Source organism: Labrus mixtus, chromosome 11, assembly GCF_963584025.1.
Source record: "Labrus mixtus chromosome 11, fLabMix1.1, whole genome shotgun sequence".
NCBI classification, from domain to species: Eukaryota; Metazoa; Chordata; class Actinopteri; order Labriformes; family Labridae; genus Labrus; species Labrus mixtus.
In genome coordinates, this window is record NC_083622.1 from 13436310 (window position 1) to 13579559 (window position 143250).

General features: G+C 40.4%; 5 protein-coding genes across 10 annotated transcripts; 4 read left to right on the plus strand and 1 right to left on the minus strand.

The window, feature by feature from the left end:
- Nucleotides 1–20703: 20703 nt before the first annotated feature.
- Nucleotides 20704–31885, plus strand: gnl2 (G protein nucleolar 2). The gene is made up of 16 exons (XM_061050142.1): nt 20704–20927; nt 21269–21353; nt 21461–21555; nt 23095–23234; nt 25889–26073; nt 26209–26275; nt 26385–26543; nt 26663–26776; nt 27583–27711; nt 28524–28628; nt 29018–29176; nt 29423–29530; nt 29645–30144; nt 30844–30926; nt 31161–31234; nt 31400–31885. The coding sequence occupies exons 1-16, from the start codon at nt 20864–20866 to the stop codon at nt 31541–31543; spliced, it is 2211 nt and encodes a 736-aa protein (XP_060906125.1). The 5' UTR covers nt 20704–20863; the 3' UTR covers nt 31544–31885.
- dnali1 (dynein, axonemal, light intermediate chain 1) lies at nt 31879–33768 on the minus strand. The gene is made up of 6 exons (XM_061050144.1): nt 33547–33768; nt 33172–33311; nt 32925–33094; nt 32528–32706; nt 32123–32287; nt 31879–32015 (listed from the first exon to the last, which is right to left on the minus strand). Exons 1-6 carry the CDS (start codon nt 33625–33627, stop codon nt 31980–31982), a joined length of 771 nt encoding a protein of 256 aa, XP_060906127.1. The 5' UTR covers nt 33628–33768; the 3' UTR covers nt 31879–31979.
- Nucleotides 33769–34112: 344 nt separating this feature from the next.
- Nucleotides 34113–37354, plus strand: snip1 (Smad nuclear interacting protein). Its single transcript, XM_061050143.1, has 4 exons — nt 34113–34412; nt 34589–34718; nt 35677–36320; nt 36436–37354. The coding sequence occupies exons 1-4, from the start codon at nt 34249–34251 to the stop codon at nt 36692–36694; spliced, it is 1197 nt and encodes a 398-aa protein (XP_060906126.1). The 5' UTR covers nt 34113–34248; the 3' UTR covers nt 36695–37354.
- A 1489-nt stretch (nt 37355–38843) lies between these two features.
- Nucleotides 38844–61149, plus strand: si:ch211-1i11.3 (mitogen-activated protein kinase kinase kinase 5). Its single transcript, XM_061050141.1, has 28 exons — nt 38844–39227; nt 39315–39454; nt 40539–40726; nt 40915–41083; nt 41779–41885; nt 42045–42215; nt 42450–42562; nt 43817–43976; nt 44201–44351; nt 44873–44977; nt 45283–45332; nt 45864–45959; nt 47718–47802; nt 48176–48309; nt 49591–49718; nt 53880–54016; nt 54138–54243; nt 54358–54515; nt 55198–55399; nt 55762–55930; nt 56181–56346; nt 57532–57717; nt 57830–57935; nt 58180–58420; nt 58658–58770; nt 60115–60212; nt 60324–60400; nt 60573–61149. Exons 1-28 carry the CDS (start codon nt 38900–38902, stop codon nt 60667–60669), a joined length of 3981 nt encoding a protein of 1326 aa, XP_060906124.1. The 5' UTR covers nt 38844–38899; the 3' UTR covers nt 60670–61149.
- A 13733-nt stretch (nt 61150–74882) lies between these two features.
- On the plus strand, nt 74883–114128 carry map7d1a (MAP7 domain containing 1a). Of its 6 annotated transcripts, none has more exons than XM_061050150.1 (19): nt 74883–75310; nt 89686–89895; nt 93751–93819; nt 94491–94511; nt 97264–97427; nt 97705–97816; nt 99897–100001; nt 101336–101458; nt 101544–101689; nt 102041–102171; nt 103379–103683; nt 104765–105041; nt 105766–105946; nt 106845–106949; nt 108350–108400; nt 108486–108546; nt 110558–110636; nt 110856–111091; nt 113194–114128. In XM_061050150.1, the coding sequence occupies exons 1-19, from the start codon at nt 75241–75243 to the stop codon at nt 113202–113204; spliced, it is 2457 nt and encodes an 818-aa protein (XP_060906133.1). In that variant the 5' UTR covers nt 74883–75240; the 3' UTR covers nt 113205–114128. The 6 variants fall into 6 exon arrangements, with proteins under 6 accessions (XP_060906133.1, XP_060906132.1, XP_060906135.1 ...); XM_061050149.1 differs by having other exon boundaries at nt 74884–75310; nt 110853–111091; XM_061050152.1 differs by having other exon boundaries at nt 74884–75310; nt 101574–101689; nt 110853–111091.
- Nucleotides 114129–143250: the final 29122 nt, after the last annotated feature.

The following is a 143250-nucleotide window of genomic DNA, read 5'->3' on the forward strand; positions in this document are numbered from 1 at the left end:
CTCCTGTATTAAGGATTATGCTGATTTTGAGACATCACAAAATAGAACTATTATATTATTCTACACATCACAGCTACACATTTAGAGAAGAGTTACTGCCTGTTTAAAGCTTAACTGATAAATTAGTAAAGCCTTATAATACAGGAGTTTTGGAATGATTTATACATGACTCGCCCCTCCCAACAACCAGGGGATACATTTTGGTTTGGCACCTTGGTCGTGACCAATGATTGGCCCATGCAAGGTTTTCAAAGATGCAATCTTGAGCCTCCAGAACGGCTTGCAAAGTCATCATCACCATCTGTTAAGTTTATTAAATTCTTGAAGTGTCGGCCAGACTTAATGTAAGTGATGCAAATCAGTATCAGAACATTTTTATTTAACCCTGAGGAGAAAATCAGTTGTTAGAGTTGCTCTTACACACAACATAGCAGATTTTTGGGGTGGCAGTCAGATTTATAGGAGGGCCCATGCCATCCCTGGCCGCCCCTTTGAACATGCCCCTGTCATAGAACGTCCTAGACTCAACATGGTCCTTCAGATGTTAAAAGGACCTCAGCCTCCTCAAGTAGAGGCCGCTCAGGCCCTACTTGTAGATGGTTCTTGGATGTTTAAATCAGTAAGGAATTTAAAGGGTTGTGCTGTCTGAGTCTTTCTGCTTTCTTAATCTTATATAGGAAGTTGTCCTTAAAGTGCTAAAAGTGTGGGAACATAACTTTTAAATAAAAAACCTCAAATATAATTTTGTTATTTTACATTGGAAGTATGAATATGATGGTGTTTAAAAAAAGATCAACCATACGCAGCAGACAAACCCTTTTCACATGCACGTGTATCCCACTTAAAAGCTCTTCAGGAGCCGAGGTAATTAATGGGACTTGTTTCCCATCTGCACGAGCAAAATGCACGAGAGGCCGTGTTGGAAGTCTGAATGTGCTAGCGATTTAGTATGTCACTGTGCAGTAAACACCATGATTCAAAACCCCATATGACACCCTGCTGCTCAGAAACCAGAACTGATCACGCATCAACTGCAGGCGTATGCACCCTCAATGGACCTTTAATAAACACGCAACATTTGGCCTAACAGCTCCTAATTGACCCGCGAAGAATGACTTTGATTTGATTTATACGAGAGTTTGTAAGTACGGGGGGAATGAAAAGAAAAGACAAAAATCTCTGACAAGATTTGGTTTCACCCAAAGTCTTTAGAGTCAGTTAAACTGTTTACAAATTGCTCACAGCCCAATAATTGAGCACAAGTGCTGCAGTAGGAGACAGACCCCAATGGAGGATCAAATGACTGATTACTGTCGGAAAAGAAAGCGAGGGTGCCAGCGAGGATTTGTCGAGGAACCAAAAGATCAGTTTGTACAACAAAGATATGGCACACTCTGGAAATTCCTTTAAATCAAATCATGTGTGAATGAGATGAAAGTTTGAGAGAGGTATGCAGGAAAGAAGCCATTGCTGTGGTTGCATATTCAGTTGCACAACTTTTGTGGGAAGCTCTTTAGTAGGGAACAGTTCTCACTTCATCAGACTAACAACTTCTTCTCTTCCTCTGTCTTTCAGAAATAATGTCAGCGATTCATGACCTGGAACCTCAAGCTTAGGTTTTTAAGTCATCTGATGTGAATCTAAGCTGTTGCAGACCCTCAATGAGATGCTTATGACTGCGTGCAACCTTTTAACAACAATATCAAGTGGTGTTAAGTCAATCTGAATGTCAGAATCCAACAATTGTAAAAGAAAACGAAGACAAATAATGAAAAGTGACAGGCACAGATTGAGTTGGTTGATGGACAAATTCTTGAGCCGTGTTTGTTTGACAAATATAACTGAACGAATAAAAATCAATGAGAAAGTAAAAAGGACCATTCAGAGATTGAGACTGAATGAAATGCCAGACGTGCACACAAAGAACCAATATGACACTGGTTTTGGTCTCTCCAAAATTCATCCCAGCTGTCTCAAATGGAACCACTATTCTGTTGCTAAAGACAACATTTAATATCCTGTTACGTGGGTTTGATAGACTGCAAAAGCATTCTTACATGTGACATATGTACACCTCTGACCCTTTGCTTCCTTTTGCATATATGTGGTCTTATGTTATCTGTTGTGTGGGTCGATATTCCTGCACTCTGGTCACTCAAGTCTTCTCCTCTATAAATATCAAACATTTTTGAAGATTGGTTGCCGACTTGTTGGGTTCAGAAACCTTGCTGTTAATCTTCAGTGCTGGCCAAAATAATCATTTGAAACTCCTTTGTCTCGGAAATAGACACCCTTAAATACAGAAAATGTCAACAAAAAAAAAGTGTCCCCATGTAAACTGTAAACTCAAAGCATCAAACATGATTTAAGGCCCATATTCTCATATCAACAAATGGTTTTCACCAATCATGGTTCTATGGGCGTTTTCATACCTTAGCTGTTTAGCTCAGTTAAAACAAACTCAGACCACCACGTTAGTGAGGTTCATTTGCTCTGGTGTACAAGCTGCCAATTGAACCCTGGTGCAGACCAGGGTTCCAGGGCAGCTCTGGCTCAGTTGGTAGAGTTGTCGCCTCTCAACCGGAAGGTCAAGGGTTTGATTCCCAGCTGGGCAACATGGCCGATGTGTCCTTGGGCAAGACACTTAACTCTGAATTGCTCCCGCTGCCTCGGTGGCGGTGTATGAATGGGATTAGTTACTTCCGCTTGAAAAGGTGGGTCTCTCTCAACTTTTTTCAGACTCTTGTGCGGTTCGTTTTTTTGGTAACATGAACCAACCTCGATCCAGCCTAACTACTGGAAGCATTTCACTTTTTGGATTAAAACAGCTACCGTAGCGGGGCTGCCTCTTTTTATCATTCTTGAACATGTGTTAAAGACCAAAGGCTGACCTGACGGATCTACGCAAACAATTTCATTGGATGAGCTGGTTCAGGAGGATTAACATGCACCCCCTCCTGAATTGTCCACTTAAGGCTACATCAGCATTTTCCAGCAGCAGTTGCGCTCATTTTCAAATTGTAGCGTTTGCCTAAAGTGATAATGGAAAAAAATGGAAAAACCGATGACTAAAAGCAAACATCAGTCCGTGTAGTTGTCCCTCCATTTTGAAATTGGAAAGTGTCTTTGGAGCAGCCGCAGCCAGACAGGAGTCAACTAGTGTTTGTATACTTCCAGGATTTTTCCCAAGAAATTCCGACCAATAAGAGTATTTTTCCTCGTGCATCACACATTATTGTACTCTTGTAAATGTCCACGTGTGAACACAGACCAAACTTGAGGTAATTATGCAACAATGTATCAAATTGGTTCATGAATCAGACCAAGGCAAACAAACTATAGGTGTGAAAACTTTTATTTTATTATTTTATCAAATTGAACAAAATAAAGAGTCCATCCAAAAGTCTGTGTTCATATTAACACACACAAGAATTTGTAAAAAAAAAAAGAAAAAGACCCAGGGAAACCTCTGTAAAAGGCATTTTTCTTTTTTGTTATAGCACAGTAATAGGAGATCTGCCAATGAAAGGCGTCTGATCCAACCTTCACAACAGGGTCCTAAGTCTCTGACTAGACTCTTCTCCTCTGTTGCCCCCCGGTGGTGGAATGAACTTCCAAACTCCATTCGATCTGCAGAGTCCCTCTGTGCCTTTAAGAAAAAGCTAAAGACCCAGCTCTTTCATGAATACCTACTAACTTAATGATGATGGTCTCAATATCATTGATGATGATGATGGTTGTGACGATTGTTTTTGTTTGATAACGATGACTTGTAAGATGGTTCCTTTACTGATTAGAGCTCTCAAGAACTGCCGTCAATGTTGTGCTTTGCCTCTGGTCACTTCCTGTCAGCACCTGTGTGTCCAATCAGACTCAAAGCTGATCGTTTGCACTAACTGACATTGTTCCCTTTATTCTAGATCCTTGCTTGTGTTGTACTTACTCTCTGATGTACGTCGCTTTGGATAAAAGCGTCTGCTAAGTGAATTGTAGAATTGTAGAATTGTAGGAGAAGTTACTGTGGTTGAAAGTATAACAAAAACATAAAGGAGTGTGAGGAGTGCAGAGGGAGGAAATGAGTAAAGCATTTTACACAGATTCTCCGGTTCCACATTCCTGCAGTTTAAGGAGGTGTAGTTCACACATCCTATCTGCTCGCTCAATTTAAATATTTGGCTGTGTTGTAAGTGCTTCTTAATTTTTCACGGTCTTCGGCCCTTCCAGCTGATCCCTTCCAGATGCGGTTCATGTGAGAGGTGAGTGAGGCAGCAGGAGCAAAGACACTTCGAGCCTAACAAACACAGAGACACACACTGTTAGTCCCTGTCTTTCTCTCAATAGTTGAGATCAGATTTATAAAACAAATACTTGGAGAATATCACAAAGGCAAGCCTGTGGAAGTCATGTCCAATGTTGTCATTAAATTCTGTAGAAATCCAGCGTAAACTTGTTTTTAAAAATCAGGGAAAGTTCTCCCTTCAGCAAAAAAGAATAGACCACAAACGCAGACACTGGGCCAATCACTGTCACAATGAATGCAGCCATGCCATATCTTGATCCGTCACAGAAAACCTGCGGGATCCTATCCTGCAGGGCTCAAAACATTTTGTCCTGGAACAAATGCATGGTTAGATGAAAAAAAAATGTGATAGAGGGGTTCATGGCCACAAAGTTATGACAACCCAGCAACACTTGCTCTAAAAAAGATCATGTTTGTTTTTCTCAGATATATTCTATTAATGTCTCAATTGTAGAAATTATTAAATAAAGTCTGTAAAAGTCGTTCTGGCATTTCACACAAACCGCTAAACAACGCCGTCAAGTTCTAACAAGTTCTGACTGTTTCGCCATTATGTGATGGAGAGTTCAAGTCTTTGTTGACTGAAGTTCTAATGTTCTCAGGCTGTCTGCAGCTCCAAGCCAACGCAGTACACTAACTGTTCAAATAGGTAGAGGTAGCAAGAATTGGAACTGTCACACAATGGATGCAAGAAGAACATTTTTATGGATATGCAACTTGAGAGTTGAGAAGGAGGTGGGAAGGGAGTGGGTGTTGAGAAAGGACACTTCATGAAGTTGTCTGTTTGTAGTAATTTATTAAAGCTAACACCTTGCTAAATTACTGCCTATTGGTTGAAGCACTGCATTATGACAGAATGTGTTCAACAGGTTTTACATTTTCACACAGACTCTTTCCCTGCATTCAGCCATGGCTAGCGGTCAATACTTCTCAGACGTCAAATGGAAACCAGAACTATACCCACCAACATCCAAGGAGTCTGCTTTTTTTTTTTTTTTTTTTAAGATTTATTTCTGGGCTTTTTTTAAATGCCTTTATAGGAGAGAAAGGACAGTGGGTAGAATTGGAAATCAGGGAGAGAGTGTGGGCAATGACATGCGGCAAAGGAGCCACAAGCCGGATTTGAACCCAGGCTGTCTACTCTGTACGTGGGTAGTGATTTAACCACAAGACAACTGGCGCCCTCAGTCTGCGATTTTTAAGCAGATGCTGTACAAAGAGATCAATCAACATGTACTAAGGAACTAAGTGAAGTACATCTTGTGCTGGGCAACAATGAAGAGTACAAGGGGAATGACATGCAGGAAAGGAGCAACAAGTCAGATTTCATCCCTGGCTACCCGCTTTGAGAACCGTATCCTCTGTACATGGGGAGGGCACACTAACCACTAGGTCACCGGCATCCTGAGTTCGCTTACTTTTGAAGAAGACATAGTCAATAGCTACAATATCACGGTTATCCTTTTTTTTCAAGCCTTTATTTTGGTACTCAACGTATTTATTCCATGTTATCAGCTTCTCTTAAGAAGTTAGCCTTTTTTTAAATCGCAATTCCGCAACAGTGCAGTACAAAAGCTCTGCTGTGATTACGTCTTTGTTCTTTTATATTGATTTGTGTAATATTATACAAGCAGAATATAAAGTACATGAGTACATGAAAATGTATAAAACAAAAAGTAAAACAGCAAATACTTGTCAAAATTAAACTACATCATTACCAAACCCATGAGCAAACTAAGTGTCTTCATCTCTCCTCATTCTCCTGATAGACAGAGGAGTGAGAGGAATGGCATATCGACCTCAGAAACACCAAAACGCTGTTGAAAATTTATAGAGCCCTGCACAGCGGGACAATCAGATAGATGCCAAATCCCCCAGTTTCGCTTGCCCAGTTAGAAAACACTATTAGATTGCTTCAGTCAATTCATCAAAAAAAAACAAAAAAAAAAAACAGGGGATTTGGGGGAGCTTTTCTAATTTACAGGTCCTTGGGCCTCCCATGGAGAGAGTGTTGTAGTTGGCTGGGGAAGCCTTAGGGCTAAAACCGCAGGCAATGGCAAATTGTTCCTTGCTCTTTAGGTCAGGTTCAACTTAAAACATTAAAGTCAAAAGGAAAGGCAGAACTAAAGTCAAAGGTTTTTTTTTCTTTTTTTAGAAATATGGTAAAATCATATGCAGGCCAATATTATTAAAACATATTTTTGACACATCCAACCAAGAATACAAACGCTGAGTCATGTCGTTAATGGACATGAATCTTGACAGAGCAGGACCTAATTTTCACAGCTCAGTGAACCCAGGGAGTGGAGTCATGCACAAAGACGAGCAAGGGAAAAGGAAAAGGGGGCTTAGAGAGCATGAGGACTACATGGGAACTAATAATCCCTTCACAATAGTCTGCGCGTCTGGATTCTGATGTACACCAATGAAACTCTCTATGGTCTGGTGCATTCCTTCAGAGTCAGGTTTAGTTCCTCCTGGAGACAAACCCAGGTCAGCTCTTTGATTAAACCAACATTTCTGATCTCATATTGCTCATGGCAGGGGGGATCATTTTTACAACACCTTTAGATCGCTATGAGTTCAACATGGTGAGCAAAGCAGTTCATTAAAATTCAAGACAAGTTTTCTCACCAAATGTAAAGCAAGAATTAATCTTCCCCTAAGGGCCAACTCTTCACAGACTTGTCTTGCTAATCTGTCTGGGTCCCAAAAAGTTATTTCTGCGCTCTGGCATGGAGGCCTTGGCTATATAAATCATTAGTTTTGCATAATTATGGACAATAAGCTCCAGCCAAGTATACCAATACATTTCTTATTATCATGAAATGCTGGCCAGGGTTCTATTCTGTGAAAGACAGAGGGGTTTTGGACTGAAAACTTCAAGCAATCCCTGGAGCGTTCAAGTAAGTAGGTTCTTGTGCACAAAATTATTATGACTGCATTCATTTCTAGTGGATTCAGAATTCAGTTTGCTAACTAAACTCTCTGGAAAGCCCTGTCAGCTATGATCATCCAACATGCAACTCCATGAATTGTTGATAGTACTGAAAGACAAACTCGTATATCTTTTTCTTTGGAACAGCTTCTCTGTATTCACAAAGGGCACTGCTTATTGACAGACCTCAGCGGCTTTTAATTCTGTCCAAACTTGGTCCTCTATTTGTAATCCAGCCTCCCATAAAGAGCTATGTACTCAGCAGACATGTAGGACTGTGAGGGGGTCAAAGAGTACGGAGTACTTTTGGGGGTGCCAGAGGGGAAATAAATCCATCTCCAATGGCTCTTGTTATTCACTCTGCTGGAAGAAGAGCCACAAGAGATGATATCGTTTTTATGATTACTTTTGAAGCCAGAACATCAGCATCATGGTTAGCAGGACCATGACAGAACTTTGGTAAACATGTCTTAGAGCTATGTAAAAGGGCGCCAAGGAAGCCTTGTTGCTTTTTCTTGTCTTGTCTGGTTGCTGCAGGTTACATACTGGCAAGGTGAGGTGGAAAGTTACCCTGATCCTCTTTCTAAGCTTCTCTCTCCTTTAAAGGTAACATTTAAACAATAGTGACACTGTTTGCCAAGGACACGGTTACAAAACATTTTCATCCAGCAATAATGTGGGTCACAGATCACTGAAAACCTGAGCTTGTGGAAACAAACACCATGTAAACTTGTGATGATACTAAGCATTTACTTCCGCTGGTGTTCAGCCATTGGAAACTCGTGTGTCCTACCACAGTGTCATTGAAGAACGCAATGGAAGCAGAAGAAAACCAAACCAATAGATCTGAGTGCCTTCACATGCATAGAGTTTGTCTAGACTGACTTTTTTCCTGGATACACATGAATAACATCTATTTGTGATGGCCACTGCTTGGAGTGTTTAGAAATGTACGAATGTGCATAATGTCTCTTTGAGGTGCCAAGGAGCTTATTCAACATATCCTCTTAGATCTCAAGCACCTGGGCCTATTGCTCCACCCTGGATATAAAAGCCAACTTCCTTCAGACCTGCTATTTCTCCTTCAGCCAGACCAACGCCTGGACCATTTGTGTTCTATTTCTTAATGTTAGTGCACACAAACCTTTCACCACGCTATGCTCACCCACATACACACTACTGATGATACAGACTGAACACACCTTATACCCTTGTTAACTGATAGTTTAGTTCTTTGGTTTTGTAATAAATGATGTACTTACTTTGGCAGACTTGTGTCTCCTCACGCCTTTTGTCACGGCCCTTGAGCCAAGTTATGACACGTTGATTTAAGATTTGCCACCAATCTTGTCTTGTCTGATAAAAAGGTGAGCAAAACTGTCTTTCATACATATTGAAGAGGTCGGAGGTAGTGATGTTACGTTTGACACCGAGGCTTTGAAGCGTGTGTCGAGTAGGAGGGGCATTTCTAGCCGAGGCCCCGTATCGAGGCTCGCTTCGATTAGAACTACATCATTGATTTGTTTGTGTTTCGGGTTGTGGATAAAAGGAAGCGAAACCCACTTGTCATGTCTCCTCGTGAGTTTGCATTAGTTGGTTGTTGAGAGTTGGAGTTTGGGTTCTATTTTTTTCGAGAAATGGAGCCTGCGAGAAAGAGGAAAACGTCTCACGTCATTTTGAGTTATCATCTCCCAATAAGGTAAACGTTAAAACAAAACATGTATTTGCTGGTATCAGGAACCAAACCCAAGTCTCTTTATCAACGTGGTGCTGTCATAAGCATTATGCTACAAAGCTTTCATGTATTGCCACGCTGAATCGCTTCCATTAGTTGTTACTATTTCCGTCATTATCATCATTATCTGTGTTTATTATCGATGGCTTATTATTTTGATTTGAAGGTGAAGTGCTTGGTGTGCTTTAAGGATCTTTCTTTAAATCTTCCTTTTTTCCTGGACTTGTAGTTAACATAGATCCTCAAACTTGTTGAACAATAGATTTATATATATTGTTGTTTCATAGGCTATATCTTGATAGGAAATCATAAAAAAAGATCACCGAATGATAATATGATTATATTAACTAAGGTATGTTATAAAGTAATATCACGTGAATCATTATTGGTTGAAGTAGTACAATTTGCTATAACATGTCAGTAATGCAATGGCATGTGATGTGATCAATAATAATTGAAATAAACCCCCTTAATTCATCAGGGCTACAGATTCATAAAAATTGCCAACATGTTTCAGCCATACTGGCATTCATCAGGACAGGTACAAAATGGCCACCAAGCTACTTCCTTTAAAGATTTACAACCAGTCACATGATCAGTAGTAGTCACATGATTAACACCCAAATTTCCCCTCTGTGGATCAATAAAGTATTATCCATCCTATCCTATTAAGTACATTGGTTACACATTTTAAACAAAGGAAGCTAAACATCTAAATGTACACACACTACCAAGGTATAAACATGAAAATTACAATAAATATATATATATATATAAAAGTGACTACATTTTCAAGCAAATTACTCTTTCAAAATTGTTGAAAACCAAAACCAAGACAACTAGAGTATGCATAGCCAAATACCAAGAAAGCATCAATGATAACAACACCACCAACGTGATGGCATGTTATTATGGTACAAAACCCCATAAATTATTTTTCATGGTCAAGTAAAAAAAATGTTTACAACTGCCACATCTGCAAAAGGCTCTGTATGCATGCAATATCGATTTGTGTATGGGCATACTTTCAGACCACCAGGAACACTATTTGTAACCTATTCTGTTCTCGCTCTTTTGTTTCCAATCTGTAACTTGTATGTAAAGGAGTTGAATTCGACTCCTTACACAGTTCTACCCTGTAATTCAGAGCCGAATGTATCGTTCTCTTTTTGCACTAAGTACACATTTGGGTGTGTTTGTCATTGGGTAGAAAAGGGGTAATGTGTCTGCCAAACCACACTACTGGAACTAAGATAGGAATTTAAGAGCTGAATGGTCCAACATTGTTCTTACTCTTGCAAAGTCCCTCTGTGATTTGCAGTATTTTTCCATTTTTCTTCACCTCACAGCATTTAAAACCAAGTTGAAATTAATCTTGCTCTGTAGTCCTAACTAATTTATCCAGCTCTCATGGGGGTCCAGAAAGACCTACCAAGATGCTAAAAAGAGACAAATTGTTTAAGTGTGGCGACCCACCCAATTCAGTCCCGGTCTTCTTAAATTGTAACAGAGCAAGGGGTATATTTCACTTGAATGTAACACTGAATGCTTGGAAAAAAAATCCCATTGGAAGCAAAGGAGGTTCCTCACTCAGTAAGCTTGTGTTCTCACGAAGATCAGGATGAGAACAAGAGGCACAGTGCTTCTGAGCCTTTTCACAGAGCCTCTCATCCCTCTACAGGCCGAGTTTACTGCCAAGAGAAGTTCCAGGTGGTCTCCAGGCTGCCTTTGATCCTCACCAACCAGGGTCCTTTGGACAGATCAGTCAGTGTAATCACTTGTGTTTCAGAGTGCTCAGGGGAAACAGTAGTGCTCCATTTCCCTTTCATGGCATGACCTCAGCAGGGGCAACCATAGCCTTGAGGTGACACAGACCTCTGTTCAACAGGGCTACTCCGTTGTCCTTATCTAATTGAAAGGGCAGCAGATAAATGTTAAAGACAAGCTGCCTTGATGAGGCACAGAAAACTAAGCAGAGAAAAGAGAGCGAGGGGTGTCAATGCCCACCTCCGGTGAACACTATTCCAATTCAAGTGGAGCATATAGTTGGCCAGAAGCACTATGGCACACAGCCCACTTAAAACCTGCCATGCAGCACTTATTTTTAGCTGACTCTTTGAGTTTACATCATGGCCGAACCACAGTCCACTTGTGTAGAGGTCCAAAGTGTTTGCATGGACACCATGCCTTGGCAAGGTGAAGTTGGTGCAGTGGACCTGAGGTAAAGGGGGCCTTAACCCCATAGCAGCTCATCTTTGGATTCTGCGAGTGGAGTGTGTTTGTCTTGGATTCACAAAAGAAGACCTGCTGCCAGGCTCTTTTGCCAAGTGCTCAAACGACCAACGACATAAGGTTCATCAAGGTTGCATTGGGAAGTATTTTTGTAATTAACTTCAGGTTAGTATTAAGCTCCAGAAAGACTCTTGATGTATTTTTCATATTGTAAGGAAATCTTTTTTTTTTGCTCACAGAAGTAAAACTTGCATTCTTGCCTGTCTTGGGGCATTTTTTTTTAATTGCAGGCCAGACAAGAAAGAAGATTAGCTTTGTTGGTAGAGTAGCCCCAAGTGCAGAGCAGGAATGGGCATTTACAGTCATTCCAAAGAATGACTAAAAAACTTGAGTTAATGTTTTGTTTTTACTGTTAAATAAACATCAGACCTGGACCTCCAGGTGGTCGGTTTTCTGCGGTGTGCCGCTCATAAATACTGTTTCTCTGTAGGACAGTGATATTCATTTTTTGTTAATATTTGTTATTAGCTTATCTGGACATAAGGCTAATCTCTGCTCTGGTATTATCACAACATGTCCTCACAGGGCTGAAATGAGACTGCCTGTTGTCTGTCTCCGCTGGTTTCTCCCTGTGCTTTAAACACATGTGGTTAATGTGGTTAAACATTGTAGTATTTCATGCAAGTTTAACACCACATTCACTGCATGTTATCATTGTCTCTTTTTTTTGTAATGGAGCAGGTCATCCCCCATTTCATGTCTCTTTATAGCTGTCCCATCAAATAAAGACAAACAACCCCAAAAATAATTTTTAGAAAAATTAAAAGAAAAAGAAAGGAAGAAAGAGACGATTCTTTAAGATATAAGGGAGAAAGATGGATCAACCTGTCACTGTCTCCAAAGCCACCACAAACCCAAATGTCAGATAGCCATGTATCCATGTTATTTATGGTCTAACGTACATTAAAGGCAGCATCTGAGAATTATTACATAAAAGTATCAATCCAACATTAGTCTTCAGTACATTTCCTTGATTTTGGGTTTAAATTGGGTGTATACTAGAATCAATCAAGGAAGTAGTCAAATGGAAGTGATTGTCTTGTTTCTTGATGTACATTTTCTCATCTAACAATTTCACAGAGGCCTTATGAGTGTAGGACAACTTTAAGACACACGTATGTATTAAGTTCAGTCTTGTACTGAGGTTTACTGTGATAGAGACCCTTCACTTTGTTTCATTAAAATCACTCCAGATCTTGGTCATTTGGACCTTTTAGGCCTATTCCTGGAAATAGTTCCCAAATGTGTCCAAAGAGATATCAATCTTATCAGGCAAATCCTAACCAAAAGTGAAAAACAGTGTTACAGGACATCAGGACTTCTTGTAAAACCTGATTTTTTTATAAAGTGCTTTCAATAATTACCTCCACCTGGATTCCCAAAGGTTTTTGTTTGGTTCAGTTAAAATGAACTTTTAGTCCATTTGCTACGTTACTGTGGTTTGAGCTGGTGTGAAATATGTCAACCGAACCGTGGTGGGGACCAAACAACTGTACCGAGACCGCTCGAAAAGATGGGTCCTGGTCCACTTAATTTTTCAGACTCTGGTGTGGTTTGTTTGTGGTAAGAACATTAATCGACCTTGTTTAGACCCAACTGCATGAAGGAAACACTGTGGCCCTCTCTATTTCATCATTGCTGAACATGTGTTAAAGACCACAGAAACACCTGATGGATCTTCTGAAACACTTTCTGTGGATGAGCGGGTCACGGTTCAGGATGATTATCATGCACCTTCGCCTGAACTGCTGTGAAAAGGGCCCTCAGCGACTTCCCAAATGCGACTCCAACACATCAGCATACTATCTCTTAGCCACAGTTGTGCCTCTCCTGAATTGTCCACTTAAGGCTACATCAGCATTTTCCAGCAGCAGTTGTGTTCATTTTCAAACTGTATGGTGTGCCTATAGTGATGAATGCAATCAATTTAAAAACTGATGACTAGAGCCAACATCCGTACGTGTAGTTGTCCGTCCATTTTAAGATTAGAGTGTAGATACAAAAGTGTATTTGGAGCAGTTGCAGCCAGACAGGAGTCAACTATTTTTTGTTTACTACTAGAAATTCCGACCAATTAGAGATCATTTTACTTGCTCATTACACATTTTAGTCCTCAGACCAAACTTGAGGTAAATATGCAAAAATGTAACAGAGCAAACTGTAGGTGTGAAAAAGCCTTAAAGGTCCCATATTATGCTTTTTCTGGTTTTATATGCTCTTTAGTGTGTTTTCCAAGTGTCCTGTGCATGTTTAGGCACATCTATGTGCAAAAATTCAAAGTCTGCGGAAACGCGGCTTCTCCTATGTCCTCCTGTTAGCTGTAGCATTAGCCGCATGTAACGCTCAGTTCTAGCCCCCCTCGATAAAAATTTGTCAGTCCGACGTCATTGTCAGTGTGAGATCACTGATCTAAGCCCATTAGCTCGTTGTGGCAAGCCCTGCAGCTCATGTTACATGCCCGTTAACTTCTGTAGCACGCCCACGATATGCCGTAACCTGCGGTAGCACAGTAGTGCTAAGGTGCTAATGTTTATGCTCCCCTCGGACGGAACCAGTGGCTGCATTCCCAATATGGTAAAAGAGGCGGGACATTTCCGAGAACCGTGCTGAGCAACTGACCAATAACGACAGAGCGGATCGGCAGACCAATCAGAGCAGACTTGGCCCACGTGGGGCTCTGCAGTGGGGGCTCAGCAGAGCGTAGCTGACAGACTCAGAGCGTAGAGGGAGCAAGGAGGAGCAGTACATGAAAACAGACACTTTTTTCGGACTTTAGCTATTGTGAACGTACAAAAGTAGGTACATAGATTAAATATACGAACCCCAAAAAGGGCATAATATGGGCTCTTTAAGTGAAGACTTTAAAATTGACAGCACATTCTTTATTATTTTTATGTTTAGTTTTCAGTGTTAAAATTTGTAAATATTCCGACCTTGTATTTATCAAATGACTCGAAACCGAAAGGTCACTGATAACATAGAAAAGGACCTTCAAGCCAAGGGTAGTGAACGTACAGCCTGCACTGAACACACTTAGAAATGAGTTTTTGCCTTATTGTGGCTTATCTCAACCACAAATGTTAGTTTACATGCCACAGATTAGCAGTCATAAGCAGCATTCATTAGAGGGCTCAGAGAAGGCCGCCCCAAACGCCAACAGAATGTGCCATGATTTATGTGGTGTGAAACTTGTGACCATGACAAGCTGTGAATTCCATAAGTGGAAAATCGAGGTTTGGTTAAAAAAATGTCAACATAAGATGATATTATGCGTTAGTGGAACATTGTCCCATTACCTCATCTTCAGATGTCCAGGGTTGTGTCAAGATACATGGTTCTCACATCCACTGTAATTTCATATCTGTCCAATCCCGCCTTGGACCTGGAAAAATATCACCATATATAAATGAGGTGTTCATGCTATGAAGACAGGAGAGCCAGAAGCCAGGGTGCTTTGTTCATATTCATGCTTTGAAAAAGGGTAAAGTCACATCCCTTACACAACAGCGTAAAGCTTGTAATATAAGACTTTGACATTTCTAAATGTCTCCAAGAACTTAATATAGAGAGTTGTGCATTTAATGTCTGGGAAATTTCACTAGGATGCTAATATATCAATTGTTTCAGTCAGCTCAATGGATTATAAAGCATTCAATAAAACCATGATTTAACCTTCAGTCTCATAGTCCCTTGTCTCTATGAATATCAATGTATCAGTATCTGTGTATGAGTCTGTCCACCATTTCGGGACTGATTGTTAATAAAGTTGATCTTCTTACTGCAAGTGTTGCTGGAGCATTTTGACCTCTTCTAAGCCTTTCACTCTTCATGCACCTTGTCAGTTGGTGAAGTTTGTGCCAGAATGTCCTCTTCTTCTTCACCATTTTGGGACTGACTGAAATATCAGAATTATTATTTGCTGGCTTGGCATTGATATTTGGTACTAACATTTGGGGTCTTCAGAAGACGAATCCTGACTTCAGTTATTCACCAATTGATTCCCTGGACTTTCATCTAGTGCCTACATTTGGTCCTATTATAATTTTAATTATTAATAATAACAATAATAATAATAATAATATTATATAACATAATAATTTCTAAACACTCTAAGACGCTTTGACAGGAAACAACAAAAAACAAAGCAAAAACTAAGAGAACAATACAACATGATGAGAGTCAGTGGTTGTAGGCATGAAGGTGATGAAAAGGTGAGTTTTTAGGGATTTCTTGTAGGAAGTGAGTGTGGGGGAGTCTCTGATGTTTTTAGGGAGAGAGTTCCAGAGGGTGGGAGCGGCAATGGAGAAGGCCCTGTCCCCCCCCTGCGGGACCAGGAGGTTTGCATCTGCAGACCTGAGAGTGCAGGTGGGAGTGTGCTGGTGGAGGAGCTGAGACAGGTAGGGGGGGAGCCAGGTTGTGGAGGACTTTGTAGGTGAGGATGAGGAGTTTGAACTGGATACGCTGGGGGATGGGGAGCCAGTGGAGGTCATGAAGAACAGGGGTGATGTGATCTCGGGTGCGGGAGTGTGTGAGAAGTCGAGCAGCGGAGTTCTGAATGTATTGAAGTTTCTTGAGTGTTTTGGATGGTGAACCATAGAGGAGACTGTTGCAGTAGTCTAGTCTGGAGGTGATGAATGCGTGGGTGAGGGTCTCAGCAGCTGAGAATGAGAGTGATGAGCGGAGGCGGCGATGTTTCTGAGGTGGAAAAAGGTTGTTTTAGTGATTTGTTTGATGTGTTTGTCGAAAGAAAGGGTTTGGTCGAAGATGACACCAAGGTTACGGATGTGGGGGGAAAGGAGCACTGTGGAGCCATCGAGGGAGAAGTTGTTGGTGGATTTGATTATTACACTTTGATCTCAAGTGTTGAAAAATGAAGCCAATGCAGAAGTGTAAAAAAACTGCAGTTCCCCAGGTGTCCACTTGAGACTGCCTCAAAAAGCCCCTCAAGTACATACACACCCATTGAAAAACGCCCATTTCAACATCAGAAATAAACATGTACAATGTGTGATTATTTTTACAACTCATCTGTTTTGATTTCATGAAGGATAAAACGTATCCATAATTGGGGGCATGACTGAAAGCAAGCATGTGTGTTGTAGCTCTTTGTCAGGAGAAGCTTAAGGCCCGCCTCAAATCCACCTCTTTGACTGTTTGGTACAGTCATGATGAATTGTATTCACTATATCACTTAACCATACCTAAATCCTCCGCTGTTGTTTGTATTTAGTGCCAATTAAAAAATGATTAGCATGCTAACACAAAAAGCTAAGATGGCGAAAAATGACAAACCCTCTAAGATGTATAGTATGACGGCTTGTTGAGCTATAATGAGCAAGCTCTTGAGCATTTTGCTCAGTTTTGTGCTTGAGTACAGCTTCACAAAGTCATTAGCACTGCTGTAAATTATTGTTTCCATCCAAAACTGAACTCAACTAACATTTCTTTTCTTCACAGTCATCCCCTGGTTGCAGCAGTCACATTCATCTGAAGACAGAAAACTTGATGAAATAGCTGAGGACAGCGCAGTGACCATCTGCCTTAAGCTCAGTAGCCCTGCAGTTAAGCCGTGATGCACGCTTAGCAGAAATGTTAGCTCTCTACTGCAAACAATCTCAACAGCGAGGCTACAGGGAAGAGCGACCTTTAGGCCTTGCTCAATTTTTCTCTTTTTGTTTAGTCAGCCTGCCTGGAGGCTGCACTCTGTCATCTAGCTGGTGTTCCAAATTTGACTCAAAGCAGAGACTCGGCATGTGAGCCAAGCTGAAATATTACCCACAAATGCACACATCCTCATGAACAGTTACAGAGAGCTTGAATGCTTTCCCAATTCCCACTGACTTGTCACACTAACCCAATTTTTCCTATTCTTTTCTAATTGTCTATTGTAGTTTCAAAACACTGTAGGACCTTACCTACTGAAATCTGCAACTGGCATTTCTCACCAAATAAGGGATACAACGGGGAAGAGTTATTAAAGCAAATGTCTAAAATTCCTGCCACAGTTTTATCAGAGCCTTCCAGAGAAACAGGGAGCAAATAGTAGCTTAATTGTGTTTTTTATTATGACTGTGTGTACCCTATAATTTTCAGACGCTGCAGTTTAACAACAAGCTGTAAATTTGTTATTTTTGTAAACGTGTTAAAATTTCAATCTTTTCCATTGAAGCAATCCTTGTTAAACATTGTATATTGTTTTTTTAATGTTAGTTTATTTTCCATTCTCTGTATCAGACTTGTTATTGCACCCTCACCTACCCCTCTCTCAGTGTTCTGACTTAGTGCAGCTGTTTGTAAGACTGATGTCCATTCAGATATGTAGCCCAAAGCTGTTTCAGTTCGTATTTCTTTGAAATATTTTAGACCAAAAATTATCTTTTGTCCTGTTCGGATCTGTTGGCTCTCCTTGATTGTACACTTCTGATGCCACTCCACCATTGTGCCACTACAGCAGGGCTAACAGCTGGAGATGGAGGGGCTCACATGGGGAAAAAAACATGTATGAATCATGTTTAGCGCTGTCCTGAGTGTGAACACAGACCTGAGAACAAAAAGCCCAGAGGAAGTTTGACTTCACTCTTTTTTCAAGATTTATTTTTGGGCTATTGTGCCTTTACTGTAGAGACAGGACAGTGGATAGAGTTGCAAATCAGGGATAGTGAGAGTGGAGAACGAAATGCGGGAAAGGAACCACAGGCCCCGCAAGGACAACAGCCTCCACACATGGGGCGAACAAACCAAGGACTAGACCACAGGAGTCATATAGTTTTCTAATATTATTCACTGTGAAATAATTTGTCAGTTTTACAAGAGGCAGACCTCTTATCATTTGTTTCATTTTGGAATTAGATTCTTAGGTTAAATACGTAAAGTCTGTAACCGAATCATCAATCTGTGCAGTCCTATACTTTTTTTTATCGAAGAGAGAGAGTGGGGAATGACATGCATACGGGAAAGGAGCCACAGGTTGGATTTGAACCAGGACCGCCTATGGGTCACCGCCGCCTCCATATCAACACAGGTGTCCTAATACAGCCGATGCCCCACTCCTTACAAATCCTGAGCTGTCAGTCAAAAATTGTAGAGCCTGATTAGCTGAATGAATAACAGCATGAAAGATTAATGATGTGACTTCACTGGTTTGCACTCCAAAAAAACAAACTCTACCTTCCAATTTCCACAGCTACAAGACCAAAGATGAGAGGCAACAAAGGCAAATTTTCACATCATCTGTCAAGGGTTCTCGCTCTAGCACCTTTATGGGAGGCCAAAAAACATGGAGCTCTCCCCCTTTTTTTTACCTTTTCATGTTATATGGGTCTGTAAAAGTGAGTGTGCAACAGAATTGTGTGTTGTGATGTAATACTGCTCCCTATAACAGCATTTTAGTGTGGTTGTTTAATTCAAAGTTGTTTTGAATGTATTTCTGTCTATATAAAAAACGAACAGAGTAGCCACCAGCTGATGCAATAAGAATAAATCTGCAACAGTATTGAAGTATTATTGTTCAAACGCAGGGGAAATATTGGATTTTCAACTTCTTGGAAAGAAAATGTGTTTTATATTTGTTCAAACTGCACATGTAACATGTCAAAAGTTTTATTGGTTTAAAATCGCTTTTTGCAGCGTGGTGGTTTTTTTTTTCTTCTGAGGGCATCAATCATAAATTGTGGTTTCTCTGTCATAGCTGGTGGACAGATGGTTTGTCCTTGTCTTGCTGCCTTCATGCATGCAAAAGCCAATTGATGCTTTACAATGAATGTGTTTTCTCCATGATGTTAGCGTCTTGTCGAACTGCATGCTCTCATGCAATTCAAGGTCACGCCAAGTTCAGCCAAACTGTTGATTCAGCCGCTGTAAAATGCACAACTGCTGAATAAAGACACAAGGACAGACAAAATATGCCCTGCATTCATTCCGATGACAGAATGACTGAGGCTAAACGGTGTTATTGAGGCTTTTTTCGCTGTTTCTTAGAAACAAGGGTCAGACTTATGGTAAAGATGGTAAGAATTTTGAAGTACAACTGCAACAGTTTGTGTTTAAATTGAAGTTGGCTTGAAATAAAGGGACTTGACATTGTTTGTTTCTCAATCCACAGCACAAGTATACTTTGTAAGACAGATTTCTATAGTGAAATGTAGATTTAAATCAAATGAAATATTTACATTAAATCCAAACATCTTCTTTTTTTCCCTTTTGTTGGGCTTTCTTCTGCTTTGATTTCAGTTTGAAGGAGGGGGGGGGTCCCACTTTCTGATCTAAAAAATAATTTATTGCAGTTGATTGCTGATGGAGTCAGTTCCAATTTCATTTGTATGAAAATGAACAGAGAACATTCCTCGGTCTCCCTGCTGTATAAACTGAAAAACTGGATGGCGCCTCTCAAGACCGGAGTAGATGAACTTGCCTACCTTGGCCCTGAGCCACACTTGTGTTACATACCGTACACACTGTGTGAGGGCAGCATCATCATCACAACCAGACAAACTCTGCCTTTCGTACTGGCCTTCTGAAGACCTGCATCAGTTGTCAGTTCAAATCTTTTTTCTCCTGTCACTATTGTTTTGAAATACTTGTCAAGGATGAAGCTTTTATCCTTCAAACAGAGTAATCACCTGTGCCTGTTCAATAATGGCAATTGATTGATTTGTTTTAAATACCTTTCAGGAGTACTTTGGCCACCATTTAGGGCCGCACCCTTTGTGCTTGAAGAACAAATATAATACAATGTTTTTCATTCTTTCCCTACCTGTAAATTTCTTTAGATGCAAGGAAAGGCCTTGTATCAGGATTTAGAAATTTATGTTTGTTAGACAATATCAAGAAACTATAATTTAACAGCCATATGAACAAAAAGATTGACCAAGCTTACTCCTCCTTTTGGCCTAAAAACATCCATTCATACCCCAGGACACTTTTTTCTAATGAAGTCTAATGAAGCCACCTATGGCCTTAATAATTGCCAAATAATCATTGCAGACAGTTGTCAATCAGGTCACCACACAGAAGGGCTACAATTAGTCTCATATATCGTGATTCTGATAGGCTGTGAGCATATGACATTACTCTAATAGAAACTGTGTTGCACCCTCTTCTGGAGGGACAGAACATAGCAACATTTGTACAAACATCAGATCTAGTTTGAATTCAGTCTTCATCATTTTTATCATAATTTCGATGTGACAGCAGCCTGACTCACTTTGTTTTTATGAAAGCACTTTTGCACATCTATTAGTGGAACTTTTTATTTTATTTTATAGTATTCATTATTTTAATTTAAAAATTAACATGACGTAGAAGTTATATTGTCATGCAAACGCCCAAACTTCTTAAAACCACACTATCATTGATACAGTTAGATTATTTCCACGTAACGTCGACCTCAGGTCAGATGGCGCTCGCTCCTCTGATTGGTTCTCGTCGCTGTCGCTCTCTTGATGACGTTCTTCCTTCTTCACCGCAACAACACGTGTGCGGTTCACAGTTTAGAGCTGAAGGGGAGAACCAGCGACTAAACTTCAGATTTAAGACACCGCCGTGTCGTGTGTCTATTCTTTTCTTATCCGCGGAAGGCTTTGCCGACTAAGCTTTCAAAATGGTGAAGCCACGTTTTAAGGGGAAGAGCTCGATAAACACCTCAACGTCCAGCAGCAACCCTGGTGAGCTAATCCCCGTTAGCATTCACGTTTGTTTACAGCTAATGCTAAGTGCTGCTTATTCTCTGAAAAGACAATTAAGGGTTGTCTTATTTTATGAATTTAACTAGTCAGTGTCTCTAAAATGTAGTGGGCAATGTGTAGAATACATAGTAGGGAGTGTGACTTTTACACTAACATGTTCTTGTGTACGTGGAGGAAAAGGCATTTCCAATATGACAGTTGTCAGCTCTAAGGGAAGGGTCTGTGTTTAGTGAATTAGTTAAGAGTATTGTCTCTTAAAATGAATGCATTCTGATTTAAAAATGATAATTAATGTGGAAAACTGTCAATTTGATCCACAGACCGAGCAAAAGGTGCAGGTGGGAGCAACATGAGGGACCGATCCACAATCAAGCGTCTGAATATGTACAGACAAAAGCAGAGATGGTAATTGGTGATACACTTTTTGCATTATTCTTTCGAGTCATTGTATGCCAGATTTTTTTTTGAGTGTCAATAGCATACATCAATAACTGCTGCGTTTCTGCTTTCAGTAACAACCGTGGACAAGTCATCAGACCTTTACAGTTTCAGTCCACAGTGGCTCCAGGGACAGTGGCCAGAGTTGAACCCAATATCAAGTGGTTTGGTAAGTGCACTTCCTTGTTTTTTATTGATTTCTTTTTTGTAGCAGTCTTGTTTGATCTGTGTTTTTTGTAGACCATATTACTAAATGTCATATTACTCAATCAATCAATCAAACTTTATTTATATAGCACCTTTCAGACAAATTAAATTGCAGTTCAAAGTGCTTAACAAGAGTGCAGAAAAGTTATTGACAAAAAGTAGTTTATAAAATCAAGACCAATGCACACCAATAAGAATTAAAAATAAAATATATGTATAAAAATAAAATACGACACATAAAAGCAACAGGATATTAAAATAAATACATAAGAGGAAAATATTTAAAATTGTCGTAGGATAAAAAAGACAATACAGTAATGTTAAGATTTGAATTGATATAAAACACTATATAAAAACCAGACTGAATAAAGTTTCAGTGAGTTTTAAGACTGCGTTTAAAAATCTCGATATTCTGGGCTCCTCTCAGACCCTCAGGAAGGTCGTTCCACAGTCTCGGAGCGTAACGGCTGAAAGCAGCATCGTCAAAGGTTTTTGTCCTGCTCTGTGGAACAACTAAGAGAGAGGAACTGGAGGATCTGAGGGGCCGTACTGGTTCATAAACTGAAATCATATCTGATAGGTAGTCTGGTGCAAGGCCATGTAATGCTTTATAAACTAATAAAATAATTTAAAAATCAACACGAAAACTAACAGGCAGCCAGAGTAAAGATTTTAAAACAGGTGTGATGTGTGCTCTCCTTCTGGTCTTACTAATACACTGCGTTCCTTATATAAAAACATCATCTTTTAGAGAGTGGCCGTGCAGATTATTTCAGATAAACTTGTGTCTTCATGGATTACGGATAAATGTGTATAAGGTTGGAGATGAGAAAGACAACACTGAAAACATGGATTTTTCTTGCTGAACAACTCGATGTTTGGGGTTCACGTTTATTTGACAGCTTGTTGTGATTTGAGTTGTATCATTGTGTATACAGTATAGTGAAGGAATTGAGAAAGAGATACATCAGGCCTTTTGGAATTTATGAGATCTATTGTGATTTTGTTTTGCCTTACAGCGTGTCCTTACAGCACGTGAGCGTCAGATATGGAGTTGCATCTGTGAGCTGAAGTTTGGCCCCCTGTGTTAACACAATCAAAGAACAACACTAAAATCATGGATATGGATGTTTTTAATGCAGCTCCATCTCCACTTTGTAAACCGACTAGGCATCTCTGAGCGAGAAAAGTGAAAGGAAAATCAAGAAAAAAGATTTGCTTCCAGCACATCGTTGATCTCCCTTGTTCTTTGTCCCTGGTCCATGTTGACAGACATGAATATAGAAACATTAAGATCAACCTGTTTTTGTTCCTCACGCTCGCACCACATGCTGTTAGGACAGAGAGAGAAATTGCGTAGTCGCAGGCATCACACAAAACATAGTCAGATACATGACATAAATCCACGATATGATGCGTCAGATTTTCTATCCCTGCACCCCTAGTAATTGGAACATGAAAAATCTTAACTTTGCGTCTTCATATTTCATCTGTATTTCAGCAAATACCCGTGTGATCAAGCAGTCGTCCCTCCAAAAGTTCCAAGAGGAGATGGGAGCAGTACAGAAGGATCCATATCGTGTTGTGATGAGACAGAGCAAACTTCCCATGTCCCTGTTGCACGACAGAGTCAAAGCCCATGTGAGTATGACAGGTTTACTCTGCTGTAAAATGATCTCTATTTTTAGGCCTTCTGTCTGTATAAAGGCTCTAGTCTCTCCAGAAGGTGTGCTTGGGTGTTGATTGTTTGAACTCTACACCTTTTTTTAAATGAATTTTATTAAAGGTATATTAGGCATGTAAAACTATGATGTTTTTATTAATCAGTGCAGAAGAAGAATCATGCCCCCTTTTTAACTCAGTAGTCTGGTGCTTTGGATTTTATGAGGTGAGGGGAGCATGAGGCTTCACTTTAATCCTCATTCAATTCTCACTTTGGCCCACTGTGACCCTGAGTGTGCTGGCTCCGCGCTTGGCATAAAGAGCTGCACTCTGCCAGACTTTGAATTCTCCACCTCATAACCAACGCAGATTCAAATAAGATCCAGTTCTTCTTGTTCCCTTCCAATATTTCATTGGACATGTTTCAGTCTTTTTGTCTACTGTTTTCCTGCATGAATTTGAGAGCTTTTTTGAATTTTGAAACAACTAAAGAAACAGATTTCTCTTTTTAAGGGACCAATATGTAAGCTATCTACTAAATCAAATCATGAACCTTAATTTATCATCAGACATTAATAAAACATTCTATGTTGGAGTGCTGGTTTCTCAGTCAGCCATTATGTCCTCCTTCCCGGTTTAGATTCTGGTCCTGAATGTTCTGTTTATGTTTTGACCAGAGGAGGTAGGCGGTTTTAAGGCCCCCCCACACGGCCGTTGTGGACTTCCTTTGGTTTGCCAGGCAAATTTCACGTGTTGCAGCGATGGAAACGGGCAGGAACTGGTTCAGATAGCCTCTGCATTTTCTAATAAGCTCCACGAGCAGAAACGTGGTCAAACGAGGATAAATATTGGCAATGATTTTGAAAGATGGAGTGAGATTAGATCACAGAAATGTCTCAAGACCGATACAGAGCTGGCTAAACACTGAAGCTTCAGTGTCAGCGACTTGGCAACCTGCTTGAACATCGACTCTAGGAGGGAGGAGACAGATCCCTCCAATGTTTTTAATTTGGACTGCAGTAAACTTTTAAACACTAGGTGTCAGGGTTACATATTGCTCCTTTAATAGTTATGTTAAGTTATGTTTCGTTACAGATGTTACTATTCAAAGTATATTGACATGTCAGTGTAGCATACATTCTCATCATTCAGAACATTATTTTTTCTCTCCATCCTTTACATATGGGCTTATAGCTCTTTCATGACCCTGCTGTTTTTGATAAGCCACTTTTTTCAACAGATGCCACTCCGTCTTAATGTCTGGCAGTTGAACCCGAGGTTTAATACCTTTTTGGTAAAGTCCTGGACGTGCTTTTTCAAAAATTCAGGGAGCTCTGTAGACAATCTTGGCAACCTGAAGCCTTGAGCGGCGTTGTTTCTGACCAACCTTGTAAACTTCAGTCCTCGCTCATCTCGTGGCAGTGTCCTAATACAGATATGGTTTGTGATTCAACTGCCCTGGAACATTTAATACGCCCTGGCACAGACTTATTGGCTGTTTTATTGGCGTCTTTGTTGCATATTTGGGTGTTCTGTTTATTGTTTGGATTAGTTCTGTGATAATGTTTGAGGCCCCTGGACGGACTGTAGCAGAGGAGTGTATTAGGATTGCTCAAACAAACTGTTATCTGTTAAACACTAACAGTTTCCAGGTCACCACTTGTAACTTATGTTAAGTTGGCAACTAATTCTCTGCCTTTGGTCGACATCAGTGGCAACCACTTTAAAACATAACAATAAACAACAAGATGTGCAGCCAACATGTTTTATTTTTGATGTGTGGCAATAATGTGTGGATGTTGTTGCTTCAGGGTGAGCCTGAGCCTTGGTACGATATCTCTGTCTATAATCATGAATCACTTCTGCAGTATATCTGAACATTAATCTGAAGGACACTCTAAACCTTCACTGTGGTCGATATTATTTAAATGCAAAATGTTTCAGCTACTTGAAGGGCAACTTTCAGTAGGTACATTTTTTTCCCAAAATTAATAAAACATGTCTGTGCGTGGCTGTCGTCAAGGCCAAAACCTGACTTCATGTTTGTTACATGTAGGGCCCGACCGAAATGGGATTTTTGGGTCCAATCCTGAAATCGATATTGGGGTGACAAAAGATCCGATACCAATATATCTGTCAATATCTTTCTTAGATCTATGTTCGATCTATAGACATGTATTGCTTTGATTAACAGGTGACAGGTTTCCTCGCTCTTGACTTGTTTTCATGTGGACTGACCCCGTTGAACCACAAAATCAACTTCATTGCTTGATCACTCTGAGTACATTTGGTCTCATACTGCAAATTTTCACAATTAATAGGAAAGTAAACGCATCAGACTCAGTGTGTAAAGGCCTATATTTAGTTGAAAATATATTTTCTAACCCATTTTCCTTCACATTGAGGAAGAATCCTACATCTACTTATCTTAATATACAGCCAGTGTTGTTTGAACATGTAGCAGTTTTACTTAAGAAATCACAAAATTCTATCAAATCTGAATGAAACTTTTCTAGATATCACCGTTCCTTATCTTTCACAAACTATTCTCAACAGTTTTAGTGTTGTTTTTTAAAAACATGCAGATAGAGGTGTATATCTACATCCTTTTCCTTTTGTCTCTCTACTTTTAGAACTCTAAGGTCCACATTTTAGACACAGAGGGTTTCGAGACCACATTTGGGCCCAAGGCTCAAAGGAAGAGGCCCAGTCTGGTGGTGGGGGACGTAAAGGACCTCCTAGAACAGGCCGAGGCCTCAGCTGAGACCTACAATGCAGACAAAGACAAAGACCTGGTGACCGAGGACACAGGGGTCCGGTAAGACCTTCAGATTCTATAATGGATCGAGTCTACTGGCTACTCTGACTGGCCAGAGGCGAGGTCTCTCACGTTTCATATTTAAAGGTTAAAAGAAGTCGCTTTTTAATCCATTGTAATTCCATTTTCAAACAGGGAGGAGGCCCGTGAGGAAATCTTCAAAAAGGGTCAGTCCAAGAGGATTTGGGGAGAACTTTACAAGGTACCCTTTCTGTTCTCCTCTCCTTAGAGTTCATTGAAGGAAAATTGGTTGGTACATTGAAGTGTTACAGGGTCCTTACCGGACATACCTGACTGTTTCATATTTGTAGGTAATCGACTCATCGGATGTCATCATCCAAGTGCTGGATGCTCGGGACCCCATGGGAACACGCTCCAAGAGCATAGAGGCATATATGAAGAAGGAGAAACCTTGGAAACATCTCATCTTTGTTCTTAACAAGTGTGATCTCATCCCCACCTGGGTCACGGTACGACATTTACAACACATTCATCAAATGTGACTGTGTGGCTTTTTTTGGTATTGAACTTTGTGTGTGTGTGTGTGTGTGTGTGTGTGTCTTTTTGTTTCTGCTCAATTTTGAACCAGAAACGGTGGGTCGCTGTTCTGTCACAGGAGTACCCCACACTGGCTTTCCATGCCAGCCTCACCAACTCGTTTGGAAAGGGCTCCCTCATCCAGCTGCTCAGGCAGTTTGGAAAGGTAGGATCAGCTTTTTAAACCTGTTAGGTTTGTTCTGTTTGTTGTTTTGTACCGTCTGAGGTCAAAACTGTAACTGTCTCTGTGAGTGACACATTTCTGTCAATAGCTGTAAAAAAGAATGAAATCCTTCATAATAAACCCAAATTTAGAATCAATGGCTTCAGTCTAAAAGCATCCCTTCAGATATTTGATTACAAATAAAGAGTTCCTTAATACTCATTCTGCACTAATAAACTTATAACTTTTGTTGAAATGGTTTATCTCTCTCTACCACCAGACCTGAACACACAGGGTTGCTTAGCAGCCGGGTAATGTAGCATGTTTTGTGAAAGCTGGAGCATTAAAGATCCAGATACATTTTAAATGTAATGTTCTCGTTAGAGTTAATATTTCTATTCAAAGAGGCTTTTATGAGAGAGTCACTAAACTTTGTTTTTCCTTGTAAAGAATTTCTCTGTTGGACCACTTTCACCAAGAAGTCTGAATATAACGAGGCAAAAACAAACCTTCTCTAAAGCCGCCCATCTTGGGACATAAAATAAAAGATAGTTGTAATTATTTATTTTAAAGGTTTACATCTTCATGATCATCTTGGCCACATATAAAGATCCCTTTTAAAGATATCCTTTAGTATGTGTTTTGAACAAACTACACTGAAGTTTTGGACTGATGACAAATTCCCTTTTTTTTTTTCTTTGGTAAGGGAAACAGCCTGATCTGAAGTTACTCCTGTGAAGTGAGGACAGGCTGAGGCCGTCGTTCAGGAAACACAACATTCTCTGACTGTCATTTCTTTCCCTTCACAGCTCCACACAGACAAGAAACAGATAAGTGTGGGATTCATTGGCTATCCTAACGTAGGAAAGAGCTCGGTCATCAACACGCTGCGGTCGAAGAAGGTCTGCAATGTAGCCCCCCTTGCAGGAGAAACAAAGGTAAAGTCTTAGCTCCTTCTCAACAATGCAGACTCAATGTAAACCTTTGATATGCAACATCCCACACAGAGAAATAGAAGTCCACTCTGAAATCTGAAAGATTGAATACTGTTTGGTTGTCAGTTTCTCCGAAGGCTGTGCAGACTTTGAATAAAGAACGTAAACAAACTTACATACAGATTTAGAAGCAAAGAAGGGACATTAGTAGAGTGATGTGATCGTGCTTTGCCTTATTGTGATTGCGCCCTAAACTGTATAACTGATAGAGAAAAAATACATTTTATCTTCAATTGGATCTCACTCTCTCTGGCTGTTTTATTGTATTTGAAAACCCTGAATACCCAAAGCAAGGTCAAGGGGAAATACTTTTGTTCTTTCATGCATCACAAAAGCTGTGAACTTCGACCGCAGCAGAGGGGAGAGTTTCTTACGCACCTATCAATCTGAATCTTAAGTGCCTGTTGTCAGCACTTCCTACTTACCTATTCCATGATTGTTACCAAGTACTCAACTGTAGGAAAGCCAAACAAACTTGCTCGCTGAGGAACAATCGTGACCATGGTTACTTCCTTTAGTTAGAATTCATGTTTGTTATTTTCATGTGAGATGTTACATATGATGTGTTTCCCTGATGAAACAATCATGGGGGTTAAAAGTTGTTTGTAGCATCAGGGGAGAAGAGAGAATAAAGAGTTGAAGTCTTCACTTTGCTCTACCACAAGACTATTTTCTTAATATTAAGCTGACTTTGTTATCAAACTGAAATGATTCGACCGCACAGCCAACATTGATCTTCTTCCTTGGGCTCAAAGGTGTGGCAGTACATCACTCTGATGAGGCGAATCTTCCTCATCGACTGTCCTGGTGTCGTCTACCCTTCAGAAGACAGTGAAACTGATATCGTATTGAAAGGAGTGGTACGTATCGTATATTATTTTCTCATTTTTATCAAGATTTCAGCTTTGCATACCTCTGTTAACTCCAGTGCCATACACTAGAGGTGAATCAAAGTTCATCCTCCACAGCCCTGAAAAACAGCAGAAGTAATTCAGGATAATCCACCGACTGTTAATGTGGCATTTTTGACGGCTTGAGTATCTCCAGCAGAATGATGAAAGGATTGCTATAGCTAACACCAGACTGTTTTAAAAAATGCCGTGATCAGCTCGGATTCTAATCCTCCTGGTCCTTTTTCCAAGATCCGAGGTTTAGCATGTAGGCCATGCAGTCTCCGTAACTGAAAGGTTGCAGCCTCATATTTAGTTTTTTTTAAATGCACGCCCCTGTCTTCACCTTCCTCTCAAAGGTTCAAGTGGAGAAGATCAAGTGCCCAGAGGAGCACATCGGGGGCGTACTGGAGCGGGCCAAGCCTGAATACATTCAGAAAACCTACCGCGTCCCTACTTGGAACAACGCTGAAGACTTTCTTGAGAAGCTAGCACTTCGTTCTGGGAAACTTCTGAAGGTCTGGATGTCTTTGTTTGTATTTTCTTGTTAAAAAAATTGACATACTTTTCATTTCATGATCAGTACGAGTAATATTCTCAGTAAAGCAAGGTATTTTGTTTGTCCGTTTTATAAAGTACAGGACAGTGTCTTAAAAGTAAAAGCATCTGCCATTATGTGCTTTATTTTGGAAAGCTGTCAGTCATAAACGTGAACAACTCATTTTAAATACCAAGCCTGAGCAATGTATTCTTTCTTCTGACAGGGCGGGGAGCCAGATCTCTCCACTGTCTCCAAAATGGTGCTGAATGATTGGCAGAGGGGACGTATCCCCTTCTTTGTGAAGCCCCCTGGACCTGAAGGGGATCAAGAGGTATGAGTTTGTCTGACTTTTCCACCTGTGCAATTCCATTTAATGATGTTTCTTGCTATGCTAACCTGTGCCCTCTGTGTCAACTTACTTTTTTTGTAACTGCAATGTTTCCAGGACAAGGAGGTGTTGGCAGTCAAAGGACCCTCAGACATGGTTGAGAATGTCCAGGAGGAACAGCTCGACAATCCTGATGCCACCTCAGAGGAACACAAGAAACAGCAGCAGCAGCAGCAGAAAGAGAAGGAGCAAGTCCAGAAGATTCTGTCTAACGTTCGACAGAACTTTGGAAAGATCAACGTGGCACCCGAGTTCAGCGAGGAAGACTTGGTTCCCGTGGAGATGCCCGACCTGGGCATGGCTGATTACTCCGGTTCTGATGGCGAGGAGGACGCTGAAGAAGAGGACGGTGAAGAAGAGGACGGGGAAGACGAAGACGAGACCAAAGTTAAGCCAGCCGATGGTGAGACTGAGGTCCCAGAGCCTTCAACGACTCCGACTGGAAAGGCAGACGGCAACAAGAATCCACGCGCGGTGGTTCGCGAGTTAGACGCGAAGATCGCAAAGTACAAGCAGTTCCTGGACCGAGCCAAATCCAAACGCTTCTCTGAAATCAGGTCCGTCTGCTCCCATCCTAACCTAACTTTAACATTATGTATTATGCATTGTTTGAATATGTCTTATCCAGTAAAGTAGCACACATTTGTGAGACAGATAGATTTTTTTTTTTTAGGAGGTTGTTGCTAGCTATCCTTTAACCTCCTGGAGGACAAGCAGTTGTCACTTCTAACTTCCTGATTAGAGACCCCAACGTTCCTTGTTTTTTTTAAGCTCCTGTGAGGAGGTTCAAGCTGGTGAGGAAAGAAGCCTCTCTGAGATTTAAAAAAAATGAGACCATCAGTGTAAAGATTAACTATTTATGTGTTTATTTGGGCTACTCCATCAGGGTAGGTGTCAGACAAAGTGATAAACAGTGAACTGTTAAAAACATTTTCCACTGAAATTATTCTCCATAAGGTATACTCTTGCCTTTGAAATGGGTGCAGGATGAGGTTTTGTGCTAAGAAACATTCCTTAAAATGTTAAGAACAAAATCAGCAAAGAAAAGAGAGGTATCGATTTGTCCACAGGGGGCGCCAAAATCAAACCAAACCAAAGTTCCTCACAGGAGCTTTAATCTGCATATCCTCTTGTTGAAATTCAGCCCATACATGCAGCCCAAAGTGTAATTAAATTGCTGATCCTTTCTTCAGATCCCAACTGGTTTGAAATGTTTTCTTGAGTAATGAATTGCTTTCTTTTTTTTCATCACACAGGATACCTAAGGCACTCTCTGACAAAGTGTTCACAGACATGAAGACTAAACAAGTGGCAGCAGCTAAACAAGCACAGATGAAAGGTAGTCAACATGTTTGTCAAGACCTTGTATGGTGCTGAATGTCAAATCATTTATTCACAAAAAACATTGCACCATTTCTCAGAACTACGTTAACAAAAACCCACGCATGCCAACTCACTGGTATGATGGTGCATTTCCCAGAGTTTAACCAGGAGTCATACAACCAGGTCAAGTTGATTTTAAAATCACCCAGCCACTTAACATCAGATCTGTTATTCTTCTGTTTGACTTCAGCTGCAAACCAGAAGAAGGGGAGAGCCGGGGATGACGAGGAGTCCACCCAGGCGCGCAGACTGACATCCAAACAGGTATGCAGTGTTTGCTCTCTCTGACGTCAAACAGATCGCTCTGCCTGGACAAGATAAATGTCTATTCATCTAACTGATGTAATAGGTTTCAAAAAAAAAAATGAAACGCTCTGATTAAATTTTTTAACGGAATCATTTTTCTGTTTCTGCTTTATGTCTTCACAGAGAAGAGCGATGGACCGTGCAAAGAAAGCAAAGAAAGTTGGTGTGCGCTATTACGAAACGCACAACGTGAAAAACAAGAACAAGAACAGAAAGGCCCCGGCTTCATCCACAGAGGGCCACAAGGCTAAAAGATCGAAGCACTAGAGAGAAGTCTTTAAAGGCAACATGTAATGATTCTTTCATTTAAATTAGCCCAAAAAAGGACATATTAATGGAATCAAGGAGTTGAAAGACGGTGGACTTATAACAGGTGTGTATAAAGGGTTTTATCAAGTAGCCACTTGATGCCTTATCCTGACCGCGTGTCCCTCTCGGAACAAAAACTGCCTTCTCAACTTTTTCTCCCCTTCAACCAATAACTGTGTTTGAATGACTTTTCATTCATCATAAACACGTGTGATGCTCTCTTGATGTTCAAGAGATGTGTACAGTACTTGAGCTGTACTTGTCATGTCATGCTGTTGGAATAAATGAAACTCTTTCTGATTACACTGTGGAATTTACTTTGATAGATATTTAAAAACAAGACAAACGTCACATTGTGTGCAGTCAAATGGCCACTCTGTTATTGATGGTGGTGTTACTTCTTTGGTGTGATGATCCCTTCCAGTTGGGTCTAAAGAGGAAAACAAAATAAGAACATTAACATCATAACCACATCCAATACAGGAACAAGTGCAGGGGGGAGATATATTTCTGTGGTATGAAGCCTTGAAACGTCACCTTGAGCTGCAGGTTGGTTCTCTTGAGCAACTGGATCTGTTCCACGTGCTTCTTCTCTTCAATCTGTCGCCTTTCAGTTTCTCGTTTTTCAATGGCGTCACATTGAGACTTGAGTTCGTTCAGTTGCTTCTTCAGCTCCAGTTTCTCATCTTCAAGATCAGTAATCTAGGTGTTTGAAGTTTATTAAAATGCAGGATCAGTGATGTTAAGACCAAACATTATTTTAGAGGAATGCTGCCCTCTGCTGGATACTGAACCGAATAGCATTTGATAGTTATGCCTTCAGCTTCTGTGGCAAATACTGTATATTCTCTATACTATCGATGGATGCCAATATTGGCAAACATTCCACATTTGTATGCTATCTATTGTTGCTAAACACAACAAAAAAGTGAATGTCCTTACTTTTTTCTCCATGTCAACTTTTCCCTGCTCTGACTGAAGGGCTTTCCTTATACCAAAGGCCACACTGCTTTCATACAGAGTCTGGTAGGCAGCAATAGTCATTTGAATCTCATCTCTGACCCGCAAGAGCAGCAGGCCGCTCTCAGCACAGTTGATGGTCACCTGTCTGATGAGCTCATCTTAAAGAAACAGAAAACGAGTAAATGCAACAGTGACATATTTGAGGAGAAAAATGTGCTTTCAGTGGGATACAAAATGCTTCAGAAGAAAGCTGTATGGCAATGAAATTTAAGCCATGTGTACACAAAAAAACTGGTTCAAATTCTTGTTCTTTGATCCTCAATCCTTGTCAACACAATAGCCTCAGTGATCACAAATATCAGAGCCTCCTTCTCACCAAAGCACTGAGAATAGAGCTCCCTGCGGACAGGGCAGATTCCGGTCTGTCTGGCCTGCCTTTGTTGCAGCTTTGTGTCCAGCAGCTCCTCCAGGTGAATAACATCTGTTCTTGTACAAGGTGCACTGGACACTTGCTGCACCCACAGCTGGGTTCCGTCAGTCCATTCCCTGCAATAACAGAAGTTTAGATAAACTGAGTGGCTTGAGCTTAATGAATGACACACTGTAGATGGATGCAACTGTACCTGGGTGGAAGGATGGCGTTTAGGATCTCCTCATCTTCCTGCTTGGTGGTGTCAGTAGAGGTGGGTTTTGATTTTGGAGGTGGTGGAACAGGGGTAGACTGTTCCCCCACCTGCTGTGGACTCACTTTTAAAGGGCGCCCCTGTTGTGAAAAGTACTTCATGTTACACAATGAACCAACTTTCTTTGCCTATCTGAAATACATGATACAGTATATTCATCATCATTTAATAACTTTTAAAAGCTTTGGGGATTGAAAGATGTTGGTAAAAAAACATAGAAACAGCAGCATTTATAGCAGGAATATCTGTACGCCATCATGTCAAACTTTTACCACTAAACGTCGACTAAAACTCGGCTGGTGTTACTAAACTTACCTTTGGTGATTTTCTGTCAGTGCTTTTGCTGATCAAAACTGGATTGTCGTATTTGAGGAGAGATTCGGCTGGTGGAATCATCTTTTTCAATCTGATAATTTGAACAAAATAAAACTAGAAACTCCTTTGGTCTGTGATTCAGCTACAGGGATATCGCTGCTGTTTCAAAATATGCTATTCTTGCTCACTGTTTGTGTTGTCATAGCAACAGCGTCCCAGCGTTCCTTCTCAGTTTGACCGTCTGGAATCAGTGGTTAGATTAATATTTAGTGGTTTTGTATTTTTTTTGGTCAATGCGCCACACATGCATGCTTGTCAGCTCATTTTTCGAGTATTATGTTGCATCGTTTATTTTTTGGTAAAATAATATATATATATATATATTTTTTAAAGCACTACAAAAGACGACAGCTAATGACAATACGAATGTTCGCTTTTTTATCATTATTATATAACATTCTTAAACGTTTGTTAAAAAATATATATATTTAATTTGTTTTCAAGTAACCGAGAAGGAACACACGGAACGATTTACAGTAATCCAGCCGAGATCATTTCTGAGTGAACCGCCGGAAGCGGAAGTTCGTAGTTTGCGCAACAGACAAAGTTTATTGTCGCGACGTGTTTTGAGTTTCTCTTTGTTTTTGTAAGGACGCAGATGTAAGTTTGGTCTCAACGCGATTGTATTAGTTTACACACTTTATGATGACCAAAGAAAAGCGACATAGGAGGAGGGAATCTCCCGAGCGGGAGTCCAAAGTGAAGATTAAGCAGGAGAAACTGAGCCCGGAAAGGCCACAGACATCGCGCCGCTCTCGATCCAGATCCGCTGGCCACTCGAGTCCACCGAGGAGACGAAATAGCAGGTAATTTCGATTTAATGCCATCATCTTACGATTTGTCCCACTTATTCTAGTTGTTTACCTGAACAGAAAAGATAAGTGTGCCATCATAAACATCGCTTATAGTCGGCAACGTGGCTGTGTATAAGATCTGTTCAATGTCTTGTAAACAGTCTATTTCTGTGTTCTTCTTTCTGTAGGTCACCTGTAAGAACGAGAGACCGCTCTCCAGGTAGAAGAGACACTTCTCCAGGTAGACGAGGCAGCAGGTCGCCCAGAAACAGGAGGAGTCGAAGTCCTCCTCGCGGTGCTGATGTCAAAGTAAAACGGGTGCGTCAAAATAAAATACATACACGTTATCAAGATTAAGCAGTTTCAGCTACTAAAAGACCGGTTATTGTGTTTGTAAAAAGAAAAGGATAACTTCTCATCATAATTATTTTTTAATTTTTACATTATATTCTATTTTACTGGACACTTTACACACTGACACTTTACACTGTTTACATTACTCTATATTTTATATTTTGTACATTCAAATAATTCTTTTTTTATTTTTTACAATATATTCTATTTTACTGTGTATATGTGTATTAGTAATTTGAGTGTTTATTGCATGGCCTTGCGGAACAGTCCTTACATTTCACTGCACATCTGTATGAACATGTGACAAATAAAAATCTTGAATCTTGAATCATCAAATACAGTTTTAGGCATCCAACAACAAAGGAGTCCAATAAGCTGTGCTTTATGGTTATAGTTTAAACAGATAACACAGTTACCAAAGGGTTTACATCTGCTGCTTTCTCGAGATATGTTTTTATAATGTTTAATAATAATAATAACAATTAAATGATAAAACTTTATTTTAAAGGGACACACTATGAATAGAGTTTACAAAGTGGATGTGTGCAAACAAAAGCAAGACAAGAACAGTTCAGACAAAATAGCCTTTAGTCAAGATGATAAAATACAAAAAAAACAGGATTTAAAAGACAGAAGGATGAAAATAGGAAAAATTAATGAACATTATATCTTAATTAAAATAATTAAGCACTCCCATGTGTCATAATAAGGATGTTGTAGCTATCATTATACTTACAGTAAACTTACATCCATGTTATAAGAGACTCATGACAGTACAACCATATCTATAGAGTCATCAGTGTAAAGTGCAGATACCATAATGGCTGCTTTTCAATCATATCCGTCTGACAATATAACCCCTGAAATGATTTTAATTTTAATTAATTTTAATTTAACCTTCTTTTTTCTAAATATCCCACAGGAACGGGAGGAGTCTCGGGCGAGTGGTGATGAGAGGAGGAGAAGAAACAACCCACCAGAAGAGAGACGGAGCAGGTGGGAATCAGACAGGCCGCAGAACACAGACCGGGACAGAGACCACAGTGGAGACAGAGGCCGCAGCGGCGACAGGGACAGGGGCCGCAGCGGGGAGAGGGACCGAGACCGCAGCGGAGACAGGGACCGAGACCGCAGCGGAGACCGACACAGAGGCCGTGGCGCATTTGCCGCCCAGCAAGCCGAGCGACAGCAGAACAACCAGCGGCGCAGGGAAAACCGCCAGCGCCGCGAGGAAAACCAAGAGGAAGATTTCGGAAGGTCAGAGGAAGGAGATGACGACTCCAATCCCGCTCCTGCTGAGATGGAGAAGCCCAACTTTGGGCTGTCCGGGGCGCTCACAGAAGATACAAACACATTCCGGGGGGTGGTGATCAAGTACAACGAGCCACCCGAGGCGCGCATTCCCAAACGCAGGTGGCGACTGTACCCTTTCAAGAATGACGAACCCCTTCCTGTGATGTACATTCACAGACAGAGTGCCTATTTGTTGGGGAGGCAGAGAAAAATTGCTGATATCCCCATTGACCACCCATCCTGCTCAAAGCAACATGCAGTATTCCAGTACAGGTAAGTAAAACAGTCATGTCTTATGTCTTAAAATGTGTCATCTTTAGTCTGTCGCATAAAACCTGGAAGATTTCTTTAGAGTAAATCTCTGCCTTTCTGTCTCTGTTTTCCGCAGACTGGTGGAGTTCACACGAGCAGATGGCACCTCTGGACGCCGGGTACGGCCTTACATCATTGACCTGGGCTCGGGCAACGGCACCTACCTGAACAACCAGCGCATCGAATCCCAGCGGTATTACGAGCTCAAAGAAAAGGACGTGATCAAGTTTGGCTTCAGCAGCCGCGAGTACGTCCTCCTGCACGAGTTCTCAGACACAGCCGAGGTGGACGCCAAGCAGCAGGAAGACGAAGAGGACGAGGGCCTCGACGAGTAAATAGCTCTCACACTCTCTTTCGCCCGTGTTCATTCAGGCTTAGATAACATCATCGACCTAATAACGGACAGTTGTTTCTGCAGGGAATGAAACAATGTATTGATGGTTAATAGTGGACTACCCTAAAACGATGGAACACAGCTTGTTTGTATTTTATGTAATTACCGAACTATTGCTTAAACCTGCCACAACTGTCTCCAGGAAGACTCCCTATTCTCAGGTTGTTTGTGTAACGTCAGAGGGATGCATGACTGACCTCACAGCAGACAGTGCCCACAACATAAAGTGCTTGGTGCTAGATAGAGATATCTCGCCAAGTGAAATAGTTTATTATATTTTTGGATTACAGCACTGAGTGCAACGTTTAGCTGAATAATCATCTCTTGTTTTCTGTCTTTGGGCTATAGATGTCATCGTACATGATATGTGGAATGTGAACTCTAGATTCATGTTATTAAGCATCGTGATGGAGTTAAACTTTACAGATATTCAACTTAGAATGATGTTGCCTTTTTTTTTTTTTTTTTTGCTTTGTAGTGCAGGGACAAAAGTTGATACTGTTGTGTGTTTAAAGACTTCCCCTTCGTTTGTCTTTACTGAAGCCCACAACATTTATAGTCAATGTCCTTTTATGTATTGTAAATAAAGACCGTAAAAGTTTGCAGTCTCCTGAGTTTTTATATACAGTCTGAAGAATTGTGTACATGAATGCAGATCTTTTTATTGTTCTCAACAAACAGCAGATATGAAGATTTAAGTATTTAAATAAAATAAATACATTTTGGAAGCTTTTTAATTTAGATGGATAGATAGATAGATGGTCCTTTGCAGGAAATGACACCGTCACAGCAGCAACTGCAATCACAGTCAAGACAACATTGTTATTTATTTTATTATTATTATTTTTTTTTTGGCTTAATTTAGTAAGTCAATGTAAGAAAGTGAAATCAGAATAAATTCCGACTTTAAAAGGAAAGATTCACCGATAGGAAACATCAGGGTCGATCACGATGTTTGAAATAACTATTGAGCTTTTCCCGATGCTGATGTCTGTTCATGACTTCTTTCAGTGTAAGACTCCCACAATGCCACCACTTTCTCTCATGTTTGACAATGAAAACAAGTCTGTTTGTTCAACAGGTGTCTTCCTCTGCCCAATAAAAAGACTTTAATCTAAATCAGTAGTTCGGTGTACTAGATGACAGCTTTAAATTGATTTGGCACTACAGATAAACATCGGTTTATACCACATTATTTCCTCGTTGTGCCGATGTCGGTCAACAGGGCCAATATCGGCCGATGATGAACCCAGCATCAGTCCATCGCTAATAAAAAACTGTTTTTGACGATGAGACAAATATGGTGGCCTTGAAGGTCGACTGCACAAATATTTTGTTACTGCAAAGACAAATTATTTTTCCAGTAAGTTAAATGTTTTTGATGTTTCATGAAATACTCTTACCTTTTTGTAGATGTATTTGCATTTTATTAAATATTTTGTGCATTTAGTGAAATGTTTTGAGCTTCTTGTAAAATGTTTTTTTTTTTAATCATGAAATAAGTGTGCAGTCCTTCAGGGCCACCGTACGAAAAAAAAAAACAAAAAAAAAAAAACAAGATACATAAACTTTGAGAAAGTTAGGAAACAGATACAGTATGCATGTCTATATCACCCATTCAAAACTTTATCTCAGACTCAGGGTCCAGATAAGACAACACCGAGAATACAAAGCACAGTATACAAACACGCAACATTATGCCATGCACTTTATAAAATCACTTTAATGATAAGATCTAAATGTAACATTGCACGGTTGAAATGTCCAATTTAAATTGGGAGGCATACAGGGATCAAAATCTACAGAAGCATACTCAAACTATACAAAATGTAACCGGTTTCTAAGTATCTCGTGTTTAAGCTGTACAGTTTCCCTCAGCAGAGGTCATGCGAGAGTCGCGGCTGTGTGGTGTTCAGTTTCAGTCTGTAAATGTCAGCGGGCGGAGCGGAGGAGGGGAGGAGGAGGGGAGGAGAGGAGGGCGGGTCGAGTGTCGATGAGTACCGGGAATGTTAGTGGATATTCGCTATGAAAGGAGGCGGCGACACACCTGGGGAATTACACGAACGAGCAACCCTGCAGTGTCATTTTTAATGGAGGTAGTCCCGAGGAAGAATCGCATGCATTAAGTTCCAGCAGATCATAGACAATGTACACCTCGGAACGCAGGCGAATGAGCCTGCGCGAGCTGAAGAGGAGAGACCCGGTTTGGGTGTCTGCTGGAAGTTTGTGGCAGGACTCTCTGGCCATAGAGCTGAACGGCAGTAAACAGATCGTCTCTCCGCGGAGTCGGACCAGGGCGCTCTCCGTGGCATACATTGTGAACGAGGACGCATCCGTGCCGCAAACTGAGGAGAACTTATCCCTGAAATGCTTAAAGGAAGCCTGCGCGGACGCACACGCCGTCTTCAAAACCATTCCATTTGAGAGGATCTCACTGGGCGCGACTGACATCCTGGATAGTTTCTACAACGCAGGCAAGTGCAGGCACGCGGGCTCTAGTGGTAATCAGTGAATTACGCAAACTCACCCTCTGTTTTGAACCCCCCCACCCCTCCCCACAGATGTTGCAGTGGTGGAGATGAGCGACTTCTTCTGCCAGCCTTCCCTTTTCTATCACCTCGGAGTGAGAGAAAGTTTCAGCATGACTAATAACATCATACTGTACTGTTACAAGAAAGATAGTGATCTACAGGCTGTCAAGGTAAACAAAGCAACCCAGAGCCTGGTTACTGTACCAGACAACATGTATGTTTCTGCTTTAAGTGCACCAAGATGAATCGATTGTGAACATATCTGATGACGTCTTCAGATCAGTTCATCATTACAGCTTTATAAACTAGTTTGTGAGAAATGGAGTGGTTGAATCTTTGCATCAGAGTATGCAGGAGTCATTGTTTTCTGTGAGCGAAGGGAGTTATATGAGGTCAAGATGAATGTTGGCCCCTATTACTAAAATAGGAGTAAAGACGGTCTTCTTGTTTTGTAAAACAACAACATGAGATGGAAGGGATACGAGTTAGATGCTTTGACTGCATCTAACTCGTATATATATATTCATCTTTGATGATTTACTGATTATGTTCATGAACATCAAATGAACTTAAAGCTAAATACCAGAATCCCAACGCAAATGTCTGGTTTTGTTGGACTAACAATAGGGAGTTGTTTTTGTTTTAAGTAATTGTTTCATGATCCATATTATAGAATTTATGTGAATTTATGTATTTTTAATATAACAGACTTCATTAAATTCTGGTTTACACTCTGTTATTGAGAGACATGCTTGTCAAACGCATGGTCCTGAATCACACACATGCACAAACAGGACCTGTGGACATGCATTAGTGGAAAGATGTAAGAGTGGGACTGCTACACAGGGAGCTGGCAGAGCTGTTGAGGGTTCAGTGCCTTGCTCAAGGGCTCCTGGGTAATACTTGAGAAGTGACCTAGAACCTCTCCAGCCACCAGACCAACTTGCATACCTTGGTCTGCACGGGGACTTGGAACCGGTCACCCTCGGGTTCCCAACACAAGATTTTTTGTAGCCTATGGAAATTGAGAAAAACAGTCTACCTTCCATAACAAGTGTAAAATGCAAAATAAATGAGGAACAAACATACTGTATAACTTGAGATAAGAAAAGGAAATAGGAGGTGACTAAAGTTTTGGTATCGCCTAATTAATATACTGTTTCCACTCAGTCTGTTTTCAAATTAAGATGCCTAAAATCAAGTGAGACCATGGTGGTTCATTTGTTGTTTGATGCTTGTATTTTCTGCCCTCAGGAGCAGTGTGGGTGCTACACGTTGATCCCGTACGTAGTGTCCCCGCAGGGCAAAGTGTTTGCTTCTGATGCTGCGATGATGACTGGTATCAAAGACTTGATGCAGCCCAGTTTCCAGCTGGAGCCCCTGCTGACCCCGCTGGTGGAGAGACTGGTTCATCTGCTCAACAATGTTCATGTTCACACCAGGTCAGACCCAAACTGCAGCGCCCTGCTCAGCGGCACGTGCTTTGCCAAAAACATTATCATCTCAGGTTACACACGCGTTTGCTTGTGTCGTAACTCATTCATGTTAGACTTCACTCAGCTTTTTTTTTTTGTTTATTGACGATCATAAAAGTGTGAGAATATTATGACTCCTCTGCTCTTCCTGCCAGTGAGTATTTCCGGGAGTCGATCAGGCATGAGATCCGTAAGGCACGGGAGAGGTTCAGCGGGCAGGCCTTGAGCGAGGAGCTGAGCCGGATACAGAAGCGGCTGGACAGTGTGGAGCTGCTCACTCCTGATATAGTCATGAACCTGATGCTGTCCTACAGGGACATCCAGGTGTGTGTTTATGTGTGCATGTGATGAAATGCTTACTTGTGCAGTATTGTGAAAAATAATTAAAAGGGATTCAGTGAATGTGAAGTCTGGGCTATATGAAAAAATACAAATAAAGGCTGTCAATGATTCCAGTAATTGGTGAATCAACTGAACATAAACATACGTACATTTAGCTGACACACTTGCACCCTGCAAGAGTTTATGATGAGCCAAACCAGATTAAAATGGCATGTAAGTTTGTGTAGACACTTTAAGAAGCAACAGTTAAAGGTGCACTGTGCAGATTTGGTAGTGAAATTTGAAAGTTTGAGAACGGGAACAATTCTGTGCTATATTTTCAACTTAATACACAAACTTTATTTAAAGGAAAAAATGGGTCCCTGGAACACGGTTTGGAGCTTTATAGCTACCAGGAGAGTTACAGTTTCTCTCTTGCGGGCCCCCCACCACAACTTCTCGCACAGCATTTTATCTTCAAACCGTGTTCCAGGGACCAAATTGTCCTCTGAGGACAGTTTGTGAATAGAGTTATGAACATATACCACATAATGTGTGGTACACATTTCTCTACTAAAACTCCACAGTGCACCATTAAGGCCCAAATGGTAATCAGATATGAATTCTGCAATAACACAGTAAATGTTATTTAGATGAAACATCTGTAAATTCAGTCCCACATTGCCCTCCTCCAACAGGACTACGATTCCATTATCACGCTGGTGGAGACCCTGAACAACCTGCCCATGTGTCTGGCAGCAGGACATCAGAATATTAAGTTTCATTATATATTTGCTCTGAACAGGTAAACAAAAGGATCCTACTAGTTTCACATTCTGCTTTACATATCATCCTCTTATCTCTCTGGCTTCATCTTGGTCTCTAGTTTTTTCCATTTTAAGTTTTGTTTATGACCATTTACTAACCAGCCCGTTACTGCTGACTCTTCCTTTCCACACATCAGGAGGAATCATCCTGGAGATCGTGCTAAAGCTTTGAAGGCCATTCTTCCTATCGTGGAGTCGGGGGAGAAGGTGGCGTCGGATGTCTTCTGCCTGTGTGGACGCATCTACAAAGACATGTTCATGAGCTCTGGGTTCACTGACGTGTCCAGCAGAGACCAGGCTTGCTATTGGTACAACCGCTATGTGGCTGTGTTTGCTGTCTTGTTGCACTGACTCGTCCGCATGCAGTGGACATGTTTGTCTTTTTCACTTGTACAACACTTTGGCACTATAGACTTCAATATTTTTTTAAAAATTGTAGCTGCTTGTACTTGTTTGTTGTTTATGTTGAAATATTATTAACCACGCTACTTTCTCTCGTGTTGTTGTTTAACACATCAGTGCTGCCTTTTGTTCTCCACCAGGTACGGAAAAGCGTTCGAGACAGAGCCGACTCTTCACTCAGGCATCAACAACGTGGTCCTCCTGATGGCAGCTGGACATGAATTTGAAACTTCCATTGAGCTGCGCAAAATCGGTGATTAATGCTTTCAGATATTATGCATCATAAAGTTTCTACTTCTAATGCTTCACACTTGAAGTTGAAGCGGTATTAACCTTAGGTATTCCATTATGCAACCAATATCTTGATTTTGAGAGGCCAGAATTTAGCTTGTATCAAAGTTTTTATATTTTTAAGATTATTTTGGGGGGAATAAGTGCGCCACACAGCGTCTAGATCAGGTGTTGAACCTGTGACCAGTGCAAAGAGGACCTCTGTACATGGGGGGCCTGCTTTACCGGCTGAGCTAAACCAGTACCCCATATCAAATGTTTTTAAAGGTCACATATTGTCCTCCTTTTCAACAAGTTTAAATAAGTCTCGGAGCTCCCCCAATCATGTCTGTGAAGTTTCTTGCTGAAAATCCTCTCTGATCCTGTGTTGATCATGCTTCTATAAACCCCTCTATTTCAGCCCTGTTCAGAACAGACTGTTTCTGTGTCTGTAGCTTTAAATGCAAATGAGCTGTGTTTGACCACGCCCCTCTCTGGAAGGGCTTGTGTTGCTTTAACTTTCTTGCACCATGCCCAATTCTTTGTGGTGAGAAGGCAGACTCAGAGGGCAGAACAAACACCTAGCTGTGGGAGTGTCACCCACCTGGGTGAGGGGTTACTCCCCTTTGTGATGTCATGAACGGAAAATCTCCAAACGGCCTGTTTGAGCACACATTTTCTAAAATGTGGAGCAGGTGAAAGACGGAGCGGATCGACTTTTCTCATAATTGGGGGGTTTGCAAACAGACTAGGGACACATATTAGTTTTAGAAAAAAATGCTAAGTGTATTTTGCATAATATATGACATTTAAGATTTACTGTGACATTCAGAAAAAATGATATCATTCGATAATTAAATGTAAACTTTCCTCATAAGGTGGCTGAAAATGAATGAATGTTTCACTGATAATTTCATGAAGTTCAGTTTTAAATGCAAACCAGTGTATGTAGGAGATTATATAATATTCCTAAGAGCTGGTTATTTAATAAGATTCAATGCAGTGTTACATGCCCATTGCCTTGTTTTGTGTTAGCAATGCACTTAAGATGTAGATAATTTGCGTAAACTGCTACATTGTTCCTGCTCCGGTCCAAAACCTTAGAAAATGCATGAGCATGTAGTTGTTCACAGGGCTGTCATTGTTGTCGTTTTACATATTAGATTATCAGGTGAGACATAAATACGTGATTTTGTCGATGAGTTTTTGTGCTCTGTGTTATCATGTCGGTGTTTAGGTGTGACTCTGAGCACCCTGCTTGGTAGAAAGGGCAGTTTAGAGAAGATGAAGGACTACTGGGACGTCGGCTTCTACGTCGGAGCCAACATCCTCGCTAACGAACACAGAAAAGTCATCGAGGGCTCCGACAAACTCTACAGACTCAACACTCCAATCTGGTGAGGCTTAAACAGCGGCTCTTGATTAGTAGTAATCATGCAGATCAGGCGGGGTTAATCAGCATCATCAAGCTTCATTTTGAAGAGCATGTTAGCTTAATTTGATGGGTTTGATTAAAAAATCAGAAACCCCTGTGGATGCAAAAGCTTTTTGAGTGATTCTGATCTTACTTACATATTTAACTGTTCTGGATTAATGAGTTAAGCGTGATTTTTTTTTTCAGGTATGTGGCATCACTTATGGAGACTTTCATCCTGTACCGTCAATTTGCCAAGCCGCCCGAGGTGAAGTCTCCCAAACAGGACACTGTGGACTTCTGGATGGAGCTGCTTTTGCAGACCTGCAAACCTTCTGTCTCCACAGATCGCTGCCCAGTAAGACTGACCAAACAAAAAACTTATCACAGTCGCTGTGACAAAACACAGAAAAGTCAGGTCAAAGATAGCTCAATAGGACCTGTTCTGTCACTTTCGATTTGAAGGTTGACACAAACAATAAGAATGAGCCCTGCAGCCCACAGCTGTGTTGTTGCACTGCAATCAGATAGTTTGGTTGCTCTTCTTGTATTCCTCTGGGTCACACATGAATCATTTCCAGAATCCTCAGGTTTCCACATATGAACCGTGACTGAAGCCATGACTATAGTCCTAGGTGATGCAAGCTGATAGGAAAGGTCATAAAATTTCAACTTACTGTATGTGTTTATGACGGGTGGATCGATTTCCTCTGTCCAACAGACAAACAGTGAACATGACATTTGATGACATCATTAATTCCAGCTTCAGGGATTTAGTCAGGAAATAATGACAAAGTAACACAGTTTGAATTGCTCATTAGAAATAAAAGAAACATGTGGCTATTGTAAGATATAAATGTAATAATTACTGAATTCCAGGTGCTTATTCTGGAGCCTAGTAAAGTCCTCCAACCAGCTATTGTGTGTGTGAGCGAGGAGGACGAAAGCCGAACTGTCCAGTTGAAACACATCACACCTTTAAAGGTATGTAGACCCTTTGTCCCCCACCCCCATCCTATCCTTAGATCTGAGGTGCATGCTTCTAAGAAGTTGCATAATAACAGGAAGAACCAACATCTCTCCACTGGTTTACGCTCCAGTGAATGTTTAATCCAACAGAGTGTGGGTGTGTTCTTCGTCACTGTGTCCTACTTCATACGCCAGGGGCCAGGAATGTTGACTTTTTTTTTTTCTCTCTTTTTCATGTGAGCATACGTGTAAATAAAAGCTGCTCCATCATGTCAGACAGTCTTTATCCTGCTGTTTAACGTCATCCTTGATTTCCACAGAAAGGCTTACACCAGTGGACTTTCCCAGCCTGTGCAATTCGAGGAGTGAGGTAAAGCGTGTGCTAACATCTCTCAAATATCTGCTCTGTCAGTGCTGGGTGTGGTCAAACCTGCAGTGAAGCCCGGGGACCCAAAACATACTGGTTGTCTGGGAAAACTTGGCTGTCAGTCAGACGTTTAGTTTTTAGGCTTTGCTTCATTGTTGTTTGTTCATCTGAAGCTACTGATCAGTCTGGACTTTACCCCCGTTGTCTTGTCTGCACTTTGGCAGATTTTTGCAATCACCCAAAAGAGTCGCTTACTCATTTAAAATAACAGTAAACAAACAACTTCATCAGATTGCACTGTCTGCAGATAGAGGAGAGGCATCTTTTTCTTTGGTGTTTGTTCGCTCTTAATCAGCATTTACTGAATAGTCTCCCCCCCCCCCCTCCATTTGGGTACTTAAACCTTTTGTAGTTTAATCATTAGTGGTTGATTTAATACTTTTAAAATTCCTTTACGAATTTTAAACTCAAATAAGTGAGGCCTTTTCACTGTTTTAAGAGTTAAATCTTGATGTCCTTATTTTCCCTTCTAAGTGCTTCAAAGAATGACGAGCGAAGCTGCTTCCTGTATGTCCACTACAATTCAGATGACTTCCAGCTCTGCTTCCCCTCTGAGCTTCACTGTAAAGGGTGAGTGACTAACAAGTTGGCAAAGACACAGCAGGGTTGGACAGGGTATGTATTTGTGTGAGTGTGTGAGGTAGTGCTAACTGTAGCGCTTACTGACCAAACTGACGTGCAGGGTGAATTAGAACAGACCATTATTACAGCGTGCGGGAACAAAGTCAGACGAGCTTTGCAGAGTCTAGCCGGTGGCTTGGAGAAATAGGTGTGATGTATTTCGACTGAATGGGTCATGATGTCCTCATTGCCTTTCTAGGAAAATCCCCAAGGGCAGATGTCAGGCGACCTAAATCACAGAACAATGTCTATTTGCTTCTGATCTCTAGTTTCTACCACAGCCCAAATCAAAACTATTTCTGTCACCACTGCTGCCACCTTCACTTAATGGATACAAATTATTATTTTTTAATGTTACTTCAAATGGTTTTCCAGACAATATGTCCCAGCTTTTCAGAACAGGCGGTGCTAAAATCATTAAAGTAAAATAAACACTTTTTGCATGACTACATAATACCTCGAGGAAGTGGGCATGTACTGTTTGAAATGTACTTTGATGTAATTCAGGTCAACTAAACCCTTCAGGCATCTCTATGGAGATGTTGTTGTAAACAAAAGATATGTTTTGAACTCACTGTTTCTCAAAGATACACTCTTTTTGTTGATCTTAAAGGTCTCGTAAAAAGTTATTTTTCTTCCTGATCAAACATTTTCAAAGCATTATGAACATCTATTCTTTTTCTGCATTTGCATTTTTAAGCAACATTTAACAAAAACAGAGAAAACCTTAACCCCAAAAAAAAAACCTCAATGATGGTGTGCCGGTAGCCTAAAATCTGACATGTGGATCCTTTCATACATGTCATTCCCCACTCTCCCTCTCTCTCTCTCTCCTCCTGATTTGCTGATTCTATCCACTGTCCTATCTCTGTAATAAAGACATAAAGAGCCCAAAAATAAAAAACAAACTTTGTGCCCGAACAAAATAGAAAAGTAAGTGTGTAACAATCTGTGCAGGTTGGATTTGTGAACTCAAGCCAAGCACAAACTTAATTCTGTTTATGGAATAGTACAAATTAAACATTTTAAATAGGTATAGCGAAGAGGATAGGTTTAAGTAGTTTGTTAAATATAATGTTTTCTATGCATTTCATTTTCTCTACTGCCGACCTTGGGTGGATATTTGTGTTGAAAAGCAAATAAGGGCTAGGTCAAATAAGTCTAATTCTCATGAAAGCAATATTGACATTGTTCCCTTTTTTCTAGATCCTTGTTTGTGTTGTACTTACTCTCTGATGTACGTCGCTTTGAATAAAAGCGTCTGCTAAGTGAATTGTAGAATTGTAGAATTGTAGTAGGGACTAAGTCATTAGAAGTGTTCTTCTACTTCTATTAGGACTACCAGCTTTTTTAAAATTATTATTAATTTGTATTTTATTTTACAGGGACAGTGCATCATAAACATTTCTGTAAATATGCCAGAGTTAACCAAAAGGCAAATTTTCATCCGTTGTCCCCCGGCCAAATTTGATAAAAGGCTACTTAAAAAAAAATCAAACCTTGCTAAAAGGTAAAAGAGCGACTTGTTGATTATGTTTGTCAAAGTGGATATATACTCCAAATGTTGTTTTGGTTTTAATTAAGTGAAATATTGCTCATAACTTTCTGAGGGGACATCTGATGGTGCTGTGAGTCTCTGAAACATTAAAATAGCCACATGCTTCACCATTTACATCATCGTCTTGTCCCTCTGTTTCCTCTCCCTAGTTTCTGCGAGCTGGTAAACTCTCTGCTGCAGCAGGCTGAAGTCCATGATCAGAACCTGGACCACGGGAGTGGGGGGATACTTGAGGTCAGTCGAAGTCTTCCATTCCTCTGACATAGAGTCTGCTCTCTATTTTAGGTCTTACTTACCAAAACAGCCAACATATCTAGAGAAATCAAAAAGAATGTGAAATATATTCTACTTAACTTGACATGATGTGTAGTATATGTTTGTGTAGATAAACTCATTCATATTAAATCTGATAACATTGTCAGATTTCTTGACTTGTGTTTCATGTAAAAAAAAAAAAAAAAAAAAAAAGTCCATGAATGATGCATCAGTTCTCGCTCTATGAAATATTTTGTGGCTGCTTGTGAAATTCCTCCGAACTGCCCTAACGTTTCCACTTTCAGTCATCACTTTCTGACTCATGCTGTCCTGCTTTTCTCTCTCTCTGCAGTACATCTATGAGACCAATGGCAATAGAGACAAGGTGGTTCTGGGTAAAGGGACATACGGTGTGGTGTACGCAGGGAGAGACGTGAGCAACCAAGTACGCATCGCCATCAAGGAAATCCCTGAGAAGGACAGCACGTACGACAAACCCAGCACTCGCACAGTTTTTTCACTCTTGCTTGGGAGACACAGAGCTGCTCTCTGTTTCTCACAAAATGTTCTTTTTCCATGATATCCTTAACGGGAAAGGATTTGGCAGGGATGCTACTCAGTGGCATGTTATGGATCCCGAGTGCTTTTTAGGAAACTCAGAGGGGATTTCGGAGTGTTTAGACTTCTCCTGTTTTGTTTTTTACTCTCAGTATAATCTGCTCAAAGCTTTGGCTTGTAACAGCAGAGTGACGTAGAAACAAAAAGGATTCCATCGAAGGCAATGTGATATTTTGAAATGCCTTTTAAGTGTTTACCCGAAGTCACTCTTCTGGTTGTTTATAATGTGTCCAATTGGTAGTTGTTGACATAGTGCTGATCTGGATGTAACACATTCAAATACAGACGATCCTGTTAAAGTGAGACTTGGAGAAGGAGAAGAAAATCCACTGAAATGTGGGCATCAGCTATTTTAATACTATAATGAAAAGTTAAAGCTTTAAGCTCCCTTCAATGAGAAAAATACTGGATAAAAAACACATTGCTATCTGTGCGAATCAGACAGAAAATCAGGTTTATGTAGCACAGCCACTGGAATTCAGCGTTGCATCTCCGATCATTTTTCATGCTCTTTCTGAACAATAACACACCAGTTTATTTGGAATTGGGGACAAACAGATGCTTGTCACGCAATAACTGCACATGTTAGTAGGGCTCGACCGATATGGGATTTTTGGGGCCGATACCGATATCTATATTAGGAAGCAAAAAAATCTGATATAGATAAATTGGCCGATATCTTTTGTAGATCTATGTTTGATCTTTAGATATATAGATATACATATTTGTTGCGTTTATCTCTTTAATGCAGTTATCAAACCCTTAAGGAAAAGATATACAGAAAAACATAGACAAGATGGTCACTCAACTGTAAAGTAACAGCGCATGTACATCCATCACCACTTGACACTCTGGAGAGTGATGATGCTTGTTGTAATCCATATTGCACATACTGCTGGTTAAAGAGAACTGCTTGTTTAATACAACAAAACTCAAATGAAATGCTTTTTGACCGGGGAATAAATCTAGTAACATCTGGAATATTTGCAATAAAATGAGCCGATACCGATAGTCACTTGATATGCTAATATCGGCCGATATTATCGGCTGGCTGATTAATCGGTCGGGCTCTACATTTTATAGATACTGGAGTGTTGTATTGTTGACCAAAACCTCATACTCACACTTGTATTTGTCATTCCCTCCCAGGTACTCGCAGCCCCTCCATGAGGAGATCGCTCTGCACAAGAGGCTCAAACACAGAAACATTGTGCAGTACCTGGGCTCTGTCAGTCAGGATGGTTTCATCAAGATCTTCATGGAGGAAGTACCTGGAGGTAGGAATCCTGAAACTTGACTTCAGAAGAGCAGTGCAGTGTTACCTCGCATTAGAATTGAAATCGCGGAGGGAGAGTGAGCGAGTGAGATAGAGAGAGAGAAGCCGGATGATCCATGTTTGTGCAGAGTCACTGTGATTGGCTAGTTACATGCAAGCTAACCTTGATTGTTTGATTCAGACCGGATAATGAAAGAAAAACTAAATCCAAAGAAGTGGGTGGTCATAGACACAGATCAGGTCCACATTTATTCAAGGAAAAAGTGACATGCAATGGTCAAAATTAGTTATTTTTAATGAAAATTCTATTGAAATAATGTTTCCTAATGTAGCTTTAAAACAACTGAACTCAATGCATTTCATCATTTCATCTCAGTCTGTTTTTTTTAATTACTGATACTTTTTCAATATTTTAGACAGAGATCATCACTCTTTCTCCTGTGTTGCACTCAAACTCTACAAACTGGATTTATAAACTTTAAGTAAACTAAAAAGACTGTGCATGAGGAACTTGAAAAAGAAACCAGTCTGGTTTCCCTTAAAAAGCTAACATAAGGAAGCCTTGCCCCTGATTTGAAGGCCTGCATTTCCTTAGTTACTGTGTGTCTTTGTTTACAGGGGAATCCTGTAATAAGTATACAGGAAGTCAGCATCTGTCTTGTATTTCGATTTGTAAGTGTGTGTGTGCGTGTGTGTGTGATTGTGTAACATCAACTGGAAGTCAGAGTTAAGAAAGCGGATGGTTCCAGAGACATCAGAGGTCAGACACTGGTTCTAACCTCAAACAACGTCATGTCCGGTCGCAGTGAGTGAGAGCGTGGAACGCCGAGGCCGCTGAATCCTCAAACAATTATAACATGTAACCCAGAATTCAAAGATCCAAAATCATCTACTTTCCAGTAGTTGATGTTAAACACTATCTAAAAAAGTGGGAGAGGAGCTGGAGAAAATCTGATGCCTAAAAAAGAAAAAGAAAAAAAGAAAAAATGTAAGAACAAACTGGATGATGTGGAGCTGGCTCTATCGGATGTACACAATAGGATGGCTGAAGTGGAGAATGAGTGTACAACTCTCCGCAAAGAAAACAAAGAATTAAGAGAAAAAACTGAAAAGCTGGAGATGTACAGCCGCAGATTCAACATCAGAGTGTTAGGCCTTGACAAAGACGTGGAAAAGGGACATCCTACCGAATTCATGCAGTCTTTCTTCAATGAAGTATTAAAAGAAAAAAATCTTCTTGCCAACCCGATGTGGGAATTGCGCACAGAGTGGGGCCTCCCACAAAATCTGGTTCCAGACCGATGATCGTCCGAATGCAAAGGCACATGGCGAAAGACGCTATTTTACAAATAGCAAAGAAGGAGAGGGTGCTGAATTTCAGGGATGAAGATAAATATTTTCCTGGATTTGACAGCGGAGGTATCCAAAAAAAGAGCGCAGTTCAAGGATCTCAGTATGAAGTTACATCAGGCAGGAATAAAACACGGTCTGATTCACCCAGCAACACTAATCATAACACTTAACGGAGAAACAAAATATTTCCAGGATCATAAAACTGCAGAAAAGTACCTTAATCAATCAATTACACAGACGTTGTCGGTCAGTTCATGAAAGGTGATGGCAGTGTGAGGAAGGGACAAGTAATGATGGTAAGTTAATCATTAATATTAAAACGACTGCAGGTGGATTTTTTATTTTTACCAGAATTGGACTGAATTAAAAACTCTATGGACATGTAAACATGTGTTTCTGAACAACATGAGGTACTGTTAAATATAACAGACATTTAACATTTTTTCTGGACTAATGGAGACAATTCTTTGTAGGAAATACGTTTTTCTGTTTATATCATACCCAACGGATTAACCCAATGTCAGGAAATGTGGAAAAGAAATGAGTAATATGATTTGATAAAGCATTGGGCCTTTTTAGTTTGGTACACAGATTAAGAATGCAATAATCTATTGAGATGGAAAATAAATGTAATAAGAACCCAGTGCAAATAAAGAGTATTAATAGCAAAATATTTTGTCAGTCTGAGTTACTGTGTTAAAAAATAGAATAATTTAAAGAAAAAGAGGAGATCAGCCTACCTAGGAGTGCAACTTTGACATCCAGAGTGGCAAACATTATTTTTTGTGTGTTTTTGAGTGTCTGTATGTGTGTGTGGTCAAATGTAGTTCTCTATTTTGATTTGTGTTGCTCCGATTTTGAATTTATCAGTATGAATCCAAGTATTAATCTTTGGTGTGATACTTACATTACCTAAGAAAGCTCTAAAAATAGCCCATATAAATATCTGTAGTTTAAGGAATAAATTAAATGATTTGACAAATGTACTTTTACTAAACAACATACACATATTGGCAGTCTCTGAAACCCATTTAGATTCTACATTTGAAGACAGATCCCTAATGATACATGGATATAACATTTATAGAAATGACAGGAATGTATATGGAGGAGGGGTTGCCATCTATATTCAGAGTCATATACCTGTAAAAGTGATGCCAGATTTCATGTTTTCTGATATTAAAGTAATATGGCTACAAGTTGCTTTGAAACATTTGAGGCCTATTATGATTGGATGTTGTTACAGACCTCCTAGTGCTAATAGTGGGTATTTAGATCAAATCTGTGATATGTTGGACTATGCTAGTAGTACAAATCATGAAATTTACTTCATGGGTGATCTGAATATAGATTGGAACTCCTCCTTCTGTCCAATGAAGATGAAACTAATGAGTGCATCTTGCACCTGTGGATTATCACAGGTCATTGATAAACCAACAAGAATATGCATAAAAGGAGATGGCACTCGATCAGTTTCCTGTATAGACCACATCTTTGTTAATAGACCAGAATTCTGCTCAAACGCCACATCTGTACCGATCGGCTTTAGTGACCATAATCTTGTTGCTATTGTGAGGAAAACTAAAGTTCCTAAAGCGGGTCCAAAAATCATAATGAAAAGATCCTTCAGGAGGTTTATGCAGTCCTGTTATGTAGATGATGTAAAAAAGGCTACCTGGTCAGAAGTATTCTTACAAGAGGATCCAGAGAAAGCATTCCAGGTTTTTGATCAAACTTTGATGACAATTGTTGATTATCATGCACCGATCAAAAAGTTCACAGTTCAAAATGTTAGTGCCCCGTGGTTAGATGAAGAATTAAAAGACCTAATGAAGCAAAGGGATCAAGCCAAACTAACAGCAGTTTCATCTCATTTTAAGTCGGATTGGCAAATATACTGTAAACTTAGGAATTTTGTCACAAAATCAAATAAGAAGAAAAATAAGTTGTTTTATGAAATAAAATTAAAGAAATAAAAAATGATAAAAAACAATTATGGAATACCTTGAATTATATATTAAGAGGAAATACTAAATCAACCCCAGCTTATTTAGAAAGTGAAGGTGATTTTTTAACTAAACCAAAAGACATAGCAAATCATTTAAATGATTATTTCATAACCAAGATAGACAAACTTAAAAATACAGCACAGCTACAGAAGACTGATCTATCAAACTAATTAATAAATAAGATAATGGAAAGTAAAACATGCAGCTTTGAATTTAAGAATATCAGTGTTGCTAAAGTGAAATTACTTCTTATGAATTGTAAAACTAAAGCACCAGGGGTTGACTATCTTGACAGCAAGCTGCTAAAACCTGTAGCTTCAATAATTGCTCCTATGGTTGCACACATTATAAACAAGTGTTTTAATGAAAATGTATGTTTGCAATCATGGAAAATGTCAAAAATTGTCCCAATACCTAAAGATAAAAGAAAGCCGTTCTCTGGTTCCAATAGTCAACCAATAAGTTTATTACCAATTCTAGGTAAGATAATGGAAAGAATAGTCTAAAATGTATTGTCACAATATAAACTGCGGACCCCAGGAAGAATAGCTTCTCGCTATGCTGAAGCTAATGGGGATCCAAATAAAACAAACAAAACAAACACTGACGTTATTGTCAAGGAAATGTCTTCATATATGTGAACTTAAGCAAGCCATGTATTGGTCTGATATTAAAAATAAAGTAGATGTTTTTACTCCTTACTTTCTTCTGTTTTTCTGGGCCTGAAAGAAACACCGTGTCACGGCAGCACTCTTCTGAAAACTCCATCGACTTGTGTTATTTCTCATTCCTTCATGTAGGAAGTTTGTCATCTCTCCTGCGCTCCAAATGGGGTCCTCTGAAAGACAACGAAGCCACCATCATCTTCTACACCAAACAGATCCTCGAGGGGCTCAAGTACCTTCATGACAATCAGATCGTCCACAGAGACATTAAGGTGAAGAAAGCGGCCTTTAACTCGGTGGTAGAACTTACAGGAGAATATGTTTTATATTGTCTAGAAAAATTCAGTGTAAGCTTTATTGAATTATTAAACTAAATCTCTGTGTCTGCTGCAGGGTGATAATGTATTGATCAACACCTATAGTGGAGTGTTAAAGATCTCGGACTTTGGAACCTCCAAACGTTTAGCAGGAATCAACCCATGCACCGAGACATTTGCTGGTAAGATTTGTGTTCAAAAGGAAAATAATAACTCATACTGTGATCCCCATTTACAGACGTAACTACAACATGTGTGTTCATTTAAATCATGTATATGATGTTGTTATTCATTAGGGACTCTCCAGTACATGGCCCCGGAGATCATAGACCAGGGGCCTCGGGGTTATGGAAAGCCGGCTGATATCTGGTCCCTTGGGTGCACTATCATAGAGATGGCAACAGGCAAAACACCCTTCCATGAGCTGGGAAGTCCTCAGGCAGCGATGTTTAAGGTAAATATGGGGAAGTTGTATTTAATGTGGATGTTAAAGGTCACATATTATCGTAATTTTTAAACACGTTTAAATAAGTCTCAGAGCTCCCTAAAACATGTCTGTTTAGTTTCTTGTTCTAAATCCACTCTGGTTCTGTATTTTATCATGCCTATAAACCCCTCTATTATAGTCCTGCTCAGAACAGGCTGTTTCTGTGTCTGTAGCTTTAAATGTAAATGAGCTGTGTCTGACCACGCCCCTCTCTGGATGGGCTTGGTCAAACACAGCTCAAAAACATTAGAATGTGATCAACTAGTGGAAGCATGCTTATCATTGGTGATGTAAGTTTTAGCTAAGAGCACTATTGAGTCTGAAGTTGTGACCCCGGAATAATCGATAGCTCTTTGAGATATGAGTCATCCCCTTGTTGTGACTTGCGAGCATCTGAGTCATCAAGACCTTTTTTCTGATAACTAAGTTAGCTGTGCAGGAGGAAACCTTTCTGTGCATTTATAATCAAACACTGTATTGACTAAATTAGGATTGAATGTACTTCATGGGGGTTTGTTTGGGCTGCTTTGATCTATTCAAAAACCTAGTCTAATATTAAAGCCGTTTAAATGATCATATACGTTTCCTTTTCATTGTAAATGTAATAAACGTCCAACTCGGTCAGTAACCTTTAAGCAATTCCATCAAGGTGGGGATGTTCAAGATCCACCCAAAGGTTCCAGAGTGCATGTCGGACAAGGCGAAGGTCTTCCTCATGAACTGTTTTGAGCCGAACCCTGATGACAGAGCCACAGCTGAAGCGCTGCTGAACGACACCTTCCTCAGGTCGTCTCCCAAGAAGAAGGTGAAGGCTCAGCAGGAATCAGACACCAAAGACTACCTTTCTTCAGGTGAAGATTCAGCACACATTTACAATTTAATGTTCCTCCTCGTATTATGTTCCTTATATATGTTTTTCATCAGATGGTTTATCTAAAATTCGTCCTTTTCTGTTTCCAAAATCTTGTCTGGGGGCGCTGATGGCCTAGAGGTTATGTTGAGCCCCATGTATGGAGGCTCTAAGTCTCCAAGCGGGTGGCCCAGGTTCGAGTCCGGCCTGTGGCTCCTTCCCAGTATTTCATTCCCCGCTCTCTCATCCAGATTTTCTGCTTTATCCACTAAATCCAATCCAATAAATGAATAAATCAGTCAAAATCGTATTTGAAAGTTCAAACATGACTTATCTGACTTTAATCTCTCTCGGTGTTTACAGCTGACTATCAACGCAGCCTGTCTGTACCTATCTCCATCCTTGTGGAGGACACTGATTCGTATTCTGGTTCAATCGACCTGTCCTGCTCTCTGGACTTCAGGAGGCCCCATTCTGCCCTCTTAGCGACTGAATTCTCAGAGAGCCCTCCGAGCACCAGCAGCTTCCTTTCGTGAGTGTGATTATTGCTCAACAAGCGAAGAAAGTTAGAGGATATCTGCACGCAGCTGTAATGTACAGGATTTTGCGTCAGTGGCCAAACCACACTGAGGTTTCCTGTGTAGGCAAAAAGATTACACACATTATGGCACATTATGCCACTCTATGGAAAGTCTACTTTTAAGCGTGTATTGCTAAGAGAAATCTGAAATCACAAATGAATGAATGACATAATATATCTTCATTTGTGTCCAATGCACCAGGATACCAGAGGACTCTCCATTTGAAATGTGCAGTCCTGCCTCAACAGAGGAGAGTGTCGGTCTTTTCATGCTGAGAAAGGACAGTGAGAGGAGAGCCACACTGCACCGAGTCCTCTCTGACTACATCAGCCTGGTCGTCTTTAACATACAGGACAGTGTGCCTCAGGTGGGTGAAGAAGTAAAGTCACAGAAACACAGGAAAAAACAATGTGAAGCAAGCTGCAATCTTTGTCCCCCGGTTAGACTTTAAATTCATGTTACAACAATTGATAACAGTGAACAAAATTGATCAATTTGGTTCAGACTACAAGTTCTTCTTGGCATTTCTTTGAATCTGATTGGTTGATTTGTGATTAAACATTAAAGATCCTGTTTGTCAGTACAATTTAAAAGTTTGTTATCTGTAGATGATATAAAGAGCCTTTTTTTTTTTTTTACCAGTATGTGACTCCCTTCTTTAACTTGATAATCACAAAATGTTCAGACATGGGGCGCAGGTGGGCTAGTGGTTAGTGCGCACACCCCATGTACAAAGGCTGTAGTCTTCCAAGCACGTGGCCCTCAGGTTCGAATCCCCAACCCCTCTGGCTCCTTTCCTGCATGTCATTCTTCACTCTCTCTCTTTCTGTCCCTACATTTCTGACTCTATCCACAAAAAAAAAGAGAAACATGTAAGAACTGCAGTCAAGCAGTTGCATGTCAGCCTTCAGTGAGTGATAATTAATATTAAAGATAGTTTGGAAGACGATGATCTTGAGCCTCAGGGCACTTTGAATGTGTTCTGTCTTGTGCATGACAGCTTTTCACCTTTTTCGCTTTTTTGTCAAACATGTGTGATATAATATTGTATGCTAATTTCCTTTTATCATTGTTTTAATGTTTTCATACTGATTAAAAGGTATGAATCTGCAAAAATTCCTTTGTTAAAAGAATCATCCATAAGACAGGGCTAAGCAGTTTAAAATACATTTCCAAAACTGTCTTAATACTGAACATTTTTAATTTGTCTATTCCTCATAACCTTAAAAAAAAAACTTCCTATCCACAATAATCATTTCAGATATCCACAACATCATTCTTCCTGGGAGAAATTACATTAGCTTCATCATTTATGTGAACTTGGCTTTGGATTACTAGTCAAAATAAATATTCCAAATAAAACATTCCACATATCCATAATTTGATTTTCAGTATCCAAAAGTTATTGTGACAAATAGAAATGAGAATCAGAATTCTGACTACAAATAATTTAATTGCAGACATAAAAAGTGTACTCAAGAGAAGCTAAAGAGAATTTCCACATTAAGAACAGTATATTTTTTTGTGCTTAATTCTTCTGATCTCTTAAAAGCATGGAGAGGGATCACCGCTGACCGCAGAGTACATCACTGAGCTCATTGAATGCTTGAGAGACAACATCCGCTCCCCGGACAGGAAGCAGCTGACCAGCAGCCTTTTAGACCTTCGAGCTACACTGGTCACTGCTGCAGTGCCAATGAGCAGCCTGCAGGTGGTGCTGTTCGGCTTCCAGGATGCAGTAAGTTTCTTCAGAGCCAACTGACAGATTTTCCTGGAGATTACATAGCTGTCACATAGACACCTTGTGAGATTTTTGGATGGAAGTGTAAAACATTGTGCTCTGTATTCAGGTGAAGAAGGTGTTGAAGCAGCAGATGGTGAAACCTCACTGGATGTTTGCTCTGGACAATCTTCTGAGGCAGGCAGTCCAGGACGCCCTCACTGTGCTCCTACCAGGTACAGCTTCATTCAGTTCGGGTTCATCGCTAGAGTTACAAGCAGACATTAGAAGACAAGTGAAGTTAGAGTTAGAGGAGTGAGATTAATATTTTCCTCTCATTTTGTATCCTTTGTGTACATTTCTCCATGTATTCATGAGCCTGTTTGTTTACTTTCTGTTAGTCTTATTATTTATTTCTTCATTGTTTACACTTAATCCATACTCCCTCCTCTCCCCCCTCTACTCCCATCTGCCCCTCAGAGCTTAAAATCCAGCTTCAGTCCTCATTCGAGGTCGAGGACCTCACTTCTGAGGAGCAGTCTGTAGACCCAGACACTCCTGTAGCTCTTTTCCCTGACCAGCTGGTGGCGCCAGCAGACTCCCAGACGACAATGTCCGTAAATGGGTTTCTCCCTTCAGACAGACCAATCTCCCCAACAGACCTCAACTACAACTGTCCCCTCAGTGAGAAACTGAGAGACCTGCGACTAGAGACCAGACGGTACACTTTTTCATGAATGTTTCATGTTGTGCCCCAAAATATTTTTGATGTTATTAAATAAAGACTTGGGAATTTAGTGATAAACAAGGGCAACAGCATTAAGAGGTTTAAAATGTAAATGAAATATTATCACTGCCTTGCAGCTCTGGCCTCTCTATTAGGCAGTAAACACACTGATTCATTAGAATTTTTGAGTTGCTGCTTTCTGCTGAGTAATGAAGGCCTTTTGTGCTGCAGACTGCTGAATCAGCTGAACGAGAAGGAGAGGGAGTACCAGGAGCTACTGAAGAACTCTGTGCAGAGGAGACAGGAACAGATAGATACACTGAGGAAAGATATCGTAGCTGAAGGTGATTTTTGTTACATCCATGCAAAACACTGAAGCATAGGACAGTGGATTTTAGTGCCAGAGATGGTTTATGTAAAAGGCTTTTTGGAGCTTTTATGCTGAATTAAGATATTTTACAAACCGTAGTTTTTGACAAATTGTTATAGAAAAAGTAGCTTCTAACTGAATACAATACTCACATATCAGATATATTGTAAATGGGTTATGCGCTGAGATGAAGTTTAAAAATCATGTGTTCTGTCCATGTTAGCCAAATTTCATTTGAAGGCTGTAACAGTCAGAAAAGGCAAAAGCCAACATAAGTCTGTCTCTTTGTTTTAATGGCCACATGTTAGTAATTGTGGATTTAGCATAACCAACCATTCCACTGTGGCTCAGCAAGGGAACTTTGTCCACTGAAACCCAAATATGGATATACAGTATCTACAATTTTTAGAATACACCCATCCAATAACTCACATCTAGAATTAAGAATATGTTGGTTTTTTTTACGGGGGGGAGCCGTTAGCCTGGTTAGTACGCACGTCCCATGTACGGAGGCTGAAGTCCTCCAAGCAGGGGGCCCAGGGTTTGAATCCGACCTGTGGTTCCTTTCCTGCATGTCTTTCCTCACTCGCTTTCTCCCCAATATCGTACTCTATCCACTGCCCTTGCTCTAAATAAAGGCCCAAAAATAAACTTGAAAAATAAATAAATAGGTGATGTATAAAGTATTTATTGCACAGTTTCGTCATACAGTCTTTTTTTTCTTTGACTTTTGTCCATCAAAAACGTTCCCATCCTTTACTCCTATTAGGTTAAAACAATCACTAAGGGATATTTGCCATCTGGACTGCCTAAAATAGATCAGTTATATTGTGGTTATTATTATAAATTAACAAAAAAAACACAGGTAATAGTCCTATTTTGTGTAGATAATAGTCTTATTTTGTGTTTCTAAAGTCATTTACCAATTATTCGAGTAATAAGCAAACATTTAAGATTTGGTAAGAGCTCAGTCTGCCGTCTGATGATAACCACACAAGCTGCAGCATGACTCGTGTTGCATTAAGGGACCCAGCCCTCTTTTGGATCATCAGTAAACTAAAGTTGTTACTCATTGCTGTTTCTTAACACTTGTGCCAGTCGATCCCCGCCACGCCTCAGCTCCAGGCGCAGGATTTCTGCCTGACTGGTTTGTGTCTGAGGCGGAAAACCATCGACTCATCAGCTGTAATGTGCTTAAACTTGACTTGTAGGTTTGGAAAATTATTATACTGTTTGCCTGCGGTAACAAGATAACACCACTAGATACGGTACAAGTGCACCAGATGGCCTAAATGTTTGCTGTCTCTGTACTTTATAGATGGAGAAAAGGCTCAACAGAAAAGCTCTAATCCAGAAGTGAAGGCTTTGGTGCGCTGGCTCAAGTCTGTCCCTGTAGATCAAGACACTATCAACACGGTAAACTCAACCAAACTTCTGCCATTCTTTCTCTGTTTTTCTCCCTCGAGGCTGGTTGATATTACTCATACATGCGCTAGTAATCCACCTCTTTGTGATCCTCTTCTCTAGTTGCTCTTTCACGGGTTCACCTTGGACTGTCTCCTCCTCATCGACTCCAGGGATGACTTGATGTACTGTGGAATAAGGTGAGCCGCCATGACGCATCACCCTCACATCGTCAGTCCACGCAGAAACATAGGAAGGGATTGGTGGTGTAGAAAAGATGCAGGCTACCTCGTTTTGTGTTCCATGAAAAAAAAAAAAAGAGCCTCAGTTGAGTTTGGGATAGTAACTGTTTTTGAATCTGTTATGTTTCAGAGGGGGCATGCTGTGTCGAGTCTGGGCGGCCATCACTGATCGCAGGAAGAAACACCTCAGCACACACGATGAGGACAGCGAGGACACTACGCTTTAATGGCTGCCGATGTTGCGCATCAAAGAACAGATTTATTGACAGGCTGGTCCTGTGTCATCTGGCGGAAGTGAGGCAAACATAACTGAATTTGATAGAAAGCAGATTTTATTTTTTTACCTTCTTGACCTGGCAATGTATTTTTCTGCATGCAAAGTAGGAAGAGTGTGATTTAAAGCTACGTCTTACCAGCATTTCTTTGTTGATTTTCTCAGGGCTTTTTTTTATAAAGGTGGGGCTATGAATATGTCTTCATAAAAAAAACTGCCTAGTAAAGTAGCGATTTGCCTGCAAACAAACCATTTTTAAAGGTGCCTTGTGATGATGCTTGAATGTGTTTTAACAAAAACTTAGCAGGATCTAAGTGACTAAGAGTTAACTATTTAAGATGAACGTCCCTTCAGCCTGGAGGAGGGAAAAATAAATGTTTAACTTTATATCAAAAACTCTTTCAGATAATAAACAGGAACTCTAAATCTCTCAGACTGGCTTGTTGTGTGTGTGTGTGTGTGTGTGTGTGTGTGTGTGTGTGTGTGTGTGTGTGTGTGTGTGTGTGTGTGTGTGTGTGTGTGTGTGTGTGTGTGTGTGTGTGTGTGTGTGTGTGTGTGTGTGTGTGTGTGTGTGTGTGTGTGTGTGTGTGTGTGTGTGTGTGTGTGTGTGTTTTGTTATGGAGTGACGTAAGCTGGAAGAAGTGATGAAGCAGTAGGCAGTTTTAAAATTCCACACATGTTCCCTCTCCTGTTTTGACTATGTTGACATCTCCTTAGAAACAGTGACATAAGTGGGCTTTGTGTGTGTGTGTGTGTGTGTGTGTGTGTGTGTGTGTGTGTGTTTTTGTGTAGCATTACATCTGTCAGGGTCCACTGTGTGAGTCTGGGTGAGGTTTTTCTGATTAATTTTGTCGAGTCATCCGTCTTTGAGGTACGAGATAAGTGTTAACACTCGCATTCAGGATTTAAACTTAAGAAGTTTGGCGTTAGAATATGTCGAGTGGAAATAAAAGAGGATTGAAAGGTCGTGATCAGAACATCAGGGGATAGAGCGGTTGGTGCATATTTTTTTTTTTACATGTCTATAAAGACTTTCCAGTGTGTCGTGAATGCCTGGTGATCTCAGCGGTCTATCTGAGATCAGAGGATGCACATTATTTTGAAAAGCTCATCTGAGGCTCGTTAAACGCCATAACATATCACCGCCAGCGTCTTTCAGTGTTCAGGGATATGACTTCATTGTGACTTCATTTGGCTTCGGGTTTGGTGAATCATAAATATAAAAGTAAAAGTCTCCTTACTTTTGCCTTTAACGACTTCATAACTTGACATCATAATCATAATTTAAAGGGAGAATGTGCGACTTTTATATCCAGTAGATGTCGCCTTTGAGCACCAGCGTGAAACCAAAACAACCTGCTGTTTTGGCCACACCTCCGTCATGCTAAGGCATCCGCTCTCCTTCAGCGACACACCTCAAACCCCCCTGCTCTTGCGTTGGCATGAAGGAGTCAAGCACACGCGGTGGACAGAATTGTCCTCGGCTCGAGCTGCAACTGTCTGTGGCCTGCATCGTTGCGTTAGCCGGCTTAAGCTAGCACATGTTAGTTAGCTCGTAGCTCCACATTGCATGTGCATTTACATGGAATTACCGTCATCTAGAAACGCTTACGTGACGTTAAAAAAAAAGCATTGAGTATGTTATTCTTCCATTCTTTAATTCCGTCCATGTAAACACGATGTAACCACGGCTCTGACAACAACACAGCAAGCTAGACTCACGCTTCTCACTCACTGTAGACAGAGAGGTATTTTACATTGGATATACTTGATTTCTGCTACATGCATGTGTAAATGTTGCACATTCTTCCTTTAAATGAACGAGGTGATGCTTCCTGTGCAGTTTACTGATATACTACAGGCCCATTTATTTAAATAATAAATATTCCAAGAGCTTGGTAGGGGTCAAAGAAGAATTCAATGAACAAACAACATTGAAACCCCCTGTGTAAAAATAAAAGAGAATGTCAAAAATAAAAGAAAATCTGTCCTGTTTAGTGTTTTTAATCCTATTTTTGCAATGTTTACAGTGGTACATCAGCTGAAGAATTTGTCTTTATATATGTAAGTTATAGAGTGTATGTTTGAAAAGCAGCAAACAATATTATGTGTGCAAAATAGTTCAAATCTAGAGGTTTACAAGTAATACACAGCTCAGATGATGTCATCTCCACTCTGTAACCATATCTGACATAATTTCTTATAAATTTGGGAATATATCCAGACATATATAAATAGTGGTTGTTCTTGTATTTGCATATCAGCAAGACTGGACTAATGACCTTGGAGGATGTCTCCACCCTTTGCTCTTCTAATTTAATGTCTATATTAAATATATGTCAGTGTATACAGTATGCTGTGATGCAGGTCATTCGAATCAGCTGCAGTGTGTTGAAGCCCTGTTAAACGTCAACTTTAAATCAAGACGGTCATAATCCTTTCCCTTTATAGAATTATGACATAATTTATCCATTCAGCATCACAAGGTTAAAAAAATAAACATTCCACCCCCTTTCCAAAATACTGTCAAGGCTCGATGCAGAGAAGATCACAGTCTTTGATTTACTTCTGCAATAATCCTGAATGCTTAAGAGATCAGAGGGAAGAAGATTAATAAATCAAGTCAGGCATCTTCCTCCTTTGTCCTTGGATAGTGTCAGGAGGGAAATTAATACCCAGATTTTATCGACTAAATTCAATTTGGAAGCATCCTGTGTCTTCGCTCGCTTCCCTGCTTTCTTGTTATTTGTGTAGTAAATTGATGTTTCTATAAATAGAAACATTCTCCTGTTATTTGATTTGAACACTGTTTGGGGAAAACTATATTTTCCTAAATGCTAGTAATAAAAAATATAATATTGTGGGGCACCGGTAGCCTAGTGGTAACCGCAGTGCCCCATGTACGGAGGCTGTGGTCCTCCAGGCAGGCTGACAGGGTTCGAATTCCAGCTCCTTAACCCGCATGTCATTCTCCATTCTCTTTCTCCCTGAGTTTCGACTCTATCCACTTTCCTGTCTCTACAATAACGACATAACCCCCCCCCCCCTCCCCCCATTGTACAAGGGCAGCTGTGGCTCAGTGGTAGAGGTCATCTCTCAACCAGAGGGTCGGGGTTCAATCCCCAGCTCCTGCAGCCACATGTCGATGTGTCCTTGACTCCAGATTGCTCCCCAGCTCTGCCCAGGTCGAATGTCAATCACATAATTTCACTATTCACTTCTTCCTCCATGATGCAAAGTGGCAATAATAAGCAAGTTCAACTGTAAAATAGTTTGGCTGTTATGCAAACCCTTATCAGCATCGTCTTTGTATTACACATTCAGAGCTCCCTTATGTGCTCTATTGACATACACTTCAAAGGTTATATCTCCTATTATAGAAAAAACATTGTAAGAAGTCTTGGAATATATGAGCACACATATTATTTCCATTCAATTAGGCATAGAGCGCCTGTTAACGTGAGGCAAACGATTGCTAATGTGCTATGTTGACGGTGACTCACGCTGCCTTACAGCCACGACGCAGGCGGCAGCTGTCACCTCAAACTTCTTTCCAATTACAGATAATGTAATGTAAGTGCAGCCCCCTGAGCTTCCCTTATTCTAATAAGCTAATAAGCTAATAAGCTATGGCACAATAGCATTAGGGTTGTCCGCTAATAGGATGCTAACTGAGAGCTTTTATCTGACAATGGTGCTCAGAGTCAGTGTCAACTGGATCATGTGGAAAACGGATCTATTTACAATGTAAATGTACAATGACAATGTTTTCTTATTGTTCATACTGACAATGTGATCTAAAGTTTCCATAAATCCTCTTTTCATCATCATAATACTGATACTTGTTCTGCTCAAATTCTCTAGTTGTCTGCATCAAAACAACCCTGTGGCTCTAAGGGATTTTGTATTGTCTTAAGGGTGTCTCTATTCTTCCTTTTTAACTCTATAGTAAATCCCTCCATCTCTGTTCTGTCTGAGGGCGGAGCTAAGCCACTGATAGGCAAATAATGAGGACTGCTGTCTGGGGGATTTTAGCAGGCTCTTGAGGGGGGATTGAGGACGCTGCACTGGGAGGCCCTAGAACCTTTGTATAGGATTACTGATTTCACCCTCTTTTTTTATTTTCCAGCTCCCTAGGATATGTCACCCCAGTGTCCTGGACTCAACTTGGAAGCTAAATTTGAGCATGTCTTGCAGGGGCTTTGATTAAAAATGCAGCAGTGGGGTTGCAGCATGAATCACATTTGTTTCCGCTCTGAGGACTAAATTGAGTCTCTGGTCTTCTGTGCACTACAGCTTGTTAATTACAGATTCATCATTTGTTTTATAATGTATCATTAACAAGAGAGATCGCTAACAAGCTGCTGTGCTTCTATTACTGTACTCACATGCTTACATGCCTGTAGGGGCTTCATCACATGCACACACATAGATCACATTCAGGCCCTTTTTCCTCATTATTCTTTTTTGCATGTGTTTCCCCACCAGATCCTTTTTTATTAACAGTGTAGTTTATGAGTTTGTAAGGTGATCAAAGTACAGCAGGTTACGAGCACATTCTTCACATTGCTGTCACTCCCCTGACTGTTGACGACACGCTACTGTGTTGGAATTTGAACTTGTATATAAATAGCGTCACTACAATTTTTTAAAAAAGCTGGATACTTTTGGGTATCTAATTGCACAATTCTTGATATGCAGATTTTTTTTAAGCCAAACACTTTGTGCAGCTGTTAATCTCTGCTGCAGTATTGTTTTCCTCTGGCGGAATTTTCTTATCATCATGATACTCATGAGGAGGAAGTGGTAATCTTATAAGAATTGAAAGGGAAGTGTTATCGCCCCTGTTCCACTCATTTAGGAAGTAGCCGTTGGTGTTACAAAAGGGCAGACGAACTGCACCTACACTGGTTGCAGCCTCATAGAAATATTCCCTCAGCAGCTCTGAGGCATACAGAATTAATCCTGGCTGTAATCCAGAGCAGAGGGGGTTGAATTAAAAAAAACAACTAATCTTATGTATGTGTGTGTGCATTCACGTTTGTAAGAGCATGTATGTGTGTGTGAGTGTGACAAAGCTTCCCTGGAGCTTGACCTCATACCCTTTCACCCTTTGTTTATCTCTGTTGTGTTTGTGTCGCTCTGGAGGGAACCCCTCCATATGACAATGAATCAATGATTTCTATCACAGGCTGACTTGTGACCTTCTAGCAGTACTGAGAGCTTTTACAGAAATGACAAGGGAAGGTAACCATTTAACACACATATTTTGAAAAGTGGAAAATATTGATGAGTCATGTAAAACAGGAAATATATAGGTCATTTTAGTTTTGTGTTAATAGTGTTTTGTGTCATATGGAGTTATATTGAATCATATGGTACCATACGGTATCGTATGGCACCATCTCATATCATATCGTTTCATATCACATTGCATCTCACATTTTATCCTATTGTAAAGTAATTTATCATGTCATATCGTATGCTTGTAAAGCGAATTATTGGAACTCACATATTTTCTTTGTCATTTTCACTTTTTGTAATGTTTTTTTCCCCCTGTGGTTAATCTTTGGCTTTTGAGTTTTAGTCACATTAGCAGCTGACATTTGCATTGGCCATACTGATCAGTTGGTCATGATAAAGCTGAATGACTATTAGGTGGCTTCATCGTTTAGAGAGGATTAATTCTACAAAATTTGGTTATCCTCTCTTCTTCTGGCATCTAAATTAGCATAACATTTAAAAAAATTGTTCATGAAATTCTCTCAACACTGAATTGTTTGCCAGAACTTGTGCCAAGAAGATAAATCGTGTCGTGTTCACCCAAACCAGCTGTTAAACACCAATACAAAATGTCAGCATCAATTTGACAGATTGTCACAACACATGAGATATACATAAAAGTTTTTTCTCAGATCAAACACTCTAGTGATCCCTTACTTTTGCTGTTTTTACAAATTCTGCTTAAGATTTGAGTGAACTATCTTTACAATTATTGTGTTGATTTCCATGAAATGTTGGTAGTCATTCATGCCACTTCAAGGTCAATGGTGAGGACTTTGGTTATCTTAGATGTTTCATTCATTGTGAAGTTTGCTTAAGATTTTTAGAAGAAAAACAACATTAAACCCTCTGCAAGTTTGATTAGCATAGCTGTATTGTTAGCATGCTGGCTTGATACAAAAAGGTGGTGATCTCTGTAAATATAATTCCTGCCAAACCTCAGCATGCTAGCATTGCACAGTGTGGATGTTAGCATGGTAATGTTAGCGTTTGGATGCTTTAAGCCTCTTTCCTCTTCCTGGCTTTACAATTTGTTCTGTTTTGCTCTATTGTGTGCCTCTTTTTCATTGACATTTTGTCCTTAATTCTTTCTGTAAGTTACGCTGTAACTTTTTCTAAATTGAGCTCGCTAACTTGCTCCAGAGGTAACATTCATGGTGACCTAGCCGTGGTTCTGCTGGTGCTCTCCTGATTGGTCAGTTTAACCTCACTGAAACTTTGCCTGTTGAAGGTTTTCCTCCCTACAAACAGAAGCAGAGGTCAAGACAAGGCCTTCCTACACTCTCATTCACTTTTTTTTTCCCCTACCTCTGCTATTTTCCTCCGTCTCTCTCTCCCTCTCTCCTCATTGTTAGTTGTCATGGAAATGAAACCATGGGGAGGGGGGACTTCTATTATTGAGGCAGTTGTGGGATTGGTAGTGGGCCGGGAGTTGGGTATAGTGAAATGGAGCGATTCATGCACTCATAAACAGAGAGTGCGGTGGAGCAGAAGGGAGGTGGAGGGGCTGTGGGGTCGAGGGAGAGAGACAGGGAAAAGGAGAATAGAGAGGGGCCCTGGGGGAGAGCGGAGCCAACTCCACGTGTTTTGGCCCCGCTTCTAACTGATAGCACGTTTTAGACCATTACGTCATGGTCTGCCAGGCTCTGTGCTGTTTGAGACATACTGCTGTGGAATCACATTCCTCATGGAAGACGACGTAATGAGCCCGGGGTAATGCCACCTGTTGTCGGAGAGGACGGACAGGCTGTTCAAGGAAGATCAGAGCACAAGGCGTTTATGAGCAGTGGTGGGCTGTGTTATTGGATACCATATGGGGAACAGTTTCAATGATTTAACTTAGCTTAAGAAATAGCAATAGTTCTAATTTTCATAGATTTAATGCTTATAATTCTGCTGTAATTTTTTCAAAGGAGAACTCCACATTTTTCAAACACGAAGGTCATTGAGTCCGAGCACCAAGAAGCTCATCAAACTAGTACTATAATGTTTCTTCTTTTTCTCTGGTGGGAGGCTCTTGAAAATATGGTACACAACCCTGATGATTTCATCAGGTTTATAACTGCATTATGGAGCACGACCATACACAAAAAAGTGGTCTGGACCTTTTTATTTCAAAGTGAAGTCAATATGGAAGTGCATTAAACTGCATTGCACTGACTTTTTGGGGGGCTTTTATGACTTTATTTGGATAGGAAAGTGGTGTAGGACATCCAGGAGAGGGAGTGGGGAATGACATGCAGGAGAGGATCTGCAGTTCGGTCTTGAACCCAGGATGCGACCAAATGGCAACCTCCAGGAAAAATGAAGCCAATGTGGAAGTGCAAAAACTGCAGTTCCCCTCCAGTAGTCAAATAAGCAAACATTTAAAAAGACCTGTTTTACTGCAGAAACAAACACATTCAAAAAACAAAACTGTGGTGAATAGCTCATTTCGGCAACACTGTGCAGGGGGGGGATTTAAAAAAGATGACTAATCCATTTTGGTTATATTAAGACCAAAAGTTATTCATCATGTCTGGCTGTTTGCCAAGAGACACACAGTCTGCCTCAACTTCAGCTCTTTGTCTGTTACTAGGTGGACCTAAAGTTAGGTAGGTTCCAGTATTTCCAGTATGGTGACTGCCATCAAGGTGATAAAACAACACAGAAACCAATGAGTAACATGACTGAGACTACGTCCATGTTTAGGTGCATCCTAACTGTAAGGCAATCGGCTCCCTGTAAACAGTCTTATTTTTTTGTCTCATTTGCTTGTTTCATGTCTACTTCAATGCAGAATGATATATTTGATTAACAAACCACAGCAACCTGTCAGCCCAAAAAGAGGGGTAAAGCAATATTCATCCAAAACCACATCTAGGTCTGGTTCCAAACGATTCCCAAAATGTCATACTCAAGGTTTTAAAAACGTTTACAGACTGATCATGGTGGAATTGTCCATGTTACTGACCAATGTTTCTGGAGTAATCCTTTTATTATTGTTGCATCATATGTTTAAAAAAAATGTAACAATTAGAGACAGAAATTGAATGAGACATCCAGCCAGCATATACTAAGTACAAGCCAGCTGGGCCATGAAGAGCTTTTTTTCATTTGAATTTAGCCCATAGCTCTGTGTTGTTACAATGTAGCCGCAGGTCTCAACATTCAGCGCCTCATGTACTGTAAAACATGCATATGAAAAGACTCTCGCAATACATCCAGACCTCCCAACTCAAGTCAAAAATCCCATGGCTACAATAAGCTGCAGACCAAATTCAGATGATTCATACCAAACAGGACTCTTTTTTCCCAGCACCCCAGAGAGACACACAAAGAAACAGGGAACTCTCCCACACTCTATCTCTCCCTATCGCACCGTCTGCGCTTACACACACATTTTCCCAGTGTGACATGTGATGTAGTGTCTGATTAAATCACACTACAGCAAACAAAAGACAACAAGGTCGTAAACTATGTGAATCTGAATGCCTCCTACAGGTACAGCTGCTTAGTCTGGACAGAGATGAGGAAACAAGAATGGGGATGCGTTCAGAAACCTGAAAACTAAACCAGCAACACAAATTAAACCGACAACATTACTTTAATATTTGTGCAGAACTGTCTTTGCTAAATGTCTTAACTAGAATAGATTAAGACAATACCACCAAAGATATTTCCTCAGCAAATCCATCATCGTTAATTAGTGTCATATATCCACCCCTCCCTTATGCTACCCCACCCATGCTGCTGCTGCCATGTACCATTTACTTGAAGCAGAGATAGTGTATTCAGTAGTCTATAACATCGGCTAGGTCTATACTCTCTGGGGACATTCTGAACATTCCTGCTATTGTTGTTTCATTACCAGGCTGAGGGTTACCCTTGCCATTCACTCTGGCTGACCTCAAGACCAACAGGCGGTGGGGACGATGTTCCTTGGAAGAAACTGACGGGAGCCCTTTCTTTACCAAAAGTGATGGTCCAAAAAAAGTTTTGTTATGTGCCAAAACTGCTTATGTCAATGCAGTTTGGTTGCTTCAATAATGTACTATGGGGGGACGCAAGTGCGGACCCAGGGGTGTCTCAAAGTTATCCCAGAAGGATAACCACAAAATCGCAATAGCGATAGATTGGAAAGGGGGGAAGAAACAACAAAACTGTTTAGAGCCACAACAGGCTTCCTAACCTAAATAATGCACTGAAAAGGAATAACTAAACCACTGCTGCCAAGCAGCTGACTCAAAACCAAAATTCTCCAGGAGACCCAGATTACACAAAACAAAAAGCAAAGGCTGCCAGTGAGACCTTTGATAACACAAAAGACTGGAGTAGACACGAAACTATCCAGCACCCCAAGTTAAACACTGGGAGACCGGCAACGGAAAACTTATGCAGAAAGTTCTTGTTGGTGTTTATACGTAGATACACACAACCACTCGAGAAACCACAGGGAGAACCTCTCACTACCTCTGAAGGTGAGATAATGAGTCAGCACAGAGCACTGGACACTCAGGGTATATGAAAACTCCACACACACCTGATTGCAATGAGTTGATTCTCTCACCACTCTCACTGAGCAGAAAGAGTGAGTGCCCTCACAATCTGGGCCCACATCGATCAAAATTCTGAGTTATGTTTCTTAAGGCTGTATGGGGTTGTAGGATATTGAAGGGCTTTATCTATTTGAAAAACCAAGCTTCATAATGTTTTTTTTTGTGTTTTAACTTCCTCCTACAATCAGTTTGTGCTCAAGTATCAAATCCCTCAAAGGGTTCAGAGGAAGAGAGACACAGAAGTCTTCAGAATACTATCTTTGCAAAGATAACTCCTCATCAGCAACTCTCTTTTCTTCTGCTCTATCAGTTGCTCTCTTGTGTCTCTTACTGGACCCTAAACTCTCCTTTCTTTTCTTTAGAGCTTTTCCCACCCTTCATTCCTATCTCTCCAGTTACTTCCCCTTCTTTTCTCTGTGTGTATTAACTGATGCAATCATATCCTCAAAGAATGATTTTTGTCTACTGTTTTATTCACTGTGTTCTCGTGTTTTTTTTTTGCCTTTTTTTAGGAGGCATGATGAGGTGCTGGCAGTTTAATGAGATGTGTGAGTGTGTTTGTATGTATGGAGGTCTCTGTGTGTTAGGATGGGGAGTGCAGCTGCAGCCCCAACATCAAGTCCTTTCTTGAGCACTGAGGGATGGAGAGAGGTGGAGGGGTCCCCCCCCCCCCCCCCCCCGCTTCCTGTGTGCAGTGAGTCAAAAACAAGTGGTTCACAAATGGAGATGACACGATCACAGGTTTCTGTGCAATTTAGCCTAAATTCAAATTGAGAAATGGAGAGAAGGATGTGACAAGAAAAGAAAGATAAAGACGCTTTAAGGCAGTTGCTCTCAACTGGTCTAGCATCCGGACACCATCTTCTCTTTCATGAAAAATCGTGACCCAATTTTCTCATAATGTTCAATCAATCAGATTTATTTAAAGAAAAATTGTTTAGTTTGGACCTCAAATGGTAGAAAGCGTACTAGAACAAAAAAACCTGAATGAAACAAACTTGTTAAAAAAAAGCACTTCATATTCTTTTTGACAACAATTTTTCTTCCAGGAACACATTTGCGACCCACTGAAAACGGCCCCGCGACCCACTTTTGGGTGTGTGTATCTCATTCAGTCACTTCTGTGTGCAGAATGCAACAAGGACAGGTAACATTTCAGCACATCAAAAATGCAGCTAATGGAGGTCAACTCCATGCTTTTTTCTTTCATCTGCATCCACCTTATTTTGAACGTCTCATTAGCACAGCATGGTACAGTGATGTGAGATAAACGGACACACGCCTCCCGACTCTGAGGTATGCTTTTATCCTGACTGAGGCCTTTCATTTTCCTATCAGACTGCTGGCTCAAGCACCTGGACTACAGTCAATTTTGGAAGGCTGAATAGTAATTACTTATTGGCTACAATGTCAGTGCACAGTCACATTCAAGTCAAGGTTATCTCGTTCTTGGTAAAATATGGAAAAAGCTTCAGAGACTGATTTTGATGTAGATGTTGCATCCTTTTGTTAGATGTGGGTGACTTCTCAGACATATAATAAATAAACCATGTTGACACTCATATCTAAAGTTAAACATTGCTTAGTGCTGTGCTCATGATGGATTAATGTTGGGTCTTTGTAATATAATATAACATAGAGTAAGGTCTTTTACCTGCTTTTTTGTAAAGTGTCTTCAGATAACGTTTGGTACGAATTGGCGCTATACAAATAAAGACTGATTGATTAAGATTGATTGATTAAAGATTATTGTTTCTTGTTTCTGGTCCATTTTCCTTTAAACACATCTTGCAATGGGGTGCTGGTGGCGCAGTGGTTAGTGCGCGCGTCCCATATATGGAGGCTATAGTCCCCAAAACGCAGGCGGCCCAGGTTCAAATCCAACCTGTAGCTACCTTCCCGCATGTCAATCCACTGTCCTATCTCTCCAATAAAGGCACAAAAAGCCCAAAAATAAATCTTTAACAAAAACACATCTTGCAGTTTTGTCTTGTAGAAAGTAAATGTATCTATTGCACATCAATTTGAAGGTCGATGTATCTATTCATAAAAGGTATTATCTGATTTCTCAACAGAGCTCAATGCAAAATATTCAGAATAATAATCCCCCCCCCAGCGACCTTACATCTACAGGAGATGTAACATTGATTGGATTGAAAAAAAACCCACATCTTTTGTGTGTGTGCACAGGTGGTGGTGTCTAAAGGAGGAGGCACGTGCTGCCTGAAGAGCTTGGTATAGAGATGAGAATTGACTGAATGAAAGGAGTAGAGGGTTTCAATGTTGGCTAAAGAGACCACACAAAGGATCTAAGAACATGCATCTGCTACTGAAAGCAACTGAAAAAGGAGTCTGTGTGTGAATTAAACATTTGGTTTACTTTTTCATGGTCCATAACAGGTCCTTAAAAAATGAGTTTATTAAACTAATCAAGAATTTGTTTCATCTTTTCAAATATAAAGAGGAGCTGTGAAATGTTACTGAAATTTACTGTTTGATTTGTTTAAATCTTTTTGACAATAAAACAGAATAAATTATGTAATTATTACTTATAAGAGTTTAAACAGAGAATAACACCAACAATATGAGTATATCCAAAATATTTCAATTTAACCTTTCTTTTTTCCCTTTATGCACAGAGTTGTTTTGTGTTTCTTGAGCTGCTTTTGAACGATAAGATGACAGATTATTAAAGGGCTGTATAAACCTTTAGGCCTTCAGGCTTTTGGTAAGTAGAAATGAATGTGCGTCATAAAAAGAAATGTGGCAACTTTTTTCTATTTACTTTTGAAAATGATGCAGAATTTATGCATTGATGAGACATTGATATTAAAAAACATCCCCTGCTCTCTTTTAATCTTTCCTAGACTTGAAAATAATTCCAACCTTTCTCTTATTGCTTACTGTTTCAAAACATTGATCCTTATCTTTGATTCAATTACAGATATAGTTCTTAAATCCGCACACTGTTGGCTTCAGGGAGACTGGGATCTTTGGCAAAACCACTGAGGCAGTGTGCATTCACCAAGGACTCTAAATAAGATTAATATAACATGAAAAGTAGACTCTTAGACATGCATAGTGCACGCACCTCTCTAAACTTTCATTCTGCAGATCCTACCATCCACACATTCAACAGCACCCCCAACCCCCACTTCCCTCTATATCCCCCTTTTTCCAGTTGCAGTGACAGGTGGCTCTTGGGGGTTTGGGGTAACACAGTTCAACAGCTGCACAAAAGAGCCCCACTAGGTTCCTTTTGAGGGGGTGTCCACTCTCAAGCGTGCCGGTCAGCCCTTGGCCCAGCCCCCACCTTGGCAGATGCTACGAGACATCCACAGGTGGTGAATGAGTGGACACTCTCCAGTGCTTAAAGCATGTTATGTAACAAAGATTCCTCAGAGGTTTAAAGTTTTTGAGATTCTTTGTGCTGCATCTGGCTCTGACTTAACATAAAATATAAAAATACATGATGGTAGTTTTTTTTAATTTTTATCTAGGGTGGAGTAACTTGTTTAACGCATCTAACATCCATCTTCCAAAACAAAACCTGGCTGACAGGAATATCCAGTGTTCTTGTTACGCTTAAATTACATGCATGTACAACCTATTTGCTTCAACAAATTATTAACACTATACATTTCATTAAGTCTCAGTAGGTTTAGTTTTAAAAGGCTGAAAAGATCCTCATCTTAGTGCCCCCAAATTTTTTGTTTTCTGATTTCATGCACCAGTCAGCGTAGATGAAAAGTGTTCTGACAACCTCTCTATTACCCCTCTATTCCATTTCATAGTGTTTTTTCCTGCAAATGTAGTGGTGATTGAAATAAATGTATATTATTACATGTTGGAAATCAGGGTATTCGTTATTTTGCCAATGAAGAGCTGTGAATACAATAGCCTAAATACTAATGATCTTAATTCTTAGTACTGCATAAAAATCTAATGTTAAAAATGACTTTTCACAACCAACAAATGAACAAAAAAAAAGAGGACAAACATTATGCCTACTGCTACTGTGGTCAAAGGTTTTTAAGGAAAAGGTTTAATTGAATGTGAACTGTGAACTGGCTAGTTGTTCGAGCATTGTAGTTTTGTTGGCGGATGAGCCAATCAAAAGAGAGGGGGACAAATACTTTACTCCGATGAAGAAATTCGTTTCAAGCGAAAATCATTCCCTCGAATATACAACAGTAGTTGATTTGCGGCGCTTAGATTCTGCATTTTTATTTAATGGCTTTAAAATTAGCAAGCGGTTAACGAACAATGCTGTGGTTAGTAACAGTACCCCCCTTTGGCTAATGGTGCAGTCCGATCCTGAGGCCAGTCAGGGACTCAGCCGCACGATCGAAGCATCAGCTGTGGTGTGCCGGAGAGTGAGAAAGTTCTCTCACTCCTCTGCTGCTCACTGTCTCCCACATTCCCTCAGACACCTTTTTATTTAACTTATCTCAGGAGCCACCAGGGCCCCTGCAAATAGGCGTTAACAGGTACTGGCAGTGTTTTTTTTATTTTTTTATTTTAACCTTTTCCGTTGTCGTATTTTTGTTTTTTTTGGGGACGCAAGGTTTCCAGCCCCGGCTCGTTCAGGACTTCGGGTGCTATCCTGCTGGAGTGACTCGACCAAGTTTCTCCCCCACCTCTGTTCTGCCTGAGGAATGAGAGGAGTGCCGGAGAGGAAGAGCCGAAACTCGCATGTTTGAATGAACAAAAGAACAGAAAGCGAGGGTATTGCCGCCGAAATGGAGGATAATATTTTGCCTGGAGCAACATGTAAGTGTTTATTGACGCTATAGTTCATTCTACCTGGAAGCTGTCCTGTGTAGCCTAAAGGAAAATACCGACGGGTGCTTTTGTCATTTACGTCCTCTACGTAACTAAAAATGATTCAAAACGTCTCGTCTGTGTTAACTTTATAGTTGCCTGACAGGCTCATTTAGGGGTCTGAAAAGCCTTGGTGCGATTAAGGTGAAGCTACAGTGCGGTGTGGAATAAAAATGACTGATGCATTATGAATAGTCCATTATGCGTTGCGGAAACAGACAGACAGTCCACAAATCACAAAAGCTAATGCAGTGTTGTTGTTGTTGTCCTCAAGCTTAACACCTAAACCTCAAGCCAGGATGTAATCTGGTGACAGTGAAATATGATTTAACAATCTCAAAACCTTTTGATGATGAAAACTAAAAACTGCTCTGATCATCAGCTGCATCCTATTGCTGATGTCCCTGGAAAAAAACACAACGTCTTTTTCTCTTGCACAGGGTTTAGTCAACAGGGTTATAATAACACAATTTGAGCTAGATGAGGTAATCTGACTAGTCCCATCCCATCCCATCCCCCTCCGTATGTTATGTTTAGCTCACTACTAACGTGATGCAGACCCATAGGAGGCGGTCTGGCATCCTTTCATATCTCCTCTTTGCTGCTTGCCTTCCCACAGGATGTGTTTTTCCAAATGCAGTGGATGTAAATTTTGTATGCACAGATGCTGTCAAGCTCGTTTTTTTGTTTTTTTTTGCCTCTGGTGCAGAGATGCATGTCACAAAAAAAAAGAGAGACTCAGTAAAGTGCAGGATAAGGGGTTCAATTCAAACTCGTGGACAAATCTGGCTTAGTTTCTGCGTCAGATGTTCAATTATAAATACTGTGATGGTGTGATCGTGCAGTTCAAGGCCAGTGTCATGACTACTCACTGAGCTTTAACAATGTCTCAGTTTTACATGTTGGAAACTCGCCAACGTGAAGTTTCAGGACACCCAGCTGTGGTCCGATTTCATGCACAAGACCGATGCACTGACATGTTGCCTCATTCTGGAAATAGAATGGGACACACAATGTGACCTCCTCCTTGTGACAACAAAAAAAAAAACTTCCTTCCTGCCAATAGGGGGCTTTGTGCGGGGAGGTCAGCTTGTTTTTGGCTCTGTCTGCATCAAGCAGCAGGAGAGGCATGCTCCACCCTGACCGTGAGAATCTTGACCAGTAGACAGAATAGTCTTGAACATGGTGTGTATATAATCGTAAAGATAGGAGGGCCGGGCAGCGTACATGTTGTGACTCACAGCAGAGGTGGGCTCTTGATTCCTGTGAAACTACTTTGCTTCTCATTCTTACTGGAAAAACAGGCGTTTAAAGTTGTTTTTCCAGCTGTTTCTGAAAGGTCAAAGTGCAACTGGTCATCTGAGTTCCAACACTGATTGTGCATTATTCAAGCTTGGAGTGCAATGTGCTCAAAGTTGCCTTAGAGAAATATTTTGACCCTTTATGATACCCTGTCCTGAAGGGAAAGTGAATGTCCACAACTAAAAATCTCAAAAAAGAAAGACATGTTTTCGTTCCTTTGTATTTTGCTAAATCCTTTGCCAAACACACCCTGAAGCAGTTGGGAAATTGGAAAAGTCTTCTTCTTTTGTTGAAATAGAGGCATAAAGAAAACTCACTTGATCTGTCTTGCTTGAAAACTAGTCCTTAAACCGGCACTGTTGAAAGCCTACAGCCCAGGCCAGCATTGTGAAAATCTGCTGTCAGGACTTCTTCAGTAGATCGTCTAATCCCTCTTTTCTTTATGCAGTCTTCTTTTTTCAATGCTCTCCGTTCTGCCGATCTTTGACAGTCAGCTCTGTTTGGTCGTCCTCTTTAATCTCCGTACCTGAACAGCTAATCTGTGACCAGCTGAGATGAATAGAAACTTTGATTTGCCTTTTATGGGATATTCACGGTCAACTTAGATGAAAGTGGCTACTCCATCTCAAAAAATTCTTTCTGGAGGCAACAGTTTATAAGATACTGAAAATGTAATTTCAAACTTTTGTTTCAATCCGAAAAAGAACGTTGCTTTACTACAGCCTTACAGAGGATGAGGGACCTCAGCAGGCCGTCCGGGAGAGAGACTGTGTTGTCCTTGTCTTATCGTGTTAAATAGGAGAACTCAGCAGTCTTTGCTGTCAAGCCTGCGCTGTAGTGAACAGGATCAGTCAGCTACACATCTTCAGCTGCAGGAGTTGTTATGTAATCAGGGGAATACGTGCAACCGTGTCCCATTTTTTTTTTTTTTTGGCAAGAGAGCTGCTTTGGTGTCTTTGTAAATTAGCAGCGGGCAGGGTCCCAATGGGCCTCCCAAGATTCTCTGCCTAATAAAGGAGCCAGGTAACAATGGGATCAGCCATTGTTTTTTGCTCAGGAGAGAAAACAGAGAGCACTGCAGTAGTGGTGTGTGTGTGTAATAATGAGGGGGTTTTGTGTTAATCAACAGGTAAAGCACATGGTAAAAATGTTTGTGTCACCAAATCTTCTTCCATGTAGAAAGAAAACAAGCTATGATGTAGTATTTGATAATAGAAGAGTTATTTACTTCTGGATATTTTTGGTTGTGCAGTAATGTTGGGCTTAACTAAAACTATAAATTAGATATTAACCTACTGTAGAGGTCAAGTAGCAGACTTAGTTGTGCCATTATTTCTGAAAACTGGAATATTTAAAGTCTAGTGTTTGAAATACCCTAATCCCAATTATGCCCCTATACCCTACTGATAATGTTTCATAACCTAGTGGCCCTTATTAGTACTAGTTGCAACTGCAGTCAAAACAGTGTTGCCACCTTTAACAGATCCAGGCTCAGTTTAAGCAAGCTAGCAAGGCAGTGACAACGCAGACACTTCCTACCCTACCACACGGCCCAAATTGTCCCCAGCAAACAAAACACAACTATTCCTGGCGCCAACGTTACAGATGGAAAATAACAGCAAAGAGAACAGAAGAGGAAATAGAAAGACAACGGGAAAAGTCTGAAGAGAGACCTTAGAAAGAGGATGGGGGAAGTAGAGCCATCGGTGGGGTGCCCTAATCGAGGCTAGCACTCACCCCCGCAGAATCAGCCGGAATTCAAAATCCAATTTTTTAATATATCCGAAGCATAAAAAAGTGCCATGGCATTCAGACTATTCTTGCAATTTTAAAAAAAGTCATTATTGTAACTCCATGGTGCACACAAAAGGAACCAACCAATGTGTTGGCTTCTTACTTCCTAATCCATTCAATACACTGTATGTGGCTGCAATCACAATTTGCTTTGTCAATCAAATGGCTTTTTCCAGGTATGCATGGCTAAAATGATTAACTGAGACTGATTATACTTAACCATACTCTTTCAAAAAGACAGCACTTTTCTTTCAGTGTATGGATTAATTGATTACTCCTGTAAAGCCACTTCAGGTGGTTTTGTTGGTTTAAATAACTGGGAGGGGGGGCTTCCCAGTTTCTGCATGTTCACCAGAGTTCAAAGCCCCCTTCAGCACATTATTTGAGCCTTGTCCCTGTGAAGTCTGGAGAGAAAGGGAGAAGAACAGAAACATCTGAGTCACAAAGAGCTGACTGAAGTCCTGCCAGTACTGTGGCGTTGAGGTCTGCTTTTGAATCTGCAGTGCAGTTTTTTTTAGAGTGACATATTTTAAGTGGTTTTGACTTCTATGGGCGACAGAGCATTGGATTTAAAATGCAACACCGACAGGGGTTACAGATTTAAGGGTGTTCACGGCGTACTGGTTCGAGCAGTGCTGTATCACTTTTTAAATTTTAGTCACAGCCTCTGCGTTTTGAAAAGCTCACCATGATGTGATTGGGCTTCATTCCCTACACTCTTCATCCAGTTTGGATTACAGCAGCAGTTATATAGAGAGGCGCAATACAAAGCTTGTTGTTCAATTTACAAATCAACAGTCCTGTGACTGAAACAGCTATTTTTTTTACTCTGCATGCTTCAGTGAATGCTGCACAAAGTCAAGTGTGGATTGAACATTATTTTTTCTCAAATTTATATTAGTTTGCTTTGTTTTGCACTTTTTTTATCATCTGTTTTGCTGCTTCATTTCATCAACAAATCCACTGTCTTGATTTTTGTCTGTCTTTTAGTATCAAAACTGGCTTCTGGCTTCTGCATTTACAGATTATATTGAACTAGTTATTTCAGAACTACGAATGACTGATATGTTTAAATCTGCATAAAAATTACCATTGCCGATCTTCAACTGACTCCCTGATAGTAACAGAATCCCTATTTAAGATGCATTGGATTGCAGAGCAAAAAGTTCTGTCACTGTCCTAACAGTTGAGGTGTGAAATTAATCTCTATAATCACATTATTCCTCGTGCAACAATAAGCGATTACTACTCACTTAAAGGAGCTTCAATAATATATTTGCAAGCCTTTGTATGTAGTACAACAATCAGAAAATGAAAAGGATCCTGTTTGTGTCAGGTAGTCCTGTTCTATTATGTTCTTAAGTCAAACAAAAGAGAGGGGACAAAAGTCAATACAGAGACGAAGAAGGTGCTAAAACATGATGAAACGGCCTTCTCCTGATCTACACTCCCCACATAGAGGAGGCATCACGTCAGTGCTGGTCCTCTCTGTAACACCCGGATGGCGTAAATCACACCGGCCAGACACTGACTCCTCATGAGGGAATATAGAGATAGATCTCTAACCCAGCACGCTGGAAAAAGCAAATCATGTTGAAAGCCTTCCCATTAGCCAGCACTCAAACTGTACAAAGTCTCAGCCTCTGTCAGAGTTAGACCTGCAGGTAACTGCCCGCGGAAAGCGGTCAATACATGCATCACGCACAATTCATGTTTGTTTTGAGAGCCTGGAAAACAGAGATAACCTAATTTCTCCAGGAAAAAAAACTTGATGTTTAGTCTGAAAACATGGATTTAGGCAGGATTAAAGGTGAATTTATACCATTGAACCACCTATAACAAGAAAGGATCAAAAACCTAACAAAGACTGTTTTGTAGTGTCACCTACAAACTACTCTAATGCTGATATAGTACAAACAATTGATACAAGCTCATTCTTTGCCTTGGACATTTTGCACAGTTATGTTGACCACAGTACTTCCCTTACCCCCAATAGATCAATTCATGGTCTTATAGTCACACTGAAAACAAATAGGGGCTACTGCTTTGGTAAATCAGCCTCTACAACGGATCAAATACACAGTTACTCTATAGATTAACCCAAGAATCTGCCTGGCTTGTAAAAAATATGTTTGAAGAATGACTTTAATGATCTATAACCTGTCTTCAACCCCTCAGCTCCTTTAGTCTCTTCCTCGTAACAGGAATCTTTGATATCAAATACAGTTGATCATTCAGAGAGCTAGGGCTTGTCAAGGACCACCTGTGATTACGTTGAGCTTAAGATGTAAGAAGAGATAGCACAGCTCAAAGTTTGTCGTGATTATTAGAAGTATTTGATGTGTGTGTGTGTAACAACCCAGGTCAAAATGACTGATGGCGATAAAAGGAATAGGGTGATATTTGGGGAAATTCCTGTTTCGTTACATACATGTGTGATGTATGTTTTGTTTTCTGTAGCTGTGACTTTATTGTTGTTGTCATTTGTGTGTAATGTTGCAATGTCTGTTAGTCTGTCCTTACTGTGCTGTTCTTTCTGTTTTTTAACAAATGTACAGTGTCTTTGAGTTTTGAAAAGCGCTTATAAATAAAATGTATTATTATTATTATATATGATAAATAACGTATTTCTAAGCATTATTGGTTGGTGGACGGAGTTTGTGACCTTTTGACGGAGCCATGGTAGATGTTAAGATCTGTTTCCAGTCGGTGTGAAAAGCCAATATTCTGACTTCCCCTCTTAATCTTAGCAAACCTTTGGGTGAAGATGTTTCTTACATTGCTTGTATTTTATGTATCTTAGCTTACTTTCCTTATACAAATATAAGCCGATTGATAACAAGAAAACATTTATAGCCCATAAGTTGACTGCATCATAGAATTATTGAAGCAGAAAGACTGCAGAGTTTTTTTTCAAATTGGACAAAGGAACTTTCTGTTCATTTCTGTTCATATGCTTGACAGCTGCACCAGCTGTGTAGTAAGAAAGTGATGCCAAAGAAACATGCAGTTTTTACCAATACCCCCTCCCTAAAGCACCAGAAGCCCACACGTGTACACATGTGGCATGTTGAAGGCATCTGCGACATACAGCGAGAAGGTCGATACCGCTGTGTGTAAGGCCTACATTTATAGTCGGTCAGCTGTACTGTAGTTCTCCTTGAGACACGAGAGGAAGGACAAAGGGAGGGAAGTCTTGATGTGGAAAGAGTCGCTCGTTCCAAACACCTCCACCAAAGTCTGGATATATCCCAGACGTGGACGCTCGGTGCTCTCCTGTCGTCTGACTGATCCAGTCACCAGACCTATGGGCTAATATTAGACCAGACCCTGTTCAGCTAAAGGGCACGCTTCCTTCACTGTAAACACATGTTGGACTCCATATTCATTGGCAGGTGCACCACATTCCATCTGCAGCCATTGTCTGACCTATTTTTATTTTATTGTTATTTTCGTTGTTATGCCTGCTTTTTTTTGGAAATGTTGAAATCATTGCAGTTTTTTTACATTGATGGATTTGGACTTGATCACTGAAGTAGAAGGAGTCACCTGTTATCATAAAACCAATGATTGGACCCTGATGCAAGCTTGAAAACGTTGTGTTTTTTTTGAAAGACAGACTTGCAGTTAATGATAACTGTTAGGTGTAATTGTATGTTAAAAAAGAAGCACAAGATTACTGCCTCCGCTTTATTTTGCCTTAGGTGATGTTTACAAAAACAGCCATTTGGAAAGAAATGACAAACAACTCTGAGTGCTAAACCCCAGACAAGGACACACACAGTCACAGCTCTTCCCAAATATCATCAAGGCCATCCTGATCTACTCATTAATCACAAATATACTTCAAGAGCAAAGAACAATCACTGGAGACTCTCTACTCCATCTATAGATAGTAAACTCTTAAAGGGGATTACAGATATCTGAAATCTTTGTCGTTGATAAATGTTGTGATGTTGCATTTCAAATCAGTCACACCAAGCTTTGTGAGCGCTTAACTTTCTTACCTCAGACCACTGAAGCCCATTGCATCTATTTCTAATCTAGAATGAATATTTCTGTGTAATGCTGCTTTTATGCACTCCTCTAATGGGCCCATTTCACAAGCTGAGAAGTATAGTTCTCCTGATTCACAGACTTTCTAAGAGCAATTTTTACATTTTATTGCTTAGAACTCTTAAAGTTGACACGATGGTGACAGAAACTTACGCTTAAGTTACATCCTATATATACCTTATTGCGAATAATTTATGAGCCAAACCTTTATATGCAATTCATGAACTATTAACATATTGTTGTCCATCCAGCTCAGTTTACTTTGTTCTGCTAATCTCTTTGTAACTTGACAAGTCAGATACCAAAATAGTCAGTCTTTCCCAGGTGTTGCTCTCATACGAGTGAGCCTAAGCCTTACATTTTCACACTTATTAATGTAGGCTACAATTCCCATTACTCATCGCCATGTTTCTGTCTTCCTTTCATCCTGTGGCTAGTCATGAGAATCATTTTTAGAAAGCCTGATAATGTTGCTGTTTGCACTTTAAAGCATCTTTCCTCTTGTCAGTAGGATTTTTTGGCCCATCTCTGGGGCATGCAAACCAAACGACTGAAGATCAAACTCTTCACAAACTGGTACAAATGGAGTTAATCCTAGGGGCCCTGAAGACCCTGTTGACATCAGTAAGAGTTAGATCACGCTGTCACTTCTCAACCCCCAAAAGAGAGGGGGGAGCTGGTTGCCAGGAGCGACTGGATGGTATGTGGATGTGCTTAAAGTTGTGAATGGCAGCTTGTGCATCCTCTGATGACACTGAAAAAAGGCTAGAGTTTGGCGGTTCTTCACACTCTCACCGACCCCCTGGCTGGACGTTTGAGGTTACTTATCCATTTCTATTGGAGCAATAGAAGAGATTGTTCCCAGGCAGGCCAGGTGGTGGGATGAAAGCTACTTGAGTCACTGACAGAGACATCAGTTTAAAGGAGCAATATGTGACTCTTGAAAAACAGACACGAGAATCACAAAGAAGTAATGAAAATAACATCATTATTGGAAATCAGCGAACTTTTTATTTTAAACAAAGGTATCTGAACTTATTTTAACAATCATTGCATCTTCAGTTTCAATTTTTTAATGTCATTGTTGAACTGAAAACTTTTAGTTCTCGACTGTTGATCAACCGTAAAAGCAATCTCACCTGGGTCTCTTGGAAACGTTGATTTGCCTTTTATTTTTTAGAATCTTATATCTATCATTGTAAACATAATAGATAATAATACTGTGGAACTCAAATGGTCATTTCAGCCCAGGTCAAAAGCTTATGAGCTGAATTAAATGCCATTTGTCTCAGTTGTTAGCACACGTAATGAAAACGTTCTCCAAACACACACATACACACACACACACACACACACACACACACACACATACACACACACACACACACACACACACACACATACACACACACAGGGCCTGGTTTGGCATTGGGTCGGTGCTTGTTGTTTACACTGCGCTTCCTGTGTGTCTGGGCCCCCTTTGCCCCTCTTACATCACCCCTATTCGGTGCAGGAGGGACACAACGGGGTGAAGGGGCGACGGGTTAGGGGTGTAAGCGATGAGGTAGTTCATTAGTCCCCTGGCCCATCACAAATGAGATGCAGATCCATTCTCTGTGTGTTTTCCGAGTTCCTGCTTTCTTTATTCGGGTGTTGCCGCCCTTTTCCTTGTCCAGTCTTTTGAGTTCACACTTTGGGTCTGTTTCCTTGCTGCTTGTTTACCTCAGTCTTATTTTTCAAGACAACATACTTCAACTCCAACCTGTTTAACAAATATTTCTTCCTAGGATTTTGGGATTTGCGTCTTTTCTCCGTCGTTGAATTATATATCTGAAGTCATTCCTGTTGGAATGCGGAGAGTGCAGCCTCTCCTCTTCTTATCTGTTTGGCTGGAGACAGAGAAGGTTGTGTTTGGCCTCATAAATAATCCATGCTTTGCCCTATATATTTACTCTGCACAGTGTCTGGGAGTGAGACTCTAGCAGAGCGCTGGATGTTGCATTGAAAAGGAGCATCAGTTATAAGTTGTAATCATTATGACTTGACACTGTCATGTAACTGAGGTCATTTTAAAACTTAACATGACTTATTTGTATCACGTTAGCTCTGGGAATGTCTGCTTGTTTGCATATCAAGTAGCTTCACATTGCTCTTTCTGTTTACAGCTCTAGTCAACCGAAAGGATCCCTCCCTAAGCTGTTAATGAGCAAACACTGTCATAAGAATGTGCTGTCATAGTTTGCTGATTCTGTCATACACTGAGTCATGTGTTTTGCTGAGGACACCAGCTTAACTTGATTCACGAAACCCATGCTAGGTAGGTAAACATGAAGCGAAATAGCAGAAAGTCGCCTTTCAGACCCTATAACCTCTATAGACAAGACATTGAAAACCTCAATTTTTTGGAAGAGTTACATTTGAAAAGCTCTTGTGCCACCAAGATTTGGGGGTGACTCTGAAAGTCAGTCTTATTATGTGGAAGTGAGGTTGCACTGCACGAAGATGCCCTGTGTGTGAGTTTATAAACTGTGCTAACAAATGAATATGCTGTGGAAATGGATTTCTGCTAAATCACAATTTGTGTGGCAGTTATTACCAGTTTTAGCTTGGCTCCTTGCACACAATGTCATCAGCCAAATTGTAAAGTACTAAAGTCCTTTGTGATTGCACTTTGGGAGAGAATGCTTAATGAGCTTTGCAGAGCCTATGCTACATTTCCCCAAACCAACACTTGGAGTTGCACATATTTGATCCATCCTAACACGCCTTGGACTGGAAAGTGGCACACAGTCTGTGCTAATTACCTGCTGATTCCCAACCTGCCACTCGACTATCACACTGTGCTCATCATGCATGCATGCATGCATATACCCACCTCTGCAGGGGCTCCTGTACCATTTCTGCTGACTTAGCTTCTTCTTCCATTGTAGCACTTTTTTTTTGCATGTTAATAGTGGGTTCAGCTTTGTGCTTAAGGCTTTGTTTGACACCAGCAGCTAGAGAGGCCCCCAAGGGAGGCATGATGAGGCTAACGGAGCTGTGGTGCAAGGTGACTGTGTGATGTTCAACCAGTGATCAGGCACAGCATGCCGCAGATTCCTGAACCTCCTCTGACCCACTTTGAAAGGTCTCATCCTGTAGCTGTTGAATACCCATTTGATAGCCAGTGGGAGGGGAAAGAAACAAAGCTACTGTGCCATGACATCATCACTTTTATGTGCTCTTAGTGTTGATGTACTTCTAAATAAAACCTCCAAATTAAAGTAAAGTAAGAGATAAGACTATAGTGACAGTAAACTAAGAACGTAAACACCTCCAATATTTGTCCAAAAAAACAGGAATACTGTACATTATTTCAACTATTGCAAAAAGGCATTTGTTTATAGTATTATGCTGATTAAAAAATTGTCTGTCATCCCTAAAAGTACTGATTAAATCTTCAATGTAAAGCACATTGAGCTTACCTGTAATGAAATGTGCTTCATAAATAAACTTCTATTCTATTCTACTGGTTGTGCAGACTGCACCTTCAACATGACTGGGATAGGCCTGTTATCAAGCTCTGGAAATGCTGACCAAATGTTTGTCCTGGGCTTTTTCCCCCTTGGCTCACAATGGTAAGCGGCTCCAACAAAGTGTTTTTTCGTGTTCAGACTTGATGGAGACTGGAGCATCTCGGAAGACGCTGGTGTGCATTGTTTTATAACCATAAATAATGTAAGTGATGTCACAAGAGGGTGGTCTAAAGGCTTATCGCTGGTGTCGTCCCCTGGGTGCAGCACCTCTAGGAATCTGGAGTGTGAATATTGTAAAGAGGCTGTTATTCTTAAAGGGTACTTGTTCTCCTCTGATAGACTCACTGCTGCAAAAATATTATAGAAAGAGGCTGATTTTCTTGTTTCAAATACTCTGTAATGATTTCACAAGTAAATAGTGCTCACAAGAAAACTCAATTACAAAATTACCTCTGTAATTAGATTAGCTTGGCTCAAGCCATGTTTGTTTTTGTCCATGACAACAGTCAGGACACAGAGTCCATGGACAACTGAACAGACGGTGTCATTGCATTCAGTACATCTGTGTCAATATTACCTAAACAGTCTCATCAAAGGCCTGCATGAATGTTGCTGACTTTGTTTGCTGTTAGGGGTCACTGGGCAAAGTTTCCCAGTTACTCTTGTACCCATCTCTGTCAGCTCGGGACAAACATCCCAGAATCAAAGTCATCAACTTTTCAGTGCAAGCTTTTCAGCATTCAGAGTTTCCATAGCAACATGCATAATTTCTGAGGAAAATAAGGTTCCCTGCAGAAAACATGTTCACATATCTATATGTTTTGGATTGCTTGCAGACAGAGATTCAACAACACTGCCGCAATGAAGCTCTGACATGATATCCCAAACGGCATCAACATATAACTGTCCCAGAGTGTGTGTGTGTGTGTGTGTGTGTGTGTGTGTGTGATTTTATACAGCATTAAGGGTTGCAGAATCAAACAAGGTGCAAGTGTGTAACAATTAGCACCAGCATCTTTTCTTTGCAACTTTTACAGTGACAGCTTGAACAGGCTTTGTAAAGGTGGCTGATGTTTTCTTGTCTGCTGTCTTCTTACTGCGTGATTGAAGCATTCAAATAGTTACCTGTTAACAATACTACTAGTAGATCATTTTTATACTGGCCAATGTTAAAAAAATGTAACTGCATGTTCAGATTTTCCATTTATTTTCAGTCATCTATCGTGCACTCTGTTCCCCCAGTAGTCTGGTAGTGGAGACAGTCTGTGCAGAGTGCTGCATCAATCAGCGCTTGTTTCAGTCTCTTGCAGCACAGCGGCAGTCCTCTCCCTCAGCTCCCATCCCATTTTCCTCCTGAGAGCTTCAGGTTTCATCGGTATTCATTGTCTGTGCCATCAACATACCAGAGTGTGTTACATTCCTATTCTCCCCGTCACAGACGGTATAGATCACAGCGATTGTCCGACCGTCGCCCACAGTCCTGCCAGAAAGCCAGTTCTTTGTGATGCATGTTCTCAGGTGTATGGGTAACTTTCAAGGGATATGAAGATACACAATACACCTGTCTGTCAAAGCTACACATACTACTACCACCTTTGGAAGAGCAGCTGTCAAGTCCACCCTGAGAGATGTGTGGAAATGGTGTAAGATGATGTATTTATGGACTAAAGTTGTGTTATTCAGCACCTGAGCGGTCAGTCACAATGGAACACCTGTGGTTGTGTGTAGCATCATTTGTTTGCAAATGTTTTGTCTGGATTTGGAACATAATTGCAGGTCATGTATCTCATGAGGTTTTCTGTCTTCCCCCAAACAGAGGCATGGATACATTTAGAAGAGCAAGCAGCTTTACTTTAGTTATTCATGTTTAAATGAAGCTGTTTGCAAGCCTTGGGTGCTGTGTTTGAAATAGTTTGCCTTCTTTCCGGTTGTAAACAATTTATTTTTGAATCTCTCATCACTGAGTACATTTCTGGCGCCAGCAGCACTTAGCTTTCCCCCAACAAAGATGCATTTTGTCACTAAATTGGACTGAACCCATTCCAGTGTTCATCTTCTCCTTTCAGTTCATCTCAACAACATACCCTCCCTGCCTTCCCCTATCCTCTTGCTGTCATTGCAATGTTTTGGCTGCTGTCCCGTTGCCATGCAGAGACCACAACAATGGCCCCTCTCTGTCAGAGCACATCGCCGCTCGAGGAATGCTTATTTAATAGTGGCATGCTTCTGCAGGGGAACCACAATGTCTTGTCTCCCACATGAGCTCTTTCATGGACTCGTACTGCTTTTGGGCTTAGTCTGACTCAGGGTCATCAGAGTCATGACATAGACACTCTGTGAATACATGAGCACAGACAAATCTTTGCCACAGGGCCTTATATCTCACTGACTGCTACTAAACATTCGTAGTTGTAGAAGTGAGAAGTTGACTTATTTATTTTCGCCGACAGCTATTTATGCAGATCTTTGTCCGGACTTTGCCTCTTCGAGATTTTTTATAGTAGTAGTACAGTTGCAGCTATAATTAAGTCTCTTTAAATTTGCACAGCATTGGTCTCGCTGCTCATTGGTGCTCTCCTTTACAACTGTTGAATAGCGCAGCATTTCTAGAGTAAATCTTTAGTGCATTCACCATCCCAGTGTGACAGCCCCCCTACTGTCTGTGATGTTTTTAGCCAAAGTCTGAATAATTTACAGCATGTTGCCCCAGTGTTTACCTCCAGAGACTACGCAGAAGAGTCTGTTCTCCGACACGGTTCCAAAGGGAGAGTGGGGGTACAGTGCTGAGTGGACAAAGCCAAGTCCCCCCCCCCCCCCCCCCCCCCCCCCTCTCCTCCCGTGAGGGTCTTTGTTTGGCCGTCAAAGCCAGGCCTAACTAATGTTTGAGCAAGAGATTCAAGTTCAGCAGCCTGCCAAATGTGAGTCATGGTGCTGTGAGTGAAGCCGCTGTCCCAACAGACCGGCACAGATTTTTTCTTATCAAATAACTCCGACAGTACAGATGACTCATGAGCCTGAACCGGCTCCCATCGAGAAGTTTTCAGCAGAAAAAAAAGTTGTTTGTCGTCTACTGGGAAGATGATCAATCTGATTCTGTTTTCGTAAGCAGTTCATTTCACCTCAATAGAATCATCAGGACGCCAAAAAGCAATTACTGTAGTGTGTTTTGTTCTGCCAGAGAGCTTGGCCATTTGCTGAGGCTGGTCTGTCGATAAATCTATTGTGTAGAGTAGAAATGGTCTACATCGAGTCGACATCGAGTTAAAGGAACAAGTTTCAGACTTCTTTTTAAATCTTGTGTTTCTGAACAAATTGCGTAATCACTGCAGCACATAAAATAACTGGAGAAACTTTGTACCGAAATAAAGGAACTTACATTGTGTCCTTTGAGGTGTTCCATTTCATTCTGTTGTGACTTATCAAATTGAACCATTTCCCAAAGAAAACAATCCTCTCCCTATAGCCGGGGACCCCACCCCTCACACTCAATACATGCAGCTCTAGAGGAAGTTTACGTCATCCCAGTGAGTTACTTCATAGGCCCAGCCGTGAGAGGAATGAAGACCAACTGGTTGAGTTGTTTCTCTGTGCTTGTCTTACCTCTTGCCTTACCATTTTCTCATTTGTTTTTATTCTTTGTCCCTTCTCTTTAACCAGCTCCCTTCTCGGATCTGAAAACAAATCCTACAAGGCCGGATCCGGAGGGGGAGAGCAGCCCCCCGAAGACAGAAAACATCACCCAGAGAATGGAGTCGCCAGCTAAGAAAGATACAGACCAGAAACTGACTACCCCGACAATAGCTGACATCATCCCTCGATCGCCAGGGTCGCCTGCATCACCTCTCCCCAGGACGAAAAGGAAGGAAGGTAAAGAGAAACTTTTAGTTTGAAGATTTTTTTGCTTAGAAGTTAAATTCTACTAGAAACTAAATTTAGCCTCACATGGAGCAGCTCCTCTAATGGTACCATTACATCTGCAGTCTGTTGGGGTTAGATCAGCTCTCTTGGGTCTAAGATAATGCTTCAGTATCTGACTAAAAGTGACCACATGCTTTCAGACGTGAAGTTAAATCCAATAGAGCTGCTACAGTTTCTCTTTGAGTGTCGGAAACAAACACGGAACAAAAGCCGCTGTGTGGAAACATCTGAGCTTAACGATCAAAGATTTTGGCAGAATTAAAGTAGTAAAGAAAATATGCCAGTAAAATATGGACAAATGCGCTTACTCTCTAAGGGGCTCGCTAATGCTGATCACGGCACTGTGCCCTCATGAAAGGTGGGCAAAGGGAACCTGACAACGTTCCCCATTTCAATAAGCAATACCAACAAGACATTTAGTTTGACCTGGTACTGTAGAGTCTTCTACAATGCCACTACTTGAATTCCTTGCAGCCGCTGGAACAAATCACATAAAACTCTAAGGAACATGTTTGAGGGATTTTGGAGTATAAGCCTCTTTTCTCTCTCCCCTTTATTCTTTATCCATTAATCCATTCTCTGTGGTCATGGTCTTTATTCCCTTAGTGTGAGGTGACATGGATAACCCCCCAGAGTCCCTAACTGCTCCCAAAACTGTAACAATACTTCCACTTTTTAAACTTTTATGAAGCAACATCACTGTAATGGTATCTTGTATCTATTTTCATGAAATATATTTGATATTCCGCTTTTCTCCATCCTTTTCTGCTAGTTTTGTAAAGCTCATTACTTGTGAGGTTTTGCAGCACCCAGAGGATCATGATGGAGATGAAAAGCACTTTGTGTCCCTTTTTAATTAGTAAAATGAAACGGTAAGGCTTGCAGTTCAGATGGGAGCTGAGGCCTTGGCTGGGTTTGGTCTTTTTAGAATCAGTTTTGCTTCCGTCTGGTAGAATACCCTTGTGTAGGTGGCGTGGAAGAGTTTTCCAATGTTGGGTTTGAGTTTATCAAGTTGGATTTTGGATTGTTTTTCTTGTTTATTATATGTGCAAAATGTAGGAATTGGTTAATAAGGGTTGCATAGAAGGCGATATGTGTTTATATCCTACATCGCAGCTTTTACACCCTCGTTTAGAGACAAACAAAAGAGTGCAGAGCTGACATTTTGAGAAGATGCCAGGGTGCGTGAGTGTGTGAGTGCATAGCCAAACAGCACACCTAACAGTATTTTCTGGGCCAGTCTCTTTTAGTCTCTGAAGCTTTGTGCAAGTGACGTTATGATTAACATGGTGCTGGTGGTGAGTTGCAAACAGCGGAACATCACACTGACTAAGGCCGAACACATGGGCTTTACATATTTCTATAAATACCAAAGTGGGTCAGAGGTTTTTTCTTAGGGAGGGCAGCATGACAGATTGTTTTCATGTGAATGATACACGCCTCCACCTATTAGACACAGCTGAAGGTGGAGGTCCTTTATGTTTGAGGTTGAACATCTGGTCATGAAGACTGACTCAAGAAAGATCAAGACTGCAGCCTGTGCTAGATTTACCTAGCATTGGACAGGCTTTTTATGGTGGTTTACTACAGATGAATGTTTAACATGGAAGCTGTTTTGGTCAACATGCTTTTCAAGCATATTTATTTGGATTGGCTTTAAAAAATGAGGCACATAAAGGGTACACAGTTATAAAAACATGCTGTGATTTCATAAAAAGTATCGGAAATTCTGAGCTGAAACTGTTTGACTTTAGGTTATAATTAGACCCCGACTGATTAATCGCCCAGCCGATAATTTCGGCCGATATTAGCATATCATGTGACTATAAGTATCGAATAGTTTTATCACAGATATGCGCTGATATTACTAGATTGATTTACCAGTCAAATCGCATTTCATTTGAGTTTCGTTATATTACACTAGCAGTTTTCTTTCACCAGCAGAGGGCGCTATATGGATTACAACAAGCGTTATCAATCTGCAGAGAGTCAAGCGGTGACACACGTACATGCACAGTTTCTTTCCAGTTGAGTGACCATCTTGTCATTACCTTATACTGCATATCTTTTCCACAAGTGTTTGATAACTGAATTGGAGGGATCAACACAATACATGTGTTAATCAATGAATCAATAAACCACTGCAACTGAATTTCTGGTATCTTAAAAACCTGTGAGGGTCGGGCACTTTGGTGCATGACATGTCAATAAATACAGTCAATAAATAAATCAATCAGTCATATATTTGCTTTTGTTATTAGCTTTTGTCAAGCTAATAGCATATTTGTTTTAACCAGGATTTAGGACCAGCTATCTTGATAGGATGCAGTTTGCATTTTTCAAATGGCTTAGTTCAGTGTTTACTTTCATTGCTGTTCTACATTTTCTTTGAGAGGTTCCCCTGAGCTATTTGGAAGGAATGATATGTATGAGCACACATCAGGGATGTCACAGGGAGAGGAGATATATGTAAGTGCCCCCTGTAGTCATAACATTTCACAGTCAAACATAAAAAGCATACACCCACATCCAGATGGCAGAGGGGATTCAGTGAGCCCGAAACATCCTGCAGCTGCTATTTGAAGAAGATTGGCCTCCATGTAGATATTATTTAAACATTCAAACATTTTTTTTTCCTAATTACGGAAAATTTAGTACACATTGTCTTTAGTTATTTGTTTAGAATCACTTTGGAAATGCTGGTGTCGTCAGTTTCCTGTCATTGTCTGGTGGCATGCATTTCCTTGTGGTGACATTTCAAAGTGAACTCTCGGCTGCACTGACTTAATAACAGAAAACATGTTCAAATGTTTCTTGTGACCACCAGAAGAAAGATTCATCAAGAGGTTTTGAGTTGATGGATGTGGACAGTAGTTGATATGAAACTTGGCACACAAAACATATATTATAATAATGAATGATAAACTGGACATTAACAGGATTCTGGAGGTTATTCCAGTCCCTTTACTCGTCTATTCTTAACTAAATCAGTCACTGCCTTATTGAAGTGAACTGATCAGAGTACATGCTCCAGCCAGAGCACTACCGTCCACCAACCAGCTGCTCCTGGATGTGCCTAAGACGAGGCTCAAAACCAGGGCGATGGAGCTTTCTCTGTAGCTGCACCAAACCAGTGGACCAGTTTACCTCTTCATATACGATCTTCCCCTAGCCTTGAATGTTTTAAATCAACGCTGAAGACTTCTCTCTTCTCTTTGGCTCTGCCTTCACGATGAGAACGTTTTTATTCGAACAGATTTTTTTATCATGTTTTAACCCAATAGATTTGATTATTTAAGCACTTTGCTTAACCTTGGATGTTCAAATGTGCTAAATATATAACGTTGACTTGACTTGACAAAATATTATAATGGATAATATTAATATTAACATGACCAGTCTTACACTATCATCTTTTATGACAAAATCATACACGCTATGTAAGCACAGGTTGTCCTCAATGAACGATTCTCATGAAGGCAAACTTGACTAAACAGGTTTAATTAGCTTCTTAGTCAGAGTGTTTTAACTGTTATTGTTTATTTATGTGGAAATATGTCATGGATGTAACTGAGATGGAAGTCCAAAAGCTCTTAGTTTTGCAGATACATGATCTAGTGTTTGTTTATTTTTGCTGCAAGGATACATAAAGAAATTATTTATGTACTTTAAAAAAAGAAATGCTATGTTTCCAAAGTGTGATTTCATTAGACCTGGTGCATGTTTACAGTAAGACACCTCTCGTTTACCCCCTCCTCTGTATTTAATCTTTCTCCCCTCTCCCCCTCTCCTTTCTCATCGTAGACCTCATCAAGTCAGAGGATAGGCAGAAGCTTGCCAAGGAGCGGAGGGAAGAAAAGGCCAAATATCTCGGTAAGTGGAGGAGGGAGGAGATGACACTTTGCACAGAAAGAGAGCTCCCCCTAGTGTTGGGGTAATGGAGATATTTTGTTTAATGTTTGCAGCTGGGTTTTGTGCTGGTTGGACTCCATGCTGCAGATGGCATGCACATGTTGCACAGGGAGGAGAAAAATGGTTGTTTGGGCTTCTACACTAAAGTGGCTGAAATGAGCAAAAGCCAAAACCACCATTTTATCACAGACGAGCGAGCATTCTTTCTTTTCTTTTCTTTTTTTTTTAATGCATGCCTTTACACTCACCAGCTGTGTCAAAATATTTGCTTTCTGTATTTCTGTGTAGCCCAGCTGTCTTTTCTTAAATGTATCTCCTGACATGAAAAATAAATGTTGGGGAAAAAGCGACAAATTTACAATAGTTTGTCAAGTTTGCTCTATTTTACAGTTTTGATGAATCTCTCTTATGACTTCCACATTTGAGCTTAGTTTGAGTTGTGAATACTCTTAAAACTCTGTCGTGAACGTTTACTTCTGCACAGTAACAACTGACATGACTTTACTTGTTGTGTCAGTTGATTTTGCATATTGTTTGAGCCGCCTGTCACACTGGCTACACGCTGCTTGTACACTGCTTTGCATGATTGACAGTTGCCTCTGTCTTCTCTCTCACCTCTTCCCCCCCTGCAGAAGAGCTCAGCATGTTACAAGGTAAGCCACTCACCTATGTGTATGTGGTGGTGGTGTTAGTGGTTACCCTCTATGATCATTCTTTTCCATTTGGATGTCTCAATATAATAAAGATCAGTAGTTTTAACTAGAGCTGGGCAATAAACCAAAACACTTCTGACTCATTCACCATCTTTTTCATTCTGATATGTTGCTAACAGCTCTTTGCTTATGGCTGTAATGGTCTGATTTTAAAGATGCATGTCAAATGCCTTGGCTCCTCATCTTTTACTTTTCTGTGTACGCTTCTCTATTTAGAGTGTTGAGAGGATGTCGATGTATTTTCATCAGGATGCTCTCATGGAAAGTAAAAAAAAAGATATATCTTCAAATAAATCATCAGTCATTATCAAGAATATGACACATGAGAGTAAAGATGTTGAGTTTTGGTCACATTGCCCAGCACTTGAACAGTTTCATTCATTTAATCCCCATGGTGTTCATCGTTTTAAAATCATGTTTTGTTTTTTTTTTTCCTCAAGGGAAGTTCAAACTGAATGTAACAGCTTTTCCCTCTAAACGCCATCAATGTGTCTTTTGGGAACAAATCATGTAGACGTAGCTTAACCAATCACTGATCTGTAAATTCATGTTTCTATTGGTTGTTAAACAGGGCTCAGTCCCCGAATTTAAATCCTATAGATATGAGAGGATGTAGCATGCCCTGAGCTTGACCTTTGCCCATCCACATGTTCCAGCTGCAGACACCACAGAGCTCTTTGGATTTTGTAATTAAATATGACATGTTTGAACCACACCCCACAAAAGTGCTATGATTAACATACCTTACTGGAGGACATGGAGGTTTAAGAGATGTAGCCATATTTATATAGGCTGTGAATTAACATTAGATTATGTCTGTGTGAGTTTGTGATGCCAAACAAGAAATCTCACAGAAACAGAGACTGGTATAGTTTCATTGTCATGTATTTTCATAAATATTGCTGTTTATTTAAACCAAAGAGAGAATTTTTAAGAGTCCAAACATGCTAGACATGAAAATGACTCAATATTTTGGTTTTTAGAAACAAGTTTCTCTACAAAATACAGAATGACTTCATAATGATGACATAAAGCCTCAAATGAGACAAATTTCTTCAAACGTTCATACTTATTCTTCAGTGAAACTAATCCCTCCCTCTGTGTGTTTTGGACAGCAGTAAGATGACTTTGACACACTCTGTAGCGTGTCTGATCTAATACTCTGTCAGACCTGGGATAAAAGATGAGATCCTACCAAAGCTTGTGTTTACAACATCAGCAGCTTAAAAGAGATCTTAACAACCATCACCAGTAGTGGTACTAGTTTGGTAGCAAACAGAATACTTGGTGCACATCTTATCTTGTGGTGTAATCTTTTTCCGTTCAAGTAGACCTTTGAAAGACCTGCATCGTGGAATTGTCTGCACAGGAACCGGAGCTTCTCTCCTTCCTTGTCTGTCTTGGGTGGTGGAGTTTAAATACTTAATGTACCCGAGTTAGAGCAGCACTCTGCTTATGATTCTTTCATGATCTTACTACAGTAGGCCCTGATGTCACATGTCGGCACTGATTAATGTCTGGACTGATTTGAGGAATACATTTTAAAACTGTGTCATCTTAAGATATTCAGACAGAGACGTGTGAATCACTTTAAGTCCATGCATAGATACATGAATGATGATAAGTGACACCTATTAAATTAAAAAAATTAAATCATTCAGAAGAACTTTTTTTTATGGTAAAATGTCACCAGGGGGGAAACTTTGTGGAAAAGGAAACTGGAATCTTTCTCTCATCCGTCCTTAGAAATGGTGTTTGTTTGCAGTTGAAGTAGGTTTGTCCTCCTCTCTCTGTTTTCATCACAGCCCATCCAGTGAATAATGAAGCAGTTTCCACTGCACTTCACTTACAGCGTGTCCCTTCAGAATTCAATCACTGGAAGGTAAAAGTACGGCTTTGCTCCAATCGAGGCCAAGGAGCTGCGATGAGCTGAGATACGCACTGCAGCAGATTTTTTTTTTTTCTCAGCCAAATGTTGCTGGCAGGCAGCGCCTCCTTATAACTCAGCTTTCTGTTCCCTTACCGGATAAAAGCTGAACTGTGTGCCTCCCCGTTTATTTTAACCCCTCTCGCCTGCAGCGTCTCTGCAATGATCCTCCACCATAATCAGAAATCCACAACCAGTTGCTTTTGTTGCATCAAGTGCTTTAAGAGAGTTGAGCCCGGCGCCTTTGCAGAGGCCGATTCTTCATGGAGGTTTTTCCTTTGTAGTTAAAAAGAAATATGGTGAGTTGTGTACACAGAGAGGCAGCTGCTAAAGGCTTCTTCACGCCTTCTTTGAATGGCTCAGGCAAAAGGAGAAGATTTCCATATCAAAGTGTGTGGTTTATTGAAGCTGACATAGAGGCTCGATGTGATTAGTGTGCTACAAAAGTGTCTGAACAACTCGGCATTATTCGGTATTTCATGAGAGGTCAGGTAATTACATTTATTTATATATTTCAAACAAAAGGCACAATAGAGGTAATGGGCAAAGTGTTTTTTCAACAACAGCTTCAAGTAACAAGTGAACCTTACACATACTTACAGCAAACATCAATAGATGTGAAAAATAGTGGAGTTTTAGTGGAGAGAGTGCAAGCAATGACAACAGTATTATGAAAGGACAGGGAAGAGTGAGAGGGCTTCTTGTCCTGTACTCTTGTGGCAAAAACTTACCCCGATGACTGCACGCTTCTCTGTCCCGTCTTAGCTACTAAAAAGACGCAGTGGCTGGAGAAGGAGGAGAAGGCTCGGCAGCTGAGGGAGCAGCAGCTGGAGGAGCGCCGCAGGAAGCTCGAGGAACAGAGGATCAAGGCGGAGAAGAGGAGAGCTGCCCTGGAGGAGAGACAGAAACAGAAGCTGGAGAAGAATAAAGTAGGTTTGGATGAGAACACTTGTGATCATGTTGCGATGTTAGTGTAACACTTCATCGATAACAAAAGGCACGGTGTGCGCCGCCCTCCTTCACTGGAAAAACTGCTGAACAGGGTCAGTTGCAAATGAGTGGATTTAGGATTTTGCTGAAGAACACATAATCCAGCCTGAGGGATTGAATCAAGGCTTTTCAAGATGAATGCTGCCACATTCTGGATCCTGTACTTACTGAATTAGATATTTAAATAACGGATATCTCCTCCTGTATCCTTTCCAGGAACGCTATGAGGCAGCCATCCACAGATCAACCAAGAAGACGTGGGCAGAAATCCGCCAGCAAAGATGGTCCTGGGCCGGAGCGCTAAGCCAGAACTCCAGCCAGAAAGAAAGTAAGTACAGTACATTGATGATTCTGCAAACCTTAAGGAATCAATAGTAACCACTCAAGAATCACAAAGCTGATAATAGGCAGCGTGTGCCTCAGTTATCCTTGCATCAGTGTGATATACGAACCTTTCAATGGCCATAGATTCTGTCATTTGGGGGTTTTATTCGTCATCATTGGCTATCCAGTTCCAGTTCCATTAACCCCATAAGTCCATTAGAGGGAAATCAATTACCAGTTAGCGTGCAGCTTCTCTCAGTGGTTTTCTCTGACGATCTTTAATACAGTGTGATGTCCTTGCAGAGGTTTTTTTCTAACTTTAAAAGAAGATGCGGCTTGTCTGAATTTCTAATGATTGTCATTTATGATTGAGTTTTTTTTAAACAGTATTAAATGGTAGAGAAATGTTCATCTCAGATGCTTGAAGATCAGAAAGCTTTTCAAAGGGCTTCTTTTGTCTAAAATAGTTAACACAATCTTCTTCAAAAATGAAGAAATAAAGAACTAAACTTCCGATTTAAGAAACAGACTTGCAAATGTTTCTACTTCTGCTTTGATAAATATTTCAAAAAATGAACCTTGGTATCTAATTGGTTGGTTAATTTTCCCCCACTGGAACAATTTGTGGAAGTCAAACAATGCAGAATGAAAATAGTGAGTTATTACTTTTTTACATGAGTCGAACAAAACCACCGTTGTTCTTTTGTTCTTTAATTCCAACAGCAGAACTGTTGTGTCTGTTTGGTATGCAGTGTTTTATGCACAGTGCTGGGTTGGTATATGACATCAGGGAACAGACTTTGAAAGCATCAGGTGTTTTTTGGCTTGGTTACACTTCAGTCTGATGTGTCTTTGTTGCATTTAAAAACCTTAACACACGGCTTCTCCTCGTGTATAAGCTACCACAACTCTGTCTTAGCTGGCTGTTTTTCTTGCTGTCATTATCCCCTGATCATTACAGGTCTGTATTGATCGCTAAAGTTCTTTATTGCAACACTTGCAGTATGCAGGGTTCAGTCGATGAAACAGGTACTGCAGAGACCATGTTATATTGTAGAAATGTTGTTTTAAGTGCTTGATAGATGCTTCTGCCCCTCTGTGCCATCCTCTGGAAGCTCTAAATGTAACAAGTCCTGAGCTCTCTCACTTGTGTCATGTAATCACCCTGCTGAATGCCAGGGAGAATTATTGACTCTCTAATCAATCTCTGCCTTCCTTCCCCCCTCACCAGTCTGTCGTCTGTCAGATTATGGCAGTAAAGAAGCGTAAACAGGCGACAGTGGAGTGGCTGTGAGTTTGTGATGTTATTCAGGAAAATGCTACAAGTACCCGTCTTGGCTTCTTTCAAAAGAGCAAACTGCCTCATCCTCTAGCCCTGTCTACTTTAATGGAAATGTAAATAGGAAAGTCCTGCTTCAATACTGCACCTCCTTTACAGTAATGTTCTTTGGATCATGCCTGACAACATTTGGGAAAAGAGCAGAGTTCATTTGGTTGCAGTGTATTTAATGGATAGACAACCAGAAAGGATACAAGTACTCCACAAAGATGGTTTAAAGAATTCAGAGTTTTCCCTTTTCTTGAGTGTCAGTCTAAGCCATCAAGGTTGAAATGAGTAAATGTTTCCTGCAGCTTCTTTCCAATTCTTTTTATGCAGCTTTTTTTTAAATGACTTTCTTGCTCTTCACTTGTTTTTGTAGTTTTAAAGTTTTTTTTTCTAGTTCACTTTTGTTATGTTATGCATAACCAAGTGTCCAATGCTAATAAAACTACAGTTAAGTAAAAATAAGTGTTTTGTGATTTGGTTGAACTGAAAACCCTTACATATCATGTCTGGCATGTTTGCGGCCATAGATGTCTGTCTGTTGGTATATAAACAGGCGCAGGATTCTTTCTTTAATCATGGGGGCTCAACTCACAAACTCGTTATTGTAGTTCCCTCTGACGTTTGTGGGTGTTTGTTTGTAGAGGGAGATGATTCAAGCGTAACACATGATGCCACAGAATCCCCCCCCCCCCCTCCCCCTGCCTCTCTACCATGTGCCCTGTGTGAACATCTGTGTGGCGCTCTCTTGGCTTCTTAGGCAGATGCTCTTTGTCGACGGTCAACCTGCCCAAACACGTGGACACTGTTATAAACAAGCGACTGTCCAAGTCCTCCGCCACGCTCTGGAACTCCCCCAGCAGAAGTAAGGCAACACCTGGAATGACCCCCCCCCTCCTCCTCTCCGTTTCAATGTGTTCATCACCGTCAACACCTCCGAACCCGTCCATCATTGTCCTCTGTTTTTTCAGTTCTTCCCCTTTCTTATTTCAGTCCGTCTCTTGTGCTTGATGGTTGACAGGTGATCCATTTCCATCTTCCCAAATAACTAAATTCTTTTTTACTTTCCAGAGTTTGGGTCGAGGCTTTGTTTGACATGCTCTGCATGCTCATATTGTAATTTGGTTATAATTATTGGTGTTCATTTTTTGGGTTTTGTTGTCTTTTTTACTGTTCTTTGGTTGGTTCATTTTGTGGTAATGACATCTGTTTGCATCGTCCAATGGATCCCTTTGTGCTCATTGTCATCATTACAAACTGGTTATGGGATGTCTCTTATGTTGTCTGTGTTGGCTTCCTGTATTGATGATCACACAGGTGGGTTCTATCTCTTTTAATCAACCATTTCCAATGTGTATTGCTCTCTTTTTTTATAGTTGTGAAGTAAATAAGGTCACCTTGTATCCTTGCACAGGATGAGAAACTCCTGAGTTTGAAAAAAAGTAAAGTCAGTGAGTGAGTCAGCATATTTCAGGAGATAATGTATTCTGAAAAACTCCCTGCAGCAGGTCCTGTTCCTGTGCTGCTCAGGAGAGTGACAATAGGGAAAGAAAAAGTTCTCTATATATTTTTTGTAACTCTTTCAACACAATTCCAGCAGAAGACGTTCTGCAAGTAGTCAGTGTGACATGCACACCTTAAGCCAAAAAAGCCAATGTGTCCCCCCAAGAAAATACAGAACACTACAATACTCTCCAGTTCTTCACTGTTTGTAAGCTCAGGGCTGTGGTTATAAATAACTGACTCAGAGTCTAGATGAGCATTTCAAATAACTCTCTCTCTCTCTCCTGGGTGGTACCACTGCAGCCCAAGGTTATAGCAGACACACTTACTGAGCTCGTGTTGGTTCTCTTATATTCTCTTTGGGTGGCACTGAAGTGTCTAACTGGGATTTTGTGTGTGATGAGGTCTTAATGACTTGTGGGCATGTTGGTATTTCTGAGCTACAACCTGGTTTCTTCTCATTTCCCTGTGGTGACAAAATGTAGATGTTTTTTTTTTTCTTTGGACTGTCTTTGTCTGGGTTGTGAATAAAAGGTTTCTGTAAAGATCGATCTCAGATCAGTTCCTCTAATTTTTTCAAATCTCACTACGGTTTGGGTCGATAAACTTCAAGCGGTCCTCTTGTTAAACTGAGGACATCCATTTGAGACACATTTTAAATAAAATAAAAAGTTATTTCCGTTTTCCTTCCTGCAGCCCGCGGCCTTACACTCAGTCCATGGGAGAGCAGTATTGTGGACCGCCTGATGACACCAACGCTGTCTTTCCTCGCAAGGAGCCGCAGTGCTGCCAGTGTCCTCACAAACGGCAAAGATGGTCGTAAGTTAAAATACAGAAAAAGAAAAAGGACTTGCATTAGATGAACATCTTTCAGCATCATTAACATCAGCCGCTTTTGCCTCAGACTCTCCTCTCTGCCCCCGTTCGGCCTCAGCCAGTCCCCTCACCTTGTGCGCCCACCAGCCCCACCACCGCTGCTCCGACCGCTGGAGGGTGACGTCCAGCACGCCAGACATCACGCAGCGCCAACACAGACGGAGCTCCACACCCGTAAGTCTGCCTGATTGACTTCTGCCCTTTGGCCGTCCTCTGACTGTCAAGTTTTGTCAAAGTTAGTGCTGGGTTTAACAACCAACAGACTTTTCTAACAGTAAGCTGTTTCCCAGATAAAGAGCGTAGCTAAACGACCGTTAAATGTGTAACAGCTGGCTCTGTTTTTATGGGTGGATTTACCTTCCACTGGTTACTGATTCAAAGCACGTTACCTGATGACACTTCCTCTTCTCGTGTTCTTAATGTCTACAGACCAATATGTAGTCATCTGTCCTGTTATTATTATAACGCAATGACATGAACAGATTGACATTTGTGAACCTTTTGTTTCATCCCTCTGACCTACAGATGGATAAAAACAAGAAAGAAAAGAAGGATAAGGAGCGGGAGAACGAGAAGGAGAAAAGTGCTCTCAGTAAAGAGAAGGTGCTGAAGAAGAGACAGTCTCTCCCCAGTATGAGACACAGAACTGATCCCAGGTAAAATGTTATTACTTATTTCTAATGATTATTTTTCTTCATTTAAACATTCAATAATTTATTGATTTAGATTCTATTAATGATTTACAAATCTGAAAAAGTACTGAGCTCTTATTGAGATAGTAAATCTAATGTTTACAAAACTGACAAAGCCCATGATTAGTTACAAGAGCTAATGTTGGACAACCGACCTTTTCCACTTTAATTTTTGTAGATTTATGAAGGGAAAAAATTCAAAACATTGTAGTTCAGTCTTCACTCGTGTAGAGATTCTGTTTTATGATTTTATTAATTGAATATCCGTCGGGGTTTTTTGTCCATTGGTTTTATAGAACAAAAAAAATGGACCTTATCTTAATAATATTTTTTTTAATTATATGTCTAATGTAAACATATATTGTGTAAATAATGGGCATTGTATTTAATCAGAAAAATAAACATTAATAGCGGTAACACTATTTATATAGCAAGACAAGTGTGAGCCCTTGTTATCACTCTAATTGAGAAGCTCACCATTAGGACCATGTAAGGTTTATATCTAATAAAAGCTTCCACCCCCACTTTAGAAAACATCCTATTACCCAAAATGACCTAAGAGCTGTTGTAAAATTAAGACCAGGTCATACAGACCTGGTCTTAGAAACAATATTCTAAACAGTGTTCACCTCACATCCCCCTGTACACAGCCTGTTTGTGCTCCATGGCTGGATGAGCCAGGACGACGATGTTTACGTCTGCACTGTAATGACATCATAGTTAGTGCTCTGTTAAAGACCTGGCAGTGAGTGAAAGGTCCTGACACGCGTTGGTCTTCCCCTCTCGTATCCTCAGGCAACTGAAATAAATGACATTTCATGACAGAAGAGATGGAAGAGGAGAAAAAAAAGTTCTTTTGAGTCAATAAAAAAAGCATCAAAGAGCTTGGCAGAGCTGACAATGCCCAAGGCGGGAGGAAAAAAAAGTCTCCTCTATCATAATGCATGTCTTTCTCCAAGTGTTGCATTGCCTGTGTGTAGCTGAATGACAAAGCACTGTAAGGATGATGCAATGTTTGAGTGCCTCGTCTGCCGTGCACCTGTTTGCTGAAGTCAGGTTTCATCAGGACATCTGTATATCTAAACTACATTTCAGCTTTGTTCTGAGAATCAACAACTGGGTAAAGTTTTGACAGTCGTATAATTTATCCCCAAATGTTCCTTTCTTCCAGTCCTAGTCCTCTATCAAGACAACGGCCGTCATCCCCTGCCATGCCTAAAGGCAGAACAGCCTCACCCAGCCCTGCTGCCTCCCCTAAGCCTTCATCCACACGTGGAAGCCCCTCCCCTAAGCCTTCATCCACACGTGGAAGCCCCTCCCCTAAGCCTTCATCCACCCGCGGAAGCCCATCCACCCCTAAAAGTCGGCCCAAAAGAGCCAGAACCCCTGCCAGGGTAGACCACCGTACATCCTCCCCCGCCCCCCTTGAAAGAGTAAAGGAGCCTCGCAGGCCCGCAACCCCTGAGGAGAGAAAGGGTGAGTACAGGACACCGTTTTGGTGTTGTTGTGGTTACTATCAAATCAAAAAGAACAGTCAGGCTGCCTGTGCACAGTTTTGAAGGTCACCTCCATAGAGAAATCATAAACTTAGGGTCTGATTGTGTCCCAGTGCTGTGGCTCATAGCATAAAAATCGAAACTCTGTACTGGAGGAGAAATTATGAAGTTTAATTTGTCCATTTTATCTGGAACATGAGTAAGAAAGTTTGCTTGACCTTGTAACACTAAAATCGTACTGGTTTTGCCTGAGCTTTCCACCATATCTCGTTGAGGGGCATTAGTAGATGGAGTTTTCTCAGCTGACATTTTAACCAAGTAAAGAACTTCTGTTGACCGCCTGTGACCACACGTTGAGCGAGGTAGCAGTGATGACCACTGAGAAAGACCATAACAAGTTTTTGAAAATGATGTGGAACAAGCAAATCAAAGGATCTTCAGTAATTAATGTTATTATGTAAGTTTTTAAGAACAGAATGCAGCACAATTATCTGCACTTTGTTGCAGGTTCTTTCTGTCTACAGTAATCCACTGTGCTATTTGGCCTGTCCTGTGGTTCAGAAGCACTTGGTAGCCTTCTCCATATCTGAGTCATACTGTGTTATTGTATTCTGTTATAATGGTTCTTCATTGTCTGGCTTGGTCTCTTCCTTTGTCCTGCCAGAAGACAAAAAATCTAATGGAAAAAGTGAACAAACGTCTGGAAAATCAGTCTATTTCAAGAGCCAATAGGCAGAGATTACATCAGGCTTAATTAGCCATGCAAATGTATTTAGAGCGCCACACACAGCTCCATACGCTGCGTCTTGTCACACACAGCACTGAGAGGCTGCACTAATCAGCCTTAATTATGTAATTACTGACTTCTTAGACTGAAGACTGCTGTTTACCATTTCCAGTTGCTAAAGAAAGAATGATTCACAGTGAATGTGGAGAGAAAAGGCTGCTGCTGAACATTTTATTCAAAAATGATGGCCTCTTTAAAAGTCATTTCTTTGATACACAGCAGAGGATCTGTATGTTTCTGTCTCTGTGTAACAGCTGTTTCCCTTGTTTTTTAGGTTCTCCTCTGGTTCCTGCTATCGTAGTAGCCACGGCTGCCTCCTCCCCTCATGCATCGAGCACGACAGTTACTACCGCTGCAGCCTCCTCCTCACCTGAGCCGGCTCATTCAGCTCCTTCTGCAGCATCACCCGCACCCTCTCCATCAGCCAAGCCCATGGCAGGCACCAATGACGCAGAGGAGGCGGGTCGCATCCTGACAGAGAGACGCAGACAGGCCCGGGAGCAGAGGGAGAGGGAGGAGCAGGAGCGACGTGAACAGGAGGAGAAAGACAAGTCAGTGGATTAGAAAATAAGCCTCAAAACACTTTTTTTAAATAAACATGTCTGTGTCCTTGTTGAAGGGTATATTCCCAAGCTGCGATTCCAGGCAGGATAATTTAAGAAATGTGTAGTTAAGAGAACAAGCTGGTCAGAATTGTACAAAAGGTTATTAAAGGGAGACTAAAGGAACATGACAATGTCAGCGTCATTAGGACATTTGAATAGTGATAAAGCATTATAAAGAGTGTTTCCAAAAGTGCCAATGTATTATGAAAGTTATTCTGAAATCACAGGTGTACAATATGCTTTTATAGACATTTTGATATTGAAAACAAACCTCACACAGGATGTATTTGTATTTCCCTTTTGAGAGTTGAAACAGACATCTGTTAAACTAAGCAGGACTGCTCCATGCATTTTCACATCAGATGTGTGTCAGAATGAGTCCTCACTGGCCATGGTGTGGAAGCATTAAGAAACTGATAGCCTGTCGACTGATTCTTACCGCAACAAGTTCCTATTTACAGCTCGGGAATAGATGTGATCTCCTGTTGGCACTCGTACTTCTGATTGTTTCCAGTTCCTAAAATAGTTTCTTGTTGCTGGTGCTTTAATCTCCACTGAGAGGACAAGTGTAAAATAAAGCAAGGAAAAGTCATTGTATTTCTTGGTGTGCACCAGATGAAACGATTTAGTGAAAACCTGCTTAACCTAAACTCCCGTCCATACTCTGTAGGATCCTGCGAGAGGAGCGGATAGTGAGGGAGGCAGAGGAGAGGCGGCTCCGGGAGGAAGAGTCCCGTGCTATGGCCGAGGAGCAACAGAGGAGGGACGAAGCCCAGCGCCTGCAGGACGAGAAAGAAGCTCAGGAGAGAGCCAAGGCCGAGCAGGAGGAGAACCTGCGCCTGCAAAAACAGGTACCCTTCCCGTCTTCATCAAGCAAGCAGAGCAAGCGACTGAAGTGGAAGTTGTTGGGTGTGAACACAGTGCAGTGGACGAGCTGTGCTAGTTAGATCAGGGCTGAAGTAACTCATAAGTACTTAAAGCTGTTGCAGTGATAAGGTCCATAAAGCACCAGTGTAAAAATGATTGCTGCCTTTTGAGTAAAGGTCAAGACACACACATTGGTGCTCTCACACTGCAGCCTCACATTATCCCCAGGCACTTTGCCCATCACACCACAAATGACACGCTCTCCTATCTTAAGCAAACAATCTGTTTTTCCGCCACTTGTTTACCGTTTCAGTTCAGCTGCTCACCTCAACCTTGACCTTTTTTTTTTTTTTAAAAGAGTATTTTCAGGACAAGCTGTAAGTTGTTGTCCTTTTAGTCATATATTAAACCAAACTGGTGAGCTTGTATATGATTAAAATGCCCTTTCTATTTTAGAGTTTTCTTATAGAAATAACCACCATTTTTGGTTTGTTTGTAAATATTGTGGATGTCATCCTGCAGCATGAGCAGCCCTGGCATCAGATAATGTCTATACATCCAGCCATTGCTCTTTGCCACCCCCCTGTGGTCTTTCACAGAATTGGCACATGATCTGATATAATTATGCAAAGGCATAATTAAGAAAGTATTGTGTTTTGCTTTGAGTAGTTCTCACAAAGCTGTACATTTTGAAAATATAACTTTTTGGCTGAAGGATACAGAAAAAATATTCCTTTTGTGGCTGTAAACAATAATTGCAGCGTGCAACCACGCCCTTGTCACGTAAAAGGCATGTTATTTTGGCTGAGATTTTTTTTTCCCCCACTATGCTGGCATTAACATTTGGGTTGGATTGTCGCCTGTGTGTGTGTGTGTTTTCAGAAAGAAGAGGCTGAGGCTAAAGCGCGGGAGGAGGCAGAGAAGCAGCGTCTGGAGAGGGAGAAACACTTCCAGAAGGAGGAGCAGGAGAGGCTGGAGAGGAAAAAGGTAGGGCAATGCATCTGTCCTCCCATTGTTGTTCCTTCAGTCAGGTTTTTTTGGTTTTCTTTTCTTAAAATTATAAAGGGGGAATAAAACAACCTTAAAATGTCCAAATTGATTGATTGAAAGTATTTAACATCCCCAGACCCAGTTCTCTGCATACACCTCAGGGTAACACAAAATTAATTCTGCAGTCATTATATAATAAGCTCTCCTCCCTCAATGGAGGTATCATATTCTGGGTACATAAAACTGTGGTCTGTTTCCTGACATTACAAGAGCAGGCTTGAAAGTTGAGTCCCTGAAACCAAGATGAATGATGTTTTTGGCTTATCCAGGATTGGCCGTCTGCATGCCATGATTTAACAGGGCTTAGACTGTGTGTGAGCATGGAGCTATATTTAAACAGTAATAATGGAGGCCTTGCTGTGCCAATCATTATCTGTGTGGATTTGTGCAGATCTATGTGTGTGTTCTATGACTGTGACCATCTAATAGCGTAAACCACCTGCATCTGTATGCTAGCTAAGCCTTTCCTTACCGTCGTCTAGCTCCATGTGTATGAGGCTCTTATCTAGAAATGCCAGGCCTGGTGCAGACTGCCCGAGTCTGGCTCTGTGCTTGATTTTGCCCGATTGAACAGCATGTCCTCTGCTCCAAAGACTTCCTGCTTAGTCACACTTAATGAAATATTGCTGCAGATTGACTGACTTCAACCAAAACTAACTCTTAAAAAAGACTTTGTGGTCAGCAAGAGCAGAGTGTTAAGTATAACCCGATGGGAAACAAAGCAACTAGACATACAAAAGTCGTTTTGCCAAAGGAAGAAGCAAGATGAGTTTCCAAAAGTGCAATGAGCTATCCATGAAATATCTTGGATCTTAAGACAGTTTTCCTTTTATGAGTGGCAGCTGCAGTTCCGGTCTTGTAGTCTCAGGCTAGCTGTGTCCTCAGATGAAGATCGTCATCTTCAGACAAATCTCTCCATCCTGTTGGCTGTAAAGCATAGACGTTCTTACTGTTCATTGTTCGACCGTCCTACGCCGACGTTCCAGCTGAAAACACAAGTGCTGCTTCGTTATTGACACAGCCCTCCACCTGGAGACATAAGGGCCTCAGTTTGACTCGGTTCATTCACCTCAAGCTTTTTCAGCAGAGAACAGTGAAATGTGAAACATGAGTCCGTCAAAGTGTGTGGGCACTTTACCTAACCGTAACCATAACGAATAATGCATTTGATTAGTGTAATAAAAAACAGAAACCCTTATATTTGAACTTCACAGACACATGTGTCCTGATCTTTCCTGTGATCTTATTTAAAAAAACACTAAACAAGTGCTGTGACTGGTATTTTGTTCTTTGTGGCATTTCCTTTCTTATTCTTCTCCCTTTGTTCGTTTTTTTAGCGTCTGGACGAGATCATGAAGCGGACACGCAAGACAGATGGCGGCGACAAGGTACATTTGCTGTTCAGTTTTTACTTCCGAAACAATACAAATCTTAACGTGCCAAAAAAAGTGACTAAAAATATCTTCTTCACAGAAAGAGACAAAGTCTTCCCCGCCCACGAATGGCAATGATAAAGAGGCAGAGAGCAGCCAAGGTAAGCAGAAAAAAACCCAATTTCTTTAAAGCTCCTGTGAGGAGCTTTTGCTTTGTGTCGATTCTGCCGCCTGATGCAGACAAAGTGGGGCTTCTATGTATTTGCATATGTTGTCCTGTACATCTGTAAGAAGTGTTTTGTGATGAAAAACTCATCCTGCTTTTGTAAACAATCACACATGTCAGTCTCATATAATACAGTAACTGTTGTGTAAAGTACCAAAAGGGCTGTTTCTTCAGCATGCCGTTAAATGTTTCGTCTGACACTTACCCCCTGGCAGTGGTTAAAGGCATGAACAATAACTATATAGTGATAGTTGCTCCTGTTGCTGATGGTCATATTTGCCTTTTGTAACTCATAGTGAGGGATCAGTATTAACTTCAATCTGTTTCATAACCAGTTCAAACCCCTCACAGCTTTAAGTGATGGAGTTAAATCATTACCCCACTACTAGTTCAACGGTCACATATTGTGCAAAATACACTTTGTTTTCTGAGACACACTACTCTGTGTCTCGAGCCTGTCAATAAACCTCCCAACAATGACAAAAGTCCATCCTCTCTGTATTTTGCCTGCTCCACTTTTCAGAAAATCTGTGCTAAAACAGGCCCTTTGGTAATTTTCCCTTTGTGACATCACAAAGGGGAGTAACCCCTCCCCCAGGTGGGTGACACTCCCACAGCTAGGTGTTTGTTCGGTCCTCCGAGTTCGCCTTTCCACTGTAAACGATCAGGCATGGTTCAAGAAAGCCCAAAAACCACCCAAACCTTTCTAGAGGGGCGTGGTCGAACACAGCTCACTTGCATTTAATGGTATAAACACAGAAACAGGCTGTTCAGAGCAGGGCGTAGATAGAGGGGTTTAAAGGTATGATCAAATACAGGATCATAATGGATCATGGGGAAGAAACTTCACTGACATGTTTTAAGGGAGATCTGAGACTTGCTGAAAATTAGTATATTATGTGACCTTTAATCTAGCTGGATTGTGAAGGGTAATGGTCTTATTGTGTATGCTTTGTGACCAGCTGGTTTACAGAATCCACCCAGAAGTTGGATTTAAACTTTTACTACTTTTGCAATTAGCAGATCGACCTTAACCATAAACACATGACATTTAAGACAGTGTCTGACTCATGTTATTGCTCAACAAAGAAATCTTTATTATTCGTCCTTGGGGCTTGAATTAGAGAACACATGAGTGCATCATCTCTCCTCTGCTTATTTTACTTCTTCCATATGTGAGCTTAAACAAAGTCACAGGTATTTGTTGCACTTTAGTTCTCATTTCCGCCTGAGTCAGCTTTCCTTGAGACGATTTTGTAGAAAAGGAGTTATTAGATTATACATCTCTGCTTCACATCCTGCACAGCTGCAGTTTAACTAGTTTTTCTCTGTAAAATAGGACCCATGTGTGCTTGCTTGTTGTCCAAACTGTGGGACAGAGGGACTTTTGAGAGGAAGAGCCTGCAGCATTTATCAGATATTAGCTATTGAGACAAGCTATTCTACAGGGACACGTGTCATCTTGTAGCTTCTAATTTTGCCAAAAAAAAATCCAAACTAAACTAAACTGAGAAGCGTACACCCTCTTTGCCCAGACTTCCACGTCACATACAGTAGATGAGTAAGATAAAGAGGATCAATGTGGTCACAGAAATATGCTGTTTGAGGCAAAGTTCTCCATCACAGGAAGACATAAGCCAGCCACTGATGTGGTCGGAGGTCTGGCAGGCGTGCCTCTATTGTAGTTGGTGTGTGGAGATCTGTTTCAACCACAGCCGTGTCCTCAGCAGAGCGGGGAAGGGGGGGGGATTACAGAGGCAGGAAGCCCATGGAAAATGTAGCTCCCTTTTTCTGCCAATTTAAGTTAGCCTGACACAGTTTGAAGAAGGCCATTATTGCTTTCATGCTTTGGTTGATGTTCATTCAAAGGTTATTTATGTGAGATGATCATGCTGATGTGTCTGTTTTTACACTGGATAAATGGTTGATTCATTTGTCTCCTTTAGCCTCTGCTGAATATCCGCCAAAGCCAGAGGTCAACCTGCCTCACAAGACAGACAACGGACAAACCAATGGCAAAGAAAGGTACAAACGGTTGCTTCTTGTTTGTTGCAGTGAAGAATTGAAGAGTTTGGAGAAAGATATTGTTTCTTGAAATCTTTACTTTCTGTATTTGAAGACTCTTCATGGGGTAGAGTGAAAAAAGTGCCGTAATTGGACAATGCTGTGATGACTCATTTGTTATATGAGTCACCCTTAATAACTAAAACCACATTTTTCTTTGTGTTTCCCCCTCTTCAGCAGCCCCTCGGTTCCAGTGGTCAATGGGGTCCAGCCTACAAGACATGAAAACGGTCTGTCCACTAAAGGAGACACCGCCCACTTTGGGGATATCCTTCATCTCGCAAATCATGGCAACACCACCAACGGAGCGCGGGATAACTCTGAAAGCAGCATGGACTCTGATCCCATCCTGTCGTTTGAAAGTGAGGATTCATTCCTGAAAAAGGCCGGCCCCATGAAGCCTCAGCACGTTGCAGGTACACAGTTATGAACTGCTTTACAACACTCACAACATGATTATATAAAAATCAACTATTCAATCAGGAGAAGAAAGACACGATCAAAGCAACCTGGCAGATGATGAAACTAGCCTAGCATGAGGAATGAAAGATGACTAATTCAAAATCAATTAAATGCATATTTAAATTCAGACTAAACACTCAGAAGACAGTCACAATTTAGCACAACTTATTTCAAATTGTCTGCAAGTAAACAATGTTTTTTGGTTCGCTGAGTGTGGCTAATGTTAGCTGTGCTAGCGCGCCAGAAGAGAAGGTCCATTAGCTACCACTAGTCTACTACTAAAGCCCCAGCTAGTGGTGGACGGCTGCGTTACAACTTGGATATAATATTTGACCGGCATATAGAAATGTGTTTAACTGACTGGTAATTCTTGTGTCCACTAGGGAGGGTGACAACGCTTATTGAGTCGACTAAACGTTCACGTCCCGATACAGAGGTTTAGTTTAGAAAGGGTCACATTTTTTTCCAAGGTTGGAAGAGCAAATTTTAAAGATATGTCGATGCCAGAGGTAGAAATTCACTAAAATATGGTGACTTATGTATAAACTGTTAATTTAAATTTCAGATACCAGTGAAGTATAGATAACAAACTTTAAAAAAATGATTTTCTTTTACTGAATGGGTATAGCCAAAACAACAGTGTACTGTATGTCTGTATTTGTGCAGCATCAGAAAGGAATAACCCAGCAGTCACACTCCACACAGACAACACAATCCAAATCTAATGTTTTTGATTGACTTAATGTGCCATTAATAAACTAATCCAGGAAATACGAGGAAAGCATTCTTACAATTGCCCAACAGCCATGTGGTTAAGCCAGGATCACCAGTGTGCCGGTCACAGTTTGTTCTCTCGTCTTTCCCTCGTAAAAAGGAGCAGCACACATAACCATGGTTCATTTAAAACTGGCTCTGCACTTCCAAGTTCTCATTACTAAAGAACAACAGTAGTAGAAAGAGTCATAGTTAGAGCTGTGACTCACGGCATACAGAGACCAAAACCAGAACTTGCTGTTCCCTGAACGTGCAGATCATCACCCGCCGAGGAGAGGAGGGTGTGGACACATACAGCCACAAAGGGCCAGAGACGGGATAGGGGAGAAATAGTGAAGTGAAAGGGGTGAAGAGGAGTGGGGTATCTTTATACTGATGACAGCTTTTCTTCGGCAGCCCCTCTGACAGGGGCCTGCAAGGAATTCCCAGAATGCCCGAGGTGACGAGGAGACCCTATCCACAAGTGCTTCACGGCATGGGGGTTAGAAACAGGACCCCGGAGCAATTAAGCACCATATCACCCCTCAGTCAGCCAAACACCCTGCGTCAACGTCAGCAGCACCTTAGTTTCCCCTTCCTGCGAGACCTTAACCTGCACCTGATAGCCTGAAGACAAGCCAGAGGTCGTAAATATTACTGAAAGCAAACAGAGGCAGTCCCCTTAAATGTTATCACACATTAATTAACACTTTACTTTTTTTTCTTTCTACGCCCCTTGCCTTTGACTCAGACGTATAAAAAGCAAACATTCTCTCTTCTCATTTTCACTCTTGTAAATGTGGACACATGAGACGCCTTTTACCACGTAAGACATTTATGAAGAAGGGACGATTGATATGCGTGACTAATTGCATGTTATAATGTAACTTCATAGGACTTCATTTAATATATCGAGGCATTCTTCCAGGGTTTATTTGAATGTTCGTATTTATTTAGAGTAGGCACATGTGGCGTTGTCAGTCAAATCATTTGGCCTAACATCAATTAGGAACTCGTTCCCTAAGTTGGCTGCATTTGACGATGACAATTATTCATTTGAGTTCTTTCAAATACTCCCATGTTCACAGGACAGTAAATCCTAACAGGCTCTCGTCGCTGCATCGTCTTTTTGTGTTGAGTTTTGCCACAAGGTCAAAGGTTCAAAGACCATCTCGTCGCTCAGATCGAAGAGTGTGACCCTCTTTTGACTGCAGACCCAACAACTTTCTGGCTGTAAGCATGTGTTGACGAATCCTCGATGGCTGCTGATCTTTAACCCTTTTGCTCTGCCTCCCTCTCGCAGAGGTCCTGTGACATGTTCCTGTGCTGAAGCGCTCGTCGCCTTTAGGCCGCCGACCTCTCCCAGCCCTGCCGACGCTCACATGGGGACTCCTGTGACATGTGCCAATCAACCACCCTTTTTTTTTTTTTTCTAAGCCCCTGAAAGCAAACATACTTCTCTCTGAAGATGAATTGGGCTGCAGAAAGTGACAAACCAAGCATCAGGAGACAAGAAGATCTTTGTGGCAGAAATCCCATGCACCTCAATAAGTGTCGGCATCATGCTTTGTACTTTAAGGTACAGCTGTGTAATTTTGATTACAATAAGCTGAAGCGTTTGTTTTACTTTGTTCTTTAGTTATTTAACTGAAAGAGAAATATAAAAGACTGGGTACATTTTTGTGAATAATGTAAATTAACTGTGTGATGGACAGAGGACGGCTGATCTGACGATTAAAGGTGTATGAAAGGGAGTCATTTTATGCTACTCTTAGTAGAAAGCCAGGTATTGAACCTCCTGGTGTGTATAAAGCCACATGTAACAGTTTCTTGTAAAGTTGAACCGAGAAATCACAGAAGGAGATTTGAAATGTACATTCACACGCAGCAGCTTCGTATTATGTGTAAACATACCGTCTGCTCAAACCTCAGCTTTGATTGATTGTATGCAGAACTGGATGTAAAAAATGAGAACGCAACAACGACGATAAAGAAACCAGAAGTCTTCAAAGGTGATGCTCCTTAAAAACAGAGATGTACTCCACTATTTAACAGGTAAACACTGTTTGATTTCACATGTGCAAGCATGACACTGTCTTCTCTCATGTGCATCGAGATTCCATGGACTCATATGTGTTTGAAATGCTGGTATGCGTGTATATGCTATAATTATTTTGATGTGCGTTACAAGGTCAGTGGGAGTATCTTAAGTCTTATTAAAGACAAGCTGTCCAGTCACTCGTCTCTGATTCTATTTTTCCTGGGAAAAGAAAGATGCATTTGATGAAATCAGGGGATTTTTTGGGAAGACAGGAAAGAGTGCAGATGTTCTAATTTCAGACTAAAATCTCAAAGTAAAACATTCTCAGGTTCTTTCATCTAAAACAGGCATGCAAGATTGATAATGTGTTATTAATTTGACAGTCTGGGAAAGTTTTGTGTTTCATTTTGCTTTGTTTTATTCCTGAAGTTCAACAATATTTTGACATTCAAGGGGGGAAAAACCCCTGAGACCGCCGCTGAGAGTCACAAAAGACGGTGCATGCTAACCGCCAGGAAAACAGATTTAGAGATGGTACTGGAGGGCCTTCCAGTTGATATACAAGGCATGTGAGTTGGCTCAGCTGTCCATTTCAGTTTGGGTCTCCTTTTACAAAATCCCTACAGGGGGTACATGCCACTATGGGCTGCCCCCCTCCCTTCCACTATACTCCTGTGGCCAGTGCAAGGCCTGGCACACTGTTTCCAACCTTCAAGGCAGCTGCAGTGCACTAAAAACACAATTTATGTCCCCCTCCTATCAAAGATGAAGACACAAGTCCTGCATGGTGATTAGTGAGACATGTGATGTAAATGACTTATAGCTGCCTGTGAAATGCAGTGGAGTCCAGTAGTACGAGGGACTACAGTTTGTTAACTTGAACTTGTGATGCACGGCTGGCCTTCTTTACCTCCCAGTGGGCTTCATATTATTTCATCACTATGCAATGGAAAGCTCTGAGCAATGCATGGAGACTCTATTTTAACTGTCTTTGAGAGGGATGTTTTCCCAAAGATGGAAAAGAAGGAAAAGACTTGTCATATAAAGGAGACCCAACATACATGGGACCAATGTTTAAAGTAAGTGAGAACTTTGTTTTAACGCTGAATCATGGCCGTTTTCATTGGAAACTAAATCATTCTTAAAGTGGTGATATGATGACACATTCACACCAAAATGTTTGCAAACTTCAGCTTTCATTATCCCTGCACTTCTTTTCCGCTCTCAACTGCCATCAGAGCTTTTAACGCTTATACTGAAGAAATAAAAACGCTTCACCTCGTAGCCTATAGCTCACACTGACATTCTGCCACAGCCAGTTGGCTTCCTGAGCTTCCTTGAGAAAGATGTGAAAATCCTGCCAACACCTAAGTGTGTGTTTCGACAACACTGTCCCACTGGTGTCTTGCGTTGCTACATGCACTTGTTCACATGGCTCTCCTGTCAAAGCTGTATTCATCAACCCCAGCAGAGGGTGCAGCACTGCAACAAGGAGGTGACAGAGAGCAGGTTACATCTCGCCTGTTTCATGCCTACCCTGTAGTTTGATACAACAGTGCGTCAACATGGTAAACACTTTTTTTTCCATATCTTAATGTCTGCGTAGCAAAAATGCCCAGTTTGAGTTAAAATGCATAAGCCTACAGCGGTTTTGGACCTAGTGCGTGTGCTTGTCAATGCCTGGTAATGTGTGGTGCTTCTCAGAGGGGGACTAGAGGATTAGTGGGCACTATTTTTAGGGAGGTGTCAGCGAGGCAGTGCACAGTTACAGGATGAGTAGTTCCAAGACTCTGAATAAATTTACACATAATGAGGATATAAAAAAATTAAGTACAATATGTGGATTCAAAAGAAGCTCCCGGCGGACCCTTGTAGTCAAAGAATAAAGGTGTGCTGTTGCTCTGGCATTGCAGTGCACCCCTCGTGTCACTGTGATTGATGGTGTATTATCTCCTCAGCCTGTACAGTGTAAGTGCGCTGATGGGTGCATTGGAGGTGTCACTATCCGTGGCTGGGCTCTAATTATCCTCCTCTCCTGGGAAGGATCATAAAAAAAAGAGCAGAAGATCTAACCACATTCTGTCGCGTATGACGACTTTACAGGCACGTAGTCGAACCTTTGTGTCGGTGCTGCTCTGTGCGGAGCATGCAGCCTGCATACTTTGGGACACAAGCTCACTGTTGTCTCAGACATAAATCTCTGCACTTGAGGACTGGCAGGAATCTAGCAAATGTTTCAGAACAGCAAGTGTGCTCAGCTCAGCCTCCATTTTAAACAAGATGGGGGGGGGGTCAGGTCTAGGTCACACCACTCCAGATAAGACCACCAGTGCTACAGTTATTCATACATCACAACCATCAAAGCCCACAGCCACAACCTTCTCCAGTGTTTACGCTCACACCCCTCTTCCTCTCTCACGTTGAACCGTCTTTATCTGCTCAGCAACAGCCTCCTCGCACAGCTGCTCTCAGATGGCAGACCATTAATGAAAGGCCACAGGACGGCCACCGCTCACAGCAGGCCTTCTTCTTGATCCCTGTGGAAACCGGTTTCGGGCAGGGCAGTCTTTCAGCAATGTTGACGAAAAGGACTAGATCTAAGAGCGACCCCCACGGGGGCCTCTCTACTGCCAAGCTGCCCTTATAGGTTGCACAGAGAACCCATGGCCTCACATCAGAGGGTGGTCTACATGGGGCAGGGAGCAGCTGAGTCTAAATGGACAACTGCTGGAACGTCATCACAACTCGTCAGATATGGGTGCTTTTTAATGAGGTCCCTCCTGGGTGTCTGATGTTTCACCAAGCCTCAAGAATTTAAGAATCTTCCCTCAGCACACTCTGCGTTCTCGTTGTTATTGATGTTTTCTTTGGGTACACTGAATAAACGCATGCCTTAATAAAGTGGGAACAGATTTATTGCACAAGCCGATTACTTTACTGGCGCATCTGCTTGGCAGTTGATCAGTATTGAGATTCCTTTATTTACAACTTTGGCAAAATGTATACCCGAGTAGCTGTTGTTGACAGAAGTTGGACCCGCATCACAACAAACACAATGTCATCATATAAAATAAAGTTATTGATGTACTAATCTAATTGTATACCTCGTTTTCAAGCTCCTACAGTTATGTCAAAGATGTGAAACACACATAGCTAGATGACACACTAGCTATGCTGTAAGTACATCCTCCTTTACTCAGCACATAAGAGCAAAGTGCTAATGTCATGCTATTGTTTGCGGGTATAATATTTATAATGTTGAATGCTTTTTTAACATGCTAACATTTGCTAGTAAGACTTAAATGTGACATATAGCTGAGGCTGAGAAAAATGTTTTTGCATGAACTTGGTCAAAAAACAAAGTATCCAACAAATCAAATTGTTTTTTGTACAAGAAAAACTTTCAAACAAGTAAAAATGCTAATGTCCATATTCTAACAAGATCCGAATCAAATTGTTACCATGCAAGTTTTTGGCAGGTTCACAAAAGCAAGGTATAATATTAACCATTTTAGACATTTTATTAGCATGCTGATATTTGAAGGTTGAAAATAAACACAGAGTACAGTCTAGAAAAAATAAATGAAGATATTTCTACTCTGGATTTTACAACTCTACTACTCTCTACTCTTTTTAAAAAAAAAAACCAAATAGTGTCAAAATAGTTTGTGACTCAGGTAAAATCTGCACTTAAGAGCAAAAAGCTAACATCCAAGGCCCACATGCTTGTGTTTGACAGGTGTAATATTTACATTCTTCACAGCTATTGTTAGCATGCTCACAAAAACCCCAGAAGGCTTCAGTTCATGCTAACTGGAATATCTTTTTTTTTTATCACACCTAATACTGGATAAATTCCATTCTTTGTGGTTCAAGAAAAAGACCCTAACCCTACCCCCACAAGAGATGTTAAGAAATGTTAACATCTACATGCTAACAAGCTCAAATGGTAATGCTACCATGCATGTGTTATACAGGTATACCATTCACAATGTTCATCAATATTGTCAGCATGTTCATATTTTTAAGTTAGAGCTAAAGACCAATTAAAGCTGAGACTGATGGGAATGTACTTGTGTAACCATAATAGTCGACAACAGAAATGGAGGCACTATAACATCAGGGAATCAATAAAGTCTGCAAGATTTATTTCTATACAGCAATTATACTCAACTCAAAATCTTAAATCTCAAAGTGCTTTGGGAAAAAGCAACTGGATTACCACCACCAGCTGGCTTGATTCTCTGCAGGGACCATGATTGTCTGCACAATGTCAAACCAGTGGAAAAACAGACCACCTGACTAACCAACATTGGATGTCCCAATAACCACGCCTCTAGTGGCTAAACAACAGTATAACAACCACCCCAGGGGTTTCATATTTAGACATCGACACAGTTTCAGTTTCAAAGATCCGTTGTCTCTTCATCTTGGAGCTGACAGCTTTACAGCATCACTGCCAATCAGCACGCAGAGGACAAGCGGCTTCAATTTTGCCAGCTTGCAAGCTCGGTTATTTTCAGTTCATGGGATAACTGAGAATTAATCCCCCATTGCAAACTCGCTGCCAGCTACACTCGGGCCTTTGGATCGCTCAGTTTTCTTTTTGTTCCATTTGGAAGGAAAACTCTCAAACGGGGGCTCACATGGAGGAACTGGGGCCAAATGTTTAATGTAGAAACAGGATCCTCCCCGGTGTCTCCCCGTGTTAGCATTGGCTCACTAAAGAAGAAGCCCTATGGATGATTTATCTAAGTGTCCACCAGGCACCACCTGTAGTGTCTTATGTCTCTCTGAGGTATATGTTCACAGCGGAACATTACAGCCATCGGAGTGGTTACACGCAGCTGCACTGTTTTTATTCCGATGAATTTCTGTCGATGTGATTTATTGTTTGGAGATTTTCTCAAATGTAAATAGCTTTGGAAATAAGCTGTTTTCTCACATGCTTAACTAAAGTCAAAACCTCCATAACAGGATCATAAAATACATTTGATTTCTCTTAAATAAAAGTCACAAAAGTTCTAAATCGTTCTCTTTATCTATCTTACTAGAGAGAAAAACTACATAGAGGACTTGCCGTATTAGAATCCCAATAATTAATTGTCATGAGGTCAACAAAGGGTTGTAAGAGACGTCTAGGTAGGAGGATGTCTGTCTGTGTGGGAGGAAGAGAAAAGATACTCAGTGTGAGAGAATGTGTGTGAATTTGTGTTTGCATTCCCACATTTCTGTTTGTGTGTGGTTTTATGCGTGTGTGCACATACTGCAAAGTGTAGGGGTGTCTGTGCGGAGAGGGAGTGTGTTTGCATGACACATGAGAGCAGCCGTTTGGGACCCTGGAGAGCAGAGCGAGAGAGCACACAAGAGGGGGGCTGAAACTACCGTCCACCCGGTGACAGTGGCCCTGAGCTGTCAGCGCTGTCAGACTGAAAGCATTCTGGTAGGAGGAAGGAAAGTTTAAAAAAAATAAAACAGTGACACATCTCTGTTTCACACCACACTGGGCCAAAGATCAAGACAAAGTGATGGCGGTGTGAAAAAGAGACTGAAAATGAAGAAGTATTTACATAAACTGACATTAAACACCAGGTGAGCGGTCCCCTGACACGTCTGTCTTCCTCTTTGATGTTCTGTTACCTTGGTGTGACTGGGGTTGGATATTATTATTTTTACTTTTTACACAAGCATTCAATGTTAAAAAGTATTAATGTACTTGCAGTGTACTCTCTATATGGCTCTAACTTTATAAAAATATCAGTCAAAAATGATAATTCATATTTTAGCACATTAAGTAGCATCCAAGAGATACACACATTTTTTTTCTATGAATCATTGTGAGATATTGTGAAGTTGCAAATAGGTTCTTGTCTAAAATTGAAAAAATTGTGTTTTTGGATATAGAAATGATAGAAACTAAACCAGTACAGGAAACAGGTCAAACAAATGGGAAACTACATTTCAAATATCTCGCACCAAATACTTTCAAAATGAGATATCAGTGCACTGTTAGTGTTTAAAAAGGTATTTTGTAATTACGAAAAAGCCGCCATCTTGAATGTTGAATCTTTCCTGTAAATCACGGGAGAATGGAGAATATCCAATCAAATGGCGGAACGCACACACGTGTCACACTCATTTAGACATTGTTCACTGGAATTCAGTTGCACAACTCGCATGTCGTGTCCAATACCAAGTGAATAGGGCCAGAGAATTGTCATGTATAGTGGGACCGGGCCGTCAGTATTTTAGCAAGTTAAATTTTTAATAAAATTCTGTAATCTTTTGCTTTTTAAACTTCCACTAATGATAAATACTTTGTGAACTTTATTTTGAGGATTAATGCCATTGAAGGTATACAGGAAGTTTTTATTTTCCTTTATTCTTTAGACTTAACTTTGCAAAACACAGGAAACAGCTCCCTGCTGTGTGCAATTTAAAAATCATCTTTTAATAATGTGTATCAACATGGCAGTAAGACAGTTAGACTAACTAAGCATTATTGTTTGAATATCTAGCTAACTATTTAAGTCTTTTGAGTCTAACAATTTGTCAAGAGGACGGTCATTGTCATGATTTACTGGGAATTTTCTGTCCGCGCTCCCAGTAGGGAAATCAGGCACAGCTGGTTCTCACTTTTAGAAGTGGAAAATCCCCCCATGTGCATCAATGTACCATCCCTTTTTTTCAGTTTCCTGCTCCTTTCTTCTCACATGTGAGCAGCAGCCAGCTCACCAGCAGTGTCATCTGTCTGGGTCTTTGGTCTGGTGCTGCTGGGTGTGATGTGGACGGGCCTTTTTCTGCCCAATTTATCTCTCAGCATATTTAAAGATGAGTGATGGCTTCTGGAGGCGGCTGCCACTGACCCACATTGCCTCTTTAAAGTCAAAGACCTCTCTCAGGAGGACAGAAAGTTGGGGAACTGCTTGTTAAACTGCATCATGTTTGTATATCGTAGATGTAAACCAACATAAGAATTACAAATAGGACTGTAGTGAGGTTTTATATGAAACAGATGAAATATGCAATCTCTATCCCTGTGTGAACTCACTGGCCGAGCCCCCTCACAACATGTTTGTAGAGTAAGGAATGGAAGAAAAGAAGAGAATCCAGATAAGACATGCTATTTGAACCTGAACTGGGAACTACTTTGAACCATGAGGCAACTGTGATATAAAAACTACTTACAAGACACATGGACACGATATATGGAGTTACCATACGCATATGGTGCCGATCAGAAAAAAGCCTGAAACATATAGGCTGTCATGTTGTTTCCCATTTCACCATATTTCACTATTCCAGCTGCATGGGTTATAGTCCAGTGAAACGTCTGACAGTTCCTATAGCATGGGTAAAAAATACTTCAGATAGCACACCATGAGGCGTTATAGAGCTCCTGAACTGAAGCAAAACTCCTTCTTGGTGAAAACTAGGGTTACTGTTCTCCTCCATCCCCTAAGACCAGCACTAATTAAAAATAAACAGCAGCTGTCTGCAGGACGCCCACCAGGCTCGAGGTTCTTGAGGCCACAAGATCAGTTTGTGGATTCATAAATTAAGCAGAATGCCTTCAACATCTCTCTGAGTGGACTTTATTTTAAAAGAAACTTCACAAGTGGCTCCACAGGCTTCTGACCTGAAGTCATCCATTTGGTCATTGCTTCTGTCAGCCTTTCTGCCCTCAGATGTTCTCAGATTCTCAATTCCAAGGGGGTTTGCTCAGCAGCATGGCAGCTGACCCAAAGTCTACAGAAGTCCACAACTTCTTCTTCACCACCAGACTCCATTTTGTGAAGAGTCCTGCAGAGAGTTTTTGCCTGCCCACAGATATTCCCAAACAAGGAAACATTTTTTCTCATGGTTGGCATTGGCGAAGCGTTGGGGTTGGCATGAAGGGGAGTAAGCTGGTCCTGGTTACGTTAAAATTGGTTTGGACTCGTTTACAATCGTGAGCTTGCATAACTCAACTCCAAAAACAGTCACTGCAGCCAAAAAAAAGGATGCAGCTAGCCAGAGAACTGGTGGTCGCAGGCATTGCCACACTCCTATACACACTGCCGTTTTTAGATTGGGGTATCGCTCAGCTGAGGGGATCATGCTGAAAGAGAAGTTTTAAGCTTTAAGAATTGTGTTCTGCTTTGTTTAGAAGAAATAAAGAAGCAATATGTGCAAAGTGTGTTGACAGATTTTGAGCTGAATGCACATTGCAGGAGGAGCACAGTATGTTCCCATGTGTGTCTTATTCTCCTTAATAAAACCAACACCAAGTATCAAGAAGAAGTTGATTATAGGTTCTGCAATCTTGTAACATTTTCTTCCATTGGGCTCAAAGTAAAAATAACAAGTGCATAAATTCCATTAGTTATTTTCAGCAAATGAATACTTTCCATGCCTCCCATCAGAAAGACTTTGTCAAGAGCATGCCACTTTTATTTGGTACCCTGGTATGTTTCTTAAGGAGCAGTCCAAAAAACTTGATTAATGTTTGTTCTCCATGCAAAATGCATGCTGAGGTTTTGCACAAAAGGGCATTATCCTGTCTTTTTCCCTTTTCCATAAAAAAAAAAAGGCCATGGAAAAAGGAACACCAGAACCACAAGTTCTCTACATGTGTTCTTCATCTGGTGTGAAAAAGGCACTAAATCATCTTCCTGTGAAGTACAGACAATGTGTGTAGTTCTGTGGGAGCCTTAGGAACAAAAAATACAAAAAATGATGAGAACAGTTTGATGGGGATTGAGATCCGGAGGTTCAGTGCCAGGATACTTCCTTAGCATTCCCCCTGCAAAGCCGAGTATCTTTGAACACAACGATCATAAAGAGACATTTCCCAATGACTGGCATTGCATAATGCTTGGACAGACGCTGAGTCGAATTTGTGCAACATCTCGAGGTTCATTTTGAATTGGAGGAAGACCACAATCGGTAACTTTTACAAATGTCAAGATATGCCTTTACGGCTAAGTTGCACATGGAATATGCTGTCTGCATGTTTAGACTACTCTTAGCTAAATAGGATTTTACTCACATAGTTGCACAATATAACACAAATCTGTAGTTCAGAAATCTAACATAAGAAATGGACATAGCAACCTTTCTACAACTATTTGTTTGAGGACTACCCTTTTGAAACCTTGAGGTGTGCCATCTTGGCTGTCAGTGTCTTGATTTTATGGAGCCAGAAATAACAAAATTTGGAAACTAGATAGAGCCAAATCCAGTTCGATAAGGACCGGATTCCACATTTTAAAAAAAAACAAAATCCGTAATGTGTTGAGCTCATCGTTACTGCTATCGAGTCTTATGGGCCCTGTAACCTTAATGTATATCTCGATTTGAGTCACGTCATTTAAATCAAATCACTAGTGAACAAATAAAATCCACTGATTGTGCAATAATGTAATTGAAAAAAATTAATTGCTAGACAACAAGCACATCAACACTGTGTATCAAATAAAAAACGAAATTCAGAACCTACGACTGTCAGGTTTAAAAAGCTCTGACAACTCAGGCTACTGCTGCTGGACAACAAAAACCTATAGTAGGGTCATTTTCTTATGCCTACTTATAGTTTTATTTGTCTTTATTTGATAGGGCAATGGATAGAGCATACAGTGGCAGTGTCAACTAGCCTATAGACATGATGCACTAACTAACCACTAGGCCACTTGTCTACCTTTAGTTGTCGTCCATTCACAACTAGTGGAGTAAACCCCCTGTTGGCTATTTAAAAAAATACAGGTTTAAGACAATTAACTGGCTTCACTTTTCTAAACCCAAAGGCTACGTCCATATCTTTTATGCAATCTTTGCTTTAGGTGTTTAACTACTATGAATGCTTTACTTACAGTGGCCATGAAAAGTTGAGCAACAGTTTACAATACTTAAATGTTGCTTTGAGAGCTAAGAAAAAAAGTATTTAAAAGGTGCAGGGGTGAGACAATTTAAGAGAAGGTTAAGTCTGTGCCCCTCCTATGAACCTGATATGATTTCATCATTTAAAGCTTGGGGTTGTTTATGAGGGGAACAATTTCAGAATGCCATGCGAGTTTACAAAGGTGCAGTATGTCGCCATAGCTATTCCTGAAAGCAGAAAGCTCTCTGAGCCTTACAGCCTTGGATGTAATGCTGACAGACAGCTTTCTCTCACTCTGCCCCCAAACAGGAACTCCTCATAGAGGCAGCACAGGGGAGACTGTGAATGCCCTTGTTGTGGAAAACAAAAATGTGTTTGTGAGATGGAAAATGTTGTTTGTATCCACATGAGGGAGAGAGTGATGGAACATGTGTGACAACGTGGCTGTTCTCTGCATTATGTGTTGAAGCAAGTGTACATACAGACTGTGAATCAGTCTGCAGCATGGATCAGAGACTCAAGGGGGAAAAGGGGGGAAATACCGCTTAACTGAGCCTTGGAGTGGAACCAAAAGCCACAGAAGTAGCTCTGGATCCAGCATCTCTGAGCCCTGCAGAGACGACTAGCAGGACAGAACTAAGCAGAACAGTAGTTCTATTCAAAGCAAACCATTTTTCCCTGGCTCCAGACTGAATGGGTATAAAATGAGATCACTCTTCTTTTGCCATCACAAAAAGAGATTTTTTTTCAAATCCAGACAGAAAATAACTTTTTTTTTCCAAATTTGCAAGACAGCAGCTGAGCCCTTATGACTTATAGTTAAATGTAATCATATTTCATCGTATAGCTACTATAGGTGGATGACAAGAACAAAGAAAATGCTTGGGTTGAGGCTAAAGGGGCCTCATTTTTTCCTACTGGAGTTGTTTCTTTCGAAAGTGGAGGAGACTGGAAATGTTTCCCTCATTGGAGTTCGAGCTGAAGAATAACAATTACAGTTTGATTCTGCTTTGACCCTCTTTATGCCCCTGCCACTTTGTTTAACTCTTTGAGAAAACAATCTTGAACACATTAATTCACCTCAGAAAGAAAAGCAACCTCTGAGGAAGTCTAACAAGCACATTTTTTTTTTATTAAAACTGCCCCATGAGAGAAAACAGGTGGGTTGGCTCATCACAACTTTCACATACTCAGTGATATTAGTCAATAGCTGGATCACCTTCAAGGTGTCTAAGCAAATCATTCTGCATTAAACAACAAGAATGAAAGGTAAAGTATGAAATATTTTCTAATTCCAAAATCAAACATGGCTGAAAAATACTTGCAATAAATATCAAACACAGATAGGTGGCTGGAAAAATAAACCGCATTTATTATGAAATGAAATCATAAACACATCTACTGGGCATTCTGTACATTCATTCACACTATAATATGGATTCTTGAGAAAGAACATAAGTATAGTAGAAAGTATAGTATAGCATAAAGTGTCTCTATTTTGGTGCCATTAAGGAAATTACACACGTACAACACAGTGTCATCAGCATATTGAGAGATATATTGTTCAGCTCCCTCTGTATTGTTAGTTACATTAAGAAGTAAAGAGCATACAGAGATGCAAATGGTAGGGGAGTCTGTCCCGAAAGTGATCTGCTGATTTCTGATGATGACTAATGGTACTTAATCATTGCAGCATGATAAGCCAAATCTGTTTTAACAAGGCCACAAGCTAAGAAGAATAGGAACCGTAAAGTCTGAGAAAAAGAGCTGTTGTATTGTTAAAATTCTGAACTTTCCTTTTTTTGTTTCGGTGTTGTCATATTCTGGATGTGGGAAAGTCCTTCCATTTTAATAATCATAACAATAAGCAATGAAGGCCAAGAAAACACACATGAAAGTGTTGTAATATCCAAACTCTGAGTGTTTTCAGTACCAAAAATGAAACCAGATGCTCAAACATGCTCATTGAAGAACATCTGGAAGCCCCTTTTTGTCAAACATTGTTACTTGTGCTCTTCCTGCTTAGGGAAAGGTTTTAAAAAACGATTACCTATTACTAAACCATTTCAGGCACAAAGTAACCGTTTGTTCGCTTATATCATTGGAACAGTAGCTTTCACAAGGGAGAATAGTATAATGTGAGCACATTGGAACTCCACTTTAAGTTTTTAAACAGCTGACAATTTATTGAAAAAAAAAAAAAAAGAAATTTTCCCACAAGCAGCCCTAATAAAAATGGTTTGGTTGGTTAATTTGCTGCACGGTGGTACTGATGAAATGGTTTTCTTAGATTTGGCTGGGATTAACATTAACATTCACATTGATTAGCCATAACATTACAACCACTCACAGGTGGCGTGTACAGCATTGATTATCTCTCTACAATGGCACCTGTCAGTGGTTGAGTTATGTTAGATAGCATTTGTCCTTGAAGTTGATGTGTTGGAAGCAAGAAAGCAGGCCAGTTTTAACACTTGTGGTTCTTTGTTAAAGGCATGTAGTTTTAACTCTGGACTTGGATTTTACGAGTAGAAATAATTCAATTTCCTAAACATCCAAAGGTTTCCACTTTTATCTTTCTCTTTAATTCTTTTAATCTTTCATTACACATTTTTGATTGAGGGAAAAAGTTATTTTTGAACATATTGGTTGAAAGAAGTATGCTTGACTCAGACTTCAGGAAACCGTTCAAATTAGCAATACTTCAGTTAGTCAACTTGCGTGGAGCAAACAGACCTTTAGCATCCAAACAAATACGTTTGGGTCATTATGTATAAGGTCTCTGTCCAATAAGAAATGTGTAAAAGATTAGAAAACAGCTAAATCTCTTCTTCCAAATTGTCTTTCAGTTTGCAATCAACAAACAACTGTGTGATTAAGCACTGACAACCATTTCCTAAACAATTTCAAATGGATGTTCTTTCTAATGTACCTCAGTTCAAAGCCTGCAAAGTCAATATTACTTTTGAAACCAAGTACACTTTGGAATAAGTTGCATTTTTAAATTAGAATTTGAGATTCAGAGTCACACATACAGAAACATCTGACTGCATGTTGATCATTAAGTGTTCCATCGTTAGCTGCCAAATTGAGTGTTAATCAGTCTTTAAACTGTTAAACATAGCTCAAGGGCAATTAATATAAATCACAATTCATAATGGTGTCTTAAATTACACACCATTATTAACAGTTATTTTCATTTAAATTACACGGTACAAGAAGGAATCAAACCCAGATGGGATTCTGGCACATCATAGAGGATGGGAGCCACTCCAGGAAAAGAGCTGATCACCAAACAGAAAATGTGGGCTTTTCTGTATATCACTTCGATGCCCTGACTGCTCTGATTAAAAGATCATTAGGCTAAAGGACTTGTTTGATGGTCACATCCTGGGTGATAACAATTGAAACCAAATCAGCATCTTACTCTTACGCGACTCCGTTTTCTTTTCCCCAAAAATATTTCAAGCAGGCATAAATATTCAAAGAAGACATTTTGGAGCTTTGGATAATGTTCCCATTCCATAATGTTAAAAGAATTTTGGCCAGGAAAGACAATTTTAGAGCACACAGTCATTCTTTAAAAATACACTTCTGATAATGCCCTTTTTGATCTGCAGTGCTCTGTTAAATACAGATAAGTGACTGTTTAAGTGGCCAAGACAAACCTAGATATCTTGATCGTTTAGTTGAAAAATAAAGACTTTTTGAAAGATTTATATCTCTAATATGGCAAAGCGTCCAAAGTCATGCTTAGTCGTGCTACATTTGGCTGTATAGTTAATGTGTTGCTGTGTGTGTGGCAGTGTGACACGTTTTCAGATATGATGATTTCCCCACAGACCTCCCTGATTAAATCTTTGTCCTAACCATTGTGGTAATCTCTTCTGGGATTAACACACTGAAAAACAATTACAAGTGTAGTCGTCTAATTTTGGTCACAAGTTTGACATTTGGAAACTCCCTTCAGCTGATGTTTGTGAGCATTAATAAAAACACATTTTCCAAATGAGACATTTTTCAATCTCCATTTTTCTAAAAGATTGTTTATCTTCTATAAGATTGCTGTATACCCATTTAGCCTTAAATACCCCCTTTGCCTGATTTCCACCATAAAACTGAGCCATGTGACATTAATTAAAGTCAATGCTTCCCTGCTGGTGCTGTGTTAGTAATTACTGTCATCTGCAGCCAACAAAAGGTTAAATGAGGCCAAGAGGAGAGCATGCAACAGTTAATCCAGGAAATAAAAGAAAAAAAAATATCAGCCAAATATCAAGTCAAATAACAGTTGACTAAATGCAGATCTATTTTGTAAAGCTTCTACAAATTAGGCGCTTTATTTAAGTTACTCTTCCAAGTAGATTATTCATACCAGATCTCACTTTTCTCGCTGACTAAAAGGATTATTCATCAGTTTTTGTTTACTAGTTCCCATCTACATCTAATTAAAACATTTTTTTATTGTACTATCCCAAGGGGAAATTCTGTTTTTACACTCTGTTATTGAGAGTCATGCTTCTCACAGATGCACCTGAATTAGACACATGGACATGCATTAATGGAAAGATGTCAGAGTTGGGCTGCTACATTCTGTTACACAGGGAGCACTCCAAAGCTGTTCAGGTGTTGGTGCCTTGCTCAAGGGCACCTCGGCAGTACATGTGAAGTACAACTCCTTTGCCAAAGTGGTGATTGAAGACAACAAGTCCCATGATTCCACCTTACTTCAAGAGGTCGTCAAACTATGTAATTTTTTTATTCTGTATTACGAAGCCACTAGAGGCAAAAAAGACATACTCTGAGTTTGACTATAGCCTGAGGGCAACACAGTCAACAGATTCAGTCAGGTGAAACTAACGTCTCCGTGGTTGCAGTTCCAAATAGTGCTATGGCACATCCCTGCTGATTACTTAGTATCCCATTAGAGCCTCATCGTTTTAAAGGGCGGGGTTATAATGGGTGACTGCTTTAAATCTTGAAACTTGCTTCGAACGTCTTGGGGGGAACGTAAACAAGTAAAATTTTCTGCTTCATCTCCTGCTGTGGAGAAGAAGGGACTTTGCTGCAGGTCAGCAAGTATCAGTAGAAGGCTCTGGTCGTCCAACGCTCCTTATATTTGACTCTGTGGGACTGGATATTTGAAGGAGAACATGACTTAAAGGGAGCATATATATGAACAGATGTGATAGATGTATAATGTGTGAATGGCTCTGGGTACAAATGCTAAAAGGGGACAGTTTTCAGTAGATTTTGTGACAGTTGCTGTTTACAGTATTTGAATTATAGACGTAATTGACATTGGCCTTTCCATTCATTCCACCTTTGGGTTTGAAAAGCTACTGAGGTCCACAGGCAACACACACGTAGCCAAACTAAACAGAGCAGCAACACCAAAGGCTATTAATGAGAGTGGAAATGTTGTAGTTAAAACACATGTTCTAACACAAACACTGAACAGAAAGAGCAATGTTGAGGACAGCCTCTAATTTGTGTATGGAATTGATCCAAAGTACAAAAAACAGACAAACATGTTTTTTCAGTCACCACTACACATAGTACACTACTATGTTCTAGTCATGCAGTTTTGGGCTTGTTAACCTGATTTTGACTACAGTAATGTGATTTTCAGTGGAAAAAAAAATAATTTCAATAAATTCCTAGCAAAAGTCAGACATGAATTCCTTATCACTACTGGTAATCTGAAGAACACAATGTGAACCGTTAGGGGACAAAGGGGTTTTACACAGTTTAGTAAAGCTCATATGCTTAAATGTGTATGTCTTTGGGATCTTCGAAGGCTGGCAAAAATGTTTAAAGCAATTCCTTAATAGTACTTTTTTTTTTTTCAATTTTTTTGCATTGTTCACATCCATGTTTGCTATCTTGCAATCCTTTTCTTGCTTTCTCTTAGTCAGCATATTACTTTGTAGCTCTGCATGTTATCACCAAGATCTGTCTATCAAACTGGCCTCATTACTCATTAGCACTACTAGTGGTCAAAACACCCTAGGACACCTTTAACTTCCTGCAGTGTGCAATAATGTGACATGCCGCCAGAAGCCTTGGCATGCTTACATGAACAAGTCTATGGTCATACCATTCATGACTTAATAATAGAGGGATCAACTATTGGTGTACCAACAAGTTACCTTGTATCCATAATCATATAATTTCAGGTCAGACCTACACATTCACATCCATTCACACACTGATGGCAATAGCTGCTATGTCAAGTGACCAGTATTAGCTTATCCCAGTCATACACATTTATTTCCGCCAATGAATCAGCGGAAGCAAGTTGGTGTTAAGTGTCTTACCCAAGGACACATTGGGCATGTGGCTGCAGGAGCTGGGGATCATCCCCAACCTTCTGGTTGAGAGACGACCGACTACCACTGAACCAAAGCCACTTATCGTGGCGTGTCATTTTCAAGGTGTTGCATTTTAATTTTGCACTGTCTATGTGTTGTGTTACAGAAATTGTTCTATGAACTGAAAATGTGAATTTATTGGCCCACACAGTTCACTCTATTTAAAGGGGCTGGACAGGAAGGATAAGAATGATCAGAATAAAACAACTAATGATTTGATTGCTTGTAATGCTATAGGTAATGGCATCCTTTTAAATGCTCCTGGAAACACTTAACAATTCCAACTACTTCCATGGAATCAGATATCTCAGAGATATTTCATATACTTAACTGTCCCAGAGGGGAAATTACACAGTTGGATAGACAACAATGAATAAGAAAAAGTGAGTGTTTTTTTGTCACAAGATTGAATCTTCCGTATAATCCCACATTTCCTGAATAAAGGTTGACAGATTAGCTCTTCAGTCTTGGCAATAACAAAGTACCTGCTAACTGAGTGATTGAAAGACTCCGTGCTGTTAGACCTGGCTTAACTGAAGCTGACACATTCAGGAATGAGTGACTACTGAGGCTTTCAGTATGTCCATTTTTCATGATTCAATTCAATTCAATTCAATTCAAAAAACTGTATTTGTCCCCCAGGGGGCAATTCAAATGATGACTGGGAAAAATGTAGTCCTTGTCAACAGACTGCTTAAGACCCACAGTGCACCACTCCTATAGCCGATGGGCCAATGACAGGCATCCAGTGTCCAGACAGTGGAGGAGGAACACAGTGTGCGTTGTCAGGAAAGGCTTTCAAAAAGTCATCGCGTTCAGGCCACAAGTGTTATGACCATTTCAGCCGCAAGCTAAATGGATCCACACTGCTCGACAATAGCAGCTGAGGACAACAGCCAGTGTGTGAGAGTCTGTTTGGCGTCGACATGCCAAATATCCAAAGGCTTTGCAGTCATATGTGAAAATATGTTCAACCTTAAACGGAAAAAACTATGTGTACACTAGCATGTGCCAGAAGAAGAGAATGTACCCTATACAAACATGTTTCTGCCCCTGCTAAAGTAGAATTGGCAGGGTGTTTTTCTTTTTCACCAAAAGTGACTCACTGTGGTTTTTCCAATGGCATTCCTCAGTTTCCCTCTACTTCCTCAATGCTTTCTTTTTTAGACGGTCAAATTCTTTAGTTTTTCATTAATTTTGTTGAATTCAACACTCTTGTTTGTTTGTAAGAGATTTACTTTCATTGCACTTTTGTTCCTGTTTGAAAGTACAAGTGGATATGTTGATATGTAATCCTGCAGTGTGGGCATCTGCCTCCACTTATTGAACCATAGATTCAAGTTTATTCTTTATTCTTTCCAAGGGCATTTAAAGTGCTAAATAGCTTCTCAAAGTGTGCAGACTAATATAAGGAGGGTATATAAGAGTTTTATGATCAACGCAGAGCACAGGAAATAGCAACAACCAGGATGTATTACTTCATTAATTGAACATAGGTCAAGGTACTAGAATCATCCCCTTTCCTGATAAAGGCCATTATTGTTATAAGTGAAACAGTCCTTAAGGATATTGTTCAATATATTTTGCATCATCAATATTGTAAATATTATTACTCTTGTTGTAACTATTATCTCTATTTTATTTCTAACTATTAATTGATAACCCCTTTCCTTTACTCTGAGCTCTAAACTGTAGTAGAGAGTGAATAAATGGTCAATAAATGTAAGGTAATACTGGCTTATCTTCAGGGGTATTATTGCATTGAATTCACATTTTTTGTATTTTGGCATGTTGTCTCAAATAGCCAGGCAGGCACATATAGTACCAGTGCTAAAGCAGGTCTGTTTTAGAACTTTGCTGAAGGGGGAAAAACACTTTTTGTTGATTGCATTTGATTCAAATAAAATGATGCTGGCCTTACACCAAACAACATTTTATGGGATTTCATAGTCACACACATTTCTCAAGTCTGAATAAAATTGTGAGAGTTTTGCTAGAGTTTGGGAGCGCTACCGCATGATCTTGTCATAAAACTTAACACGAGCTGTTTTAAATCAGTCTTCTCCTCATCTTGGCGTCATGATAAATTCAAACATGTTTATTATCATTGCAAGTCTTAGTCTTGTATTATGCAAACTGTGTTGTTCAATGACTTGACCATTGTCAACAACCAAAAGGAGAGGTCTGGGCAGCACCAAAACAGGAAGCTGCAAACTAGTAAACATTGCAGGGAGGTGAAGAAACTTGTGGTTCTTCTGGACTGTGGAAAGGGGAGAGAAAGTGGTGGAGTTGCAAAAAGCAGGAATGGTCTCATTGACGTGTTCTCCAAAAATTGCGATGGCCCTCAAAATCCCCAAGTATGAGTAGCTAGCTATGGTAACAATCCTTGTGTAAGGTCACCTGTGGAAAAATTGTTATGACTTTAACTTCCTCTATAAGTCTTTAGACTTTTAAAGACTAATGTCTGACTAACATCTGAATAACATCTGACACCTCAGTTTTTCTAAAGTGTTCTGTTGTATGAATGGATGTTTCGTCTTTAGTGTTTCTTGGCCCAGTATACTATGCAGTGATGGTGTCCTTGAAATATATTGACAGTAGATAACTTTGTTTTGTGGAACATTTGCATGTGGGCTGGTGAGCCTGAGGTTTCCAAAAAAAAAAGTATTTTCCACAAAAAGACATATAGCATGGAGGATAACAATCACTATACAACATAAGGATATTAGACTTAACATTTTCCTCATTGCACAACCCAAATCTTTTATAAAAACTTTGAAGCATTTAGATTACAAGCTCAGAGATTGTTGTTTCAAGTAGTGACTCATATTTTTTAAAAGCAGTAATATTCAGAGATATTCATGTCTGATTCTTGAATAACTTTTGATAGGAGCGCAGCATCGCTGCAGCACATTTGTGGCTATGGGCCTTCCAACGATACCAGTTTGGTGCCTGTAGCACATCGGGAAGTTGATGAAAAGTCCAATTTAAACATGTGAAATTGGTATGTCTGATTCTTGAATAACTTTTGATAGGAGTGCAGCATCGCCGCAGCACCAGTGGCTACCCCTCCATTTGTGGCAACGGGCTTTCCAATGGTACCACCCATGAGTGTGTGGGATATTGCGTTGCTGAGATATAGGCTATTCAATGACCTCCAGATATTCAGCAGTATTTGAAGAGAGTATTATCTGAAAAACTGCAGCCATTTATATTCCCATTCTACATCCTGTGAGTCAGAATACTGGGCATGTGTAGGGCAATTCGCTAAGTTAGCTGTGATTCAGCTCTATGAACTCCAACTGTGTCTCAACACATTTTGCTACTCAGTTGCAATAATGACCTCAGGAGTCTGGCTGAATGCCCTGAGCCTCTACCTCCAGGACATAAAGTATCCCCTCCATTCATTGCTATGATTAAGTTACGGCAAAGGAGATGACCTTTGAAAAAAAATGTGGCCTCATAAATGCCAGCGGGAAAAGATCAACAAATAAATATAATTTATATGATGTCAAGTACCCCATATATATTTCACAGTTGTTTAAAACAGTATTTCCAGCACTAGAAAGCTGAAGGTGAAAATAACCAACCATACTGCATTGATGTAATAAGCCAAAATAGCCAAAAAGCCAAAAGTATTTGAACTTGATTTGAACCCAATGAATACATAGAGCTCCTTCTTTAATTTGAATTGCCATCCAGGTTTTTTTTTATTTGTATGTGTTTTTGTTGATGAAGTAATTCAAACATGCTGCACATGTGAGCCAGCACAGGGTTCAGGAAATAAGCTATGCAGCTTCTTAGGTGTTAGAACGACATATGCACGTTTTATGAAAGAATCTTTAGCCTCTTTCGGCTCAATCCGTCATCTGATTAAGTTCTCAGATTACCAGTGATCCATCGGAACGCTAACTGTAAGTGAAACCGATGACAGCCTATAATACTGAGTGACAGCTCAGGAAGATGGGGCACCCAAGGTTGGGTGGATTTTCACAAGCACTAAATTTATCAACAGTGGAACACAGATAGATGCTGCAGAGCACGAGAGAGCACCTGTGTTAGCATCGTTGTTTAAAGGAGTGTGAAAACAAGTCAGCTCTTCGACTCTGTTGGTTACAGCTGGGGGAGGTTGGGCTTGTAATGTTTTTTTATTGATGTAGCAGATCACACACTGTCCTCCACTGGCCTGAGGAGGAGAGTGGCAGCCTCAGCTGCTCTACCCTCTGGGCAACTAGCTGCCCTTGGGGATGCCTCCTTTGGGTTTGAGAAAGTGCAGCTGTGATGGAAGCTAAAGTGTTTTTCCTCATGCACTGGACTCCCATGCGTATTTCACACACACAAACAAATACATGTGGTGTAGAAGGATGCATGCACACACATTTTGCACTTATTGTTACCTTAATGTTGCAAGTTGCATAGTTTTCTAAGCTTTGCCTTCCATCTTCCCAAAGTGAAGGAAGTAACTTCCACAGCTGTGATCATTTATATTTTCATTTGGGGACATTTTCAGACTAATCTTTGGTATCTGTGTTTTATAAAGTTAATATGGAACTACAGATTGCAAAGTTCAACGCACTGCTGAATGTCTTTTCTCAGCAAAGCATGGCTGGAAATGTCATATGTCAGCTTCTACAGGAGCTGAATCACACCACAACATCTGCTTTATAGTATCACCAAGGCAAAATGTTCTCAGAGTTGCCAACGTGTTGCCATAGTCACCTACACCCCAAGCATAATAAGCACCTCGATCCCAGACAGCCGGGCTCACTGCTCTATCTCTCCGTAGGCTTATAGAATATCAAACTTGAGAAGCTGTAAAGCAGCGGAGGGCAATCGACAAACAGGATCCAGTTTCTGAGTTTGCAAAATATTTGGGAAGATGCCACAAGAGGTGTCGAGTGGCCTTAGACCCCAATTTAGTTCACTTTCTGGTCATTTATTAGCCATACTGGCTGTTGCTGAGGTGCTACCACCTGCTGTCACACTGATGGGCAGTTCATACCGGTCATGAATTTGGCTTACACTTTAAGCAGAATATTTTCCACATCTCTCAGGTACTGATTCATCAAAACCTCCTACATGGAAACCTTTAGCCCCCCAACCAACAATCCCCCACCTGACGCTCTTAACTGTAACTCCAACTGACCCAGCTGCCGAGCTGAGCAACATGCACAGAGAGAGTTCCTCTTTTATGAGACTGCTGTGCTGCATCATATGGGGGAGGCTATTTAGGTCCAGGCTGCTGGCAGGGATGCTAAGTAGGGGCTTAAGAACCAAACTTAGTTGAAAGAAGAAGCCCTGCAGGGGAAACTGATCACTAGTGAAAGTGGTGTGAGCAGTCCATTCGCTCTGTGGTGGCTTTTCAATCGTGGTGGGAGTCTGCAGAGAAGACGGTGAAAGCACAAGAGAAAATGTTCGGTTTGGATCTGATCCAAAGACAAAATAGGTCTGGTTCCAGATGGTAAAGTAAAAATAATAACCTCTTAAAAACAAAGACAAAAGTTACTGAGCTCTTTCTGTATGTAAAGATATGAGAATTTGAGTTTCCATTTGCACAAAATGTGCAGAAGTTGTCTTACAATGTGGTTTTCAACATCCTGTGCTGGATAGCTGGGAGATAAAAAACCATGAGTGACTCACAATAGGAAAGTTGAATTAAGTCCAACTTTTATTCAGCTCATCTCTGGTTGATTAGGCAATTTTCTATGTATGAGAATTGACAACCTTCTCAGTCATGATGCTTACATTATGAACAGTTTGTACTTTGGTCTCTGTGAAAAAGAAATCCCACTGAGAAAACTATTTTAGTTGTTTTCTCCCTTTGGATTCAGTGCCTGACATGTGCTTTCAATGCAAATTGTATCTTTGAAACACACTGGCCTCTTTGTTCCAAACAGCATGTTCGGGGTTTAATTCAGGTCTAGTAGCTTGATCAAGATCATATTATTGAAAACAGAGGCCTAATTGCTATCTGGACTTGATTTCCCCATCAGCACAACATTACATGTTGGTGTATTTCAACAGTATCAAGGCCAACAGGATGTTTTTTTTTTTCATCTTATTAAGAATTTGAATTTGAATTTTGATAGATACTATCTAAAACCATCTTTTCACAAAGTGGTGACTCAGTTTGTCAGTGACTGATAACATTAATAAAACCTTTATAAGATGGCATGGAGTTGCCCCCCAACTCCAGCTGGAGACAAGCTGCTTTTATTTGCTTTTTGTGTCGCTTTTCTAACACAGCTGTTAAAGCAAATTGGATCAACAGATCAGTCTTCCTTTACAACATGGGTAACTTACTCCATTAATACTTGTCAATCTTACCATTTTCTATAAAAGAGGCAGTGAATCTTTGCTCTTCTGCTTCGTAAACAAAGGTGAAAACTCATTTCATGATCTAACATAGGTCAGAGAGACAGGGACAGACTGTTCTTACTATTTTGTTTCAAACAACTGCAAACTTGTAAAGTTGCACACCAGCTTAATGACTTCTGGCCCTCTTTATCTGTCTACTAATCACTTCAGGCTCCTGCTCATAAGATCCTATTAAACCCTCTAAGTCAGCAGCTCCATCTTTCTCTCACCTCTCTCTCCTGTCGCTGACATGGTATCTGATGGGTAAGGGTGGGATTCAAGCCACCTCAGAAACATCTAGAAGGTGATAATAGGTTTCTGGACGGGGGTCATGGAAGCCTCTGGAGGAAAGGGCAGCTGTCTTGCCTACGTATTCATCTTCTCAGACTCAGTTGGTTTCAGCTGTGCTGACAACAAAGAGGACAAGAGAGACATCCATCTTGTGTTGGAGAGGTGTCAGATAACCTGGCGTACATATGGTGACGGTAAAGGACAGTGGAGAGGGTGTTGGCAGAGGGGCTGTCTTTTCACTCTCTGGCTGAATTTGAACATTTAGAGGGACTAGCGCTGGATCTAAATGGATAAATGGACAATTATAAAAGGATTTGAAACACCAGCTGAATAAGAGTTGTTCTAATACCAGTAGCTTAAAAGGCTCTGATACTGCCTAAAATGCATAATGTGGTCAGTCAATGCAAAATGTTATACCATGCTATTAGCCCCCCTCCCCAGTAGCCTTTGCAGCATATAAATTAAAACTGCCTCTGAATCAATGTTTGAAAATGGTTAAGAAGTGCAGTAGGCTGTGACTTCAGTCAAAGCTAGCAAAATATCACAATTAGTGATGTCCAAATCAGACATATTAGAGCTGTACCTTTTTTTGTATTGTTAAAGCTATTAAAACACTGGAATGATTTGAAATGCATCACAGAGAGATTTCAAGTCAAAGATCAGATTTTCTTTGACACCCTTAGGTGGACACTGGACGACTGTTTGCTGAGCTGCAGCTTACGTTAAGTCAGCTAGATTTTTAGGTGCTCATCTCTTTTTATGTTGGGATGTCTTCAGTGGACTGAGCTAGGCCATATGACATTCATAAGACCGTATCACACTTTTACAGGGCTGGTAATATAGCCTACAGCACCGCATTGTAATTGCTGTGTGAGTACTTTTACTAAAGCATTGTAATTGAGTACTTTGCTTCACTTTGTTCAAGTATTTCCATTTGGTGATCCTTTGTATTTTTCCAGCCACTTAAGAGGCCAATGTTGTATAAACATAATATATTAATCAACTTAAACTGCAGTTGTTGATGATAGAATTCACAAATGATTAGCTCTTATAAATTAGTTATGAACAGCTTAGACTCGACCAGACACTATTTCAAATGGGAGTCAAGCATCGATACATTAGTAAAAACAATGCAATGATGCATATTCAGTGTTTAAATGAAGGCACGCAGCATTCTAACTTCAGTTCCCCCCAAATCATTCAATTCAAATCAGACTTCTCTTCTCCTTTAAAAAATGGCCTTTGAATTTCAATGGAAAAGCCTTATAAACTGAAGATCAGCACTTCGTATTGGACAGCATGAGGAGGAAGTGACAGGTTTGTAGATTGAACAAAGTTGAGTTGACACAGAACTTAGAACTAAATTCAGATGTAACACAGGCTCATTCTGTGAGTCATACTGAATCTCCCTGTGTGCTTTCATAAGCCGGATGTTTCTTCAGCATGGGGTGGTTAGGATTTGGTTATTTGAATATGCCTGTTGTAGAAGAAAACAAGAGTTTCCAACCTGGAGAACAATTGCACCATTATTTTGAGACAATTATTTCATGAAATGATTATAGTGACCTTAAAGATAGATTAAACAATGAGTCTGACAGCAGGTTTGGCTCAGAATCAAAGGTAACCACAACCAGATGGACGAGATCAAAATCATGTTCTGCAAAAGGACTGGTAAGGAATGTCCATACAACAGAAATTATTTGAGTCTGGCACTATTTTTGTTCACCTAACTACTTCTGAGATCTAAAAAATTGACAAATACTCAAATTTGATATACCAGAATATGAATATCCCAATAAACGACTTGGTTGAATATATTTCAGAAAAAAATGTCTTGAAGTAATTTTTAATAGGAAGCAGGGATTTTTGTCCCCAGAGTTTCCACAGTTTCTCTCCCATGAGGGATTTAAGTTGCAATAATTAGAAGTAATGTCGTAGCTCTGTGAGTTCAGGGATGTCGGAGAGGAGACGGACAGCTCTAACAGGTGGGGAGGACTTATCCCAGCACAGAGGGAGAAAGTGGTGTCAAGGGATTGCCCAAAATAACCTGCCTGGTGTCTGGGCAGTGGCGATATGATGCAGAGCTAAGAGGTGAGAGAGATGGATGGGAAGGGGCCACAGGGAAACTTTAGGTGCTAAACTAGGGCCATCCCAAGACTGACTGTCAGCAAAGACAGTGTCAAGGTTATAAACGGGCGGTAAATATGTTTTTGAAAATGCTGTATCTGCAGAGTCTACGTGACTGTTATTTAAATAGAGAAAATGTGACCAGGGTAGGACTGTGGGTTTTGTAGTAGTTGGATTATCCTGAATCCAACAACAAAAGGGTTGACATTATAGTCACAAAAATGGGACATTATAGGACATAAAACAGCATCAAGACATGAAAAAGACAAACTCTAAAGAATAATTAAAGAGTGCCTCACAAATAAATGACAAAAACAACATAAAAGCAACAGAGGAAAACCTCTCAGAATTAAACACCTGAGCTTCAAAGCTGGCAGTCGGTAAGGGTATACTTTGACACAGGGGGCTTGGGCTTCCCCATGTTAGCTTCCCCCTGGCAACATGCTCAGAATGACCCTGCTATGATGATGATGGTGTTTGCAGGTATAATGTTTACCATGCTTACCATCTCAGTTAAACCTGTTATCATGCTAAAGTTTCCTAATTAGCAGGAAACACAGCTACAGCCGTATGTAATTGATTTTGCATGTATTTGCGTCCAAATGGCTATACGCTCTATGTGTCTTTTTCCATCATTTGGTTATAATGAATTTGCCTGAGGCATTTTCAATTTGAATCCCAAAGGAAATTGGACTTGGTTGAAGTAAAGCTGTCTTTTACAATTGTACTTGGGGTTGCCTTCATTCATGTGTTCTGATAGTCATTGAAACTTTTTACTGAAAAACCTCCGTCAACCTCATGATGGCACTAGACAAAAAGTCATATGATCACCAAACTTACAAGAATCCATCCTCTGGGTTACTTAAATATCTGTTCCAAATGTTATGGTAATCGGCCAAATCTTAGTTGAGGTAAAGTGTGGATAGACAAAGCCCCAATGTAAGCAAGCCTGAAATGTCTGAAAAACCTGATGGTTTTGAAATGATCTACTTACTTCTTTAACTGATTGGGTTTTTTTTAAGCCTTTTATACAGCAGTTAACATAATTATCTTACCTGGGCCCAGACCTTTGAATCCATCCATTCCACCAAGTGAATAGATTTTTCTGGTGTGACATAAACCTCCAGTTTTATTGGTTATAACACACCAAACAACCAGCTAAAACCAAGATTTATTGCAAACAATGGCAACTACAAAAGATATGAGATGCTTATTTTACTAAGACAGTAAATCTTTTTAGAATCACCCAACATATAAATATGTTTTGTACCATGTAAATATATGATTTAAATATTCAAACAACAGCAAAAACATGTATATTGGCATGGCAACGCACATGTTTAAAACTAAACTGACGTTCGTTTAAGGTTGGCACATTGATTTGTGCAAATGTTTCAGTCTGAAGAAAGAAACGAGCTGGCATGAAACGAGATGTCAAAACAAGATGTCAAATCTGTCTGATATTAATGCTTGTACAGCTGCAGATGAATGATGATGATGTATTTATTTTAATATGGATTTTATAAAAGTGGGAAAATCATGCACATCAGGCACATCATCATCGGTTGAGCCCTGGACACACTTCAAAAGAAATACAGTTTTAGAGGGCTTGCTCAGCGCTTTGTGTTCAGTAATTACCCAGACAAATGTAAGCAGCTTAGTCTAATTTACTAGAGCATATAGCTTCCTTTTTGGCTTCTAACTTCATAGGCTTTTAAAATAAACACAGTAAGTCTTCCTTTGGCAATCATGTTCTGCGTAATAAAGTATACACTCACTCCTTTTCCCGTCTAATCCGCCTTACATTAGCCAACTTGTTGTAGTGTCTGTTTTGCTTTGCTGCGTCAAATGCTTTGAATTAATCAAATTCACAGTAGAGACTCTTCCTGCATTTGTCAAAAGAAATGTGCACACATTGTACCCATTTATTTCCAATGCAAATGTACACTTTAGCTATCTGCCGTGAAACACTGTTCCTGGAGAGACAGGGAGATGTATGATAAGGAGATACCTTATACCTACCTCAGACTTCAGAATAAACCTAACCCTGACCATACTGTGTCAGTTTCAGGTCTACTTGTCAAATATAGCTTGAATAGTGGATCATTTCCAATATGTTCCTTTCTGTACTCCAACAATAACACAGAGGCAGTGTGTGAAAGAAAGAAAAACAAAAAGGCTGTATATCTTATTTGAAATGGACAGATGGATCCACCCACCTCCATGCAGACCAGCAGTGATGCAGATGACTGCAATGCACCATAAGATCAAATTAAGCTTCTGTAAATCCAGAACAAAACACGTTCTTAGTGCAGCTTTTAAAAACATTATCACCCCGTAAAAGTTGTCTGGTTCCGAATTAAGATTTATGGTAATTGTGAGATCAAAGGGTGAAATACAACAGGACGTCTTAACTTTTAAGTCGACAAATCCCAAAGTATGTTGTTTTTGTAGACATGGATTAGTCTATAGCCCTTTTCAAAGTGCAATTCAGCAACAGCAGCGTAACGAAGCTCCACCGTCATTTTGTCCTTAAGACATTCATATTGATACTGCAACAGCAGAATATTGATGTCCCAGCATGTGAATACACATTGCCTTACGGTGTTGCGGAAGCGCAAGAGAGCATGACACACTGAGAGCTCCACGTACACAGTCAGACATGCACACACACACACACACACACACACACACACACACACACACTCACACACACAGCGCCGCTTGCTCCACCAATCCCACCTCGCCCCTGTTTCACCTCTGTTACTACCTCCAAAGGCGGCACAGAGGGGAGATAACTCCTTCCCTCCATTATGCCTCTGTGACATACAGAAGGTGAAACATCACAGGGACATAAATAGCCCGCCTTGAAACGGCAGTCTGAATAGAGCATACAAATAAGAGTATGTTTAAAGCTCTCTAATTCAAGCAAGGTTTAATGTACATAAACATACCAAGATATTTCAGTTCAGTTGTCAGGATGATTAGCAACACATTTTATCCCAGTGGGACTGTGAATGATAATGTATCTGCAGTAGTCACATATGCATGACAGCAATAATAAATATCTTATGAAGTGCATTCCAGGGGAAGGAAAATAAAGCGCACACAGCAGCAGCCCCATGAACTCCCAACTGTCATATTGATAGTGAAAACAAGCCAAGAAAACCAGATGATATGAGAGCCTCGATATACTGCCTTATGTGACTCCCAGTTGATATAAAACAGTCCTGACTTTTTACTCAAATAGAAGCTCGAAGGTTATTCTTGAACAGCATCTTCTCGTTAAAGAAAAATCAATGTAATAGGCTATTAATAATGACACAACTACCATCATTTGAATAATAAACATGATTTGTTATATGCAAGAGGTTATTCCCACCAAGGTGTCCATTATCAGGTTTTTATAGATGACGTGGAGGCCTGATTAACACCTGATAATGAACACCTGAAAGAGCATTATCCCACTTATACCATGGTCACTTGCTGCTGCTCAGTAAAATAAGTGAGACCATTACATTCTTTTCAGGCATTTTGCAATCACAATAAAAACTTTTTAACAAGCCTAAACTCAATTTCTCTGGAGGGTATGACTATAACACCCGAAGCAGTAATTTGCATCCAATAGGGTTACAATGCAATTGGAAATGTTTGGGTCAACTCCAGACGATTTTTTTCTTAGCTACAACTCAACAAAATATGATATTTTTAGGATGGTACACCCCACGGAGAGCTTTAGACCAGCTATGAGCCAGAAAGCTAGCAGTATGCTCGCCAAATTCAAAGTCAGTAACATTGAGTATGGTTGACAAAAAGTAAAAAATAACTGGACAGTAAACAACAAGACTACCAAGCTGACCAGTCTTGTCATGGTCTTAAAATCAATATTAAGATATATATATATATATATATATATATAAATATATATATCTTAATATATATATATATATATGATATATATATATATATCTTAATATTGATTATGATTATTATATATTATTTGTATATAATATATATATTTGATTATATTTATATATATAATAATTAAAGGTCACGTTTACCAGCTGCAATCAGTTATGGCTTCTATTAGAGAGTTGATTAGTGAATTGGATGTGAGATGACCGCTAATGTGATGGATAGTATCAGTCAATTTAGAGGGCAGTATATTGTAGCTTGTGTGCCTGATCCTAAGGAGTGAAAGACTCCTAAGACTGCAGAATCAGGGATCCCCTGAGGTAAATGGACATGGAGATGGGTTCCTGGAAACGTCTAAAAATCACAGTGAGAAACATGAAAATACAAATAACAGAT

Bases quoted from the DNA above. Each gene is read 5' to 3' on its own strand.
- dnali1 (XM_061050144.1), bottom strand. From the start codon at position 33,627: ATGATTCCACCAGCCGAATCTCTCCTCAAATACGACAATCCAGTTTTG. The intron at 33,312-33,546 runs GTAAGTTTAGTA...TTTTCACAACAG, and splicing joins CTGACAGAAAATCACCAAAG to GGGCGCCCTTTAAAAGTGAG. The intron at 32,707-32,924 runs GTGAGAAGGAGG...TGTTTCTTTAAG, and splicing joins GCTCTATTCTCAGTGCTTTG to ATGAGCTCATCAGACAGGTG.
- map7d1a (XM_061050149.1), top strand. From the start codon at position 75,241: ATGAACAAAAGAACAGAAAGCGAGGGTATTGCCGCCGAAATGGAGGAT. The intron at 101,459-101,543 runs GTAAGTTAAAAT...CTTTTGCCTCAG, and splicing joins CACAAACGGCAAAGATGGTC to ACTCTCCTCTCTGCCCCCGT. The intron at 108,401-108,485 runs GTACATTTGCTG...TCTTCTTCACAG, and splicing joins AGACAGATGGCGGCGACAAG to AAAGAGACAAAGTCTTCCCC.
- gnl2 (XM_061050142.1), top strand. From the start codon at position 20,864: ATGGTGAAGCCACGTTTTAAGGGGAAGAGCTCGATAAACACCTCAACG. The intron at 23,235-25,888 runs GTGAGTATGACA...CTCTACTTTTAG, and splicing joins ACGACAGAGTCAAAGCCCAT to AACTCTAAGGTCCACATTTT. The intron at 27,712-28,523 runs GTAAAGTCTTAG...TTGGGCTCAAAG, and splicing joins CCCTTGCAGGAGAAACAAAG to GTGTGGCAGTACATCACTCT.
- snip1 (XM_061050143.1), top strand. From the start codon at position 34,249: ATGATGACCAAAGAAAAGCGACATAGGAGGAGGGAATCTCCCGAGCGG. The intron at 34,413-34,588 runs GTAATTTCGATT...TTCTTTCTGTAG, and splicing joins CCGAGGAGACGAAATAGCAG to GTCACCTGTAAGAACGAGAG. The intron at 36,321-36,435 runs GTAAGTAAAACA...TGTTTTCCGCAG, and splicing joins CATGCAGTATTCCAGTACAG to ACTGGTGGAGTTCACACGAG.
- si:ch211-1i11.3 (XM_061050141.1), top strand. From the start codon at position 38,900: ATGTACACCTCGGAACGCAGGCGAATGAGCCTGCGCGAGCTGAAGAGG. The intron at 54,244-54,357 runs GTAAGATTTGTG...GTTATTCATTAG, and splicing joins ATGCACCGAGACATTTGCTG to GGACTCTCCAGTACATGGCC. The intron at 55,931-56,180 runs GTGAGTGTGATT...CCAATGCACCAG, and splicing joins AGCACCAGCAGCTTCCTTTC to GATACCAGAGGACTCTCCAT.